At 56.4% G+C, this 137371-nt stretch overlaps 5 protein-coding genes across 10 annotated transcripts in view; 4 read left to right on the top strand and 1 right to left on the bottom strand.

Moving 5' to 3' along the window:
• The first annotated feature begins 15753 nt into the window (after positions 1–15753).
• On the top strand, positions 15754–75214 carry ADAMTS10 (ADAM metallopeptidase with thrombospondin type 1 motif 10). Its single transcript, XM_075175176.1, has 25 exons — positions 15754–16732; positions 28681–29019; positions 34730–35094; positions 40041–40200; positions 42950–43167; positions 44429–44512; positions 44877–45022; positions 47686–47729; positions 48945–49050; positions 49217–49363; positions 51094–51235; positions 54682–54789; positions 57804–57949; positions 58369–58432; positions 59245–59347; positions 66048–66181; positions 67052–67175; positions 67722–67802; positions 69243–69406; positions 69858–69984; positions 71001–71130; positions 71422–71626; positions 71853–72029; positions 72758–72914; positions 73319–75214. Exons 2-25 carry the CDS (start codon positions 28932–28934, stop codon positions 73426–73428), a joined length of 3330 nt encoding a protein of 1109 aa, XP_075031277.1. The 5' UTR covers positions 15754–16732; positions 28681–28931; the 3' UTR covers positions 73429–75214.
• Positions 75215–79414: 4200 nt separating this feature from the next.
• MYO1F (myosin IF) lies at positions 79415–95645 on the top strand. Of its 2 annotated transcripts, none has more exons than XR_012677558.1 (28): positions 79415–79557; positions 83513–83650; positions 85576–85665; positions 86150–86244; positions 86858–86945; positions 87180–87269; positions 87427–87558; positions 87637–87771; positions 87847–87979; positions 88361–88557; positions 88691–88771; positions 88994–89080; positions 89228–89314; positions 89578–89745; positions 89820–89905; positions 90298–90379; positions 90484–90590; positions 90929–91027; positions 91101–91245; positions 91434–91548; positions 92213–92382; positions 92513–92658; positions 92994–93140; positions 93222–93370; positions 93507–93731; positions 93872–94073; positions 94407–94573; positions 94669–95645. XR_012677558.1 is itself a non-coding variant. In XM_075175471.1 (28 exons), the coding sequence occupies exons 1-28, from the start codon at positions 79555–79557 to the stop codon at positions 94743–94745; spliced, it is 3300 nt and encodes a 1099-aa protein (XP_075031572.1). In that variant the 5' UTR covers positions 79416–79554; the 3' UTR covers positions 94746–95644. The 2 variants fall into 2 exon arrangements, 1 of the variants encoding a protein (XP_075031572.1); XM_075175471.1 differs by having other exon boundaries at positions 79416–79557; positions 93648–93731; positions 94669–95644.
• Positions 95646–97192: 1547 nt separating this feature from the next.
• ZNF414 (zinc finger protein 414) lies at positions 97193–105921 on the top strand. 2 transcript variants are annotated; one of them, XM_075175562.1, is made up of 9 exons: positions 97193–97266; positions 101779–101912; positions 102481–102582; positions 102667–102774; positions 103000–103105; positions 103342–103877; positions 104260–104310; positions 105019–105177; positions 105492–105921. In XM_075175562.1, the coding sequence occupies exons 2-9, from the start codon at positions 101843–101845 to the stop codon at positions 105566–105568; spliced, it is 1209 nt and encodes a 402-aa protein (XP_075031663.1). In that variant the 5' UTR covers positions 97193–97266; positions 101779–101842; the 3' UTR covers positions 105569–105921. The 2 variants fall into 2 exon arrangements, with proteins under 2 accessions (XP_075031663.1, XP_075031664.1); XM_075175563.1 differs by lacking the exon at positions 104260–104310 and having other exon boundaries at positions 97198–97266.
• A 2159-nt stretch (positions 105922–108080) lies between these two features.
• LOC142093909 (acidic leucine-rich nuclear phosphoprotein 32 family member B) lies at positions 108081–116582 on the bottom strand. Of its 4 annotated transcripts, none has more exons than XM_075175564.1 (7): positions 116443–116582; positions 113686–113835; positions 113049–113171; positions 111778–111976; positions 111330–111451; positions 110851–110905; positions 108081–110004 (listed from the first exon to the last, which is right to left on the bottom strand). In XM_075175564.1, the coding sequence occupies exons 1-7, from the start codon at positions 116494–116496 to the stop codon at positions 109916–109918; spliced, it is 792 nt and encodes a 263-aa protein (XP_075031665.1). In that variant the 5' UTR covers positions 116497–116582; the 3' UTR covers positions 108081–109915. The 4 variants fall into 4 exon arrangements, with proteins under 4 accessions (XP_075031665.1, XP_075031666.1, XP_075031668.1 ...); XM_075175565.1 differs by having other exon boundaries at positions 111330–111448; XM_075175567.1 differs by lacking the exon at positions 116443–116582 and adding an exon at positions 115092–115765 and having other exon boundaries at positions 111330–111448.
• A 16152-nt stretch (positions 116583–132734) lies between these two features.
• ACER1 (alkaline ceramidase 1) overlaps positions 132735–137371 on the top strand; it is a 9969-nt gene continuing 5332 nt past the window's right edge. Inside the window, exon 1 of the mRNA XM_075175526.1 lies at positions 132735–132827. Within this exon, the coding sequence (XP_075031627.1) occupies positions 132735–132827 (93 nt within the window). The remainder of the gene's footprint in view (positions 132828–137371) is intronic.

The raw sequence follows: 137371 nt of genomic DNA, 5'->3' as shown, positions 1-137371 counted from the left end.
AAAGCAGAGCGAGGCTCGAGCAGCAGCTGCTTCCCTCTGTACCTGCAGAGGTAATGGGCATGTACAGGGATCTTCTGGCTTCCCCAGAGCAGCTATCCCCCACCCCTTCCCCTGGATTCCCTTCTGTTGTTCCTGATTTGATCTGAGAACTAAATTTACAGTGGAGAGCCTGGTTGAAAATGTGAAGGGCTGAAAGATGTCTACAGCGTACAAGTTCCCTTTCCAAGTCATCCTCCCCAGGAGTAGCTGGCACCGTGCAAGAGGATGAACTGAAGAGCTGGTTCCTGGAGCTCAGGCACATGATTTTTTAAATCTTAAATAACAAAAGAGTAAATAGATTACTTTGATTCAACTTGAAATGCTTCTTAGTTTGGAGAAAAAACCTGAAAGACTTAACTTTGGATTGGCCGGACTACACTCTTCTAATTGTTCTCGATTAATGTTTCATTCTTATTTATGCACTCCATAGCAGCTCTTCCCAAGATTTCCTCATGAGCACTTACATTCCTGGCTATAACTGCTTTCCTAACCTCCCTGCTGACTCCTCATTAAAACCTCAGCTACCCAACCATTTATTAACACTTGAATTATGTGTGAGTGGGAGTTTATGAAAGCGTGAGCCCATTTGTGCTTGTACTCATAAACAGTGTGCCTTCTGCTTGCATGTGAAGATAATAATCTTTTCTACTTCTCAGTGAGTATTACTGACTCAGTCCTGCCTGAAATGGTCGTGTTTACAGAAACTCTGCAGAAAAACCTGCTTGATTTCCACTAAAGACCTTGTCTGCTCTTGCTGTCCTTGAAGCAAGCAGGTAAGTCCAAACGGCCCCTCCACTGCCCGTGGATCCCAGGCCAGGTGCAGAAATGCTTCATGTACCTCCTCTCCCTTTGAAGTGGAACATGGGAGCCGTCTGGCCCCGGGGACAGTCCACAGTCCTCCTTGGAAGGAAAAATGTTAAATTCCGCAGCAGCATTCCAGACCTACGGAGGGACCTGGTGCTCCTGTGATGCACTCGGTGCGAAGGCTCCTAACAGTGACAGGACCGCACCAGACACAGGCCTTGAGAAAAGCTGGTACCGCGGAGATCAGTACCCCTCTTCTCCCTCCTAAATCCTTGGCCAGAGACCTAGTGCCACCCCAGCACAGTATTACTGGAGATCAAGAATAAAGAGAGGGGATGGTTCTGCTCAAATGCTTGTGGCCTTGGTCTTACGGTACGTGTATGCTAGAAGCAGCCAGTGCTGACCCAGTGGCAGAGCTAATGGGTGACTGGTTTTCTGTGCCTCCTTCCACCCAGGATCTGAGCTAGGCAGGCTGCCTTGGGTCCCCTCAGCTCTGTTAAAACATTTATTCCCACGAGTGCTCTTGCTTGCAGTTAGTGTCTGAGGGGTCAATGCACGAGCACGCTGCTCACGGCCCTTCCTGCAGAGCCAGGCTGCACTTGTAGCTGTGCCCAGAGGCTCCCAAGTTGCCAGGTGTCACCTCTGCTCCCATCCTGCTGCTCTGATTGTTCCTTCTCGCTGCTCTGTTTTGACTTTGCCACTCTGAACCTGCCCGAGCGGTCGAGGGTGCTCATCCTCCAAAAGGGAGAAATGGTGCAATAGAGCGTGGAAAATTGATGACATGCTTGTTTGGTGTAGTCAGATGGCAATAAAGGCCTGAGCGTTCATATCCTGCTGGGGACTTGTTTTCCTTCTGTGGTTATTTGTCAAATGCTAATGAGCGGAAGCAATTTGCTCCTCTAGCTTTGAGAGCAGGAGACGGGGAGGGGGCTGGGGAGGGAGAAGGCCACCTGCATGGGGCCTGGTGGGTATAACTATCTGCCTCTTTTGTTCAAGCTGTTGTTTTAACGGCTGGGATTGCCTTGTTCCCAGAAAGCAGTTTTCTGGTGTTACCCTGCTTCCTCTGAGTTTTTTCCACTGGTGCTTGTGGGCCTGCAATGCAGCTGCCTCAGGGGTAGCACGAGGCAGGGCTCGGTGCCTTCCCGCAGGAGACTGGGCAGATACCTCTGCAGTGCCATAGCAGGGGAGTCAAACAGGCAGAGTGCAGCCCCCTGAGCCAAAGCGCAGTGAGAATATTGCAGTAGAAAGTACCAATGGGTCTCTGAAACGTGCAGATGGTGCGTTCCCACTTCTGGATTAACACAGGTGAATTATTGTATGCATGAACTTGTTTCCTATTTACATGTGGTCGTGCCCGTGGTGTATCACATGCTCTTTCTAGCACAGTGCACTTGTTTTTTACTAAAACCTTGCTGTCTGGTTGTACACTGCTTGGGGACTGTGGATGGAAAGACAAAGACACAACCAACCATGCAGATCTCAGTATGCTCCTCGGCACCCAAGGAGTGCAGCACAGGGCAATGCAAGTGGCTGCTCTTAGCTGGGTGATCACTGGCCACAGAGCTGACTCTAGTTCTGCCACTAACTATAGGAGTTTGGGCTAAATACTTGGCTTTTTCCCTAAGGAAAGGGGTATTGGTTCTTTATCTAGTGCTTCTCTTCCATTAAAAACATCCCTGAGCAAGTGCTTATCCTAGGTAGGAGCCTGGCAGACCCTAATAAATGAGAACGTAAAGAACTATATTTTTCCTAAAATGCTGCAATGAGGGGCACAGAAAATTTAACTGAATGTGGTTCTTTGTTTAAATTCAAGCTGACATTTCAGGGACATCCAGTGATGTAGACAGGCACAAGTACCCTGACCCCTGCGTCCTACACAAAGAGGAGAGCTTTGCTGGAGGCTTCAGTGGCTGGGTTAGTGCAGGAACAGAAACCTGAGTTTTGGTGCCAGACGCAGCTGCCCTCGGAGCTGCCCCTGCTACTGGGTTGTAGCAGCATCTTCTCACAAGCCAAATGTCCCTGGTGAGCAGCTTCCCTCTCGGGGCAGCTCTGGAATAGGTGGGGTGCTGGGGTCCACGAGCAGGGTGACACTGCTGTGTGATGGGGTAAAGCAAAGTCACCGTGTTGTCCTAAGGCAGCTTGTGCTCATCTGTTGCATGTGGCTTTAATTTGGAAGGCTGTGAAAACACCCTGCTGATCCTTTGTAGAGCCACTGAAAACACTCCTGGCTCCAGACCCATTGATCCTGAACAGCTTTTAATTAGGGTCTAACGTACATAGTTAAACACAGAACATGCAGTTTCCTGCCTGGTATCCCCAAGTGCTCTTGTGGTCTGATAATTCAGCTATGGGTCATTGTGTCTAAACAAATGATGTCAAGATGTTTGTCCTGGGAATGAGCGAGCACAGAGCCACCAAGGTGGAGCTGGTGCTGACAGCTAACCAGAGAGAAGAGTCGGTACTCCAGCAGGATCCTCTGGGTTTTGTCTAGCAGATGGTGTCGAGTAGCCAATGACAGAAAATTGCAGTAACTTATGCATAAGTTGGAGGAGAAGGCATCTGGTTTTTTTGCTTGCTTCTGCCTGGCCTCCCTGCATTACCTTGTGAAGGGCTTTTGGTGACGTAACAACTCGGCACACAACGTCATGGGCCTAGAGGTTGACCCCTGCCGCTACCGAGCGTTCGGGGAGCGGCAAGCTGCAGAAAGATTAAATGAGGTATTTACGTGAGGGACTGACGGTGAGCCTGCGGCTTGGGTCCATGCCTTGGCACTGCTAGGAGTGGCGCAGCCTCAGCAGGTGCAGTAAAGGTGACACAGAGGGCTTTGAGCTGCATCGGCGCAAGAGCACTGGCTGTGATGAATCTTACCGAAAATAAGTTTATCGTGTCCTGCGCTGGCTTGGGTCCTTTTGATGGTGCTGAGCCGGTACCTTCTCTGGAAGGACTGAAACCTGCTGAGCGGGTTCGATGCTGCTCTGAACAACATGCCTTCCCACCTCTGCCCCCCTCGCTGCTCCGGGTGGTGAAGTGGCTGACAACTCTATTTCCAACCACAAAATGATGGTGTTTTTGTTACCTAAACATCTGCATTTATGCTTTGCCATTTAAAAATAAATATAATAGCTGAAGCTTAAAGTGTAGCAGCATTTCTTTTTTGCAATGCCTAAAGACTCCCTGAAAGATCGCAGCCACTGCGATCTGCAGTGGATCAGAGTGGCTGATCTGCGATCAGCCGCTCCGCATAGGAGCCTGCAGTCTTTGTCCTGAAAAGCCCAGGAAGAAAAAGAAAAGGCAGGGGGAGGAGGAGATAAAGGCAAACCGAGGGGGGGAGGACTGTTGTGTGTGCAGTTGTGATCAGGTCAGGTACAGAGCTCCAAAAATCTTGTTCCTTGGCTCCTGGGGTACAGGGCTCTGCAGCCACTGGGCTGTGATGCCTTCCTGATGGGGCGCTGACTTTTTGTACTGGTTGGGTGCTGGGTTATCGTGTCTACTGGGGAGGGGGACGAGCTGTCTGGAGGTAACATGGGGGGGCTCACCCACCTGCCGGCCAACCTCCAGTTAAAAGTTCTTCTTAAATGCTTCACGTGAGTTAAAATGATCCAGTGAAAATATATTGCATCTGACTTGTAGGCTAGGGCCTTGCTACTGGTCGGGTTTCAGTCCTTTAATCATTCTGCCTTAATTTAGCCTTGAGAGGAAACAGCTACTGTGTCTCTGTCAGTAACATCTCCCTACTGAGCACAGGTCCTCTGCTTTGGTCATTGGGGTGTTTTCATATCGTGGATACTGTCAGACATTGACTGCTCTGTCCAAAGCTACCTGGCTTCTCCTCTGTCTACTATACCAGATGTATTTTTAAGGTACTCTCACTCTGGACAATATCTCTATGGAGATGTGGCACTTCATAAGCTTATTCTGGTTTATAATCTTCTGCAAGTCCCTCTTGGAGAGGAGGAGGAGGAGGATGGGGACGGAGGAGCAGGCAGTTGCCATTACTGAGCTAGGTCATACTGGTGCTGCGTCAGTGCCATGTGTTGGTCACCTGAGCTTTGGCCCTGACAGAGGCTGCCGTGTGCCCTGAGCTGCCCCGTAACCGCACACAGCCGCTGGATGGGGGTTCTGCGCGGGGGCGGGTTGGGTGTATGCTACAGCTCACGCGTACGGAGCTGGCGTTGCTGCAGTGGCCCTCCAAACATCTCTGAAGCAGACGTTAGAGATGGTTCATCCTCATCTTCCAATGCAGCTCCCCCCAGTATGGGACACGGCAGCTTTCGTGCTCCGCACTGGCACAGGAGTGCCTGAAACAGGGAGCAACCTCCTCTAGCACTAGAGGGGATGTCGGCAGGCAGAGTATGAATATCCAACTCAAAAGTTGGCTGAGACACCAAAGCAACTTCTCTGTGCTTGCAGTAAGTGCCATGGGCTCTAATGGTCATGAGTCACAGGGTTTCTCAATCTCGCCTTGAAAGCCCAGGCGAAGGGGGCTAGCAGCAGATCCAAACATGACAAAACGAATGTGTTGGGCACCTGGTGTTTGCCACCGGCGCCGCAGCCGTAGCGCTTGCTTTTGTGAACAAAATATTACTGTAAGTAGTGTGGATGAAAGCTACTGCCAGGTGGGGAAGAGGCTGGCAGAGCACGGGGTGCACTTGTTGCTTCTCAGACATACAAAGACGAGTTTTGTTTACATGGAACAGACCACAACATAGTTCCTGCAGTTTAAAAATAAAAACATTTAAAAAAAAAAAAAATACCACCCATGTGGTTCAGTACTGATGGCAAACATGATCCCAGCACCTTGGTGCTATTGAGATGACTTATTTCAGTAGGTGATTTGATACTAGAAGTGTTGGAAACACCACAAGTTCAGGAGAGAGCAATGAAAACGATGAAGGGCCTGACTGGAGTGATTAATGAGGACGGCTCTTGGAGGTGGAGTACACGCATTGGTTGTTGACCAAGCGTGACAGGGGAAAATTTGAGAGCAAGGTAGAAGAGCATGATCATCTTTCAGAGAGGAAAAGATGTTTTGGATGCGCCAATAAGATGATACGAGGATAAAGGAGAAGATATTAATCAGTGGAAAGTAAGTCTGGTTATCGAGAAACATTTCCTAACAAGAAGATCCATCAGGATGTGGAACAGGGGAAATAGTGGAAGTCCCATTGCTAGTCACTTAACACTGGATCAGAAAACGTACTGTAGGGAACAATCCTCTACAGGCAGGAAGAAACTGGGATGAGCTAATAGGACTTTCCCATATCTAATTTCTGCAATTCTGAGTTCCATTAGGGAAAATAATACTTTCAATTTCTTTCTCTGGCCAATGTAATTTCCAGTTCAGCCAATGTTCTGTGGAAAACTGAAAAACACTGAATGCAGAAGCATTTGGCTTCTGCTGTTGACATTTTTGGTGGTCTTTCGTTGAACATCAGTGTCTGAAATGAGGATGAAGTCCTCTACTTGCTCGCAGGCTAGGGTTATAGGCACAGCAGTAAATATTCTCCTGCACATTTCTATAACGTGTCTCAGTGATTAGCTACGTGATGACTAAGGTGAAAAAATAGCTCATTCTCCATGGTCTGGTAAGTTCTTAGCTTTTGTCCTTTCTATGCTGTCAATAGGAGGTTGCGTTAATCAATCTACCATGCTCAGTCTGTTCTTCTTACCATGGGCAAAATGCACCATCTCCCTTAACTCTTCCGCCAAGCAAAACTAACTTTGAACTAACCGTCCAGCTGAACATCCTGTTGCAAGCACCCGTCCTCTTTTCTCTCTTGGATGCAAGACACTAAAACGAGCAGCAGAGGGTTAACGCTGTCTTACAGAAAACCTTCTGGTCACTTAGCTTCTGCTTCACCCTCCTGCAACCCTCCCCTTGTCAGCTGGGCGTATGGGATGCCAATAACCCATCAAAACAAATTCTCCAAGGAGAACATTGTGGTCCAAGGAATGGGGCTTTGTGCTGCAGAGCCCTCTAGGCTGCTGGATTGCATCCAGCCATGGTGGGACAGGCTGGACGTCCCCGCCTGGCAGTTCTTGGGGCACTGCTAGCAGAATTGTTGTTGCTCTCGCAGCCGCTTCATAGCGGGTGTGTCTCGGCAGCAACAATTAGTTGCAAATAGGCTTTTCTTCAGCACTCTCAGCAGAGACTGAGTGGAAATCCTTCCAGGTCCCAGGGAAGCCAGGGCACTGGCAGCTGTGCAGGGCATGTCCTGCCCTGCGTGGGCCCAGCTGAGTTCCCAGAAGTGCCTGGTGCTGTTTAACCCTGCCCTTGTAACATGATTTTGGAGAGATGCAGGCAGCACTGAACACCCTTGAAAATTTTGCCTGTGCCTCTGGCACCTATTGCCACATTTTGCTGTGGCTGTAGGGCTTTTCTCTAGACTATTGTCTGTTCCTGTATCAAAATCACGTTCCTCGGGGCAGTGCTTGCTGGCTCCTTTCCCAGCTCAGCCACAGCACTGGAGCCTGTGCCGAGGACCCGTCTGCACAGCTTGACTCTGGCGGGACCCTCGCCGATACCCCTCTGTCCTTTATCACTTGACATGACGATGGCTACAGGACCTTCAGCATCTGATGTAGGACCTGGGGACGACGCTTCTTCCACGGGTTTGTAGAAATGTGCATAGTCTCACACTCCTCCCTAAGGCTGTATTAACTTAATCAAATAAGGCTCTAGTTGTCATATAATATTTATGCTGGGTACTCCTACCTCTGCCTTCTTAGCTCTGCACATGAAAGATTTCTCCTCAGATAAGAAATGAGGGGCAAACCATATGTGTATGTCTTCACAAGTAATCTTCAGGATCTGCACAAACATCTGATAAGAAAAGGGTCATGATTTTCACTCAAAAAAAAAAAAAAAAAAACCTTGTTAACTTTTCACCTGCCCTGCAGATCTCAACAACTTTTTACATTCCAGTGTGATCTGCTCCAAAGCTGCACGCTGGGAGTTTTCTAATGAGATGGAGCAGGATAGCAGATGGGCAAGGAAAAAACTGAATAATCTGTTCTTCACTGGCCCAGTTTATCACAACTTTGTTACTTAATAGGCTTCTGCTGAGGGATTGTTTAGAAGCTTTTCAGAAGCACAAATAAGTTGGTTTTTTTAAAAGACTTCAAGGGTTTAAAATACTCAGCTGGCTTCAGTCTCCTGTTCTTTTTAGCCAAAATGCGAGCGAACCTGGGCAAAATGCGGTTGTGTTAGGTATCTCAGATGCAGAAGGACCTTCTGAGATTTGCGCTCGGGATTTGAGTCAATGACTGATAGATGATGGGTCTGGTACCTCTTCCAGCTTTGTCTCTGTCATCTTCTTTTCTGTCCAGTTAATTTCTGACAGGCAGCAACCACTCTAAGTTCTTGGGGAGAGTGACTTTTTTTGGTCAAATCCTCATAACATAAGGTTTGAGACTATGTTCGCTACTGTTATCCAGGTGCTTAAGTACTCGTAGTGGCTAACGTAACCCCAGAAAGAGCAGCTCGGTTGTGCCTTTGGCATTTGCTATTCACTAAAGTAGCCACAGGGAAGTGGGAGATGGTTCTTGTATTGCCAAGGGCATGTTTAACATCCCAGGAAATACCTCCCCAGCTCTGTAGAAAAGGGCCAGAGCAGTGGCAAACTGCACTGTGTCTGATTGCAGCATCAAGGGCACTGCACGGGCAGACCTGGCAGCTCCTGGCTTTGAGGTTATAAACTAGGCAAATAAAGTAGAAAGGCAGCTCAGAGCCTAAGTCATCTGCAACTTGACAGCAAAGTTTATTGAGCACCAGTTGTTCTGTTTGGAGTTTTCAAAGACAAGATGAATCTGAGCTTGAAATCTAATCTACAACAAGGAGGGGAATTCTGCAAGATTCCGGCTGAGCTTCTGAAACCGCAGGTGTAAAATACTGTCCTGATGGTTAGTGAGAGTCTCGGTAGGTCTTCATCGGAGTGGGAGCACAAACGTTGCCTCACTGCTGTTCTTCAGGATTTCTTTGAACGCTATTTCAAAGCAGAGTGAAACTATTTCCTTTACTGGTGTACGTTATGAGGATTAAACATAAACTTCAGACTGCGCAGGATGACAGGGTGGTCATAGGAAATTCTGAAGAAGAAAATTAATACAGCTGGAGGCAGGGGAAGCTCAAGACTTGGACTTCACCAGCTCTGCTCTTCTTGCAAAAGCTTACTAGCTCTGAAGGGAAGGTAGGTGTTTGCATGTGACCAGCATGTGTTTGGGCAAAGCGTGTGACTTGCAAGTGGTAGTGGAAGTTTGCATTCACCATCAGTCATTTCCTATATGAAAAGGTCTGTTCTGAGGGTTGAAATGCTCCGCTAACAGGCAGCTTGTTATCTCTATTTTCCAAGTATAAAACTGAGGCATAGAGAAATAATGGGCTAGATCTGCTCAGGGCTTTTCGTTTGTTTTAAATAATAACGGCAAAGGCTTTTTATTCCAATTATTTGAATAGGATTTAGGGAAGTGGAGTTATCTAAAACTTTAGTTCATGCTTTATCCTTACTACCTCCCTTACAGTGGCTATAACTGGCTCCGTATGGAGTTTGAAGAAAGCTGCCCATGTTTTCCATGGCCCCTTGTATGTGTCTTATGTTCTGGGCTCTCTCCAGCCTGGCCCCAGCCTCTGCTGTGCCCATTCAATTCCATACCCAGCAGGGCCTTTCCTGGCACCTCGGGGGATATTACAAGACTAAGTAAGCACATTCAGTGATCAAAACTGTGCTTAAAAATGCATATCCCTGCACCGATGAGGAAAGGACTAAACAAATATACTTTAATTCCTAACCTATATCTGTTTGATATAGCCCATCTAATACTACCGTATGAGCTGGCAGAGATTTCGGCGGAAAGCAAGTGCTAAACAAAGTATGTGGGGCTTTAAATTACTTGTAACAGCTACCTGTACTTTTGTGTATTTCCAGCCGTCCAGATTAATTTTCTGCATTGTCCCTTGATAGCGCCTGCCCTATAACGGCTGCTTCATGCATCTTTCTGTTCCCAGTCATGTTACTCAACTCCGACCCACACAATTGTTAGAGATGGGGAAAAAAAAAAATCATCTCAGTGGCATCCTTCGCCATTGGCATCTCTGCTTTTGTGCTGCCGGTCCCACCTGCTCGGGGTTTGTGCGAGCCAAAGCCTGGCTTAACTGACACCTCTGTTGCCCTTTCTGACCACATCGGCCCTCTCAGACTTTTGCTGCTCAGGCCAAGTTTTACGTGGCTGGTTGAGTGGGCTTAGGTGACGTACAGAGCCTGGTGTTAAAAAGGGTTTTTGCTCTTTGTGAAGCCGGTTGCCTTACAGGGCAGTGCAGAGACTGTGGCATAATCCTCGCTATCTGAGAGTTCTCAGGAAACGCTCTTTCTGGTTAAGGTCTTAATGGGAATCAACTTTTAAAGTCATTAAACATCCACATGCATATATGTGTGGATTCTAAATACTGCTGTGGCGTCATCCAGGTTTCTTTAGGAAATCCTATTACCGGGAGCATCAGTGAGCTTTTCAGAGACCTGGGCCCCTTTCCTCCTCAAGAGGAAAAAGGATGATGAAAAGTTGAAAATACAGAAATGCTAAATATATCGGAAAGCATAACCTTGTAGATCAGTTTGTTCATCCCCCCTGCCAGCGAAGGAGCCTTCTGCCTGATCCCTTCTCCAGTCCCCTCTCCAGTTCTGCCCATGTGATGGGTTTCCCTTGCGTCCCTGCAGCGTTTATTCCACAGTCGAATAGATCTGCCCATTAGGAAATGTTTTCTGAGGTTTAATCTCAACTTTCCTTTGTTCTGGTTTATTCCGTAACACCATGGCCTGTGCTTGAATTGATGGGACTTGGAGCTGTGCCTGTTTTCACAGAAAAGTGCAGAGCAATAACAGACGAGATGACAAAGAAATTAAAGGAAGTAAATGTGAGTTTGCCAGGGGCCTCTGTTTTTGAGCGTAGTTGCTGTTACATTTGTCAGTAGGAAATCTCTGAAGTCCTTCTCAAGTATCTGGAGCGTTATTCGGCAGGTGCCAGGTATCCTAAGTTTTCCCACATTGCCGCTGAGGCTCGCAGGCAGTTTAAAGAGAAACTTCCAGAGGAGACAAGTTTTGATGTCATGTCGAGAGGTAAAGGGAAGAGAATGGCTGGTCCTGAATATTGGACTACAAGCCATCATTTCAACATCTTCTGACCTATCTAAATCCCTTCAAAAAGAATATGATGCCCCCTAACTTACACCAGTTTTTTTCCTGAACCAATGGAGTAATTGGTAGAAAAGCTAGAGCGGTTGCACGATGAATTAATCTGGGCCTATTAACACCAACGTTTCACAGCATCTCCCCTCCTGCCACTAAACCCCTTGATGCTACCGGGGTGTGCAGAAAGGTACGAGACAAGGAACAAAGCAGCCATGTCGTGTAACAGCTACCGAAGATACCGACAACAACAAAAAAGTGCCTCTTACCTGGTTTGCGGATGGGCAGGATGTCTTGTTGGGGCTTCGTTAGAGCAATTTTGAAGAAAGGAAGGAAAGAAGAGGGAAAATGTTCTTCGGTGAGTGAGAAATGTGTCGATTTTTGGAAAACGAGAGGGGAACGGGCCACACCATCCAGTGAGCTGTCTGGCATTTGCTAACCTCCGTTCGCTGGTTTCTTTGAAATGTGACCTATTTCCTTGTTGCACAGGAAAGGAAAGAAGAGAAAATAAAAGCTGTGTAGCTCTGAAGAGTCAAAGAGCTCTGAGACCTTCTCAGTGCCAAGGCATGGGTCTTCTATGGAAGAAAACAAATCAGAGGAAGGTGGTGAAGAGCTGTCGTTATTTAAACAAATGTGTTGGGGGAAGACATTGCCTGGAGAGCAAAGCTCTCTTCTCGCCCGTTCAACAGATGTTCGTGGGGAAGCGAGCCTGTTTGCACAAGTATCTCTGCCATGCCATGGCGTGTCCCTTGGAAGTCACAAGGGGGTAAGGAGAGCTTAGTTTCTTCGGATTTGCCACATCCTGAGGCTACTGAGAAAGGCCCTCTGTGTAGGGCTGCTTTGGAGTGATGGTTTGTGGTAGGCAAGACCTAGGCTCAGTAACCCAAGAAGCCTCCTAGACTGTTTTTTCTGCTCTGCTTTCTGATTAGCTCTTTGTAGTGCCAAAATGGCCGGAACACTGACAGCTGGGCTGGGAACCATCCAACACCAGTCCCACCAAACGGTCCTTATTTTTGGCAGGGTTTTCAGCTGCTCCTGAGGGATATGTCTCCCTTTCCAGAAGGGAAAAGTTTCCGTGTTTCATCCCCAGGCATGGTAAACAGCTCACTGCCACTTGACAGCTCATTAGCCTGGAAGAGATGGGTAAAGTCCAGTGCCAGCTTTTGGTGACTGGGGAAAAAGGCTACAGTGCCATGACTTCTTTCTGCTGAGTGCAAAGGGGTGCCCCAACGAGATGGATGGGCAATCCCGAAGTGTCTCGCCGTTGCAGGCGGAAGACTCTGTACTGTAGAAGTTGCAACTAGGGCCCTGATCGTGGCAGGTTGAGCTTGCTGATGTTCAAGACTGATTGGAATAAAAACACACAGTAATAGGGTTAGATATGCAAAATGGAAGCTATCCTTGAGCATTACTCAACTGTGTGGCATTTCATTGCCAAATCCCCCTTGAGAAGCTCTTTGTTTACATTTTGACATGGTGTTTACTCCGAAATCCGTATTAAAGGTTTTTCCAAGGATAAGGTGAGATCCTGAGATAGAAGGCGTGAGTCACTTTAGGCGCTTTACAACGGTGAAAAGGCAGCGTCCCCACACACCCAACCTTGCGGTGCGAGCAGAGAGCTCTCAATCCTGACCCCTCAGCAAGGCTCACCCGCACATTTGTCCTTTGCCCCCAATCCCCACAAAGTTCAAGCAATGTGCAGTGTCTTGATAATCGCTTGCTGACGGCTGTGCTTTCAAAGCTAGCGGTGGCTTTTTCAAGCTGGAGTTACAAGTTTGGGAGACAGCAACCCCATTTTATCTAACACCTGGGATTAATTAAACTGAGTTTTACTGTTGGGCAATTAGTTTGCATGTCTCTACACTAGTGGAAAAACAAAAGCATTTGTTTACAGCTGGTTTCACTTGCAGGTTCTCAACCTGCAGTACTTGGGCTACAAACAAAGCAGAGTAGTTTATTACAGCAGTAGCTAAAGGCCGAATGGAGTGGTGTTGTGTTAGGGACCGTACAACCATAAAAAGGGTTAGTCAGCGGCGAAGTAGCGAGTCCCAACATGGACTTGGGGCCAGGCTGTGATGTAGAGCCAGAGCTGGGAACTTTGCCCAGGCCCTGCAGTTTAGACATAGCAAGAGAGAGTTTCTTGGATTTTATGTACAAAATGGTTATACAAAATTACCCCATCAGGCCTCAGCATCGTTCCCTATGTGTTTTAATGGCAACCAGGACAGAGTTTGCAGCTTTACAAGCCCTAAAATGAGCACTGGCCTCAGTGTCACGCGAGCTGGTGCTGCAGCTGGGCATGCTGGATGCGTTTGGGCATCGGCCAGCACCACCGAGAAGCGACGGTGCCAAGTTTGCCTGGAAGCGTTGCTCTTTGTGCTTCCCCAGGGCTCAGTGCATCATCCCTGCAGGGTTTCTACCAGCCTGGTGCTGAGCCTGGACCTCGCGGGATCCTCGCAGAGCGTGCAGCCTCTGCCATGTGTAGCCACAGGAGGGTGCAGTGTCACCGGGCTGCTGAGCTTCGGGGACTGGGTCCCGGTCCTCTGCTGAGCACAGGGCTCCCCTCCATCCCAGGAGTGAGTGAGGATGCAGGGGAGCCGGAGGGAGAGGATTTCAAGCGTCTCCTGGAAATACATCAGCATCTCATCCTAGAAAGAGAGGAAGCAACCGGCTGGCACTGTTTGATGTTGGAGATGAATTGTAGTGGCCGTTGGTTGCCTGTGAAACCCTTTTTTTCAGGCAGAGTCCAATACCTTCTGCCTCTTTTCTGTGAGTATCTGGTCCCTTTACCTTCCTCCATTTTCTGGGCTTTTGGGTAAGTGATGGAGGCCTTGGCTTGGGAAGGTGTGTGCAGCTCCAAGGTGGCTCCATCACCCCTTCAGAGGCAGGTCCAGACTGGAGTAGGACCTAGTTTTTGAGCTGCGGAGTTTGCATGGCCTGGTACGAGTATGAGAGGGTCCTCAGAGCAGTACTGCTTTTGGGTACAGGGCTGGGGGGTTGGCCCAAAGCACACAGATTGTGTGTCCTTATACGTCAGGAGTCTCTAACGCTATATTATATTTATCATCCAGGAGGGACTGGAGATCAGGGAAAAGCAAGTTTCCCTGGGAAGGGAGGGGGACAGGCAGCACCGAGCCGCTCGCTGTTGAGCAGGGAAGATGGGCGTCTGCAGCCTCCATCTCTCTTCATTACGCCCCGAGTGTGTTTGGAGACAAGCTTCAGCAGACAGAAAGCCCCTGGTATGGCACCGGGCCAGGCTTTGAGCAATTAGTTTTTCCCTGGCCAGAAGCGGCACCATTCAATTAAACCCCAAATACTTTGTTTAGTTGCTCTTTTATGTATGTGCTGTGGGGGCTCAGACAATGGCTAGCACGGCCTGGGGAGGAAGGAAACCACTCTTTCCACCCAGCCAGGGAACCGGCCAAAAATCCAGCCCAGCAATTGCAGTCCCTTTGAACTCGGTTTTCAAACGGAGAGCCAGGCTTTTCCAGTCTGAATGCCTGTAGGGAAAAGTGGCCCTTGTGCCTTGCGCTGGGATGGCCCGGGGGCTGGGACAGCACTGGGAGTGGAGCTGGGGGCTGTGAACTCCCACCGTCGGGCATCTTCTTCTGGGAGCAAAGGATGTGTTCCTCGTTTTCTCAGGGCTGTTCGGATCAGCATGCCTACCAGGCAATACTGAACACTTCGAGACCAGCGGAGGCTTGGGAGGTCCCTCCGGGGCATCTCCTGCTCAGGTCACACTGCTGCGCCATCCGAGGAGTGAAGTTCAGAGGGCTTCAATAAGGGTTTACATAAATTCATGGAAGAAAATGAATTATGGCTGTTAAATGCCAAGATACAGCTTCTGGCTTAGGTTCAGCCCTGCACTTAGTTTACTGATAGCAGAGGATGTAGGATATACCGCAAAAAGTACCACAGCTTCTTGCTTTTTTTCTTAATCCATTTTCTTAGGCATCCCCAGGCCAGCATCCAGTCAGGACGTAGGGCTGGCCAGGCCTTTGTGGCTTTTCCTTTCTCCATTCCCATCCAATGGTCAGATGGTTACAGCCTAGTGCTGGGTCAGCCTGGGTGGCACCCAGGACCATCGCCAAGAGCCCTGGCTGCTCAGGCCTGCCCCAGGGCTGGATCCTGTGGATTTGGCAATATACGTACCTAGAAGGGCCACGGCAGGACACGCGGTCTGGGGGGTCTGGCTGTCCTGCAGCCTTGGCATCCACGCCACTCTTCATGGGGCTGCAAACCTTCTAGCCCCCTCCCAGAGCCCCTCCCTTGCAATCGGCTCCTGGGCAGAGGGGTCTCATGTTCAGGGAGCTTGGTCTAAGACTTAGGTTACATCTTCCCCCCGGCAACTTTTCACCCCTTACTCTTCATTCAAATCCTCTTGTACTAAAAGGCTCCTTGGGGATGATTTTGGGGTCCCTCTGTCCCCACTGATGGGCTCAGGCTGGGGGTCTGCTGCCTGGTGCTGCCGTCCTTTCCCTGTGTCCCTCCCCAGGGCTCCTCTCTGTATCCAGAGAAAAGCAGGGCAGGGCATGGCAATTTGGAAGGACCCGTTTTTGTAACATTTGCAGAATTACCAGGTAATTCTCTCTTTACCAAGGCTCCCATATTCAGCTTTCTAATCTCAAAGACGACTTCAGAAGGAAGAAGGAAATGAGCTCCTGCCCTTTATTGTTGCTTATTGTTTTATGTGTCCTGAGAGGGCTTTGTTTTTAAACAAGCAGTATTTTATTATTTGTAATGTTTATTCTTTACTTTAGAAATGTATTGTCCTCTGTGGGACACTCCACGGTGGCAGCAGAACAAGAGAAATTATGGCATCACAGGAGCCAGCAGGGCGAAAATGATGTAACTTGGGAGGGAAGGAACTTCTTAAAACATTAGCAAATTCTTGAGGGCTTTTTTTTTTAAATTTAAAGCCAATACCTAACAGTACTGTAGAGCACAGCTGCCTTTGTTAAGGAGATTTCATCAGATACGCACTGGCTTTTTAAAAGCATTTTGAAAGGTACGGTTAAAATGAAGGACGGGAGTGGTGTTCGTTGTTGGGGAAAAAGCCAAAAATCCTGGCTTGCTTTATCTGTTTTGTCTGCCGCCTGCCACCATCAGCATGACCTCTTCGCTTTATCGCTTTTATTGGGATGTTTTATCGGCCAGGGAGCCGCCTGCATCGCCCCTGGGGCTCTGCTCGCAGCCGGGGCTGCCCGGGGAAGGCAGCTGCCCGCTCCCTTGCAGAAAGGCTTTGCTCATTAGTTTTATACTCTTGCAGGCAAGACCTGCCTTCTGCACTGATGTCAGCAGTCAGGGCGGGACTTTTACAGCCTTGTGGGTTTGGGGATTTTTTTTTTTTTTTGATAATCCTGGCAAAATTCCTGACAAAGTTTTTTTTTTCTTCTTTTTTTTTTTTTTTTTTTTTTTTTTTTTGAGCAGCCCCTATACATGCTGCCTCCGAGCCGCTCTCTTATTACTGCTCACTTCCTGAAAGGAGACTTTTTAGCAAAGCCTCTAGCTCCAGCGCTGCCTGGGTCTGACAGAAGAAGGTTATTGAGGAAGGCGACATAAACCCTCAGCCTGGAAACTTTCTGACACGCGCAGGACTGAGGGGGAGAGAGAAGCTTTTGGCTGCTGCTGGCAAAAAGAAAAAAAAAAAAAAAAGAAGCTCAAGGAATTAAAAGGGGAAAAAGAAGAAAGAAGGGAAAACACTAGAAAAGGTAAAACACTCTTTAAAATAATTTTTCCAGAGAAGACTCTTTGAGGTTGGAGAGGGGTGGTCTGGGGTGGAGGGAATGCGAATGTTCTTTGAAATCAGAACCGTCTCCCTGGAGAAGGAATGAGCCCGAAGAGCATTGCACGCTGGAAAAACATTTATGAGAATGAAAACCATGTTCACCCTTCTCCAACATTCAGAGTTTCCATAAAAACGCAGGGTTGTGTTTCAAAGTGTCTGCAGGCAGCAGGAGTCAGGCATCTGCGCTCGCGCGCTGTCTCCCTCGCCTCCCCCATCCCCGCACCGCTCCACTTTTTTTTATTGCATTAAGCCATCTGATCGCATGTTTGCTGCTCTAGAATATAATTCTCTTATGCATAGCTGCCGTGGGCGAAACTCTCAATTACAGAAAGCAACAGCTATAATCCCTGTTGCAGAATTACACATTCCTTGCTGTCTTCATTCCTGAGAATAAACACATACTGCGCTCCCTCTCCCTCTTTCGCTGTCTCTCTCCATCTTCAGGAGCTGCCAGTGCCTCTCTCCCTCCTGTACGATGGGGTTAGAGGATTATAAACTGCCCTGAAAAAGTTGCAATGTCATTAACTTCGTGTGCATCAGCAGGCATTCGGCCCCGTTGCACTAGTCATATATTTCTTTGCTTTGATTATGTTTTAAAGTGATTTTTTTTTTTTTAAAAAAGATCAAATCCCTCAGAACATGTTATTTTAAACATCAAAGTAAATATTAGTGATGGTGAAATGCCAGAAGATTATCTCATTAGAGCTGAAGGAGCTGTGCTATAAATAGAAAAGAGTTTATAAAATAACCTTGGCAAATCTCTTCCAGAGGGGAAGAATCAAACCAAAAGGGAAGCGCGGAGCCGCGCTCCAGGGCAGGTACCCTGCTTCGGCGCCAGCTGCGGCTGTGCGGCAAAATTTAAAATTTCAAACGGAGTCTCGTTTTTGGGGACTTTTCCGGTCAAGCGTGTGCAGGGATGTAAACCTCGGGGGGGGGGGGGGGGCATTTGTTTTCCTGTTTCCGTCTATGCCAGTACCCATATTGGCTGGAGATAGCTCAGCCACACCAGAGATCTGTTTCTTATTCTGTTCGTTAATATTCTTGTTAGCAGAGCTCACGTGGTGACAGCGTGCGATCTAGTGCATGACGGGTGCTAGCAGAAGGATTTCTGAAGTCTTTGTTCATTTCTGGTCTCCCCTGCGCTGCGGATGGTAGAAGGGGAGATGCTTTGTCGGGCGCCCAGGTAATTCCCCAGCCGGCGCAGGGGTGTTCCCTCGGCTCTGCTCGCCATAGCCCTGCCCGGACTAGTCTGAAATGCCTCCGTCAGTGAGGCTTCCTCCAGCTCTTGGGAGGTTGTTCCAGTATCACGAAGTTTCTCCATATATGGAACGTGCCGAGTGCTCCGGTTGCTCCATCCTCGGCATCCCGTTGTTCCTGCTTCGCCCCACGGCAGCACCCTCTCCTTTCCTTCTTCTCCTTAGATCCCTAAAACCTCCAGCGCTCCTCGGTGTGTCTCCAGTTGCATTCCCCAAGCAGCTGCTTGTTGGGTGGAATGGGAAAGGTCCTGTCATCTCCTGTAAATCATGCTTTTCCCAGATAAGGCTCGAGGGCTGAACTGTTTCATTTGGCAGAGGAAGACCTCGATAAGCCGCAACTGAGCGAGCAGTCGATGGGGTGAAGCGTAGCCCTAAGGGAAGGTATTGCCTGCTCAACATAAACAGTGTCTGCCAGTCATGCGAGAGGCCTTTTAAGTACCAACATGCAAACCTGTAACGTGAGAGGCTCTGTTATCGCTGATGGCTCAAGGCCACCCAGAGACTGTTACGGGGAGGAGTAAGTGTGCTTATCATCACGTGGAGCCCTGGTCCAGAGGCAGCGTGGGCTCAGCTGCCCAGAGGAGCAGCTCCGTGGAGGGCTTTTCAGCGCAGGTTGCATCAGGCCCACCCAGGGGATGATTCTGTTCAAGACCTTATCTAAAGCTTATCTGAAACCCCCAACTCCAAAAACTACTTTTCTTGCCAAGTTTCCAGCAATTAGTTCATTCTAAGCCAGAAACACCGCAGGATGTGTTTGTCACGTCCTGTCCTGCCCAGATCTCGAGTTAACACAAATGAACTTAAAACAAACAGAATTTGGACCAAATTTGTCAAGTTTTCAGAAACAATTCACTGGTGATTTGGATGATGTCAGCTCAGATGTGCTGAAGATAGGCGAGTCAAAAAGATCTTCGCTTGACCCCACCACCATAGGAAATGTTTGCAGGGCGAGCAGTTACAAACATTTCCTGGGAATCTAAGCGGGTCGGATCTCATGCAGCGATTGGGGAGTGAGAAACATGGAAAACCACCAGCCTGGATACAGACTCATTTTTCAGCACTGAAGGAGGTTTTAAAGGGACATCATCAAAGCAAGTTTTCCCATCTTGGTTACTGTTAGTGCCTTCAATTAAGTCTGCAACCAATTCCAGAATTGGGAGATTCTCCGCTGAGAAACTCTGCCAAAATATTTTAGCTCCATCTGACTTCAGGGAGCAATGGCCGTGGCATGTGTTAAGTGCAGGGTCTCTGTCCGGCTGCTCCATTGCTGCTACTCTCTTACCTTCTGCATTCTCCCAGGCAGGGAAAAGTATGCTCGGGGAATGCCATGTCTGACTGTTCAGTGTCTTCCCACCTCTGTTTATCATCCCATTGCTGCTGTTGTGTTTCCTTCTCTTCCATTGTAGCTTCATTTTTAAAGGGAAAATGAGTTAAAATGAATCTATTCCTGTGCAGTTCTGCAAATCCTTCTGAACTCAAACATTCATAAATGTTAGTTCCAGCTGAGCTGAACTCGCGGGTGAAATCCTGGCCTCCCGCCGTGGGAGTTGTGCCACTGACCTCAATAGGACCAAGACCCTGAAGTGGCTTCGGTCAAAACCACAGCGCAAACGATGAGTTCAGCCCTGTCGGGGTTAGCGACTTTTCATTCCCTGGCCATAAATGAAGGCAGCTCCTCCACGGCCGGGCACAGAGAGATGTACTCAGTGGCCTTTGGGCTGGGGCTTCCTCGTTAGGAAGCCACACATGCTTGTGAGTTGGCATATTTTCTGTTGCACCCTGCCATACCCCATCAAATCCAAACCATCTGGGCCATATGTTTCCCTGAAGAGAGAATCTGCAGGGAGGGAAAAAGGGCCCATAAACTCTCTGCACAGCAGATCTCACGGAGCTCGCTTAAGGGAGCCGGAGCCTGGAAACGATCTGCAGATCTTCCAGATCTGTAAGGGCTGGAGGAAGTCCATAGCCCGATGTGGTCTGCAAGCCTTCATCCCGCTGCAGAGCTCCCCTGGCACGTTCCTCCGTGGTAACGTGTCCTGGGGTCTGTGGGTGCTCGCTGTCATGGTCACCCTGCCTTGCACAAAGGGGGTCCCAGGGTGATTGCATGGGGAGGGCCCCCATGCTCTTGCACAAATTGCCTGCTTGGCTGTCGCCAAATCACTTCTCTGCTTTGGTTTCCCCTGCTGCGGAGTGAGGCCGGTGGCATTCACTTGCTCGCAGGGAGACTTTGAAAGGCGGGGAGGCCGTGGGATCGGCAGCAGAAGGTAGGCTGTGTGTCTGCGTTACCGTGCTCTCGATGCCCGGGGAGGCTGGGTGCAGCCTGCACGTCTCGGTGCCGAGGCGCTGGACGCACACAGCCAGGCAGGCGGCGAGGCAGGTAGAGCGGATCAGGACGAGCCACCTCTCTGGCCAGCCAGGGCTCCTCTCTCTTTCTCTGTGTCACCACAATGCAGCCGCTTCTCTAAAGGACAAGTTTGTGATTTCCTGGAAGGACAGCGTGGTCCAAACTGACTTTGCTGCTTTAGGGTCCTGCTCCACAGCTCGCTGTGCTTCCTCCAAGCCACTCTGCATGTGACCCTCTGAGACAGCCTGGGTTTTGCGATCCAAACCTGACCTAATGTCAAAGTTAACCCTGTTCTGAGAGTTGGGTGGGACCAGCGATCCCCTCGAGTCCCTTCCAACCTCAGTTATTCTTTGATTCAGTCTGGCAGGACCAAATCACCAAGGGGGGCTGGAGACAGGCAATGCTGTGGATCCCTTCCCCTCTCCAGGACTGTGCTGGGTGCAGCGTTAGACACCGCTGTGCTGTGGCGGTAGAAGGAGCTACTGATCTCTGTGCTCACTGCAGGTCCCATGGTGCTTCTCACAGCCCTTCTGGGTAACGGGAATCACCTCAGATGCTCTTCCTGGGAAGCTCAGTGGGGCTGTCTTGGCTCTCCAGCTTCAGCAGATGAGACTGTGCTGTACCATGGGTGCATGTGGTGGGGCAGGCGATGAGAGGGCTCTGCCCTCCCCCATAGCACTGCCAGTCTGGTGACCAGACGCGTCTTTGTCACAGGGTCCCAGCGCAGGTACGGCACTACAGATGTGTGGGGTATGGCCCTGCCCTAGGGCCAGGTTGATGAAGGAGTCAAATTTAGGGTGCCACACTCGGCATGGGAGCTGTGACAGGTCTTTGTAAGGTATAACCGTATAAAACGTGCTACTGCCTGAACTGGGACAAACAGCACATCCCTTTCTCACACCAGCTCCCTCCTGGAGGGAGCCGGCGGCGGTTGTGCAGGTGAGCGGAGCTCAGTGTTGGCGCAGGAGGGTGTTTGTCTTTAGGCAACCCCAGGGCTCGGTGCCCTGTGTTGCTGTGTTGTGTAAGCGCAAAGACTGCTGAAGGGCTGCTGCGGGAGCCGGCTCTGCCGGGATGCAGATGGCTGCGCCGGGCTGGTGCAGTGGCTGCAGCTGCAGCTGCTTCCCTGCCTGCTCAGAGGTGTGAGTGCTCCTGGCCTTCCCGAGAGCCTGGAGCGGTTTCCTGGTATCCCAAGCACAGCAGAGCCGTGTTGCTTGCTCCATGCTGGTGCAGAGGAAGCAGTAGGAGCACGGGGAGGGAGCTACTCGTGCAGAGGCCCAGGAGATCTGGATTCTCTTCTGGCTGCGCTGAACCCTGCGGAGAGAAGGGGTAGTTTTATGAAGGCAGAAAGCAGTCACGCAGACGTGGAGATGCCAGATACAAAACCAGCATTCATGCGTGGCATATCTCGAGGTATCGGCGGTGCACGGTGGCATGTAGAGGGACGTGTGGGTACCGAACACAGATGTGCCTGCAGGTAGTGTGTATCCTCGTACAGATAGCGTGTATCCTCGTGCGCAGCCACACACAAACAGCTGCAGTCGTGGTCTGCATGCATGTGGAAGACATGTGCGTACCTACATGCATGGTGCATGTGGGTAGTTGGCAGGGGCACTATGGTAGGCGAGATGCACTTTATTTTAATGACCGCTCGGTCGTCTTTTTAATTCTGCTGTTTTGTGCATGGCTGAAGGCAGCAAGGAGAGTGGTGGCAGGGGGCCAGCAAGTCTGGGTCACATGGAGTGGCTCCAAACTATTGCATAAGTCCCGTCTGAAAGTGGACCTGCTTGGTGGAGTCACCTCCTTAAAGCAAAAGAAGGCCAAGGCTGGGAGCCTTGGGTTGCCCGGTAGCCACCTTACATCTGGCTGAAGTTGACTGGTCTAGCAGCTAGATTTGGGCTCAGCCCTGGGGCTCGCACTGCCCCGTGCCGAACACCCCTCCCTGATGATGATATGAGCTGGCGCTTCTCTCGTGCTTTCCTGTTGAGGACCTCCGAGCATTTTACCACACTTGGAGAAATGCAATGACCCCAGCTCTCCAGATAGGGCCAGATCCTTATGTAACAGAGAGATAGTATTTCCAGAAAGCAAAGCAGTCGGTGTCAGAGAGAGGTCGGTGCTCCCAGCTCTCCGCTCGTATACCCTCGCTTTGTCATGGGTTTCTTTTGCCCCTTTGCTGGTGAAATTAAAGATCCCGCTGGATTTTGGAGAGGAGCAAGGGGGTAATTCAGTCCTTTCCTCACTAAGATTGCACTGAATAGACTTGACTGTAAAACAATTCTCGTGTTTTTTAAAAAAAAAAAAAAAATTAAAAAAAAAATACTCCCACACAGTACTGGAGTGAGCCCAAAGCCCTGTGAAGCTCGCTTGTACAAAGGGATAGAGGGTGTGCCCGGCCAGAGCGCAGCAGGGCCCGGCGTGGAGTGCAGCAGCCAGCCTGCGAGGGGGAGCTGGGGGTCCGAAGGCAGTGAGGGTGTTCCCCTCCTCACCCGGGCTGGTACCAGGGTGCTGGCAGGGGGACGGAGACCCGGGCTCAGACCCCTCGCCTCTCGGGTTCAGACTGGCAGCATCAGTCTGGATTTCCCACGTTGCTGGTGAGCACCTTTGGGTGGGGTTGGATCTTATTTTAACAGTGCGAAAGCAGCATTTCTCCTCTCCTAAATTTGACCCCGCAGTCGCTGGGATGGGTATCTGCAAAGAATGGCTCTTAGGGTGAGATGAAACAGCCCCTAAGGCAAGGTGGGCTGCGGCGAGTGTCGTAGGTCCCCTCTCAGCCCGGTGGATGCCAGCAAGGAAGGGAAAGGCAAAAGCCCTTGTCCTTCCTCCAGCGTGGGCTTGAGCAGCCGGAGGGATGGCGAGGGGTCCTAAAGGGTTGCTGTAGAGCAGTGTAGGCAGGGACCATCCCATGGCTGGAGGCTGCTGTTTTCTGGTGAACAGTGATAACTACGTGTTTCTCATTCTTTGCTTGCCGTGCCCCCAGAGAGGCCAGGCTTGGAGCAGCAAAGCAGATTACGGTTCAAGCTCTTGTTTTTAGTTCTGCAGACCTGTGACTTTAACCCATTTTTCGCATTCTGCAGCCGATGCTCCTAGCAGTGAGCTGCTGATTAGTTAATGCTGATTTTTCTGTTTTTAACCCATAATGCTACTCTACAGCTGAGAAATGACTTCCCAGTGGAAGTCCTGTCATGCTGGCAGGATGACTGCAATAAGACTTCTGCCATCTGCAACTCAGCATGTTTTCAACTTAGCAGTCCAGCCAAATATTTTGTCGGGAATATCAGGACGGTCTTTTACTGAAAGCCGGGGAAGTCTTGGGAAGCTTTGCATCCACCCGTGTGCTCAGCGCCTGCCCGGCCCTCTCAGCCCCTGCCCGCGGGAGGTGCAGCATGGCAGGGGGGAGCAGCGCAGTTGACTCTGTCCTCAGGAACGTGCAGGAACCTGCCGGGAGCCGGGGTGGTGACTGCGCACGCATGAAACGCCCGCCGCCCCAGGGGAGCGCAGCGGGGCCAGCAGCCCCCGGCCGGCAGCGAGCGCGCAGGAGGGAGGGACCTGCCGCTGCCGTACCCTGGGGTGCGCAGAGTCGGGGTGGTGAGAAGGAGGGATGTCGAAATGATGAGAAGTGATTCGGGAGCAGTTTCAAGGAAAGGAGGCAGGAGTGTCGTCGGTGGTTTTCCTCATCCCCCGCCGCCTTTCCCGCTTGCTGCGGTAGCGACTGGCTGACATTGCCCGATCCTCCGATCTGGACCAAGAAGTCTGCTAAATTAGGCATGCAGATCAGCTGCATGGAAGTTGATGTTTGATGGTTGAACGGGCGAGAAAATGACTAATTTTTCTTGAAGACACTGGTCTTCGTATGTGGGGTTTTTTTAATCTGGCTGGAGCCATCTGACTGTGTGTTTCCTTATGCTGAAGAGGCTGGCCTGGGTCACCGGGGGTGGCTTTCTGCTGCCTGCCTTCGGTTGTGCGCTGGAGACCTTGGTGCCGGAGGTGGCCACCGACACGTGCAGCTCTCTGCGAGGCTGACCGCCCAAAGGTGCCGTTGAGTTGTCTCTGGAGACCCGGGCAGGGCTGCCTTCAGCCTCTGGCTGGCAGAGCTCACCAGGGCTTTTGCTTTTAAGACATTCCAGTCCCCAATTAAACAATTTCCTCAGCCATCGTGCTTTTTGTGAGCGTCCCCCCCGCGTGCTCGCAGGGAGGTGGGGATGGGGCTGGGGGTCTGGATGTCCCCTTGCTCTGACCCTCACGGCGCTCAGCTCTGCGCGTCAGGCAGCAACAGGCACATGGTGGTTTTCTGAGTGTCCCCCGAGCGGGGCAGCATGGGCTGAAACTGGGACAGTCCCTGGAGACCGCGGGGAGGAGTTACCCTTCTGCCTTGCGGCAGTATTTGGGAAGTAGATTTCAGCCGAGGGTTTACAGCCAAAACTTGTGGGCCTCCATGAAGCAGGTCTGAAGTGCTGCTCAGTTGGCAGGGTCAGGAGGGAGCCGGGGCCGAAGCTGTGGGACGTGGCATCGCGACAACCCCGGCGTGGTTAGGAAGTGCTGGTACCCTGTTTTACAGAAGAAAGAAGAAATAACTGTGAGGGCCGGTGACTTTCATTCATTCGTTAACGCTGTTGCTAATAGCACAGCCCAGAAACGCTGTTCGGGGTGAAGCGGCGTGGCTGCGGGGCGCTGGTCTCGCTGCTCTCGCTGCTCGCAGGCGCCGCATGTCGGGAAGATGTCGGTGGAAGGGCTGGGGACTGGGGGGGTGCGCTGCAAGTATTTCCTCCCACCGGGGAAAACTGGAAGCAGGAATCTGTGTTTGTATTTCTTTCTCTTTCAAAAAAGGGAAAAGGGACACCTGAGCTCATAATTTGCAAAAGTTGGATGAGAAACCTGGAAGCTGCCGGGCCCTGCATCTTTAAAAGTAGTTAAATTCCTCTTCTCTGCACTAGGAGGCACCTTGAACCTTCCTCTTGGCCCCGCGCAGAGCCCATCTGCTTCCTATTACCTTCCCATAAAGCTGCCTCCCCGGCCAAAAAGCCGGGCTTTCAGGGAATTCTGTCTGCAGCCCCGATGTTGAAATTAGTAACAGTTGTCATCTGTTTTTCTTTTTTCTATTCTCTTTTTGCTTTATTCCAGCTCGAATTTGAAACCCCTTCCCCAGCCCCCCCCCCTCCCCTTCTCACGTGTTTTTGGTGTGGGAAGAGGCGACCTCGAAGCCGCCACCGGCTCCGGCGGCATCGTCCCCCGCTCCCCTTGTCCCCGCCGCCGCCGCCGCCTCCTCGCGCGGGCGGCCCGGCCCACGGGTTCACGCGGCGAAAGCCACCTTGGCGCGGGGAGCGGGGAGCGTCAGCCGCTCGCGGGGCGCCTGCCAAGGACAACGAATTCCTCGGGAAGGAGCAAATCAGAACCGGCCCAAGCGAGGGAGGCACGAGACCGGAGAGGTCACCCCGTGCCCCAGGCCTCTCCGCAGCCCCTCCGTCCCGGCCCGCGAGCCCCCAGCGTCCCGCCGCCCCCCGCACGGGCCTGGGCTCCTCGGGCTTGTCCGCGCCTGCCGGTCGCTGCTGCTCGGAAAGCAAAATCTGAAAACTGAGGTTATGGAAAACTTTATACGCGGAGCCCGCGCTCCTCCAGCTCTCTCCTCCCTGTTACGGGTCCTGCTCTTGCAGGAGACGGGCTCGTCGGGGTCTCAGAAGCGAAGCGCCGCTGGGAAGGGGCCATGTTTTCCTTGCCATGTGTGGGGAGGAATCGAAGCTGGGCCCTTCCCCCAGCTCGGCTTACGGGAATTTTGCAGCTGTAATTCCTGACATGTGCTGCTCCAAACATGCCTCCTTCCCCCAGGGTCGGGGCTGCGGGGTCCCTCCCAGCCCCTGCTCCGGGGGACGCTGAGGAGCCGGGGCCGAAGGGGAAGGGCAGAGGGGAGATGAGGGCACCGGTCGTGACTGCCGCAGCCCAGGGTCGCGGAGAGGTGGAGGAGGGATGGGAAATAATGACAGCCTTGAGGAAGCGGGTTCAACAGCTGGAAAACAAGAAAAATTAGTAGTGTGAAGCCCAGGAGAAAATATACTTCAGCTGAGCGGCTTTCTGTCTGCAGACCTTGGAGCCGTGACAGGATTTAAAAGCTGGAATCTCGAGATTTAATAGATGCTGAAAAATGCTGACTTAGGAGAGGGCCGCAGCACGCCCGGCTTTCGTTTCACCTTCTCCCTTTTCCAGTTCACTTCCCGCAGCCCCGCAGGGAGCAGGCACAGAGCAGCTCGCAGCAGCCGCAGTGCTCGGCCGTGCAATTGCTGCAGCCCCAGCTCTGCCCTCTCTGCACCGCAGCTGGGGGGTGATGCTACAAAGGATGCTGTCACCACCTGGACATGGCCTCGTGGACCCGCAGTGCTGATCTCGGCATCCTCGTGTCATGGTGGAAGAGGACAGAAGAAGTCCTGCCAGCCCTCTTGCCTCCACTGTCTGCCTCCCTTTACCTGTTGCTGGTGAGCGGAGCAGCACGAGATGAGATTTAGAGAGTTTTTCCCCACTCAGGGGGTTTATTCTCACGGTTGCTGATCGCATGCGCAGTCTTCGAGGCTGCTGTGGTGGGTGTTGTGTCCGGGCTTTGCAGAAACCAGCCTGGCAAGTGGCACCAGATGGGACTGGGGAGACCATCCCAAGGCCTCACTGATGGTCTTTGGCCATTTTTAACCGTAAATAAACAGTTAAAAATCTTAACATTTCAATATGAAACTCCAAATTGTGATTTAAAGATGCACAATTAATCCTGCCAGCATTTCTGTCTAGTAGAGAAAAATCGTTAACTTATTTAGCTTAATTATTGGGGAAGGACTCATCTCTCTGATTTCTTCTTGTACCTCGCCTACGTAGTCTCTGGTGATGGGTGTTATTTCAAGCCCCCGCAGCACAAATAACATTAACTGCATAGTAAAGGTGGGAAAACAGAAGTAGCAATAAATTGCAGACTCCCCTGGGGAGACGAGGTGAAGGGGAGCGTGGCAGACCCGAGGAGGAGCCGGGCTCTCCCGCGCTCTAGCCAGTGCTTACTCTTTGCTATTTAAAACGCACAAGAGCAGAGTGAGGCAAGAGTTAATGACGTTATTCCAAATGTTTCCTTACTGGGATGAGGACCACACACATGCTATGGCTATTGACACCTTTGCAAAGAGCACCATCCTCCCCTCTCCAGCCGAGCCTTATCTTCCCAGCAGCTCAGGAGCATCCGTCCTGCCTTTCCCTGCCGTGCCTCAGCACCGTCTGCTGCTGTGCAAGTCATTGCTGCATCACCCGTCTGAAGTCAGACTTCAGTATGTATTTATCTGTCGCCTTTGCAGGAACGTTTGCGTTTTGCTGCGGGGCTGCTCTCGAGCAGAGCATCGCTGTTCAGATATTTGGGATTCTCCGGGCGGTAGTTAGGTATGTGCCATATTCGTTGCATACGTCATCTAATCGCTGGATAGAAACAAAAACCACAGGCTTTATGCAACTCTCCAGCACTATGTGAGTTTTGTATAATTGCCTCAGACTGAGTGGAAATTATCTGCAAGCCAAAAATCTTTCACTGAAGCAATTAGCAAATCATTTTAAATAACAAATACAATTGGAATCTCACGATCCATTTGTGGATAGAGCTGAGGGTAAGGGTGAGTTCACTGAATGGGTCCTTTGTTTTCAGTCACTTTTTTAGGTTTAGCCAATGCACTCTGAGAGCAAGTGCGCTTCTCTCAGTGCAGTGACGGTCATTAAAGTGTATTTTAAAGCCAGGGGAACTGGAGTAGAAAGGATTTCTAGGTTGCTGCTCACTACCACCCTGCTAATGCTTTTATTTCATGCTCTCTTTTAAGAGATCGGGTAACCGAGACCAGGTCCCGGTTCGGTCTGCACTTCCTCATGGGCATTGCCGCAGGACAAAGGGTTCCCGTTTATTCTGAGCTCCTTTCCTCTGGTATGAGGTATATACCAAACCTTTAGTGCTGCTGTCAGAGCGGTGCAGGGGCTGCCCTGGGAGCAGAGTTCACCCCTGGGAGAGCACCCGGGTGTGCAGTGTCCCCGTAGCAGGATAACGCGGCTTTCTGGTGCTGTGACCTGAGGTGGTTAATTGGATTTGCGTTCGCTTCCCATCCTTTCCTCCCCTTCCTTTTTCTTTCTTTCCATCTCACTCTGCCCTTCTCTAAGATCGGGCTTTCCTCATTCGCCCTGCGCACCGTTTTCTCCCTCTCTCCTTCTCCTCCATCCTTTGTTTCCCCTCTGCCCGTCTCTCCCGTTCACTCATCCCCACCCTCTCCTCCGCAGGGGCAATGCCACCGAGAGCCTGCGGTTCGAATTAGCCCATGCTGACCCCACTGCGCTGGCCCGGGCACAGCACGCTGCAAAGACACCTTCGGCCTCGCTGCTTTGGGGAGAGCACGGAGCGGCCGAGGATGCCTACGGAGGGACCGAGGACTCCTGTCTCTACATAAGCGGTGGCCGAGGGAGAGACATGTTGGGACAGCGCCCTTTCGGCTGGCACAATACTCCCTGCACTGAGACAAGCATCGCTAACCATGGCAATAGCTTGGAGGCTTCTCATGTGGACTGTCATCTTCACTGCGGCTGCGTGCAACTTTCCCGGTTACACGTTCCAGTCACAAGGTAGGGATCGCCATGGGGAGGGGAACTGGATCCACCCCCCTCCGCTGGCAGAAACCCTAATGCTGGCCCCGGGGGAGGTATTAGGGTAAGGTTGTGCTGGGGAGTAGGTGGAGACACCCCGAACTCTGCTCTGCTTGCTGAATTTGCTCTGCTGCGAGCTCCTCCTGCTGAATTTGCAGGTGTTTTCCGTTGACCTCCGAGGAAAGGATGTGTTTTGCTCTCGGTTGTTACGCTCCTTGACTTTTTGCAGGATTCAGAGCCGTAGGGTCTGCGGAAGATGAGAGCCACGTACAGGCTTAGAAAGCGAAGGGGATGCGGGAGCAATTCGAGGAAGCTCCCCTTCCACTCGGGTGGAGCGGCACATCCTCGGATGAATAGAGGCTTTGTTACGAGGAGGGTTGCGCGTGTGCAGCCAGCCGGTGCGCTTGTGAGCGGTCCTCTGCGCGTGCAGGGACGGGGGGCTGATACAGCTGAGTCCGGACAGATGTGTGCTGCTGGAGGAGCAGTTTTAGCTTGTGCACGCGTGTTTCTGTAAGTGCTGCCGTTAGTAAATGCTCGAACCTGCTCAGGCGTGAGCGCTTTGTACCTGTCTTGTACGTCTGGGTGTTTCTAATGGTCTTGTGTTTAAACACAGAGCCACACGTGCAAGTGATTGCAAGGAAAGCAGAATGTGGGTCTCTTATACATAGATTTGTGCCTTTGTACATGATTTTACTGCAGGTTAGGAGTGAAGGGACTGGAAAGTGAGGTGGACTGCCTTGTACCCAGCCTGGAGTACAAATACAGCACCGATATTAAGTGATTTAACTATCCTGTGTTACCTGCCCGCGCTGTATTTGTGCAATTTCTTAAAAGCCAATGTGAACACTCCCATCAGGCACCAGAGGTAAGAAGAAAGGGCTCCTAAGTTAGACATTTATCTGTGCGAGGTGTTAAAACCTCGGCAGCGTACTTACGCAGCCATAACCCTGAAATACCACGTGTGCCCAGATTAATTGCAGTAGGACCAAAGTCGGCGACGTACCCGGGCTGTTGAGTGGTGCAATGCCATCGGGCTGTAGTTATGGTGGCGGTGGGTTGTCTTGCGAAGCAGATCTGGAAAGAGGAACAAAGGCAAGCGAAAGCCACGTCCTGGGTCTGAACACGGTCTCGTTGCTGAACGTGGGGCGCTGCCGTACTGCAGCTTGCGCTGGGCGAAAGGAGAGGCAGTCAGGCGCAGAGCTGCGTGCTGTGCAGGCGCTGCGCAACGTGCAAGGTTACACAGGCAGATTTTCTTGAATCTGAAAGAAACGTGGTTTCTGGTCCTTTTCGTCAAAGCCTCTGGCAATGCCTGGGGTGACTGTTCTGGGCCTCCCGCGTCCGTCAGTTCACACCTCTCTCCATCTGCAGCACTGCGTTCGCAGTGCAGCGACGCTCTGACGAGGACTGCGCTGCCAGATCGCCTCCGTCCTGACTCACAGCAGCTCAGATCCTCCCTCGCTCACGAGTCCCCGCGCCGTTTCCTAATACGCCGCGGTCTAAACCCGCGGGCTCACCAAAATGACGGTGAATGCGTTTGTGCTCTCCTAGATGCTGGCTTCCCCTGAGCAGGTCTGGGGGACGAGCCTCAGCCCCTGGTGTCCCTGGGAGCGTGGTGCCGTGGGAGCACCAAGCCGGGGACTGCAGCCCGTCCCCTCCCCAGTCCCGAGGGTCAGGTCCCTCTTGCTGTCAGAGCCCTTTTTTAGGCTCCCTGCGTCCGGGAACGGTTGGCGTCAGGCTGTTGATGTTACTCAACACTTCTCTTCACCGCGCTGCTGAGATAGCGAGTACGTAGTGCTCCCAACACCCCTGCGAGAGGGTGAAGCCCTGCTATCTCCTCTGAGCGGTTGGAGGCACGGAGAATAAAGGCCAGTGTTTTCAACAAGCCACTGATTTTGACCAAGTGACTTGCTCCAGTTAGCAGTAGAGCAGGATTCACGTGCCCCCTGTGCACGACTCCCGATCAGTATATTTATTTTATGCAGGAAAAAGATTAAAGTATCATAGTCATAAGCTGTAATTATCTTTGTGGGAAATAGCAGCCCAGCATTGAAGGCCTCTTCAAGCCAGCAGAGATGTAACGAGATTCAGATGTAACTTGTACACTCAGGCTGCAGTTTTTAACAGTGCAGGGAACAGCAGTTAAAACAATTGACCGAGGATTCAGCACATGCCCACCATTGCTGAATGGTTTTTAATCAAAAGGAAATTTTTAAAGGCTGAGAGAGTTGGGGTTGTTCAGCCTGGAGAAGAGAAGGTTCGGGGAGACCTTATTGCGGGCTTTCAGTACTTAAAGGGGGCTTATAAGAAAGATGGGGACAAACTTTTTAGCAGGGCCTGTTGCAACAGGACAAGGGGGAATGTTTTAAACTGAAAGAGGGGAGATTTAGACTAGATAGAAGGAAGAAATTTGTTACGATGAGGGTGGTGAAACCCTGGCACAGGTTGCCCAGAGAGGTGGTGGATGCCCCATCCCTGGGAACATTCAAGGTCAGGTTGGACAGGGCTCTGAGCAACCTGATCTGGTTGAAGATGTCCCTGCCCACGGCAGGGAGTTGGACTAGATGGCCTTTGAAGGTCCCTTCCAACTCAACTATTCTATTCTATGATTCTATGAAATTCTCTGCCAGTGCCTTAGTTTAACCGTAGTGATAGATCAGATGTTCTCTGTTTTATAGAATGTTAGGTGAGGCTAATCTCGCTGCTCCTGGCTCACACGTAAACCCACGGACCCTTGGAGGATGTAATGAGACGGACACAATGCCAGGGCAGCCTGAAGCCGTTGGGATCCCATAGCGTTTTCCGCAGCCATCCTTTAGGAGTCGTGTCTGGGCTGCAGCTGGGGCTCCTCTTTGCAACATCTGCTTCCTTCTCATCCTTTATGCAGCTCTGTAATGAAAGAGGCAATGGTAAGCATACAAGGAGGGAACAAAATACTCCCTCTTCCACTTTCACCTTCCCTCTCTTCTTCTTTTTGTTCAGCTTAGTCCTCTACCTCCCCTGTGCCCTTTCCCTTCCTCTGCCGTCCCTGCCGCTGTAGATGTGTGCTCCTTTTCCACCAAAAATGGGGCAGCAAGGTACCTCTCCCCACACCCCATCCTTCCTCTTCCCAGCTTTCTCCCTTGCCCTGTCCTGGGAGATCTGTGGTCCTCCAAGGGTGCCCAGTGTCCCGCACAGCCATGGGCAGGTTTTCCTGGAGAAAGGCTTTTTATAGCATCTCTTCTGAAGCAGTTTGACAGCTCTCTGGAAACACCAGGCTGCTTATCACCAGAGCAAACCCTTCTGATACAGTGGGTGCAGTACCGCACATTTCAGGCCAAGATCTATTAATACAGCGTGAAGTGGCTGAGAGGGCAGAGGGAACATGATGGCTTTTCTAGAAGGAAGGAATGAAGGGCCAAACAGTGCCGCTCTTGCTGTTGGGAGCTCCTAGTAAGGTCTGTAGTATGGGGAGCATGACCAAGGCAGAGGTGAGCAAATGAGGGACTAAGGGAACATCTGTGATGTTGGGTGGAATACACAGGGTTAGGGAGTAAAAGGGGTCCTAATTTCTTAGAGCCCAATCTAATCTTTTACATTTTCAGAGGAGAGGAAGGAACCAGCTGTAATACTGGACAAGGACACTGGTTTCTTCCTTGTGTGGAAAGTCTCTGCTATTTTTTTCCCATTTGTGGCATCCCCGCTCTAAAGCATCACTTCCTAAAACATTCCTGTGATGCAGGGCACTGCTCTTAGATCTTTCTTCCTGTGCCTCAGTTTCCAGAGAGGATGCATGGTGACCGGCACTACAGCAAAAGCAGGTTCTCACACACAACCCAGACTCTGGACAGGGTTTTTCCTCCTGGACGTACCTGACCTTTTAGGTCAGGATCAGAGACCGCAGCCCAGGGTCCCAGGCCCTTTCTAGCCACTGCGTGCGCAAACCTCCTTCCGAGTCACTATTTTGCAAGCCCATGTGGACTGCAGAGAAGGAAAAAGGAAAACAAGACGCTTCCGATAGCAAATTTTTCCAAGCCTGAGGTCATTGCTTAAGTGCAAATAGTCACTCTTGTTTGCCTGGCTGCATCACACGCGAGGCGGTGTGATGCAGGAGAAGCTGGAGCACAGGAAGTTAAAAAACTAATAATTATTTCTGGCTTGTTGAGGCAAGGGAGAGGTGCCAGAAGTGCTTATGGTTTGGAAGGATGGGAGCTAACCCCTAAACCCAGCTGGTGGGAAGGACTGTCCCATTACCGGTGGCCAAGGAAACCACTCTGTCAGGCTCCCACACTGGAAAACACACTAGAGGAAAAGGAAACTTTCCAGTGCTGCCATGTGGTAAGAGTGTAATTTGGAGTCCAAATTTCTGATGGCTGGGAAGGTTTTGAAGATGGGTGCTGTGGAGCCAGGCGAAATGCAGCCACCCTGGAGCAGCCTGGCCTCTCCCGTTTGCTTAGGAAACAACTACAAATAGGATGCAGAAAGCACAGAAAGAATATTCTGGAGTGAAAAGAGGGCAAATCCTCTCCCACTCCCCGAGCAAACCTCCAGCCACGAGGGGTTCAGAAGAACACACCGTGATGGGCGGAGCTGTCCTGTCCAGTGCGTGATTTTTTACATCTTCCAATGAAGCCTCTGGTACTGAGGGCTGTCAGAGGCAGCTGGACCTCCAGTCAGATGTGACATTTTGCTTGGAAAATGAGAAATTTCGGTAGAGGTTGCAGAGTGCCAATTTCTTTGACAGCCAAAAGCGTTGCGTTACCGTGTGAGTGCAGGCAGACGTTTTGGGCAGTGACCTTGTCAGAGCACGTTTCCCGAGTGGTACGAGACGGGCTCAAAAACTCAAGTGCCCCAAGAGAAGGTGCTAAGCCAGGCTGATACGATAAAAAGCACCAAGCTGGTGAGCTGGGAAGGATGGTGTCATAGATAGAGACCTGGCTGGGGAATCGGGACGTCTGACTTCTTTTCTTGCTGCCTTTTCAGCACAGCTGGGGAATTCTGGTTACCTTCTTTCTTATTTCAGCTGCAAGATTGGCATTGCAAGGACGTTGTCTTTGTGCCTCTTAGGGAGATGCCCGGTTCCTAATGCACTAATGCAGCCGTGATCGGGGAGGCTGGTATGGTGCTGTTATCATGCCAGTTATCAAAGCAGAGTTAGCAGGTCCACGTGGCAGCTGTAGATGTTCTGAAGGATCCCAGAGTTAGTGAGACTGTCTTCTCCTGAGACGTTGTTGCCCCAAGGCTCGTTCTGGCTCGTTTTGAAGAGACCTTATTGCTAGCTTTGTTATTGAAAGGATCCAGGTTAAATTAACCCTCCAAACCACAGTGTGACTCGGCACAACCTGGAGTCCCTCTGCCCAGTGGAGATGGAGAGATGGGGGATGGTCCAGGTCCAGAGCCAGAATTTGGGTGTCCTGAATGGCCCCATGGACCAGTCTGTTTCTCTCCATCACCCGCAGAGGAAGAAAATTACGCTCCATAGGCTCAAGGCCTATTGATACCCCAAGGCTCTGTAGGCTGAAGGCCTTTGGGAATAGCCGAAGGATCCTGGATCGAGCAGACTCTCTGTGTCAGGACCCCGTCCCTCTTCCGTGCGCTGGCTGCAGCTCAGTCGTGCTCAGGCGCAGCCGGCTCCGTGTTGAAGTCGCTGGGTGTTTTACTCTGACTCTCTTTGCAGAATGTCATTCCTCCTGTGTTTGCTTTCCCTCCCCAGAGGAGTTCCTCTCCACCCTCGATCACTATGAAATTGCGTTCCCCATCCAAGTGGACCAAAATGGGGACTTCCTCACCTTTGACGTGAGAAGCCAACTGAAGCAACGCCCTCGGCGCAGTCTGGGCTCCTTGCCCTACGAGCCATCTGAGCAGCAGGTTTTCTACAAAGTCTCTGCCCACCGAACCCAATTCCTCCTCAACTTGACACTGCACTCCAACCTGCTGGCTGAGCACTTCACTGTCGAATACTGGAAGCGAGACGGCGTGGACTGGCAACATGATTTCCACGAAGACTGCCACTACGCAGGTCACTTGCAGGATCAGTACCTGAACTCAAAGGTCGCCATCAGCAACTGCAATGGACTGGTGAGTCTCTATTTTGCCCAGCCAAGGTCAAGGCTAACAACTAGAGCTGCCCATAAAGCAGAGCTGACTGTTGCAGAAAGAAAAGACCTGTTGCAGAGCTCTTGGTTGATCAGCAACAGCTCTTTTGTCTTTGCTATAGAAGTGCAACCCGCTTTGGGTCCTGGCAGGTGGGTCCATGATGGTGGGAAAGGCATGGGGTTGGTGTCAAGCTAGAATATTGCACACTGGCATCAAAAGTCAGGTGAGGGTGAAGAAGGCCACATCCCTTCTTTACATCCGTAGGGGTTCTTGATCCGTGTTTCGTTTGTAGTCCAGTTTCTGCCAAAGTCAGTGGGCATTTTTCCATTGATTTTAATTGGAATGGAATAATCCAGGCTCTAGACCGTTATTCTGGCTCTCACAGAACTCTCCCCTCCACTTTCAACAGCAACAGCAAAAGATACGTTTCACGTGTGCTAGTGAGGAAGAAGTGCAGGAGGGCACGAATTTCACGGCACAACTGGGAATGTCAAAAGTGCGTTCAGATCTTTACAATTGCAGATACGTTCCCGGGGTTCCCAGTCACTTCTGTCCAGATTTCAGGAGCTAAAAATGTGACTTCTGGGGGAAAAACTGAAATAATCAGTTTTTTCAATATGAAAAAGAGAACGTCAAGAGGGGACAAGATGGCATTCCTCAAAGAGGGTGAGAATGATTGATTTTGCATGTGCTAACAGCTAGGACTGGACATTGTGGTCTTAAATATCAGCAAGAAAGCTTAATGGAAGACATTAGTGGTAAGGATGGCTGAGCTCTGGACTAGATTGCTTGGAGAGTACGTGGCCCCTACATTGTTGGAGATCTTTAAGAACAGGCCAGACAAATGCCTCTCAAAAATATTCCAGGTATGATTCATTAGCTCTTCCAGCATTGGGAATAGACTAAGGACTTCCATCCTTATTTTTCTGTGATTTTCTGATATTTCTGGCTCACAAAGCACATTTCGTGACCTGCCAGATGGAGGGATGGAGCAAACATACCCTGTTAGCGAATCCCAAGGATGATGGCTCCCTTGGATGGGTAACGTGTAGAAAAGGACTCTGTAGGCCAGATTCATATTTATGCTACGGCCCCACCTCTTAGCAGTATTCTGGCAGTGTGGAAGAGCTTCCAAATGGGAATGAATTCACGTTTGATTTATTGCTAAATTACACTGCCAGAACAGTGCTGTGGGTTATTAACAGAAATGAGAATCTGACTCATTATATCATAGAGTCTAATGTTTCGATCTCACAGCCAAAAATCAGAGCTGCATAAACTCTTGGTTCCCTAGTTAGCCCTTTGTTTAGATATGGGAACTCTGCTGAAGTCCTAGACAATTTACTGGTGTTCACAAAAGCACTGAAGGGTGAGCTGGATGCTGCCGGCTCAGAAGGGATCTGGCATTAGCCTACCTTCCCGCTTGAGAGGGCAGCAAGTCCAGGGCAAGCAATGGCCCGGCAGCACTTGTACGGGGATAATTTAGTCCACAGGCTGTGTTTAGCTCTGGAGAGATACCAGGGGCTGTCTGGAGGAAAATGCAGCCAGGCATAAAGAGGGATGGAGGGTCATCCAACCACCTCTCCTTTTCCTGAACTCTCTCCTTCTGCCCTCGAGAGCTGTGGACATCAGCGAGGAGTGGGGAGGAGGTCTTCTGGGTTAGTGAGGAATTTGGACAGGAGGAGTCTGGCATCTTTTTAGCTGGCAGCGTGGGGGCTGCCCTTGCCACCGGAGAAGACCTGTTGCAGAGCTCTGGTTGATCAGCAACAGCTGATCCACTCGTGCCACCCCTCAGCCGCAGCACGCTCCCCTCCAGGCAGGCATCAGTCCGCTTTGGAGGGGACAGGTAGGAACAGAAGAAGGTCTCCAGTTGCTGAGGTCTCGAGGTTCAGGTTCGTGCTGACACGTGCTAAGGGGGGACTGCACACGGTGACCCGCGTTTGCGCAGACCTGACTCCCTGATGGTGCAAAGGGGGTTGTGTGGTTGAATGGGCGCAAGCAGGGACCAGGTGCTGATTACGGGGTGAGCTGTGCACGAGGAGGAGGGAAAGGGACGACTGCGTCCACAGAAGCGTCCAACAGAAAGCTGTGAAAATGGGTAACAAGCCCCAAGCCGTCCTCCTGTCCTCAAACTCCCACATCCCTAAGCAATTTCTGTGTCTGCAAGGTGTACCGCTGTAAACCGCTTTGTTTTCAAACACCCACGATGTAACTCGCACCTTCCGGCACCCCAGCTTTGGACTGCCAATATCTGGGCACGCTCCCATCGATTCCTCTTCCCGGCCACACGCACCGTCACCCCGGCCTGCGGGCGGGCAGGCAGCGTGGCTCACCCCACACATCTCCCGTGGAGGGCACGCCGTGCCGCGCTTCAGGCTGAGCAGGGGGGAGAGTCACCCAGGCTTAAGTTGTCGGAAGCAAAGGGCAAAATGGTCGGTTTTCCAGAACACGCAGAGCCATGAGCTGCCAGCAGGGCCAAGCACGAAGCAGCTGGAGCCTGCAGGGAGCAGCCCGGGCAGCTTTGTCTCAGCCTGGCCAGGAGCAAAGCTGCTTAAGCAAAGCTGCGTTTCATCCCACTGGCTGCATGAGATCCCAAGGACCCGTGTCCTACCGTCAAAAAAATCACAGCGAGGAGAAAACACCTTTAGGAGAGAAATGCCACTCTCTTACCCCTTGTGTCAGAGCTCATCGAAGGACAGCTTAAAGGCCAGGTTTTTCAACCCTGTGTGTCCGTGCTGAAGTTGTGTTTTCCCCTGAAAAGCCCTCCTGAAGTCAGCATGAACATTAAACGCTTGGAGCAAGGCAGATGGCCCCGCTGCCGAGGCTAACGTCGCGCTGCTTGTGTGCGCGTACGAGGAGGTGGACGAGCTGAATTGCAGTAGGTGGCTGTGCTTTTCTTAAGTGTGGTTATAGGCTAATAGCATAAACCATCCTTGCTCTGCAGATGACCTGGGTGAATCATAGACAGGATATCCAGTTTAGCTCCCCCACAAACCACAGGGATCTCTCTAAGGGCTTCTCGCCGCCCCCTTTCAACAGACGTGTGTCCCGTCCAGCACCCGGACCTCAGAGCTTGGTCTTTGGGGTCAGCGATGGGGCAGCGTTCAGACTCCAGTGACGGCTGAGCTTCGTTGCCGAAGGATGCCAGGCAGGCGGCGGAGCCTCCTGCCTCTCGTGCTCTGCAGAGGCTCCGGGTTTAAGTAAGAACGGCCTTTTTTCTAGCGGTACATGGTTTTCAGGCAGGACGTGCTCTCCCCTCCTGCTGCTCTGCCCCAAGCCGGTGGTGACCTCCTTCTCCCCGTCCCACAAAGCCGGCAGCCAGCTGGCTTCGCAGGCCGACACTCGGCTTTCCGCCGGAGCCCTCGCCAGGCTAACCTCACAGTACCTCGCTTGTGTTTGAAAAGGTGGAGCTGAGCCAAGAGCAACAGAGCCTGGTGCAGGAGGAAATCCCCCGGCACTCTGGAGATGGGGACTTCGCTGTGCACACACTGCCCTGATTCAGCTTTCATGGCAGGGAGGGAGAGGGGGAGAGACCTATTATGGAGGCAGCGTCCACCCCAGAGAGGCTCTCCCCCACGAACGCCCAGCAATAATGCCGTTACGCAGGTGGTGCCTTCCATGCAAGGACCTCAAGATGTTTTACAGAGACCTGCTTCCCCACTCCCCGTCCTGGGAGATCAGGGCTGCTGTCCCCCCTGCATAGAGGGGAGCTGGTAAAGTGCTGTGACATCCAAAGGACAACACCGGTGTAGAGCTGGTGGCAGAACGCGGGTGTCTCTGCACCCAGAGCTAGGCTGGCGCACAGGGAGTGGGAGGAAAGCCAGGTAACGTGGGTCTTAGATTTTTGGGATACTTCTTGTCCTGCTTGAGCAATGTCAGGCATGTTTCTGTGCCTCGGTTGCTTGTTGGTAAAGTTCAGCTGATAGCACACCCACATTTCTTGGAGTTAGGTGAGATTCAATGCCAGGAGCTGTTACAGCCATGGAGCTTCTGCTCGTATCATGTTGGGCTGCCAGAAACTTTTTAGGTTGCTCAGACCTTTTAGGTAGAGGGAAAGCTTGCTGCGAGGATAGGGCTAGCTGCGGAGGAGAGATCTTGTAAGCAGCTGGTGGGTTTGGCTGCTCATCCTGCTGGGGTCTGCTCCTGCCCAGTCCTCGCTGTCTCACGAGTGGGTCCACTCGCAGAGAGCAAAGTCTGGGCTCACAGCTGAGATTCATTCAGTCAAAGAGTAAAATAAGGGAGAACAACAAAAAAACAAATAAGGGAACAGAAACAGGATCATCTGACTGAGGTGGCCGGTCAGAGGTGTAAAAGGGGCAGTGAAGCCTACGGGGCACAACGCAGGTTTCAGGCTTCAGAGAAAGGTTGTGGCTCCTGCTGGTTGCCTCACTGCTAATCGGACTTCAGATTTTAAAGATTCAATGTGTTTCTCAAAAGCCTCTGAGCACCTACGCTTCTCTGCAGCTCTGTGTCTGAGTTTCCCAGCTGGTGGTAATGGTCCTGAGCTGCCTTCGAAGGTTCTTTGGTGAGGTTGGAAAGTGCAGCAGGTAGATCTCACTGCTGAGTTGTGCTATTGAAGGTACGGTATTGAGGATCCCACAGACAGCTCTCAATTAGTCTGAGTGGGTGGAATAGGAAACTACTTATTCATAATTTTGCAAGGAAAGACTGTGATTTCCAGAGGACTTTAGTGATCACAGATGTCCCAAGGCATCCACCACCATCTGGCTCTGTTTTCTCTGTTTGTAGGTTCATATAGTTCAGTGTTTGTGCATAAATGAAGGATTCCTTCACATTCTCAAAAGTATTTGTCAGTTCCCAGAAATTCAGCGGTTAATCATCAGAAAGCTCATTACGAGAAGCCACCAGGATGTCACCCAGTTCTCTCTCTACCTCTTTTATTGCCTTCCATCTCTTTCCTTCTGCAGCATGGGGTGATCGTCGCAGATGAGGAGGAATATTTCATTGAACCGCTGAGCCCGGGAGCCAATGTCAGCACAGGGGGCGAGGGCAAGGGCAGCCCCCACGTCGTCTACAAGCGATCGTCTCTCCAGTACCCACACATGGATGCAGCCTGCGGCGTGCTAGGTATCTGTACCCACCAACACATCCTCAATCCATCCCAGTGCAGGTTGGGAAAGTCCCAGTAGACCAGGCTTTGAAGGTCCACACTGCTCTATATGGCACAGAGTGAAATTTATATCTCCTGCATTCAAGAAAGTTTTCTGTATTTGCTTTTACCCATGTTAAGGATTTCTGGTGGCCTGGTCTTTGGAAAGCTCTTGTAGTCTCTTCTTCGCAGCAGGGCTTTTAAATTTGTAAATAGAGCGTGGAATAGAAGAGAAAAAACTGCCTCTTATTGTTCTTAAGAAAAATCCTCCCAGATTTGGCCAATTTTCAAGGTATTGAGAAATCGTAGCTTACACATGCTCAGCAGAGACTTGTCTTTGGGTTTTAGTCCCTGAAGATTGTGTCCACATTGAGAGACCTCTGCTGCTCTTAGAGACCGGGTGGAAAGGTGCGGGGTGGGATGTGGGGTCTGGTTAGTCACAGTGGGCTCTGGGAGACATTTATAGGGAATGGCAATTGCACATCTACGCTTACAGGCCTTTGACTTCCTTAAGGACTCGCACAGGTCTGCCCTGGCCTCTGCCCACGTGCCTGTGCCCTTCTCGTCCTTGCTAGCAGTCAGTCTGTGTCCCAGAGCCTGGCTGAAATCCCCGGCCCTTGTGAATGTGCAGAGTTGCTCCATCTGCCCAAAATGTTGCATGCACACAGGATGCTGCTCCCTCAGTTTAGAGGTTTCCCCTGGCTCCGTAAGGATGAGAGGAGATGCCATCCCTGCAGAGGGGCCAGCTGGCATTTTATGGATTGGAGTTCGTGGATGCAGAAGCAGAGCTGTTCCCAGTTGCTCCTGGCAGGTGTGTGTGTCCCTTCAGGATGTTCATCCAGTGCCCCAGTGGTGACACTTGACCAGACGAGGAGTCACTGCTAGAAGGGATGGAGCCTCTGGAGACACTGGGGCACTGCCAGCCTGCTCTGAGCAGGCTCTGAGTGTCCCCCGACCTGCCAGCATCTCTGGAGACAACCCGTGCTTCCCTGGCCTGGCTTCTCCCGTGGCAGCTCCCAAAATCACGTTGGACGAAATGCCAGCAGACTCCCCTTCTGCTGGCTCTTTGCCACGTTCCCCAGCTTCCAGACGAAAGTTAGCCTGTTCCTAATTGCTTCTTGGAAAGCAAAGCCCATGCAGTGGGAGCCACAGGCCAAATACAGTTCAGAACAACCACAGCGCAACTGGCCCCAGCAAAGCCGCCCTGTCCCCTCGCCCCACGGGCTGGACCTGTCCTGACCTGCCCGGCCCAGCTGGGCCCCGAGCACCCCCGTGGGTTCCCTCTGATCGGCCGGAGGGGACGGAGCTGGGAGATGGGGCTGCCTGCAGTGTGCCCACCTTCCCAGTCTTGCTGGACGTTTGGTGATCCAGCATCAGGGCAGAGGAGGGGGATTCAGCCGGCTCTCCTGACAGGGCAGGAGAGTGGTTGGAATCTCCCAGTCAGCTCTCCTGCCCCGTGGTGGTCTCCAGGCCGTGGGTTTGGAGCTGATGGCCCTGCTGGGGACATCTCTAGGGCCGAGTCAGTAGCACTTGAAGCCCGGAGCAAAGTCCTACAAACCTGCTCCTGCTTTGGAGGCTGCAGCCATTTCTGTGGAGGAAAAGCCAAGTCCTAAATTCAGGTCCTGGCAGGAAAAGGAAAGAGGAAATGATCTGCAATGGCTTTATTTTCAGATTATGTCTGTGTAGTTTCTAAATCCACACCGCTCTTCCCTGCGACAGAGGCGAGGGCAGGGCCTTGCAGCGCAGGCAGTGAAGTGCCTGGGGCTGCGGCAGCAGGACGGGCAGGCAGGAGGAGGGCAGGAGGGCAGGCAGGAGGAGGGCAGGAGAGCAGGCAGGAGGAGGGCAGGCAGGAGGAGGGCAGGAGAGCAGGCAGGAGGAGGGCAGGCAGGAGGAGGGCAGGAGGGCAGGCAGGAGAAGGGCAGGAGGGCAGGACGGGCAGGCAGGAGGAGGGCAGGAGGGCAGGCAGGAGGAGGGCAGGCAGGAGGAGGGCAGGAGGGCAGGCAGGAGGAGGGCAGGCAGGAGGAGGGCAGGAGGGCAGGCAGGAGCAGGGCAGGCAGGAGGAGGGCAGGAGGGCAGACAGGAGGAGGGCAGGCGGGCAGGACGGGCAGGCAGGAGGAGGGCAGGCAGGAGGAGGGCAGGAGGGCAGGCAGGAGAAGGGCAGGAGGGCAGGACGGGCAGGCAGGAAGAGGGCAGGAGGGCAGGCAGGAGGAGGGCAGGCAGGAGGAGGGCAGGAGGGCAGGACGGGCAGGCAGGAGGAGGGCAGGCAGGAGGAGGGCAGGAGGGCAGGCAGGAGGAGGGCAGGAGGGCAGGCAGGAGGAGGGCAGGCAGGAGGAGGGCAGGAGGGCAGGCAGGAGGAGGGCAGGCAGGAGGAGGGCAGGAGGGCAGGCGGCAGGAGGGCAGGAGGGCAGGACGGGCAGGCAGGAGGAGGGCAGGCAGGAGGAGGGCAGGAGGGCAGGCAGGAGGAGGGCAGGCAGGAGGAGGGCAGGAGGGCAGGCAGGATGCCAACGGGGCCGGCAGGAGCACGGGGCCAGCCCTGGGCTGCAGTAGGAAGAGCTCAGCAGATCCGGCCGACAGCAGTAGGGGCATTTGCTGGGTCCATGCATGGTGCATAAAGAGCCTCGCGATGGCCTTTCCTTCCCTGAAACCAAGCTCATTCTGCGCACCCCTCACCTCTGTGCGCTGCTGAATTGCTGGAGGGCAACAGGAAAAATCTCTTTCCCTCCTCAGATGAAAAGCCCTGGAAAGGGAGACACTGGTGGTTGCGGACGCTGAAGCCCTCCCCTCTGAAGCCGTCGGGCAACCACAGCCAGCGCGGCCAGCTGCCCCTGAAGAGATCCGTCAGCACGGAGCGCTACGTGGAGACCCTGGTGGTGGCTGACAAAATGATGGTGGGGTACCACGGGCGGCGGGACATAGAGCAGTACATCCTGGCCATCATGAATATTGTAAGTGTTATAACCACATCATGAACCTTGGGGGACCCCAGGGGCACCCAGCAGCAGAGAGCAAGCAGCAGTAAATCCTCCTGACGCAAGTCAATCTGTTCGTCACCCCAAATGTCTGGGTTTGGCAGAGGGTGCCATGTGCTTTTCCTGCAAGAAGACAAGCGGGATGGGAACGCAGTGGGGAAATCAGATCTGTTCCAGGATGGCAGTGGCTTCTCCCCCAGGATGGGTCAAAAATCCCGACACGCTGCTGCTGCTCACGAGCAGTGATATTCTGGAACCTGCAGGGACTCTCTGTTGTATAGGGGAGGCACTGTAGGAGAGGTAAACTCTGGCCTGTCTGACCATGCTACAGGCCAGATCTGGACTGGGAGAACAAAGCCCTTTCTTTGAACAGCATCTCTCATCTCAAATTAGCATTGCAAATAGGGCCAGCCAAGCTGAGAAACACATGGGAAAGCATAAGGACAGTGAGCTCTCACGCTTGGGGGCTGATCAGCGTGAGGGGCAGGGAGAAATACCCTCGGTCTTCCATACCGCGCTGCCCGTGTCTCTGGGTTACTGCAGAGGAGCTTCCTCTGCAGCATCAGATTTGGGTCATTGCTGGCGGCAGGATACCAGGCTAGATGCATTAACAGCCTGAATTGGCCATGCTGAATCCTCCTGTGAGGTGAGATAGGCTTGGAAGTTATCCATCAAACCGCTGAAAGCCCCTCTGTGATGGTTCTTTGTCCTGTCCTCTGCAGGATCTCTTTTCATGGCTTGCTCTGTTTGCATTTCTAAAGCGGATGCCAGATTTTAAAACAATACCGTTTCTAACTGTTTCATCTGCTGGAAAACACCCATCGTGTGGCGGCAGATTTCTGAGAGATGCTGTATTGTTCCCTGCCGACGGGCAGTCAGCAAAGCTTCGTCCGCATGGCTGCGTAATGCCAGGACTGTGGGGCTTCCCCACCTGAGCTCCAGACCGGGAGCGGGTGCTGTGGGATGTCGCCTTCACTGCTCGAATCTCCCCAGAAGGAGACACCGAGGTGTGAACATGGTTTAGGAGGCTCTGCAATCCAAGTGGTAACATGGAGTCCCATACCCCTTTCTGCTTTCTAAAAAGATTGTGTTCAGACCTTGCAGCCCACACCAACGAAGCAGCCCTGTTTCCCTCCACCGGGTGCCCAGTACATACCAGCTCACCCGCCGATTGCACCGTCACCCAGCCAGCGAGCTCATTTTTAAGACTCGTCTTTTCTTGTTTCTTGGAGGTCAGGTTGCCAAACTTTTCCAGGACTCGAGTCTGGGCAATATTGTCAATATCCTGGTGACCCGGCTGATTCTCCTCACCGAGGATCAGGTAAGGTGGGCTTTGCTGAGCCGCTTCCATCATGCGTCTGCACTTCCTTTGCGGGTCTGCGTGTTCCCCCTGGATGTCACCCCCAGGAGGTCCCCCCAGTGCAGTCTGCTGGGTGCACCACATCCTCCCAATGGCAGGCTATGGGCTGAGGAGACCTCTGGGACTCTGAGGACTGTTCCTATGATAAGGTGGCTTTAGGGAGGTTTAAGTAGCTGTAGTCCTCCTGAAGTCTTGCTTTCCCGTGGCCTCCATGAAAAGGTGAGGGCTTTTGGACTGGTGTCAGTGCTCTGCTGGCATGGGAATAGGCAGTGCCTTCATATCAGAGCTTTCCTGGGAACACACTGTCATATTGCTTCCATTCCAGCCCACACTGGAGATTAACCACCACGCCGGGAAATCCCTGGACAGCTTCTGCAAGTGGCAGAAATCCATTGTGAACAGGAACGGTAACGGGAACGCTATCCCCGAGAATGGCATAGCCAACCACGACACTGCAGTGCTGATCACCAGGTAAGGCTGAGCCCGGCCCTGGCAGCGCTGTCCTCACGGGGAGGTTGTCCTCATGCGGCTGTCCTCTATCTCTGCCCAAGTGGTTCATCCGAAGCTTCCTTCCCATGCGCTCCCCAGCAAGCTGCCTGGCAGCGGCTGTCGCTCAGGCTGGCCACTTGCCAGTTCCCTTGCAGCGATGCAGATCGTTGCAGTTATCATCCTCCAGTGTCTTCCCTCAATCTTTGTTGTGCTCTCAAGGAGCTTAGTTTGCAGCCGCGGGTATTTGTGCACCAAAAGTCAATGGCGCAGTGTGTACAGTGGTGTTGGGCATGTGTGGGAACCCACCCCGGAGTCGTGGAGCATCGGGCGTCCTACTGAAACGGAGAGCCCCATCTGTCCCTGCTGAGAAAGATGGAGAGGAGGTCACAGGTGGGACCTGAGCGTCGTGACGGTGACAGAATGCCTCCAGCCAGTACGGCATTTGGCTCACCTCATTTTACCTCACCTCACTCTCTCCTTGGTAGCCTATGGACACCCTTGAAGAGTGACTTCATCCCTTAGGACAAGAGCAGTCCTGCCCTGCCTGTGTCTCTGCGCTCCTGTAACAACAGTCTAGGTCAGCAGCTTAACCTGGCTGCTAATTAGACCTCCAGAGGTGCGTGAAGGGGTCTGAACCTTCACACGCAGGACAAATAACCCCCGTCAGAATAGACGGGTGCTTGAGCCTGGAGCAGCAGAGGGTACAGGAGGGACGGCTGGAAGGACGGACGGATGGTCGGAAGGAAGGAAGGTGCAGAGAGGACGACAGGGACAGTGGAAGGAACAGAGGGGTGGCTGGGAGGACAGAGGATGCTGAAGGGAGAGCTGGAAGGACGGAGGGGACGAAGGGTGCTGAGAGGCAGCTGCCAGCTGCGCGCGGGGCACTGGCTCTCCAGTGCCCGTATAAACCCTACTTGGGCAGAGGGGCAGCAGCCTGGGGAGAAGCCAAAGGCAAACCCAAGATTTGTTTGTGCTTTTTTTCCCCCCCTCTTGCGGAGTGGAAGAAAGTCATAAAATGAAAGCGCTGGAGAGGGGAGCCTCCAAGCGGGAGCCCGTTTCGTTGGCACCGTGCACCGCTCTCCTGCTCCAGTTCCTGACGGCAGCGGGAGTCGAGTGCAGCCTGGTGCATCCCTCCCGGGGAGCTTGTGCGATGGGAGCCCACAAGCACCAGGGGAGAAGCGAGCAAAAGGCCCCTCGGCCCCAGCTTTTCACCCTCCCGGAGCTGCAGCGTCTGCTTTTCCTTCCCTACCACCACATGTGTGGGATGCAAACGCCGGCTCCGAGTTCTTCGGCCTCTCACCAGATGTTTGAGCTAACCCGAAGCGACTCGCCGGGCCGGCTGCGCCAGGCTTGGACAGCACCAGCGCATCTGGCCCCGTCTCTAATAAATTCCCCGTCTCCCGATAACATCTTGCTGAGCTGCGGGCTTTTTTCTCTTGCAGGGACGTGTCAAACCAGAGCCTCCGAAGGCTTTAACGGTATTCGCTTAAAACAAAGCAACAAATGTTTTTCACTCACTCGGTTTCCTGCCGGGGGTGAGAGGTTTGGACACTTCCAGAGAGCGCCAGGGGCCAAAGGGACAGGAGCCATCACCAGGAACCCGTCACACTTAACCCATCGTGTGCTATCAGCTTGCTTCCTCCCCACTCTCGTCCCCGTGGGGTCGCAGGGGCGAGCGGTGTCGGATGGTCCTGCTCGCCGGGCGGGTTCCCCCAGGTCAGCATCCTCGGTGCTCCGAGCCCAGCTGGCACTCAGGTTGAAATGCACCTCGGGGCCAAGGAGCAACACCCCAACCCGGCTCTGGGGCGTCCCAGCCCGGCTGCCACCGGTCCCCCCGCCTGCCCACCTTACACGGATTTCAGTCTTAGCCTTGCCCCTTTCAGCCCGGGTTTTGCAAAGACCCAAATGTCTGGGGAGTCTCACCTTGTGGAGAAGGTATTTGAACAGAGGCAGGGAGGGCATGCGTTTGTCTCCACAATTAAATGATAATATTCACTCTCTGGCCCAAACTGGTCTCTTTTGGAGCTGCTGCCGCGTCCCATTGCGAGGGTGCTGCATTTCAATTTGGAGGAGATTTTACTTTGCTGTCCTCGTTTAGCTTTTCCTTGTACACGGCTAACGATGTGCAAACAGTCGATTCCTTGATGCAATGGCTGGAAGTCGAGGCCAGGAACAGAGCGAAGAGTCATCTTGTATCAACCCATATTAAATTTGTTTGGAAAATTCTCAGTAAAGATCTAAACTGAAAAAAAAAAATCATTTTAGTATTTTAATGAAACCACAGTGGGTTTTCAAGCTGAAATGTGTTCCCAGAGAACTTCAAGGCTGGAATAACGTTGTCCTTGCTGATTTACCACGTTTCATCAAAACGAAACCTCTGACCCCGCTCAGCACTGCCTCACAGTTAAGGGACAGGAGCTATCGTTAAAAATCCACAGAGAGTCTCAGCCCGGGGAAAGCGAGTGTTGTACAATACGGATCAGAGGCGTCTTACCTGTTACAGTCGATACTTCCCATTCCAGAAGTGTTGCATGAGCCATGTTTTGAAGTGTTTTGGATGTGAACACATCAGTAAAATGGAGATGCGCTATTTTGGAGCCACCGAAATTAAAAGTGTTCTTAACACCGCCTTCTCTTCTTTGCAGATACGACATTTGCATCTACAAGAATAAACCGTGTGGCACCCTGGGTAGGTAGGATTTTGCTGCCCCTTCGGCAGCATCTCCGGGAGCGTGGCGAGGGCGGGCTGTGCCATCCCCCTTTCCTAGGGAGCAGGCTGAGGGGATGTGCTCGCCCAACGCTACCGCAAGCACCGGCAGCCGAGCCAGGAACAGGCCAGTGGTTTCCAGCCCGCTCGACTATGTAGTCTCCTTACTTCTGTAAACGCTAAAAGCAACAACCCAGAGGACAGATGGGCTCTGGAAGGCTTCTCCGTTTTATCCCTGGGTCAGGTCCAGCCTGATGATTAAGAACCGCTCGCATCTAGGGCTGGTCCATAGCCTAGTGGTGTATTCCTGGCTTAGCAGGGAGAAATAAGACTTTTTTTGTGATGACTATAAAGGGAGTTCTTTATTTAAACTGCGAGACGCAGACAGACCCTGCAGCTCTCTCTGGCTATAGCTCCTAATTTGTCTTGCCCTGGTCTAGACTAAGCAGTCAGGGAGGGATTACTGCTCTGAATCACTGCAGTTAAAAAGGAAAAGTTGGTGGATCTCTGACCTGATGTGGCTGCAGACGAGGTGCCTGGGAGGGAGGTTGAGGCTGAAGGTGCCGTGACGGCTCGATTCGTTCCTTTAACAGAGGCTGTTCCTTCCCTGGCCCGGTGCAGCGGGCACAGCCTGCAGTGGTGGGACACTGTATGGGCAGAGGGTGGGGGGAATCTGCTGCCATGATTCCGGGGGGATTTCTGCATGATCCAGCCCTCCAGATGGAGTCAGGCTGGGTTCCTGATCATGGTGGGTGTCAGCCAGAACTCAGCGCAGATGGTCAGGTTGGATCCTGGCTTACTCAGCTGTCCAGGCTGCCCTGGCCGAGTTTGGATGCCCAAGTGCTGGTGCAGCTGATCTCAGGTTCCTCCACCAGCAGTGCCAGTGTTGTGACAAGGACTGCTCCCCCTCTGCACACAGTCTGGGGGTTGGATATGAAATTCAGAGGATTTTGACCTATTCTTAGCATTTCCAAGCCTGTCGTTAATTTAGTTGACAGTGCTGAGTGACCATATGCCCACAGCCCATAAAAGCCGTGGGTCCATCCCAAAGCCCAGTGCAACTGGTGGGAAGAAGCTTGTTACTGACAGCAGGCTATGCTCAGTGTTAGTGAGCGTGAATCACATCAATTAGTCCCCAAACACCACCCACGTCCCCTGCAGATGCTGTCCCTATGTGTCCCTATCTGGCTTCCCTAGGCCTGGCCCCCGTCGGCGGGATGTGCGAACGAGAACGAAGCTGCAGCATCAATGAGGACATTGGCCTGGCCACAGCCTTCACCATTGCCCACGAGATCGGCCACACGTGAGTACTGTGCCAGAAGAGTCCCTGAAAGCGGCCATCACAGAGAAGGGCCCCTGTTGGTTTGTTCCTGCCAACAGGAGCTGAAAAATCCTTCCTACGGATGATCCAGATGTGTTGAAAATGCAGCAGCTGATCATCTTTCTATTGCCTTGGCGCTGCTTTCTAGGTTTGGCATGAATCACGACGGGGTCGGCAACAGTTGTGGCTCCCGCGGGCAAGAAACGGCCAAGCTCATGGCTGCTCACATCACCATGAAGACCAACCCGTTTGTATGGTCCACGTGCAGCAGGGATTACATCACCAGCTTCCTGGAGTAAGGAATCCATCTCACCTTGCCCTTCCTTCTGCCTCGCAACCAGTACACACCTTCAACCTCTCACAGTCACTTGTGAGGAGTGGGTAAAGCCAAAGAAAAGCCCCCAAAGCACACAGCCCATGCACCTTCTGTCTTGTCTCCCAGCACCTCATCCTGTCCCAAGAGGCATGTGCTTTCCTTCCTTCCTTTAGACTTCCCCATGGTTTGCTTACCTGCAGAAGACACTAACCCCATTTACCTTGCAGCTCTGAGACCTTTATTTAGGCTCCCCACTTCCAGAAACTTCACAAATAATGTCAGTAGCTTCTGGAGGCATATGGGTATTTCTGAAGTTCAGCCAGGAATTGCAGGGAAGGGTTGGTGTGGGGAAGGAGGAACTGGAGACAGGACTGGGTCTGCATGGTCTAGCCAGCTTCTCCAGACACTAAGGAGGAGAGTTTTCAGTTGTGAACAAGCAATGTAGGAGAAAGGTTTTGGTTTTTTTTTCCAAAGCACCTTTAGGATTCAGGAGAAGGGATTTGGGCTCCTAAATCCCAGAGTTTCGATATTGTCACCTTGCCTGAGTCATGCCTCCGCAGCCTGAGAGAGCTTCTTGCAGCCCCCAGGGTTTCTATCACAAAACGAGCAGTCAGGATCAATTTTGGTGAGGTTTTTGGTAGGATACGGGCACTACCTAATAGAAGGACTGGGTAGGACTTGAGTCACAACTGGAAGAAGCAAGTGTGTGGGGTCACTGCGGCGGGAAGTCCCCGGGGAGTCTGAATACCAGAGCTCGACCGGAGACGCTGCTGTTGTAATGCTGCGAGAGGGGCAGCGGAGGCAAGCCTCCCCGAGGGGCTGCCGCCTGCCCCACTGTCCCGCAAAGCTTGGCCAAACCACGCGGCTCCTCACCAAATCCCACATCTGGCAGCTCGTGTTTGGCCGCAGCGAAACCTCTCTCCCTTGCTCTTGACCCCTGGACGTGCACCGCAGCAAGGCACGTTGCACGGACAGCGCCGGGAAGGCGCCGGGCCAGAGGCTGCCTTGTCCTCAGGTAACCCCGAGGTCTCGGCAGGGCTGGCGGAGGACGGCGAGTTCATGTCGGCCCTCTCCACGGTTTGTGCTGGCCGCCCCCGCCTGAGCGCGGCCCCAGGAACCTCCGCCGGGATGGGGCCGTGGTGCGTGCAAGACCCTGGGACACAGGGCCGGGGGAGGGAAAGGGGGAGGGAAAGGCATGTTTCTTGCCAAATTTGGACGCTCCTACAAAGCTCTGGCATGCAGAAGGATGGGCTTGGAGAGCAGGGGCTCTCCGCGCTCGGCACCTCCAGTTGCTCTCAGCTGGGGCTCTGCAGCCGTGGGGTGGGAGGGCAGCCCCTTCGCCCACCCGCCGCCCTGGGGGTCCTGGGCACGTGCCTGCCTGCGCCCTGCCATGCTCTGTCTGCTGGACCCGGGACCCGTCGGGACAACCAGGGGCTGGGGGTAGCCTGCAAAACCCTCAGATTAAAACTTCTAGAGTTACCTAGGAAGAAGCATGTGCTTCCCAGCCCCGAGGGCACAGATAGAAAGACTTCAGAGCACTTTTTCAGCCCCGGTTTTGCCCGGAGGAGGCTGGTGGAGTTATCCCCCCCAAGCAGCCAAGCATGTGAGAGCTCAGCCTGTGTGGGGCAGGGAGTGCCTGCTGCTGTTCCTCCACCGTGATGCTCTCCTACAAGTCCTTCTGAGCTCTGATTCTCATCTCTTGTTTCCAGCTCCGGGATGGGATTATGCCTGAACAACGCTCCTCCCAAGCAAGACTTTATCTACCCAACGGTGGCTCCAGGACAGGCCTACGATGCAGATGAGCAGTGCCGTTTCCAGTACGGAGTTAAATCTCGCCAGTGTAAATACGGGGTAGAGAGCCTTCCTGCTTTACTATCGGTTCCCAGGGGGTGGAGGACGGGGGCTACAAGGGCGAAGGGGCCATGGGGCCGTTCCTCTGCTGCCCACATCGCTTTGCTCTCCTGCTTCAGATGAAGGGCACTGGCACGTTGCCTGTGAGCTTTTTGCCTTGCTTCCCTGTGAGAGGACAGAGGAGGTCATTTCCCATCCATAAAGGTTGACCCCAGCTCAGTTTCGGTCAGATTATTCCCATGGGAAGAGATCTCTTGCCTCTGTCTGATACCTTGGCTGCTGCTGGACCCCAAGGGTTGCAGCTGGAAGCCAAGCTGCAGTCCCCTCATCCAGACTCCTCTCTCAGCAGGGCTTTGTACACAGACGTGTTTTTCATAACCCTTACTAGAAGTCGTCATGGTGCTCGCACAAACTTAGGAGGAGAAGCCTCTTTCTTCCAGGTGAGGTGGGTCGATGTGCTGTAGGTCCGTCCGAGGGACAGCTGCCCACCTAAGCCACTCCCGCCATCACGCTGCCATCCCCTGATCTTTGAATCCAGGAAACCACCGAAAGGAAAGGTTATTTCAGGAGAAAAGATCTCAGCCTGACGTTTTGCTGTTCTTAACGTACCGGACATTGCCAACTACCTGAGCATAGTGGCGAGGGGGAAGCACCTGCACGAAGGGGCTAACTGAACTCCTTAACGCATCCACTTTCCCCTGGAGAAAACAGAGGAGCCAGCAATGAGATACCCGGGCAGCTGTGCTGTCTGACGAGCACACGTCTGTACCCACCCCAGTCTAAGCCCTGGAAAGCTGTGAAGGAGGAAACACATCAGATGAAGGTTTAGTTTCTCTTGCAACCGTGTAAATCCAAGCCCAGTGCTGCCATTGAAGTGACCCGATGTGAACCAGTTTATCACTCTGAGTGTTCATCTTGAGTATGGTTAAACACTAAACCACCTCCAGGTGGTCTCACCAACCCGTCTTGGTGAACAAAGGGCAAAGCTTGGCTCTCCCTGGTCCAGTGCTGCCTTTCGACATGGCCCAGGGGCCAGAGCCCGCTGGTCATGGAGCAGATGCAGTCTTGCGAGATGCCCAGAGCCACAGCAGAAGTCTGGGTCCGAATACCATGGTCGTGGTATCTGATGTCGGGTGCTACCAACTGCGGTCTGTGCCCCTCCTCAGCTGAGCCGGAGGCAGTGAAATGGAAACTTTCCATGTTTACATGCCTGTTTCCCGGCTAATTTTTAACTTGGGCAGACGCTTCCTGTATGGATACAAGTATCACAAAAGCACAAGATGTCCTTGTGATGGCCCTTCTAGGCCAGCCTGTCTTGTGTGTTCTTTGGGAGAAACCCAAGGGGCGTAAGGGCTCGAGCGTGTGCAGATAAATCTGGGTACTTGTGTAAGTCCACCCATTTGTGCCCCATATAAACAGACTCCAAACGTGGCAGGATCCCTTCCTCCACGCCAGTACAGAGCAGATGATTAATAGGTGTCACGAGGCCAGAGTGAACAGATGTCACTGGTTGAAGCTGGGACGTCCCGTCCCTTGGTGACACAGAGAGAAGAGCCGATACAGGAGCTCCTACTTCCCAGTAGTCGTGCTGGCTCTCCCAGAGCGGTATGGAGGGGTGGATGCCTTTTGAAGATGGGAGAGACTTTCTCCTTTCGCTGGTTAAAGCCAGCTGCAGCTGGGCTTTGGCGAAGGAGTTGGGAACCAAAATCCCTTTGCAGCTGCGCTCCTCGGTGCATACCCCACAGTATTTTTCTTTGCCGGCTCGCCCTGCGTCGCTCTACTGTCACAACCCCGGGAACAGGAGGGAAGCAGAGAAATCCCGAGCTCGTCTTTTCATCCCTCTTGGTACCAGCATAGAGGATTCCCAGTCGTTGAGTCAGTTCATCCGGCGGGGGTATCGGTTCCTGTTCAGAGCGCAGCCCTTGGCGGGGCGGAGGAGAGCCTGGCTGGACGGCTGAACCAAGCCCGGAGGCGTGATGAACAGGCTGCTTCCCGACTGGAGGCAGGCGGCCCATGGGAGCTGTCTCGTAGGTGACGCTGCCGGAGGGGCAGGCAGGAGGCCAGGCGGTCGCTGTGCCGGCACCGGAGCATGCAGCGCAGAGCACGCCGGGTCCTTCAGCCCGTGCTGCGGCATTGGTGTGCACCGACAGCGGCACCGGCGTGTGTGCCGGGCTCTGCTCTCACATCTCGAGACGGTTTCTTTCATTGACGATGCAAACCTGTTTAAGTATGACGTAGGTCACGGCAATCTGCTCTCTGAGAAGCAGCAAGTTTTTCAGAGGCTTCTTTCAGGAGTAGGAGCAGGATGGTGACCTGGCAGGAAACTCAGCTCTGGATTTTAGGTGTTGCTTTGCAGTTTGCAGGTGTTCAAGCCCAGCCTGGTTGATTTAGTGGCAGAGCAGGTTCAAATGGCCTGGACTTTCTGATTTAGCAGCTGTGACAACTTTGCAGAGTCTCTGTCGTGGACCTAACTTTTGGGTGGGTTCTCGAACAACCAAGGGAAGCTTTTTGTTTGCTGGTGCTCTGAAAGGTCAGGATGGGCTGAAGCTCAGGATCTACAGCTGAGGAAACCTCCTGGAAGGAGGTCTGGAGTCCTCAGCCCAGTATCACTCAGTGGATCCAACTGCACCTAGCAGAGACAGAGCAGAAGTGCCCACTTCTGGAGCTGCTTAAGGGCTAGCTCAGTGTCTAGCGTTATTTTGATTATTCTGAAAACGGCTCTAAATCTTCCAGAGGAGTCTTCCCTTTGGGACTGTTAGGCTGGCTGGAGATGGCCAGTACACAAGCGAGTCACGCTGTGACCTGCAGTGCGTTCCTGTAGCAGATGACGACAGATGCTCCCGGCGAGTCCCAGCTTCCCGCAGAGGCAGATCCGGAGCTGCCTGGCAGATCTGGACCCTCGTGGCGTGGGGATGCTCATGACAGGTGCTAGGAACGGGCCCTTGTGCTCGGCCTCCGCTGCACAGACCCAAAAAAGAGAACATCCCTCGGCCCTGGGGAGAGGTGGAGCACAGCGGGATGAGCTCGGGACTCAGCGGGATGTCCGAGGAGCTGTGTCCTCTGTGGCACAAAGACCAGGTTTGGCTGCGGGGGCTGGCTGGGGAGCCAGCTCTGGCACCCGAGCGCAGTAGAACCTCCAAATCCAGAGAGCCCCAAGCACAAGGAGAAGTGCTTAGGCTTAATCCAGAGAAGGGGGTGAGCTGTCAGTGGCCTTGGGGTGACTGCAGCTGGCAACACCTTGTAAGATTTTATCTCATTTTCCCCCCACCATGCTGAAAACACTCCTGTCCCTGTGTCCCAGCCCAGCTGGTGCTTCTCAAGCGCACCGGCGTGCTGCTGCCCCAGCCTCGCAGCCCCTAGCACAAGCGAATCCTAATCTCGGCTTTGTTTCTTTGTCTCTTTCTTCCTCCCTCCCCCTCTCTCCCCCCAAATCTCTCTCTTTCCAGGAAGTCTGCAGTGAGTTATGGTGTCTGAGTAAAAGCAACCGCTGCATCACCAACAGCATCCCTGCTGCTGAGGGGACCATATGCCAAACCAACACCATTGAAAAGGGGGTAAGGAAGCCCGGGGCACCGTAGCGAGTTGACAGTGAGTGGTCGAATCCCTCTTCCAGCAATAATCGGGATTATTGTTCGCATTGGTGAGCACGGAGTTGATTTAAGAGCACCCAGCAGCCTGTCCTCCCCTGCCTCCCGGAGCCTGGAGCCACCCCCACCCTCCCTGCCGGCGCAGAGGGAGGCTGGGATGTGCCAAGGAGCCCGGGGGGCCGTAATCACCCCGAAGTACAGATCATCTTGCATGTTGCTGGAGATGCAGAATATTAAGTCCCTGCTCCAGCGAGCTTCTTGGTCTCACCTAGGAGGCACGGTAAGGTGACGTCAAGCTACGGCGTATGCTTTAGATGAACATCTTGTTCTCAGGTCTGCTGAGGTCTCCTGGCTGTCCTGAGAAAAGTCATTTTTGCCCCAATTTCCCCAGGAGGGACAATGGGTTTGTTACAAGCGTTCAGAGGAACTTGTGAATAACTGCCTCGCGAGGGTAGATATGATGAAACCTTCATTTTTCAGGCTCAGCTGAGAGAGGAGGGTAGGATTTTTCATGACCACATATTTTGAAAACGAATTTTGGCTTGATTGTTCATATTGCTTCGTTCCTTGCACCTCCTACACCCATTTGCGCCAATATAAAGCGAGTGTGTAGCATTCTTAAAACAAAGTGCCTTTGCAAACTGAATAATAATTGGGACAATGGAGAATCAGGGCTGGCTCATTCTCCATTAAATGAACATGTGTTTTTCCACTAGAGGGAAACTAATTCCCAAGAAATTCAAGAATAATTTCAAATCCTTAAGAAGCTGGAGAAGCTGATGTGCAGGAAAGAGGATGGCTTTGACAAATGCATTATTCTTTGCAAACAGTCATCTTAGTTCTGCTGGAAATTAGATCGAAAAGGAGTAGACAGCTCCTGGGGCTGAACATCCCTGCTGCTGGAGATTCACCGTATACAATGGCAATTTTTTTCTACTAGTCATCTTTTTTTTACCGGCTTTTCCCACGTTTAAGTATCTCTTTTTCCCCCACTTCCTAGTTGTTTTTTAACCAGGGCTCTTCAAAAGTCCTAAAAGAGAAGTGAAGTGACAAGCAGCCCCCAGGACTGGTGGGAGCTATTCCCAGTGAAGATACTGACTCAGTCTGAACCCCCAGTTACCCTCCTGTGCTTCTGTTTATCCTTTTGTATTAATTCATGCTTCAGAAGTGATTTAATATCCTTGGGTGAAAGAAGATGCACCTTTGTATTAAGTTGCTACACCTTCACCAGCTGGTGGCCCCTGCGCTTGCCGGCCAGGGGAGCCCTCAGACCTCAGCCCTTGGCTGGAGCAGCTCCCTGAGGTCTACCCTGGCTTCTCCCTTTCTAGCTGGGGAGAGCAGAGGGAAGGATCAGGGCGTAGAAGCTGTTTAAGGTATGCAAGATGAAAGGAGAGGTAGGGTGAGTTTCTGTGCTCTGCCGCCCAACTGGGGAAGCAGTGCGGGGGGAAGACTGAGCCGAGCTCTGTTGGATGATGGGCTGTGCCCACATCCCAGACCTCGGATTGTTTCCTCCTCCCAAATTCTCCTATTTTTTTTTTTAACTGATCCCCCGTGGTTGTTATGGCTTCACCTGTCTTACCCCAAGAACCCGCAGTGGGTGACTTCAGGCCCAGATCTCGTGGGAGTTTCTGCTGCCGTAGGGGTGCCCCTGGCTGCTCAGACACTGGGTTCTCTCTCTTGCTGGCTCTTTCCCTGCCTGTTTTGGTTTTCTTTTCTCTTTTTTTTTTTTTTTTAAATTTCCATTAATCAAGCACTTGTTACGCAGGTTGTGGTCAGCGCACCCTGTGAGGATGCCTTTCATTATGCATCCTCCCTCCCGGCATGCCCGCAACTCCTATCTGGTCCTGCAGCCGGCACGTGTCCGTGCTTACCGCAGGAGGACGAGCCAGGGTCTGCTCCCAGCAGCCAGGGCACAAGGACAGAGCCCACCACGGATGCTCTCGGGAGCCCTGAGCACGTGGAGGGGTTTGCAGGGGCTGGGCAGGCTCCTGGATCCTTCCTGCAAAAGCAGCAGCCCCAGTACCTCCAGTCTGGAGCATCAGCCGGGGCACCAGAAAGGCTGTGCCTGCAGAGCATCTCCTCTGCATGGGATCGCACCTTTGGAAAGGCGCTGGTGTGCAAGGAGGTCGCTAGCTGAGTGTCCTGGGAGGCCATGGTTCATTTTTCGCTGCCCATGGAGAGCCTGGCTCGGGAGCTGGGAGAGGCTGTGCCAGCAGCTCCAGGGTGGGTTATCAGCCCCTGGAACGAATGCACAGCGGTTTCTTCCTTCCTGGGATTATCTCAGCTCCCGAGGCATGGTGTCCGGCACCGTGCCCGGAGAACAGCAGCGGCTCTGGCAGTGTCCCGCTCCTTGCGTCACTGTTGACTCCAGGGACTGCGGGACGTTTTCCAGGTCCGAAGGAAATATTTCATAGGCAAGTTTACGTGAGCATCTGTCACCGACAGGATGGAGACAGGCCGATTCTTTAGGGATCCTTGGCAGAACAATGACACAGCTGGCGGTGGAGGTGTCCATGCCCCCCAGGAGCAGCAGCTCCCGTCCAAGTCCCACCTGGGACTCACTGCACTTTTATAGGCGGTGGGGTGCGTGCCCTGATGTGTACCTGCTCACAACGTGTGTCACCCTGATTGACCCAGGTGCCCGGGACCCTTTTAGAGGAGAAGTAGGGGCCGCCTGCCCCATGGGATGGTGCACCAGGGGTTGGGAGTGGGGGCACCGGTCCCAGCATCCCTGTGAACCCCGAGTACGCAGCGTGCAGAAATGGTGACGCTGTGACTCGGAGGAGAGGGTGCCTGCGGAGAGGCGAATGCCCTCTGCGGTGGAGAGCTTGACTCCGAGGCCAGTGCAGCTCCGAGTTCAGATTTCACAGGATCAAGCCAGATCCCAGCTCTGAACTGGCTGCCATGTCCGATGGAGGCTGGGGAGCGCCCTGGGAGGAGGAGATTCTGCTCAGGGTGTTTGAAGCTCTGTCTTTCCCCAGTGGTGCTACAAGAGGGAGTGTGTGCCTTTTGGCACCCGACCGGAGGGCGTGGATGGTGCCTGGGGAGCCTGGTCGTCCTGGGGAGAGTGCAGCAGGACGTGCGGTGGAGGCGTATCGTCATCCGTTCGCCACTGCGACAGCCCGCGGTAGGTGTACGCGCGTGCGGCCGTCTCGGCGTGGCCCTGTCCTGGGTGCACGCCGTCGCTGTTCGGGTCAGTGGGGAGGGAGCAGCCGGGGCCTGTGCAGCTCTGCGCTGTTCCCGGGAGGCTCTCGGCAAATCCCGTGTCCTGCTTTCACAGCAGCTCGGCGCTTTTGCCTTTGCTGTTGGGTCTGCAGCCACAGACCCAAAACCACTTGGACGACTCCACAGTGCGCTTGCAGCTGAGCGTGTGAAGTCTGCTGGGGGGCTGCGCTGCTGCAATAGCCCCTCCGGGCAGGATCCGTCCTTGCAGTGGTGCAGGGTTGGGAAAAACCGCGGTGCTCCTGCAAGGTTGGGGCAGCCGCCTGCCACAAACGTGGTTCGCTGCCCTGAGCTGGTTCTCCCGTCTCGTTCCCGGTTTGGCAGGCCCACGATCGGAGGGAAGTACTGCCTGGGAGAGCGGAAGCGGTACCGGTCCTGCAACACCGACGTGAGTACCGGTGGGCTCGGGGAGGGGAGCGGTGGTGGGCTAGCAGGGCTCTGCTGGTGGGGCAGGCAGCGCTGCGTTGCAGCACGGCTGTGGGGCGTTACATGCAGCTGTGGGACCCGCGGGAGGAGGCGGCGGCACTGGGTGGGGGTGAGCCACGCTGTGCCGGCAGCAATCCTGCGACGGGGAAAGCCGAGCAGGACGATGCATGCCTGCACCGGCTGCGAGCTGGCTCAGAGGGTGGGTGGAGGTATGTACCTGCGGGGCTTCGGCATCAAGAAGGGGCCTGAAAAGATAACGAGGAAAAGGGGGAGAGATCAGAGGCTTCCAGCACTGACATGACAGCCGTTGCCTCTCACACGCTGCAAGTGCAGGCCTGGTCAGGTGAAAGGAGCTCACGAAACGCGCCGTAGCACCCCGCTTCCCAGGGCTGGGGGGGGTTAAACCTCAAGGGGAGCAAAGAGAAATAACTGTGCTGCAGGGAAGCTCAATGAAGCTTTGGACCTGGGAAATGGTAGCTTTAACATCCACAGGAGGAAAATGGATGGCTCCCCATTGCCTCCCCTAGCTTTTAAAGGATTGCTCGTAAAAGCAAGCGTTGCATCTGCAGACAGACCAGCTGGGGCCCAATGGCTCGTGCCCTTAGTCTTCAAATAGCGTTTAGCTTTGCAGGAAGGATGCTCCTGCCATACTGTAAGCGTCCAGTTGCCAGGGCTGGTGTCCCTCTCCTAGAAGGGCTGGTGTTAGTCGCAGCTGGGAGCCCTGTAGCAGCTCCTGCCCCACCAACATGCTGATCGCTGGCTGTGTGGCCGCAGGACTGCCCGCCGGGCTCCCAGGACTTCCGAGAGCTGCAGTGTGCCGAATTCGATAACGTCCCCTTCCGAGGGAAGTACTACACCTGGAAGACGTACCGTGGAGGTGAGTGCTGGGGCTGGGCTGAGCATCCCTTGGCTCAGGCAGAGCTGGACCAGGGCCGTGCAGGGCTTTGCTCTCCTCCGTTCTCTGCAGGGACAGGTCTCATGGCCCAAGTGGTCTGGTGGGCAGTTAGTCACCATCTCTGCTGGCCCAGGTCCCTCAGGCTGCCCGCTCTGTGTCCGTGGGGTGCGCTGCTTCTCCCTCGTGTGTCTGTGGATCGACGTGCGGCTGCCCACGACGGTCCTGCCGTGCCCTGAGTCACTTCTCCCTGTCCAATTGCTCTTTAACTTCCTTGCTCTCCGAAACAATTCCAGCAGCATCAGAGCTGTTTAACTTCTTTCCCTGAGTCTGTTTCCTTAACTGCTGAGCGGGCAAAGAGGAAGACAGACAAGAGAAGGGAGTTGCTAGTCTCTGGTACCTGATGGGGAGAAACCAGGGCAGCCCTCCCTGCGCAGGCAGATAAAGCTTCCAGTTCCTGCACGGGCAGAAGGGGGGTGAACTGGTGGGTCCTCCAAAGAGCAGCACTCCCCTCTTCCCAAGGTCAGTCCTCCCGTGGCCTGCAGAATTGTCTAGCGAGGAGAGGGGGCGGGAGGAGGCCTCTGTGGCAGAAATCTCTTAATAATGAGAAAGAACAGCGCGTCTCCTTCATGTAGTTAATGAACTTGACTGGGGAAATCCTTCGCAGCTGTGTAAATAAGCACACCTCCCAGCGGGGCTCCTGCAGCTGGAGCAGATGTGCTGAGGCTGCAGGGGATGGATCAATAAAAATGTAATAAAATTGCAAAGCAGTAAGTCACACAAAGACCCCAATGGATGCCAAGGTGGAAGACAGCCCCGCAGGCTGGATCTGCCCGAGCTCGGACCTCTCTCTTCCCCAGGCGTGGCCCAGTGGTTTGAGGGCAGGGGACTGTCGGCCAGTTGAACATTGGCCCTTGAATTGTAATCTGGCTCTGACACAGATTTTTGCCTTGGCTTTCAAAAAAAGCCCCTTCCTCTCTCTCTGCTTCAGCTCCTTCTTCCATAAAATAAGGCGATGAAAGCTGTCCCCTTCCCAGGAGGCTGTGAGCATTGGCACGATCGTGTCTTGAAGGGATGTGGGAGCTCCCTGCCTCAGCTCTCCAGGTTGGCTGTGGGTAATGGTACTGTTTAGCAGTTATGTTTTGTTTATTCAGTGTCCAAGGGTATCACTGTCTTCCTCTGCGGTGGCCCAGGTAGGGAAACTGAGGCCCATTCACATGAGTAGAGAGGTGCTGGAAGCTGCAGCTCCTCAGCCTGTTCCGGGAGCCAAGCCCCTGGCCGAGGGAGCGCCCGTCTCCCAGCTCTCGAGAAACCGTGTGTGCTGGCACCCACCTGCCTGGGAGCTGTCAGCCGGGATTAGAGGATCAGCTCTTCATGGCGTGGGCTGTCCACGCTGGATCCTCAGATCAGTTGGGACCGTGGAGGTGGTAAGGTGTCACCACTGTTCCCCTCCACCTATGAACTTCTTTGCCCGAGTTTGGGCGCTCTGTCAGGCTTGGGGAGACCTGATTGCAGCCATTCAATACATGAAGGGGGCTTATAAGAAAGGTGGAGAGAGACTTTTTACCAAGTCCTGTAGAGACAGGAGAAGGGGCAACAGTCTTAAATGGAAAGAGGGTAGGTTTAGAGTGGGCATAAGGAAGAAACGGTGTACAATGAGGGTAGTGAGACCCTGGAACAAGGTGCCCAGAGAAGTTGTGGATGCCTCGTCCCTAGAAGTGTTCAAGGTCAGGCTGGATGGGGCTTTGAGCAACCTGACCTAGTGGAAGGTGTCCCTGCCCATGGCAGGAACTAGATGGTCTTTGAAGGTCTCTTCCAAGCCAAACCCCTCTGTGATTCTATGACTATGACTTCAGCAGCACGAGTACTTGCATCTTCACTTGTCTGTGGGATTTTGTGATCCTTGGTGTCGTTTGGGTGTCAGAGGTACATCTGTGGGGGAGGCGGGGAGGGTCCCTTGCACCTTCACCCTCTCCACGTCGTAGATCAGACCCCCGGGGAACAGCCCCCTCTTGTCTTCCCCTTGCCGCGGGTGTTTTGCTCTCAGGACCCACGTTGTCCCCCTGCAGCCCCTGAGCTAGCAGGCATCCCTACCCCAGCATCGGGGAGGCAATGAGGGCTGGCCATCATCTCCCTTACTCCCTCCTGGGCTCTTGCAGTGGTGCCCAGAGAGCTCTGGGGTGGTGGGTGTCAATCCCTCCCTCCTCACTGGCACAAGCAGTCGCCCAGGATCCATCCTTGTTGGCAGCCTCATCCCTGGACGTTCTGCCCTCCAGCTGGTAGCATATCTGCTCTTTAGGTTGCTTTTGGGCACGTGTCCCCGCTTGGGGAGCCGTTCACCACCCTGGCCCTCTGCTGAGCCTCTTCCCCTGCTCTTCGGCACCGCACCCTTGAGCCGCTCCCTTGCCGAAAGGTGCGGTGGTGCAGGGGTGCTTGTGCCGTTTGCCTGTCAGACGCTGGCCTCACGTCGGTTTGGGGAAATGTCCTGAAGACAAGGAGTACCCCACTGGTGGGGGAGGGCACCGATCCCGCAGGGAATTTGGGAAGGGAAGGAGCCACCTGCTGAAAGCCTGACGCCAGCCGCCGGGTCGCTGGCAAGTTGAGGTCGGGTTTTGCGCGGGGCCGGTACGGCGTGTTTTCCTGGCGGTGATTTATAACGATCCTGGAGCCCAGACCCCGGGATCGCAAGACACAGCCCCAGCGAGAAGCGCTGAGCTCAGCCTTTCGGAGCTCAACAGTCAGCAGATACCTCGTGGAATGCGGCTTTAATTGTTTGTTTATTTTGCTTTATTTGCTTAGTTATTCATTTTGCTCTTGGCGGATGCAAGAGCCAAGGGAGAGTGGAGCCGCTCACGGGGCTGGGAGAGAGATGGGGAGGAGCAGGGGCTTGCGGAAAACAGGAGATTGCTCGTCATAAATTGTAATGCGCTTTAATTCCTCTATGGAATGGGACAGGGCAGGCAGGAGGAACAAAACATCCTCTGAGGCACCGCGTAGCCAACTGAAAATATTCTATTCTATTCTATTTCAATAGCTATATTAAAGATTAAAAGGAGTACCCAGACTTGGCTGTTGCTGACCTTGGACTACTCAGCCCAAAGCGAAGGGCGGGCAGCTCTCTGCGGCCCATGGTTGGAGGGTTCACCTTTCGGGGGGCAGGGGCCTGGGGACCTGCACAGTATTTATGGCAGACCCTGTGCTCTTCGGGGTTGTAGTTTTGTCTGCTGCTCGTTTCCCGGTCAATTAGTAACATTGACCAGGCAGCGGGCAGGCTGAGAGGGTCCCACTCATTCTGTGGAAGCGGGCTCTTCTCCCGTGGTGGTGGAACCCACCTTGCACGGGTGACAACGGGCACTGCAGAGCCTTCCCTGCCCTTCTGCTGCCAAATGCCCCATGGGGCTTGCGTTGAGGATTCCTCCTTCCTGCGGATGAGGGTATCTCTGGACAGCAGTGAGCCAGCTGGGAGGACGCAGAGCACTGCCTTGCTCCCACCCCAAAAAGCGCAGCTCCCAGCAAACCGTTCAGACGCTGAGAGAGGAGGGGCTGGATCCTGGTTGCTGGTGAAAATATGGTCCTTAATTCCCATCTCCAGGAATGTGGGGACACAGGGTTGACACTGGTCTAGGGCTTTCGAAAGGTGCCTTTTTAAGGAACCACCTTAACAAGGACAAGGTGATGGCCAGACCACCCGAGTACCTCTTGGCTGGCCGAGTGCTGAGGAGAGTCCAGTTCTGACAGACGCTGGGCAGTGATACCAGCCCCCCTTTCCTCTGATCGCTGGGAGGGTGACCTGGCTGCCAAGGGCAAATCCTGCCTGGAAATTGTCACCAGGGAGGGTGTGTTGGGGACTGGTCCTGAGCTCAGGTGGCCCAGCTGGCTCGTTGGAGCAGCCGCAGTCAAGATGCAGATGCCAATGCAGGGTCCTCCTTCTCTCCTCCCCCTTCCTCCTTCATTCTCCCTCTCCCCATTTCTCTTCCCTAAGACTTTTTCTTTTAAGGGCAGAAATCCCCCGTCTGCAAGCCTTTCCTAAGTGGCCAGATGAGGAGAGCCAGCAGGGATCTGTCCCACGTGGAGCAGCAGCTGGGTGGCAGACACAGGACCCCAAGTCCCAGCTCTGTGCACAGACCCCCCAAGTCCAGCACCCGCTGTCAGCTCTTGCAGGCAGGAAGGTGATGGGTGCCGAGTTTCCCTGCTCAGCGGCTGCTTCCCAGGCTCCCTCTGCAGACACGAGATGCTCGGAGCCACCGGGATACAGGGCCCGCATCGGCAGCGATGGGTCTTCGCCAGTGACAGGCTGGAACCAGGGCAACTGTCCCAGCATGGAGGGCTTGCTCTCTTCCACGCGCTTTCCTCCCTCTCTGCTGATCTCACCTCGGTTGAATTGTTAGGGATTTAAGCGTGCATGCACCCATGTGTGCGTGCATGAAGCCTCCTGGGCTCCAGCAAGGGGAGGCCAATGAGGAAACCCCCATGAACACCCCCGGCTCTGCCATCAGCTGAGTTCATGCACTCGCAGCATTTTTGCAGCCCTATAACAAAGTCAGGGCACTTAAGGCAAAGGAAGAAATTTAGCCTCATGCCGCCAATCCCTGATCTTTTATTGTCTCTCTTTTCTTTCTTTTTTTTTTTTTTTTTTTCCTCCGGCTTGTTATATTTTTCATTCCAGTTTTCCCCACGAGCTCCTCTTTCGAGGCTCTGACCATTACGCTCGGGGCTGCTGGGCACCAGCCTGGGCACAGGGCAGCAGCGGTGAGGAGTTACGATAGAAAGGAAGATCACGCAGCTGATTTGGAGCTACTAAAATGGAGCCAGGGCTGGCAGAGAAGCAGAACCAGGCTGTGGCAGGGGTTAGCCGCCCACCAGGGAACTGTAGCAAGGTGTCTGCGTGGGTCTCGCTTTTCCTTGCAGCTGGAGACAAGGAAGGGAATAGGCAGTGCATGTGAATAACTTAGCGAACCCATCTGAGAGCCCGGAAACAAAAGCCCAAGTTTCTGGCTGTTTCTCAGCCCTGCTTCATTGCGTGGCCTGCCTGCACTCCAGCGACGGCAGGAGAGAGCGCGGCCCTGGGGAGCTGCACGCGGGCAGGGACGAAGGGTCCCACGCAGCCGTCGGAGCGCGCCGCTGCGCTGCCGGGAGCGAGGCCACCGGCAGGAGAGATGCTCCTGAGATGTGTCTCAGGAAGGGCCAGCACAAGCCCCTCTCCCAGGCTGGTGAGACAGTTCCATGCGCGGGGTGTGCGATTGTCGGCGGGGCTCGCTGGCACGGCCTCTCCAAACTGGGAGATCCCGCAGCAAGCGTCGGTCCCTCATGACTCGTGTTTTCTTACCGTGCTGGCGATGTTTTGCACCTGAGGTCTGGCTGGACAGACGTGGGGTCCAGGCATGCCGTGGTTGGATGGCTGTGAGTTTTCGGGGTCATGCCTGCGCCGTCCCCCTCGGTGGCCCTGGACCTCCCTCGCCAGGCGGGGGAGAGCCCGGGGCGCTGCGGAGGGGGTTGGCTCTCCAGAAGGAGGGTTGATCGAGTGCCTTCTCTAGGGGCTTGCCCAGGCATCCTGCTCGACAGCCTGCCTCCAAGCTGCTGAATTCCCCTCTCGTGTCTCCTCCTGTTCCTCCCTCTCCCAGCTTTACTCTTTCTTCCCCCCAGCTGCGTTTGGGTGCTCTCAGGCACAGCTGGGCCACCCCTCCCCTCCATCTGCCCATTTGATGTGCTGTATCGAGTTGCAAGTTTTGCACGTTTCGGTTGCTCCCAACCTAGGTGCTTCCCAGCTCTGGCACATGGCTCACAACTGTTGCTGGTGCCTGCAGGAGTGAACTGCCACAGCTCAGGCATGCACCCCTCTGCCAGGGTCATGCAGGCTGTTGGGTCTCCTTGGGATGCTCAGTAAAGGCAGCAGATGCCGCGATCTCCACCAGCGTTTGATAAAATCCAATGACGGGAGGCAGGAAACTGCTTTGCTCAGGTGTCTCCTTCCATAACTGGTCCCAGGTCCTGCTCCCAGGCACCGTAAGCCAATATCCAGATATCCAGCCTCTGTTCCTTAGACGGTGTTTTGGTAAGGGGTGTTGGGAAGCAGGTATTTTAGCTATAACATCCTTCCCCTTCGTCCTCATGCTGCTGTCGTCGTCTTTGCTGTGAAGGACTCGGTATCCACCAGCCTTGAACAGAAAGAAATGGTTGCTCTGGCCTAGTAATTGGTCTAGGAGCTGAAAAACTTGGTTGCTCTGGGCTAGTAGCTGAAAAACCCTGGACAAGTCGCTTAAGAGCTGCTGCCTCAGTTTCCCTGTCTGTAAAATGGGCACAAGGGTGTCGACAGCCCTTGTAAAGTGCCAGGAGACCCAGGAGTGACCGACACCAGATAAGAACAAGTCAGTTTGTTTCCTTCCCCGTCACATAAAGCCCGTGTTTCCCAGGCTGTGCAGAAGGGACAGTGTCTCACCATGTGTCAGTGTCCGGTTCAAGGGGCTTGACTCGGTCCTGATCAATAAGGAGGGTGCCTGGGTCCCTCCGTGGGTCCCTCTGCTCGGTGGGGACACCCTCCTGGGCACCTGGAGCTCTGCAGTGGGCCAGGCGCAGGATGGAGATGTGGGGGGGGGCGAGGGTAAGGCAGCCGTTATCCAGGTCTGGCTCTCCACATCTTTCTTCTCTCTCCTTGGTGGCATCGTTTGAACCTCTGCTTCTTTCCCAGGGGGTGTGAAAGCCTGTTCCCTCAACTGCCTGGCCGAGGGGTTCAACTTCTACACGGAACGAGCCGCAGCCGTGGTGGACGGGACACCGTGCCGGCAGGACTCCAACGACATCTGCGTCAATGGGGAGTGCAAGGTGCTGCCGGGGTCTGGGGCAGGCTCGGGATGGGGAGGCAAGGGCAGACCCCTGGGCAGGGGAGCGCTGCCCTCCACATGCCCCCATGGACATGGGCGTCCCTCTGTCCGGGCACCCGGTTCATCTGCAGGAGCACGAGAACATCCACCTCTGGGCTTGTGCCCGTCCGCTCTCCATGCACCGGGTGCCACACTGGCCTGTGTTACCAACGGGTCTCTGCGTTTACACCCCGTGTAGTCCCAGGCACTTGATATTTCCCTTGAAATGGGATCTGGAGGGCTATAAAAGTTTAATTATAAGAAAGCCCTGTGGGAGTGGCGAATGTCCCCCAGCAGGCAGGCAGACAGGCTCCTTGTGTCTGTCTCCCTTCCTGTGTCTCTGGGATCTCTTTGTCTCCATGGGGCTGAACATACCGTGGAACAAAAGGGGCATTGCACCGTAGCTAGCCACAGCCATGCTGGTGACCCGCTTGCTAGCCCACGTACTGTGGCAGCGGGGCAGAGCCGGCGGCTTCACGTGGGCTCGCTACCGCGATGCCGGTGCTGCAGGGACACGGCTCTCCTTGGGCTGCTGCAGCTCTACCAGCTCAACGCAGGCACCCTAACCTCCGCCTGGTCCTGCAGCCGTGGGATTTCTGCCTGCGCCCCCCAGCCTTGGACAGAGCCCCCCAGGGCTATCCCTGGAGAGGGGTGGCAGAAAGATGGGACTGGGCAGGGGTGATGTTACTGAGCGCTGCCTGGTGTACGGTGCAATGGAAGGGAGTGAGGTGGAACCCAGGGGAGTTCCCCGCTCCCCGGGGTGCTGCAGGGCAGGTGTGGGGAGGACAAAGCCCCACCAGGACAGGTAATTCCCTGCTGCTCCTTCCTCCAGCACGTGGGCTGTGACCGTGTCCTGGGCTCTGATTCAAAGGAGGACAAGTGTCGCGTGTGTGGGGGAGATGGCAGCTCCTGTGAGACCGTGGAGGGCGTCTTCAACCAGTCCCTGCCGGAGGGAGGTAGGGAGCAAGTGGCCTGGCCAGCGCAGCCGGCGTCACCCACCCTCGAGTCTCTCCTCGGCTTCACCTGCTCCTGGGGATGCGCAGGACAGGCAGGGACATATCCCAGAGAAACACCCCAAAGGGTAGGACCAGGCTGCAAGCAGGGAGCAGATCGCTCCTGTTCACTGACCAAGCCGTGACCCAGCACCCAAGTCCCTGGCCCGGAGCGCCAAGCTCCTTCCCTGCTCCCTAGCTTACGCTGCCCTCGAGCCAGGCTGTGGAGGTGCCCATGGAGATCCCAGCTCCACAGCACCTCCCCAGCACGGCCAGTCCCACCACAAGAGCCCGCACTGCAAAGCAAGCAAGCCACTGTCCTGGCGGGCCATAGTGCTTTTTCCGTTTAATCGCAGTGGGTGGCTGAACGAACACCCCTGCACTGCCAGCATCTCGTTAGGTGTTTAACCCGCGGGTCACGGGGTGGCACACACAACCAGCTCAGGGCAGGGTTGGCTCCGGGCTCAGAGGCTGAGCATTGCTGCTCACCGGCCCTGGGTTGTCTCACAGGTTACGAGGAGGTGATCCAGATTCCCAAGGGCTCCGTCCACATTGACATCCGGGAGCTGAACCTCTCCATCAACTACCTAGGTGAGATGGGGCTGGGGGACACAGAAATCCCAGCCAGACACCCCTTGGGCTGCCATTTCCCTCCAGTTAATGGGGCGCGTTAAAAGCCCAGCACAAAAAACCTCCCGCTGCAGCAGAGGATGGGGTTGGGGGTCCCAGCGTGGGGCTGGGGGCAGAGGAAGGCAGCAGGGCCTGCTGGCAGGGTGGCATGTCCCAGGCCAGCGTGGGCCGTGTCAGTGTGGCGCACACAGCCCCTGTCTCGCTGCGGCACTGCCTCCGTCCCGCGCTCACTGTTCAGCAGCGTAACCCTGAGCAAATCCCACACCCCGCCGTTCCTGGCGCTGGCTGCGGCTCCTTGGCATCCCCCCTTCCGCCAGCATGTTGGGCTGAGGATTAAAAATAGACCTGCTCAGATTTTCCTTGGGCTTAATTTTCCAGCCAGACTCTGGCTGGTTTTTACAATGGGCTTTTTTCTTTCCCCTCGTCTTCTCTTTCTGTCCTCCAAGCGATGGACAGTGATCGGAGAGAGGTGGGCAGGGGCACTCACTGCTGGCTTGCTGCCTGGTGCCTCCGCAGGAGCCTGCCCAGATGCCGGCACCAGTGGGAGGTCACAGGGGGGCTCTCCTGGCAGCAGCCCTCCAGGCCAGCTCCCTTTGCTGGGTGCGGGGATGCCAACATCCCTCCCTGCCCCAGGTATGCTGGGGACTCGTCGTGTCCATCCAAACGGGATTTCTGTGCACTGGAGGCACAGCCCAAGCTCGTATCTCCGTCAACTGGTGCCACCAGTCTCTCCTGCTCCAGGATCTATCCTGTACCCCAGTGAGAGGGGAGGGAGCATCCTCCATCCTCATCAGTACGGAGCATCCTCCCTGCTCCAGAGCATCATGGCAATGAAGTCATTGCCAGCAGCGAGGGCAGGAGTGACACAGAGCTGGGCACCAGAGCGGTGTTGGTGGCAGAGAGCAAGCAGGGAGAGCGTGGGAATGCAAGCAGGAGCGAGCAAGCGAGCCGATCTCCCTCTAGTGACTCGCTTGGGCAACCACAGCCGCGCTTCTGGGGACCAGCTTCCTCCAGCAGCCCCAGCAGCCAAGACCCAGGTTGCACAGTTGGATTTGAGCCTGGCTTCATGGCCACAGCTTGTCACACTGCCAAGGGTCCCCGTCACCACCCCGGGCAGCTGGCTGAGCTCCCCACAGCATCATCCTTCCATAGCGAGGTGGCGGGCTGGCTGAGACAAGATGATGGGTACATTAGTCCCACCTTGGCTAGTGACTTTCTGTGTGACCCTGACCCAGGCACCTACTTTATTTGCCCCACCTATTCCCTCCCTGTAAAATGAGGCTGATGATTTACCCTCCGTTGTAGCAGTGCTCTGAACCTGGCAGATGAGAAGCGCCTGGCCGAAGCTGGGTACGGGTGCGTTCAGCCTTTCTGCTAACCCTTGCTCCCCTGTCCTTGCAGCGCTGAGAGGGGAGAACGGCGAGTATTACATCAACGGGAAGCTCTCCATCGACCCCCCGCGGCGCTTTGACATCGCAGGCACAACGTTCCACTACAGGAGATCCCCAGAGGAGCCTGAGTCCCTGGAGGCCTTGGGACCCACCAACGTCACCCTCTTTGTCATGGTTGGTAACATGGTTCCTTCATACCCCCACCTGGTATGGGCCTGGTCTGGGCTAAGGAGACCTTGCCGTGACTACATGGGGATTGGAGCTAATCAGCCCCTGTCCTCGCTGTCTGGAGTAAAGGGGCGCAGAGATCAGAGGTCCCAGAGAGCCCAGAGGTCAACTGGGCTAAACTCTCAGGTCTCTCTCCCTAATCTGCCAGGCTTTGGAACAATTCGACCTGTAAGCGCACAGGAGCTTGGTCTTTGATCGTGTCACCTTCGTGGCTGCACCACTGTCATCACTGGTGGCTGCCATGTCAATACTGGAAGGGACTGGAAAGGGAAGGGGAGGAGATGTCAGCTGCCCTGGATGTTAGAGAGCGCGCTGAGGTCGTGGGATGCTGTCCGGACAGTCATGACCATGCTGGACTTCGGCGGCACTGATGCCTCAGTGATGCCTTTCTCTGCAGGTCCTTGTGCGGACAGAGCTGCAGGGGATCCGGTACAAGTTCAACGCACCCATCGGCAGGGACGCCTCGAACCAGTACTCCTGGCACTACACCCCGTGGACCAAGTGCTCAGCGCTGTGTGCAGGGGGTGAGGTTTGACCCCTTGTCGGCTGGGGGGGGACACGTGTCTGCACTCCCGTGACTCCCACGCACTGGGTCTGCGCCACGTGAGACAGCGCGTGGACATTAGCATCTGCTTTGCTCTAAAGGAGCTCTCGGGGTTTCTACATATTCCCGCCCTGCGCTCAGCTACATGCAAGCTGGTGTCAGCAGCATGGTCTTGCGGGCAGAGCGTCAGGGCAAACAACCTGGATGCCGTTCTTCGGCCGGACCGCGGTGTAAGTGGTAGAGGTGACGGAAGGTGGCCTTATATGCTTGAAATTCATTTACTTGTGCGATGCAGGACAGGTTAGCCCATCGCAACAGCACCTCTGGCCTTCAGATCTACGTCTGTGAACTGAAACACCGCTGATGCTTCCCTAAACCCCTTGGGCTGGTTCCCGTGGGGATTGACACAAGGGTTTGCGCCATGTCTCCTGGCTCTGGAGAACCTGGCTGCAGGTGACTGAGCTGGTATTAAGAAGAGAGAGGCAGTTTCCAAAGCAAGGCTTCATCGTGTTCCCTGTTTTAAGAAGGGAGAGGCAGTTTCCAAAGCAAGGCTTCATCGTGTTCCCTGTTTCAAGCTAAGGGCCCTAACCTGGTCTTGCGTGCTAGTCCTCGCCAAAGTGTTGCCCCATCGTGTTCCAGCTCTTCCCCCCAGTGCTGCCCAGAAAGTCTCACAAGGCCAGGGTTAGAGCAGGTTTATTTGAGGACAAGGTCCTTGGAATGCTTTGATCCTCCATCCTCTGCAAACTCTGCCAGGTACTGCCCTGGCTGGTGACCCTTCACCCCATCCATTCCTTCCTGGAGATGTTAGAGGCAAAAGGAGGCCTTGGTTATGAAGAGAGAAGAAGGTTCAGGCTTGATGAGGTGCAGTGACAAGCGGCTGCCCCGTCACATTGCCCACGCGGGAGCAGAGCTGTGGGGCTCGTACCTGCAGCCTGGCTCAGCGCTGCAGCCTCAGGGTCCTCTTCTCTTTCCCCCCTTGCCTCTTTGTCTTGGCAGGCAGCCAGATCCAGTCTGTGGTATGCAAGAAACAGTCCGACGGCTCAACTGTCTTCAACCATTTCTGTAGCCCTGAAACCAAAATGCCAGAACGACAGAGGCCGTGCAATACCGAACCGTGCCCCCCAGCGTGAGTAACATGGCTTGGAGAGCAGGAGTGTGGGTGGACCCGGCGCAGTCCCTCAGAAATTGTCCCAGCACCTCCCTGGCTGGCCCTTGCCTCTCTTTTGAAGTGGAAAGGGAGATGTGGAGGAACTCTGTGGTTCCACCAGAGCTGCCTGGGAGGCTGTGGCCAGAGTAGGAATAGGGCTGTATACAGGAGTATGGGAACAAGCATGGAGTATGGGAACAAGCATGGAGTATGGGAACAAGCATGGACCACCGTGCCCCTTGCAAGCTTTGCTGTTTTACCTGTCTCCAGCTGGGTGATTGGGAACTGGTCTGAATGCAGCCGAAGTTGCAACAAAGGCGTCCGCACACGCAGCATCTTCTGCAAGCGCAAGATCTCTGCCACCGAGGAGAAGACCTTGGATGATGCTTCTTGCACCTATCCACGGCCAAAGATGCTTGAGCCTTGCAATAATCAGACGTGCCCTCCAGAGTGGGTCGCCCTGGACTGGTCTGAGGTAAGTGCTTAACATCACCTCTCTGACGGCACTGGTCCTTAGGAGGACAGCGTCAATCACGAGGCCAGAGCATCGGTGATGGCTGCTGGCCCTGGCGAGCGTCATGTGGGAAATGGTCTTGCAGCTCAGGAGACAGGGCAAGGTGGGAGCACTGGTGGGGAGAGGCAGTGCCGCCCCTCTCTGCTCTTTGCCGTACATCCTGACCGCGCGTCTCCTCTCTTCGCAGTGCACCCCGAGCTGCGGGCCAGGTTTTCGCCACCGCATTGTCCTCTGCAAAAGCGGTGACCACAGCGCGACGCTGCCCACCTCCCAGTGCTACGAAGGCTCCAAGCCCCCCACCAGCATGAGGTGCAACCTGCGGCGCTGCCCACCGCCGCGCTGGGTGACTGGCGAGTGGGGAGAGGTAGGGACAATCCTTTCCATGGAGTTATTGAAGGAGAAGACTGTCTCTCCAGCCCCTCAAATCCTAGCGTACGTGAGGCTTTTACCTGCCAGCAGAACCCAATGTGGCCACCACAACTGTCTGGGGGCCAGCAGGACTCCGTGGCGGTGTTCTTTGCCCCCACTTGGCTCAGGAGGCCATTGTGACGGTGGCCCAAGCGCACAGCTGACCCAGGGAGTCTCCCGGGCTTAGCAGGGCCCCACAGAAGTCGTTAGAGGGCCCCACGGGTGTCTGGGGGGCAGCAGGACCAGTAGGGATGGGGAGCAGTGCCGTGGGAGTGATGGGCTGCAGAGGTGGGCTGGACCGCCTGCAAGTGGGGCCACCGCTGGTCCACCTGCCACAGCCCAACCCTCGGTGCTGTAGCAGGGCGATGCTGACAGTCCTCCCTTCCCTCTAACACCCCTTGAGCTGCCGGGTGACATGGGGGTGCAGGAGGCCTGGGAAAGGCCGGTGATTTAGGGCTGGATGCAGAGACCCTCGCTGAGTCCTGGGGGTTCGGACCGAGCTTTTCAGGAAGCGGGGCCGCAGCGCTCGGCCGTGCCGGTGAGGTCCCTGCAGCTTCTGGTGAGGGAAGGGACGACTGCATCCAGCACCCTTTGCACCTCCTAAGACCTGGCCATGCCCTCTCCCCCCATGTTATTGAAGCCATGGTGGCCACCACAGCTCTGTGCTGTGCTGTTTCCCGGCAGTGCTCTGCGCAGTGTGGCCTTGGCCAGCAAAGAAGATCCGTCCAGTGCCTGGCTCACACCGGGCAGCCGTCCAGCGACTGCGTGGAGACCCTGCAGCCGCCTGGCATGCAGCAGTGCGAGACCAAGTGCGAATCGGGACCTACGGACAACCCTGAAGGTGAGGGAGATGGGGGGACTGGGGAGGAGCACTGCCAGCCTCGGGGACCACGCGGTACAGGGACACCGGAGCCAGCACAGCCCGATTTGGGCTCTAGGTGCTGTGCTGCGGCGTAAGGCTCTTGTGGGGAGGCCTGATGCTGTCCCCTCTGGTCCCAGGCCAAACTGGCATGCGTGACCCTGATAAATGAAGTAACTGCACCTCGGCAAAGAGAGGCTTTTGATCGTGAGGTTCTCAGTAGCTTCTTCAGCGCGGCTGCATCTTGCTGCTTGCTGGCAAACAGCCTCTGGGAGCTGGGCATCGGGGTGCAAAAGGGAGCTTGCAGGGGGCTGGTTAGAATTCCCCCGTGGAGCTCCTCACCCCCGCGGCAGCTGTAACCCTGCTTCCCTCTGTCGCCCATCCAGAGTGCAAGGATGTCAACAAGGTGGCCTACTGCCCGCTCGTCCTGAAGTTCAAGTTCTGCAGCCGGACCTACTTCCGACAGATGTGCTGTAAAACATGCCAGGGGCACTAGGGACACAGCGTGACCCCCGTGGGAAAACTGGAAGGCAAAAGCTGCGCCGGAGGGCCGCCGAACCGTGCCCTTCCTCTCCGCCCCGGGAATCTCCCTTGGGTCCAACACAGACACTGGTCGTGCTTCCAGTGGGAGCCGGCGTCACCCAAACCCGTCCCCCAAGACACGCACCCTTTGCCCCTGAGCTTCACAATGGCAGGTTCCCAGTTAAACCACTGCCAGCCGCTGCAGACACCGCCACGGCCCAGTGCGACAGGAGCCGGTGGATGAGCGGTGGGAGAGGGAGAAGCTGGGCAGAGTGCGGCAGCAGGGACATTACTTGAAATTCTGACGTTGTTATTTATTAGTAGCGGACCCAGGTCCCGCCGGCGCCGAGACAGCCACCGAAGCGGCACCACTCGCCCCGCTCCTGCCTCGTCCCGTTCCGTGCGCGTGTCCCCAGGGCATCGCGGGGCACCCTGGTCCGCAGCGGGGCGTCCCCGGGGAGGCTGAGCGCACCGGGAGCTGCTGCCTTTCCCTCGGGGATCGCAGGGGAGACAGGGAGGAGGTTTCAGGCGCTACGGGTGACAAGTGTGGCTTGTGGCTTCTAGGCGCCGGAGGAAGATGAGCTGCTGTGGGGGGCGGGGTTGGAGCAGGAATTTTGTTCTCTTGGTTTGCATCCCGTCAGCTTGGGACCTGCAGCAGGGGACAGAGAGCAGGTCACTCAGTGAGCGGAGCGGTGACACCAGTTTAACTGGGAGGGGGGGTTATTCAAACTCTCTTAACAACCTCCTTTGATTGGGGTGTCCCCCTATTTTTCCTTAAAGCCCCTGTCACGATTATGACCATGTTTTATTCCAGAGACACCTCAAAGCACGAGCTGAGGTCAGGGCTGAGGCGTGCTCGGGCTTGCAGTCGCTTAACGGGCGTCAAGGACGTGCCGGGCTGCGGGAAGCAAAGGAAAGGAGGGTGCAGGACGAGAAGTGTCTTCGTCGGTGTCCCCATTGCCAAGCCGTGACTCGGGAGCAGTCTGCCTGGTCCTGGCAGGGCCCTCCCCAGCGAACGCCACGGCCTCGGCGGCTGCTTTGCCTCCAAAGGTGCTTTACTTCCAAAGGTGCTTTGCCTCCGAAAGGTGCTTTGCCTCCAAAGGCAGCCTCGCTGCATGCCGCTGTGGCCTCGGGGTGCCGGTCCCAGTGCCACTCCCTCCTCTGCCCCCAGGAGACCTCCGGTGATGGGAAAAGAGCAGGCTTGAAATTCCTCCTGGCCAAATCTGGGCCAACACGCGCCTTCTCCATGGGCCACCACAGCCTGTGGAGGAGACCTGAATATCCGATCTACAAAGCACGTTCTTTTTGTTACCATTATTGTTATCGTTTATGTCGTCATTATTATTATTTTCGGGCCTTTCTGCATCACAACGATGGGAAATGTGGTCCAAAGCCATGTTCTGTTCCCCTTGGGGGTCATCCGTACGGTGCAGGGAGGCGGGCAGCCCTCTTTCCCCGGAGCAAACCTCGCCGCCCTGCCAGCCCTCACGTGTTACTCTACCATCTGTATTTTTAGCCGCTCGTCAGCCGATCGCAGCTTCTCTGGTGCTCAGCAAATCCCGTTGGGCTGTCGAGCGGGCCTTCATTTGCCTTCCTTCCTGGTGCCATGCTCCGTTCTGACATTTTGGTGAGGGGAGGGGGTGTTTTCACCTTTTTATATAGATATATGTATAATGAAAAATGTTTAACATACTAACTCTGAGGAGGAGCGACGTAACGGCATGATTTATAATAAAGGAGTAGCTACGATTGCGGGCGCAGCTTCTGGTCCCAGTCCTGTTTCTGGAGCGGCAAGCCTGGGCTCCGGCCGGCCCCGCACCACGGTGCTCCTGGTGCTCGCGCTGAAGGAGGGGTTGGGGCAGCAGGGGAGGGTTTTCCCTGCAGCCCGAGGGAGCGGAGCGGGTCGGGGAGGCGGAGATTCGCCCAGAGCTGCTGCCTGGCACGTAGGAAGAGGCTTCCCCTTGGCAGACCCCTCGCGGGTTGGCTGTGCACCCCAGGGGCACGCAGACCCCCTACCGGTAACGCTGGTTTGGGATTTTAGGGGGGGTTGTTTGAAGAACTACGTGTCTGAAACACCGCTGGTGCTTCCCTGAATCCCTTGGGCTGGTTCCCGTGGGATTGGCACAAAGGTTTGCGCCACGTCTCATGGACGGACCCTTTAGCGGGGCCTGTTGCGACAGGGCAAGGGGGAATGGTTTTAAACTGAAAGGGGAGATTTAGACTAGATATGAGGAGGAAATTTTTTACGCTGAGGGTGGTGAAACCCTGGCACAGGTTGCCCAGAGAGGTGGTGGATGCCCCATCCCCGGGAACATTCCAGGTGAGGTTGGACGGGACTCTGAGCAACCTGATCTGGTTGAAGATGTCCCTGCCCACGGCAGGGGGGTTGTTCCCGAGGACCCTTAAAGGTCCCTTCCGACCCAAACCATTCCAGGAGTCCGTGATTCCAACCTGCGAGTGACTGAGCTGGCACTCAGAAGAAGAAAGAGGCAGTTTCCAACGCAAGGCTTCGTCGTGTTCCCTGTTTCAAAAGCTGAGGGCCCTGACCTGCTCTTGTGTGCTAGAACTCGACAAAGTGGTGCCCCCTCTTGTGGCAGCGATTCCCCCCGGTGCTGCCCAGGAAGTGTCACAAGGCCAAGGTTAGGACAGGTTTATTTGAGGAGGAGAGACTTCTGGAACGCTTTGATCCTCCATCTTTGGCGAACGCTGCTGGCGAGAGGCGCAGCATATCTGACCACTGCTGAGGAGCTGGGCCCACGCCGATTGAGTCTTGGGTGGGGCCAGACCCTCTCAGCACGATGGGCTTCCTTCTTCAAGCGTAGCCTGAGATCAGCCTTGCGGTACCTGTCTAGGTCTGCTGGAATTGGAATGAACTCCGCGGGCTCCTCCTGTTTTTCCACTGGGTCGACCTCCATGGGCTCCTCCTGGTCTTCCAGTGGGTCAACCTCCATGGGCTCCCCCTGATTGTCCACTGGGTCGACCTCCATGGGCTCCTCCTGGTCTGCCACTGGGTCGACCTCTGTGGACTCCTCCTGATCGTCCACTGGGTCGACCTCCGTGGACTCCTCCTGGTCTTCCACTGGATCGACCTCCGTGGCCTCCTCCTGATCATCCACTGGGTCGACCTCCTCGGGCTCCTCCTGATTGCCTAGTGGGCCAACCTCCATGGGCTCCTCCTCGTCTTCCACTGGGTCGACCTCCATGGGCTCTCCCTGATTGTCCACTGGGTCGACCTCCATGGGCTCCTCCTGGTCTGCCACTGGGTCGACCTCCATGGGCTCCTCCTGATCGTCCACTGGGTCGACCTCCGTGGACTCCTCCTGCTCGTCCACTGGGTCGATCTCCGTGGCCTCCTCCTGATCATCCACTGGGTCGACCTCCTCGGGCTCCTCCTGGTCTTCCAGTGGGTCGACCTCCATGGGCTCCTCCTGGTTTTCCACTTGGTCGACCTCCATGGGCTCCTCCTGATTGTCCACTGGGTCGACCTCCTCGGGCTCCTCCTGGTCTGCCACTGGGTCGACCTCCATGGACTCCTCCTGGTCTGCCACTGGATCGACCTCCATGGGCTCCCCCTGATTGTCCACTGGGTCGACCTCCTCGGGCTCCTCCTGGTCTGCCACTGGGTCGACCTCCATGGGCTCCTCCTGATCGTCCACTGGGTCGACCTCTGTGGCCTCCTCCTGATCGTCCACTGGATCGACCTCCATGGCCTCCTCCTGATCATCCACTGGGTCGACCTCCTCGGGCTCCTCCTGGTCTTCCACTGGGTCGACCTCCATGGGCTCCCCATTATAGTCCACTGCGTCGACCTCCATGGGCTCCTCCTGGTCTGCCACGGGGTCGACCTCCATGGGCTCCCCCTGGTCTTCCGGTAGGTCGACCACTATGGGTTCCGTGCCGTCCTCTGCAGTTTTCGATTGCCAACCAAACAGTTGCCACATGTCCTCTTTGGTTGGGCAGCTCTTGTCGTTGCCCTGAGACTGCATTTGGCCACTGCGTTGGGTGTTGGGCTGCAGCACCCAGAAGCTGACAATCGCTGCCTCAGGCTTCCCCGCTCCTATCCTGCTGCGATTGCTGGCGCTGCAGGCGCGAGCAGCGCAGTGAGTGGTGGCCAGGGGCAGGGCTGCCTTTTTATGGGGCAGGGGACAGTGGGCAGTGAGGCGGTGGTATGTGACATCAGGAGGCCATTGTGATGTCGGCCCAAGCGCATGGCTGACCACGTGGCCCTTTGGTTGTCAGATGCCTGGCCGGAAAGAGGCCCTGCCTGGGAAGAGCAGGCTGCTCTGCCCCCGCCTGGTCCCGCACTGCTGGGACCCACTCTCCACACCTCCCGCCACCCGCGTGTGCTTGGACGAGGAACTGCCTCTCTGGTCAACAGAAGGTAAAGCAGCCACTGGCTCTGATGTGGCCAATTTCCTTCTCCAGCCACGGCTGCCTGTGATCAGAGCAAATCCTTACAGCCGTGCTGCCTCTCAGCCTGCTGGTGGGCTGCCCCAAGCCTGGCATTTGCAGAATTTGCCATAAATTCCAGACCAGAGCCCGCTGCTTGGCAATATCCTCTCTCTTCCAGCCTTGGCCCTGGTGGGAGGCTGAGCGCTCCAGCCAGCACCCTCTACTCTGCAATGCAGAGGCCAATAGATGGGTAAGGAAAAAAAAATAATAAAAAAAAGTGGTTATGGGATCTCTGAGAGTAAAGTGTCCAAGTGCTGTCCCCACATGGTGTCAGACCTTTCCTTTCTCCGGAAACCTCCCAGCTTTCCCCACGCTCCCTTATCTCTTGGGCTTCAACCCTCTCTGATACCAAGAAGGAGGGGTGTCCTGCCAGGGCGATGGGGCTGGATGTCCTGCCAGGTGCCGGCAGGACGGATAGAGGGGAGCGCAGCCCCGGGGTGGGCTGGGCAGCGGCTGAGCGCTCCCGGGCATGGACAGCCCTTGCTCTGCGTGCACGTGGAGCCGGCACGGACTTGCTGCAGCAGTGGCAGGCTGAGCCGGTTCCCGAGTCCGTGGGTTCTGCCACTGCCACGCTGGGGGAGCGCAGGGGCCACCTCAGGACGGCAGGACTGCAGGGGACAGTGGGGACGTGGCGGTGGAGAGCTGTGCTCCGGCCCCGGCTTCCCACCGCAGCATATCTGTTTTCTTTGCCCCCTCTTGGCTGCTTTCCCTTGGGGGCTGGCCACTGCCAAGGAGCTGGGCCCGCGCCGACAGAGTCTTGGGTAGGGCCGGAGGGGCTCAGCGCGACGGGCGCTCTCCTTCACACACCACCTGGGATCAGCCTTGCGGTACCATCGCAATGAGCGGTGGGAGAGGGAGAAGCTGGGCAGCGCGCGGCAGCAGGGACATGACTTGAAATTCTGACGTTGTTATTTCTTCGTACCGTAAAATCACAGAATGGTAGAATACCAGGTTGGAAGGGAGCATCGCAATGAGCCGGGGCTTGCACAGGTGCGTTTGCACACCGGGGCTGTTGCATGAAGACTGGTCCGTGTGCGTGCAGGAGCACCGGCTCTGCAGTCGTGGTGGGGACACCACTGTGGCGGTCCCCTGCATGCAGCCCCGCTCTCATCCCCCACACAGCTCCAGCGATGGTCTTTCTGAAATGACTTCATCCCGTTTGTAGCCAAAATATTTCCTCAAGTGTGGCCTTTTTTATTCAAAAGCCCTGAAAAATAAGCAGCAACCGAAAGCATCTTGCTCGTAAAACCACCTTAAAGCAGAGCATCCCCCAGCACTGACTGGCCACCCCTGGAAGGGGGCACATCAAACTGTCACCTCGGGGTGGGGGGATAGCTTTTGCGGAGGCTCTGTGCACCCCTGCCAGACTCCACCCAGCATCCACCCACTTACCCAGGTTGGTGACCCCCGGCACCAGCAGCACCCGTCTGCAGCAGAGGTGGGGTCCCCCCCAGCACAGAGAGCCGCCCTCGTCCTCCCCACCCCCGGCAAACGGGCACGAAATGAGGAAGTGGGAGGAGGAAAGAAAATTAGTTGCAGTTTGTAGTTGCAGCAGAAACACAAAAGCAAAGTGCTTTGAGATGGACCTGGTCCCTCGGTGACAGGAGCCCCGAGCGCCCCGTCCCCGGGGGCAAGACGCAGGGACACCATGGTGAGTGCAAGCGGGGCCCTCGCCGGGCTCCCCCCACCCCGTCTCCCTCGGGCACCCTGGGGATGTCACCCTCTCTTCCTGCCACCTCAGGGCTATCTCAGCCCTGTCCTCTCCTGCACCCATCGTGGTCCCTTGCTGCTTGCCGGGAGGTACCAGGAGCCCACCCGACGTCCCCGCTGGAGAGGGGACAGCGCTGCCCAGGCTTGGGGACAGGGAGCGGAGCTGGGGCTGGGTGAGACACTGACGCAGGGCGCAGTGGTGGGGAGCAGCTGGGGATGGGTGCTGGGTGCAGGCTCGGTGCCCCCAAAAGCACTGACGCGAGCAGGATGGAGGGCACCAGGCGGTGAGGCTGGGCCGACACAAAGTGGTTTTGATTTTAGCGTCGCCGGTGCGGTACCCACAGGAGAACCCGTGTGTTCCTCTTGGCCCAACTTCCCACCAGCGCTTCTGGTTTCAGCGCTCACGGTGCAGGCAGGGTGTGGGCAGAGCACAGCGGGGTGGCAGGGGCTGCCAGGGGCAGCCGTACCCCCCAGGCCAGCTCGAGCCGGGAAGGACCCACTGCCGGTGCCCAGGGTCAGTCCTTGCACCTTGGCACATGCAGGGTACAGGGGCCACGGGCAGGGCACGGGGCTGCTGAAAGGGCAGCGGCCAGAGCTGGAGGTTGATCTGGAGGCAGAAGAGGAAGATGAAAGCTCTCAAAATTAGGGAGATGCTCAGGCATGGAGTAAGGGTCTGCACAGTGTGGCCGCAGCCATGTCCTTCAGCCCGCGGCTCTGCTCCCTCAGAGAGACGCTGTCCCCAGACATTTCTGCCCAGCCGGGAAGGGGACAGTGGCCAGGCTGAAACGGAGCCTTCTCCCACCCACGGTCACGGCTGACACCTCTGAGAGGCTGCTCAGATGCTGTCCCCCACAAGACACAACCGCCACCCGAGACCTGAAGATGTTTTGTGGCTTCACGAAGGGCCATGGGGCTGTGCAGCCACGACCCCGACCCCTGCCCGGGCCCAACTCCGGGGCCAGCCCCCATCCCCAAAACGCGGGGGGAAACGCCCCATCCCCAAACGCTGCCTGTGCCTGGGAGCTGGCGGGGTTTTGAGGGCGATGCAACACCCCGTGCTGCTCGTCTCAAGGCTTCCGGTGGTTTTAAGGTGTTGGTTGCATCTAGGCTTGCCCTGACTCGAGACAAAAGGTGCCACCTTGGGCTGCGTCTGCTCCCCGCGTGGGGTTTGCAGGGTTTTTCAGTGGCTCAGACCTGAGCTTTGAAGAAAAACAGATGATGTTTTGCAATCCACCGGGTCGCTCCCCTCCCTGCCTCAGCGATCCTATCGTGAGCACCGGGTGCATCCGCAGCCCTGGGCACAGGCGGTGGCTGTGGTGGTGACGGTCCCCATCCCGCAGCCCTCAGCTGGAGTGCTCCTGGGGGTCCTGATGGGGGTCCCCACATGTGCACTCATCATGCATGGGGCCACCAGCAGAGCAAAGTCACTTCTGCAAAGTGGCTGCAAACTGCACCTGGAAGCCCGGGCCAAGGGCTGCTGAAGGCTGCTCCCCGTTCGCCTTGAGAATGAAATGGCCTCATGGAGGTGTTTGGTCCAGGCCACTCATCAGTCCCTTTCCCCGGGGACCCCCACAGCGGCGGCTGTCGAGCCACTGCTTCCTGGCTCATCCCTCGCTTTGGCCTGGGACAGAGGAAGGGACTGAGGAACCGCTGCCCCAAACCTCTGAAAGCAAATTCAGTTTGTGCCCCCGCTCCCTGCGGGGTTGCTGCCTGCAGCCCCCGTCCCGCAAGGGCTTGCTGGGCGCTGAGCTCAGGCAATGCCACGGTTTCGAGGAGCGTCATTCCTCTTCATCCTCCCCACAAGGCTTTTACCCAGCCCTGGCCCTGCAAACCCCGCGTGCTACCCCATCGGGGCGTGCTGAGGAAAGCCAGGCAGACTTTGCGCTCCCAGAAAGAGGGCAGAAACAACCACAGCCCTGCAGATACCCGGGACAAACCCTTCATTTAAAGCAAGCCGGTCTTTTCCCTGCAGCTGTGCTGCACCAGGTGCCCCGGCTGAGCCAGGAAAGCACCTAACCTGCACCCGGAGGAAGAGGAGGTGTCACGAAGGCACACCCTTGCCGCTGACGGCTCTGAGCAGTCGTTTGACTGAAAGAGAAACTCCGGGTGTCAGCTCAAAAGTGCCGAGCTTGCAATACAGGAAATACTCATGTTTGCCTTAATTTGGTGCCGTAACCAGCCACGCGAGCCCAGGGTGCCTGCGCCAGGGGGCTCAGGGCGATGGAGGCAGGGGATGGGGAACCGAGGTCTCGGGCCCCCCGTGGGCTCCTCCCGACCTGCTCGTCTCCACCTGAAGCACAAGGTTGTGGCCAGGTTGGGTTGAAGCTGGGCAGCTCCTGGAGTCACCGACAGCTCCTTGGGTGACAGCACGGTGACCTGGAGCGGATGACTAAGCCCACCTGCGTTTTTCCGGGTGGCTTTTCTAGGGGCTTATTAGGATGGAGGGGAGGAAGAGGAGGGGAAGGCAAGAAAAAGGTCCATAAGTAACAAACAGGAGGAAGAGGAGAAGCTCCCCACGTGGTTTCAGGCTGTGTGAGCAGCCCCCATCCCTGCTGGACCCCCTGAGCTGACCCAGGTCCATGCATCCCAAGGGAAGGTGGTGGGACAACGAAGCCAAAAGCCCCTCCACCAGCTATGGGGGTTTGAATTGCACTTGGGGTTTGGGGGGGCATGGATGGTATTTTGGATTGCAAAGCCCAGCAGCCCAGCAGGGAGGGAGGCAGCTGGGGGGAGCAGCGTGATGCTGTCGAGCTCCTCCACGCTCCATGACGGTCCCTCCGTCGCCCATCGCGATGGTGCCGGGTTGTGCCGAGCATCCGAGGGTGGGTGCAGGGGGCTGCGGGCAGCCTGCGAAAATCAGGGGCAGACGAGAGGGTGCAAAGGCATCGGGGTCCGGAGGCCTGAAATCTTGAGAGCCAGCAGGAAAATGAGGCAAAAGGGGAAGAGAAGAAAAGGGAAATGGAAAGAGTAAAAGGCTGGGGGCGACGGGGGGGAGGAGAAGTGAAATCGGTGCTGGGAGTGCTGGGGCGAAAGCGGAACTGCGGGGGCTGCAGGACGGGCGCAGAGGAGCCGCAGGCAGGTCCCGATGGGGTGTCCCCTCCCGGGCACCGCGCCGGGGGCCACATGGGCACCGCGGCTGCGTTCAGCAAGTTTCCTCTGCAGCATCGAGGACAAGGGGCCTTTGAGTAGGGGTTTTTTTTGCACGGAGAAATCTTCCCCTCCCCTCCCAGCCCAGGGCTGTGTTTAGCCCCTCAAGAGCTTCAATCACAGCCCACAGTTTTCCTGCTGCCCCACGGCCCTCGGAGGAGAGAGCCAGGCTATTTGGGGGGCGGCTGGAAAGTGGGTGCTGGCATCTCCCTGGGCAGAGAGGAAAGGGTGATGGGGGCACAGTCGCACCTCTGCCCTGGTGCAAAGGTGACGTGGGGGCGCAGAGGATGCGCAGTGCCGGGGACGCCCCCACCAGCTGCAATTTTTGCCCTTCCCCTGGGTTATTTTTGCTACCCCTTTGACTCATAAGCAGAGCCTGTGCATCAATTGCTTCGTTAGTCCTTCGTTACCTCCGTAACGAGCAGGGGTGATGTTACAAACCTGCCCGCAGGCTGTCAGTGCTCCATCTGCTCCTCTCCGGGGTGCCAGACCTGCAGTGAGGCAGGATCCGGCCAGAGGGATGGGGCAAGCCCAGGTGCGGCAGCGCTGGGATTTTGAGCTTTGCAAGTTCCCAGCCAAAACCGCTCCTCTTTGCACCACCCGAAGGTGCCTGCTTTGAAGCCACAGCTGGGGTGGGGGCCAGTTATAGCTGCCAGCAGCTCGGGGGGAGCTGGGACCAGATCCAGGCCCGGAGCCCCGCTCCCATCGGTGGTGGCCCCGGTGCAGTCGTTGTGGCCCTCTCCCTGCAGGGCAGCAAGGAGCGCTTCCACTGGCAGAGCCACAACGTCAAGCAGAGCGGCGTGGATGACATGGTCCTGCTGTCCAAGGTCTCCGAGGAGGCCATCGTGGAGAACCTCAAGAAGCGTTTTATGGACGATTACATCTTTGTATCCTTCCCAGGGCAGCGGGACAGGGTCGGGGAGCGGCAGGGCTGTGCTCTAAGTCTTTGCCAGGGCATGGGCCAAACTGGAGCTGCCCCAATGCTTGCGGAGTGTCCTGTCCCCACACTGTGGTGGGACAAACTTGGGACCGGCTGGGGGAATGCCACCATTCCCAAGCTGAGTTGCACTCGGCAGAGACACTGCAACCGTGACCCCCATCCTGCCGTGCCCCAGGACCCACTTTGGTCCTTCCTTTGCGGCCACAAAGCCCTAAGCAAAGAGCACGGAGCAAAGCCCCTCATCTGCTGTCTCCCACTGCTCTGGAGACCCACTTGTCTGTAGCAAGGGGGCCAGACTGTGGCAGTAGTGGCCATCGTCCCCTGTTGCTGTCACCCAACCCCTCCTGATGCCCACAGCGTGCCCTGGCTGCTCTGCACCCACAACAAATCCAAGCAAACCCTAGATGGAGCGGAAGCATCCCTGTGGACATGGGGAGGAGGTGCCACCCCTCACTCTCCACCGGTGCCAGGCCCCATGGGACACCATCAAGCCAGCCCAGGGTGCAAAACTCCCACCCTGCCCAGTGTTGTCCCCACTGCGCCATCCCCCAGCCCCAGAGGCTTTTGCAGTCGCTGGCTCTCATCACAGAGTTGACACATCTGAGCACCATGCACGAGGCTCAGCGGCTCTCGGGCTCCGTGGTGCCCACGATTCAAGGTGCTGAGCCCTGCCTCCCTCGCCCCACACCATGCAGCCGGCTCAGCACCCCGGCACCATCGCACATGCTTCACCTGCAGCTCAGCTCCAGTGGGTGGCCAGCTCTGGTGGGGAAGAGGACGAAATCCCTGCCGCGCAGAGCAGAGCGCGGCGGGGTCTCGCTTGGCGGCGGGGCTGAGCACGGGGCTGAGCTGCTTGCTCACGCCGCTGCAAGTGGCTGTGGTTTCCCTGAAGATGCGGCTCTGTCCTTACAAGGCGATGCTCGGGTCCCGGGCCGGCGGTGACGCAGCCACCCGCCCCGCTCTTTCGGCAGCCCTGGGGCTTTAAATGTGTTTAGTGGTTGGGTTTGGGGTTGTTTTTTTTTTTTTCTTTTGGAGGAAAAAAAATACCCCATGCAGCCTCTTTCTTCCTTTTTTTTATGCTGCTGTGCGCAGGGGCCCCGTCTAGCCATGACTCAAGGCCCCGCGCTTCTGCATTTCCCAGAAAAGCCCCTCTCTTCCTGCCCTTCGGCTGCTCTTCCCCCACCCCGCTCTCAGGTGGGCCGAAAATAGGAGATCAAGGGCTCAGGGTAACCCCGCTGGCACCGTCTCCGACCTCCATCTCCCCAGCACTTGCCCCGGGGCGCTGGGTGCTCATCCCCATCCTGCCGCTGCATCATTTCCAGGCGCAATTCCCTGCTTTTCCATTCCCCTGCCCACACCCGGGCGACTCGGGGATGCTGCAGGCAGGGGCCGAGGGAGGCAGAGTGGCTGGGTGGCTGGGGAAAGGCAGGAGCCAGCAGTTTCTCTCTTCTCCGTGCCTCAGTTTCCCTGGTTGTAAAATGGAGTCGGTCTCCTGCTGCAAAAGCTGCAGATGGAGCATGAGCAGCTGAGCAGGGGGTGAATTCCGGGAGGCTGCGGGATGCTGAAAATGCCGCTTTTGGAGCTGATCCTGTGGAGCTGAGGGGATGCTCACAGGCTGATCACACTGCAGGGGACACCCCAGGGCCGAGGGAGCGAAGCACTGGGACCCCCGTGGCCGGGAGAGCACCAAGTCACGGCAGCAGCTCTGCCTGCACACGAGCTGAAAACCCTCGTGGTATTCCTGGTGCAGCTTCCAGGATGAGGCAGGGACCTTCCTGCCATTGCTCTCTCTGACGTTGCCTCCGGGGCAGGAAGGGGCAGTGGGAAGGGGGGTCGTGGGAAAGGGTGCACAGACCTTAACCTGCCACTCAGACCTACATTGGGCCGGTGCTCATCTCCGTCAACCCCTTCAAGCAGATGCCGTACTTCACCGACCGGGAGATCGAGCTGTACCAGGGGGCGGTGAGGCTGCTGCGCACCAGCTGGCGGGGTCGGCCAAGGGTTCTTTAGGTTTAATTTGGAGCGAAACACCTGGGGGGTGTCCCATGAGTGTCCCTGTCCTCCCCAACCCTTTGGGTGCTGCAGGGGTCAGTGCTCCCAAACACATCGATGGAGAGTCAGTAACGAGACTCAGGAGCAAATCCACATTCCTGGGAAATTCAGCTCATAAATACACACCAAAGCAACCCAAACATGGTAAAATCCAACCCGAGTGACGAGCTCTGCCACAACGGAGCTTCCCAAGGAGGAGGGGAGAGTCAAAAAAACATCGGACATGCTGCGGATTAGCTCATGTTTGTGGCAAGAGACTAATTCCCCTTCCCTGCTGTGTGCCACCGCCTTGTGCAATGCGTGGGCAGAGTTAAGGGGATTTGGGGACGGGGCTCAGGGTGGGGAGCCGATGGCTGCTCTGTGCTCAGCGCTGCTGTCCTTGTCCCCTCTTTAGGCTCAATATGAAAATCCCCCCCATATCTACGCCCTGACCGACAACATGTACCGCAACATGCTGATCGACGGGGAGAACCAGTGCGTCATCATCAGGTAGGGGGTACGTGGGGTGCAGCTGGGGACCCTGTGCCACTGCTCCGGGGCCGGCTGCCCCCATCACCGCTTCCCCCCGCACCCTGGGGGCATCCCGGCTAAGCACTGGGCAGCAAGAGGCGGCTGAAGCCCAGTGGTGGGTCCTGGGGTCCCAGCGCGTGGGGGTACCTGGAGGGACCCCGGCGTCCTGGGCCATGAGCACCAGTCGGGGCTGCGACCGGGTTGTCCCAGGCAGGGACCCAGCCTTGTGCAATGCACCTTTCCGGCTGAGTGTTGCAAGGGAAATGGTCAGGATGTGGGGCAAGGCCAGAGACTTCCCCTTGATGCTCCCAAGTCTCCCTCCTCCCCTCTAAAATCCAGCACCAAGAAATCCAACATCTCCTCCCGGAGCAGCTCCTCACCCAGCCTTACTCCAGTCCCGCTTATATCCCAGAGCACCCCCAGAGCACCCAGGGAGCCCCGTCCCCGGCATTAGAGCTGCCACACGCTCAGAGTACGCAGCAGGAGGGAGGCCACAGCCCCCGTCACCCGCCGTCACCCCCCCCGAAGCACCCCGGGACGGGCGACTCTGGTGGGACTGTTTCACGTCTCTTCTGCTTTGACATTTGCACAGTGGAGAAAGTGGGGCCGGGAAAACGGTGGCAGCAAAATACATCATGGGCTACATCTCCAAAGTGTCCGGGGGTGGCGAGAAAGTGCAGGTATGGCTGCCCCCCGCCCCGCACCCCCACGCATCGCTTCACCTCCCAGCTGCTCCCCCCCGCCCCGGCCCCCCGCTCCTCCCGTCTGATGGTGCCACACGGAGCAGCCCCGGCTCCCGGGCTGGGGACATGCAAACCCCGGGTCTGTCCCCAGCCCCGAGGCAGGGCTGCTGCAGTGGGGCGCAGGCGTGCGGTCCCCTCCCCTGCTCAGCCCTCTCCCTCCTCTGCCCCCAGCACGTGAAGGACATCATCCTGCAGTCCAACCCGCTGCTGGAAGCCTTCGGAAATGCTAAAACCGTCCGGAACAACAACTCCAGCCGCTTCGTAAGTCACCAGGGCAGGTGCAGAGGGTCAGCGCCGTGGCCAGGATCCGTCCCAGCGATGCTCGTAGAGTGGTGGGAGAAGGGGGAGAGAAGCCAGGGCTGGGGGGAGTGAGGAGTCCCGACGGCCGCGGCTCTGAGCGGGAGCTGTGCCGGGGCAGGGCAAGTACTTCGAGATCCAGTTCAGCCGAGGCGGCGAACCCGACGGGGGGAAGATCTCCAACTTTCTGCTGGAGAAGTCGCGGGTGGTGAGCCAGAACGAGTGCGAGAGGAATTTCCACATCTACTATCAGGTATGGGGGGGCACGGAGCCGGCCGGGCCGCCGCGGGGGCCAGGGACCGGGTAACCACAGCTCCCGTTTCTCTCCCAGCTCATCGAAGGGGCATCCCAAGAGCAGCGGCAGAACCTGGGCATCATGAGCCCGGATTATTACTACTACCTGAACCAGTCGGACACGTACCAGGTGGAGGGCACGGACGACCGCAACGACTTCCATGAGACCATGGTGAGTGCCCGAGACGGGGAGTCCCCAAAGCCGGCTGTGGGCGGGCAGGGGCTGACAGGCTCCCCACGCCCCCAGAACGCCATGCAGGTCATCGGCATCCGCGGTGAGGACCAGCAGCTGGTGCTGCAGATCGTGGCGGGGATCCTCCACCTGGGAAACATCAGCTTTCGGGAGGAAGGCAACTACGCTCGGGTGGAAAATGCTGATTGTGAGTAGCCGACTCCCCCCGCTTCAGGGGGGCAAGTGGGGATGCTCGCAGAGTCCCTTGGCAATGAATTGCAAACTCTCCGTAGCACAAATCCCCTGGCAGAAGAGAGAGGCAGCGTCAGCATCGTCCCCACATTAGACATGGGGAAACTGAGGCAGCCAGAAAATGGCACAACCAGAGCTTAATTAGCAAGGGGAGGGATGCCAGGATTCGCTTGCTGTAATTTAGCAGAGGGAGGACCACGTTCCACATCCCCGGTCGCGGCACCACTGCTGTCCTTTGCACTCAGATGGGGCTGGGGGGTCCAGCAGCAGCTGCGGGCAGCGTGCTGGGGGCGTACGGGGAGCAGGCAGCCCTGACCGCCCCCCACCCTCTGCCCAGCCCTGGCCTTCCCTGCCTACCTGCTGGGGATCGACCAGGACCGCCTCAACGAGAAGGTCACCAGCAGGAAAATGGACAGCAAGTGGGGCGGCCGCTCCGAGTCCATCACCGTCACCCTCAACGTGGAGCAGGCGGCTTACACCCGGGACGCCCTGGCCAAGGGGCTCTACGCGCGCGTCTTTGACTTTCTCGTGGAGGTGTGTGGTCCCGGTGGGCTGGGCCGAGCACGGCCGAGGCGCGGAGGGGGTGCTCACCATCCGCTCCCGCGTGCAGCCGGCCCCGCTGCCCTATGCCCCCGATGAAGGTGGCTCGTCCCATCTCTCCCTGCAGTCTATCAACCGGGCTATGCAGAAGCCGTATGAGGAGTACAGCATCGGGGTGCTGGACATCTACGGCTTTGAAATATTCCAGGTATGTGTTGCTTTGCTGTAGGAGCCCAGCTGGGGAATGTCCTTCCCTGCTCGGGCAGCGAGGAGAGCGGCTGGAGCAGGGGGCTGTTAGCAGTCAATGGCCCCAAGAAGGGTCCCTGGAGCAGCACCCAAAGGCTCTGCTGTTTGGGGTCCCCCCAGTGCGGTGAGAGGAAGAGAAGCCAACTCAGCCCCATCTTCTCTTTCATCTTTTGTCCTTTTGCAGAAAAATGGTTTTGAGCAATTCTGCATTAACTTTGTGAACGAGAAACTGCAACAGATCTTCATAGAGCTGACCCTGAAGGCAGAGCAGGTATGGGGGAGCTGGGCTGGGGGGGCTGCGGGGCTGCGCCAGCGCCCCAACTCCTGCACCCTGGGTCCCGGCACCGCGGCCGGAGCGGGGGGCTGCAGCGTATCCCACGGGTCGGGGGCCCACCCGGCTCTCCCTGTGCTTCCCCAGGAGGAATACGTGCAGGAGGGGATCAAGTGGACCCAGATCCAGTACTTCAACAACAAGGTGGTGTGCGACCTGATAGAGAACAAGCTGGTGAGTGGGGTCCCCTCCTCTGGGGGAGGCTTTCTCGGGGAGCCGAGGCACCCAGGGAGGGGGGTGCCGCACAGGCTGGGTGCTGTTGAGGATGGGGGGCAGAAGCTGGTCCTGCTGGGGAGCATCCTTGGGAGAGCAGCAGCTCTGGGTCCATAACCTAAGCTGCGGTTCAGCATGAATGGGGCACTTGAGCACAGCCAGATGCAGGATTGGGCCCTGCCCGCAGCCTTTGGACACCCATGGCTTCACTCTCCCTCTCCCAGAACCCCCCTGGGATCATGAGCGTCCTGGACGACGTCTGTGCCACCATGCATGCCACCGGCGAGGGGGCGGACCAGACCCTGCTGCAGAAGCTGCAGGCGGCTGTGGGCACCCACGAGCACTTCAACAGCTGGAGCTCGGGCTTCGTCATCCACCACTACGCGGGCAAGGTACGGCACCCCACCCCCACCCCCCACGGCCCTGGCCGCAGCGGCACGGGGCTGAGCTCCCCTCCTGCCCCCAGGTCTCCTACGACGTGAACGGCTTCTGCGAGCGCAACCGGGACGTGCTCTTCACCGACTTGATCGAGCTCATGCAGAGCAGCGAATAGTGAGTCCTGGCAGCGCTGCGGTCCCGGGGGCCACCCCAAAAGGGCTGGGGCAGAGGGCAGCATCCTTAACATCCAGACCATAAAGCTTTGCTGGTCCTGTCTCTGCCGGAGCCACAGCTTGGGGTGCTCAGCGTCCTGCATCGCCCCATGGGCACCGGCGGCATCCCCCCGTCGAGCACAACGGCACCAGGGGCTGCAGGGCTGGGTAGAGGGGTGCTCACCCACCAGCACCCATCCTGCTTGGCCTGGGGACAGTCAGGGAGGAGGGGCTCAGCTGTGGTGCAGGATTTCCCAGCAGCAGAAAGCAGAGCTGGAGCTGGTTCCAGCTCAGCGCATGCTGAGCTTGGGGAGCCTGGCGGCTCTCACCTGGGGACTGTCACCTGCCTTTCAGCGGTTTCATCCGGATGCTTTTCCCAGAAAAGCTTGATTCTGACAAAAAGGGACGACCGACCACCGCGGGCTCCAAAATCAAGGTACGTCCCAGAGGCTGCAGGACAGTAGCTGCCTCTGGGGCAGCAGTGGGGTGATGGGCTCCCACCAATGCATTTAACGCTACAGAGGTCGATCCTTGCAACAGAAACAGGCTAACGACCTGGTGAACACGCTAATGAAGTGCACGCCACACTACATCCGCTGCATCAAGCCCAACGAGACCAAGAAACCCCGGGACTGGGAGGAGAGCAGGTAACAGAGGCCCCTCGCGATGTATCAGGGAGCCCCCAGAGCCCAGGGAACCGGACCTGGCCATGGAGATGTGGCCAGGACTGACTTTGCTCCAAAAACTGCACCCCTGGCCTGGTCCCTCTGTGCTGCCCACAGCACCCAGAGGTGGGTGCTGAGGAAGCGTGCGGGGACACACCGCCTCTCTACCTGCATCACCCAGAAGCTCCACCTGAGCCCCAAGAAGCTCTCACGCGTGCACAGCTGAGGGCATCCCCGTGCAAAGCGGTGGCCGAGGGGTCTAGGCAGGTCCCCGACCGACCTGCCATCCCACGCCGAGCGTGTCCCTCCGGGCTTCGCAGGGTGAAGCACCAAGTCGAGTACCTGGGGCTGAAGGAGAACATCCGGGTGCGCCGGGCAGGTTTCGCCTATCGCCGCCTCTTCCACAAATTCCTGCAACGGTGAGCGACCATCGGGACGGGGGATGGCGGGTCCCTGCAACCTGGCCGTGACTCATGTCCCCTGTCCCAGCAGCTACGCCATCCTTACTCCCGAGACATGGCCATCCTGGCGCGGGGACGAGCGGCAAGGGGTGCAGCACTTGCTGCGCTCCGTCAACATGGACCCGGACCAGTACCAGATGGGGCGGAGCAAGGTGTTTGTCAAGAACCCCGAATCGGTAGGTGGCCCGGCTCTGCCCCTCGCCTCCCAACCCAGCATCCCCGGGGGACGCCGCACGCAGCCGAGCATCGCTTTGGGCAACGCTGGGGAGGGTTTGGGGTGCCGACGTGCGGAGGAAGCGATGCAGCACAGGGGCTGGGGGGGGGGGCCTGGCCAGCCGGGCTCAGCACCCCCCGTCCCCTCCAGCTCTTTCTCCTCGAAGAGATGCGGGAGCGGAAATTTGACGGCTTTGCCCGGGTGATCCAGAAGGCCTGGCGCCGGCACGTCGCCATCCGGAAGTATGAGCAGATGCGAGAGGAGGGTAAGGCCGGGCGAGGACGAGGACACCGGCACCCCAGCCCCCCTTTTAGGGTGCCCTTCGCTGGGGACAGCCCAGCTGCCAGAGCAGCAGGAGGGTGGCAGCCCGGCTCCTAATTGTGGCACTAACAAGGAGAGGGGTGAGGAGGGACCGGACCATGAGATGCCCGGGTTTTTTTCCTACATCTTAAAGGAGGGCGCGGATTTCTTGCTCCTATTTCCAGCCCTGGGAGGGGCCATAGGACAGAAACCGGAGCCTCTCACTGTCTCGCTCTGCATTTCGTTGCCTGCACTGAGATGGAGAGGAGTAGCTGAGAGTCAGCATTTGCAGAAAGATGGGAAGGTCACCGCCTGACCCCATCACGGGTGTTTTCCCACCCTCCCAAGCGTGCAATGAAAAATCAAGGGGGAAAACACAGAAAGCAGCTGGGTGCCTTCCTCCTTCCCACAGCACAAGTTTTTTTGAGGGCGATTAATGGGTTTCGAAGCCAGCCAAACTTAAGTAGCTCAGATTCCTCCTGTGGCATAAAATGAGCCCCACTTCTTGCTGCCACAGCCGATGGGATGGCTCCCACAGCCGGTTTGGGAAGGCAGGCAGGCAGGGGCCGAGGGCTGAGCCACCGGCGCAGAGCCCTTTCCAACCGGCATCGCTTTGGGGTCCCGTGCAGCCTCCAACATCCTCTACAACTTCAAAGAGCGGAGGAGGAACAGCATTAACAGGAATTTTGTGGGCGATTACCTGGGCATGGAGGAGCGGCCGGAGCTGCGCCAGTTCCTGGCCAAGCGGGAGCGGATAGACTTCGCCGACTCCATCACTAAGTACGACCGGAGGTTCAAGGTGCGTGGAGCCACTCGGGGCTTGGGACAGGCCAAGCCGTGGGTTGTGGTGGCTGCTCTTGGGTGGGATGTGTGCGGGGCTCGTGCACCCCAAAAACATCCCCTCACCCCTTGCTCCTGCCCTTTCCCAGCCCATCAAGCGGGACTTCATCCTCACCCCCAAGTACTTCTACCTGATCGGGCGGGAGAAGGTGAAGAAAGGTCCTGAGAAGGGGCAGATCAAGGAGGTGCTCAAGAAGAAGGTGGAGCTCCAGGCGGTGAGCGGCGTCTCGCTGAGGTGCGTCCCTTAGCACGGGCTCCACGGCGGGGGGGTCCGTGCGGATGGGCTTCACCCATCAGCTCCACCAGCCTCTCCGTGCTCCGGTGCCCCCCGCCAGGCCGCGGCCCCTCGCCCGTGGAGGCAGCAGGGCATTGGGCATTGGGCATTGGGCCTCTCCCCGCAGAGTGCTTTGCAGATGGGGCTTTGGAGGCCGGGGAGGTTTCCACCTAAATCGCCTTCCAAATTTGCTCGGGGTGGACCCAGGCCCAGCGGGGTCTCCTGGCTCCCCCCCAGCGCCGGCTGGCACCAGCCTTGCCCCTGCTGACACCCCCGCGCTGGGGTTGCTCCCCCAGCACCAGGCAGGATGATTTCTTCATCCTCCACGAGAACGATGCCGACAATTTCTTGGAGTCCATCTTCAAGACGGAGCTGATCAGCCTGCTGTGCAAACGCTACGAGGAGCTCACCCGCACCAAGCTGCGCCTCTCCTTCAAGGACACGTAAGGATGGAGGCTGGGAGAGGTGGCAAAGCAAGACGAGGTCCCATCCCCGTGGTCTCATGTCCCCTCTCTCTCCCCCAGACTACAGTTTCAGGTGAAGAAGGAGGGCTGGGGCGGTGGCGGCACCCGTAACGTCACCTTCGTCAGAGGACGAGGCGATGTGGCCACCCTCAAAGCCGGAGGCAAAACCCTTACAGTCAGCATCGGGGACGGGCTCCCCAGGAACGCCAGTGAGTGCCAGGGCACCCGGGGGGTGGCGGAGCGGGGGGACAGGACCACCGGGGCTGCAGGGCACAGCCAGAAGCCTGGGGACATCGGGGCGAGCCAGCGTATAGCCCAGCCCTACGGGGTTTGCGTTTCACCCAGGAGGGACCCACTTCTGTTCGGGTGATGGGACAGCACGGGGCGTTTCGGGGAAAAGGGCGGCCGGGCGCAAACTGCAGGGGCAGCCCCCCCCCCGGATGGCTCCGAGGACCGTCACCTAACGGGGGGCTCGTGTCCCCCCAGAGCCCACGAGGAAGGGGGCAACGCAGAGCAGAGGTGGCAGCAAGTTTCCAGCGCCCTCCCGAAGTGCCCCACCAGCACCCAGAGGTGAGGAGGGCAGTGCTGAAGGGGGGGTGCCGGGGAGGGGGGACCCCAGCCTGGATCCAGCCAACGCTGTGCTCCCGGGGGGGTGCAGGCTGAGCGTGGGCCCCCTGTAATGCACCATCGCCGGGGTGGGGGTCTCCCAGGCGCCAGCAGGAACGGGGCACCCCAGTTCCCACGCAGCGATGGCCGGGCTCACCGGGACACCTACACGACACCCCAGAAGCAGGCGCGGGGGCCGCCGGCCGCAGCGCTGCCCGCCCGAAACACCACCCGCCAGCCGAAGACACGGCCCCCGTCCGAGCAGAACATGGATTTCCTCAACGTCCCCGACCAGGGGGTGGCCGGGTAGGTCCCATACCAGCACCCACGTGTGTCCCCCCGCCCCATCCTCCCCTCCCACTGCTGCCGGTCCCAGGAGATGCTCTTTCCCCTTCGAGCAGCCCGGCTGACCGACCGAGCGACAGTCCGACCAGCTCTGGGCAATCCGGCCTTGCTGGCAGGACAGCACCTCCCAGGCTCTTGCACACTCCAGTTCTCTCAGTCCCTGCACTGGGAGGACCCACCTGAGCTGCAGGCACAGAGCAACCGCGTCAGTGGGGGAGAGCAGGATGGGAGGGAGGGTGCAGCATATCCCGCGCCCTCCCGCTCTGCCCGGTGTGAACGCTGTTTCTCCCGCAGCATGCAGCGCCGGCGAAGCCTGAGCCAGCGGCCGCCCCCGGCCGGGCGTCCCAAGCCGCAGCCCAAGGCGGCCGTGCCGCGCTGCCAGGCGCTCTACCAGTACATCGGGCAGGACGTGGATGAGCTCAGCTTCAACGTGGGGGACATCATTGACATCCTGCTGGAAGGTACCGCCGGGCTCCCGCCCTGCCCAGCTCCTCCCCGCTGTGCCCCACGGCCGCACCACGCCTGACCCAGCTCTTTTTTCCCCCTCCCTTCCCAGATATCTCCGGCTGGTGGAAAGGCCGGCTGCACGGCAAGGAAGGGCTTTTCCCTGGGAATTACGTGCAGAAGATCTGAGCCGGGCGCAGCAGCCGCATAGCCGAAGGGTTGCGGAGGGGGTTGCCATCCTCCCACCCCACCTCCGCCGAGGCCGTGCCGGAGGCGCCGGTGGTGGCTCCATGGCGGTTCTCCACCGATGCTGGCGTTGAGCAAGCGCTTCCTCGCGAGCCCCCCTGGCCTGTGCTGGCTGCCGGGCTGTGCCAGTGCCAACCACTGAATCCCGCAGCTGCTTTAGACGGTGGCCTCCCTGCAGCAAGGACTGGCTCTTTGCTGCTTGTTCGTACCCTGGGAGTGGAACTGCTCCAGTGATTCTGGGGTATAAATAGGATTCCTGTTAATAATTATAGTAAATAATTAGACTCAGCAAATCTGAGTCTGACTCAAAAATTGAGCCCAGATTTGTATTTCACCCTGGTGCTGGCCCGTGGCTACTGCTGGCCCCCGCTGGCCCCATGGTAATAGCCCTGCACCCATATGTCCCCACGTGGGGACATGGGCGGACACACGTCGGAGGCAGCCCCGTTCCCCCCACGTTGAACCCTCCAGAAGATGCTGAATACAGAAACCAACTCCCCCAGGAACCCGGCTCTGGCGTCTCCACATCCTGGCGTGACTCTGGACCGCTCGGCACGGCCGGCCGGGAGCTGCCGGCGCAGCGGCGAGGCAAAGCAGGGCAACGGGGCGCAGCAGGACCGGGGCGCCATCGCCGTTCCCTGATTTCTCCCAGGAAAAGCTGCGAGGACCACTTAGCCGAAGCCCACCCAGTGGTAGCAGCTTTTTCTGATGGTGGTCAGAGGGCAGCTGCGACCCCCCCTGATTTGCAGGGTGCGGGGGGGTCTCATCCGCGGGGGTTCAGGGTCGATGCATGGGTGGAAACCTCCGTCCTCGGCTGCACCGGCTCTGGGATTCAGGGGACCCTCTCTGCCCCAGGATCGGGGGACAGCTGGGGCTGGGGGGGTCTTGGGTGGGGGCTGAGTCCGACCCGGGGTTGTTCCAGGAGGTTTGCAGCAGGGAGAGGGACGAACGGTGCCGACATTTCGGGGCTCGTCCCTGCCTGCCACCCGCTCCCCCCGCCAGGCCCTGCGCCGGGCGGCCGGAGGAAGTGACGACAGCCTGCTCCTGCGCGGCCCTGCCTCAGCCTCGCGTCCCAGCCCTCCTCTTCCTCCCTCCCGCAGCCCTCACCGGGGCTGCCCCCCCGCAGGCAGACCCCCTCCCCCGGACATGGGGGGCTATAGAGGGGTTCAGGGGACCCTGTTTCCTCCAAGGTGGAGGTGACACAGGGCAGGAGGCTGGTGGGATGTGAAGTCCTGCACAGCCCCACGCTGCAAATGGTGGTTGGGCCTCCCCATTACTGGTTTTTACAACCCCTGTGGTCCTTGGGGTGATTTTTCCTGTAAATCAGAGGTTTTTAGGAGTCCTTGCACTGCAGAGCTTGTTGGGAAGCAGGCAGAGCCTCTGTTTTTATTTTAATGAAAAAAAATTGTCTTTGGAAACTCTGGGGATTTAGGAAACTCCTTTCTGCTCCTTCCAGCCCTTCCTTGGGGTTGGGGAGGGAGGGTGCGGGGGGCAGCACCCCGGCAGTCGGTGCTGTGTAAGAGGGATGCTTCCATTCAGCCCTGCCGGCAGGCGGGAACTGGGCCAGCTCCGGCACTCACTGGGGTGCTCCGAAGGGCTCCGGGTGCTCAGAGGGGCTCCGAAGGGCTCCAGGGGCTCCAAGGGGCTTGGGGGTCTCTGAGGGGCTCCCATTGCTCTGAGGGTCCCGGGAGGCTCCAAGGGGCCTGGGCTGCTCTTAGGGGCCATGTGTGATGTGATGGGCTCGGGGTGTTCCCAGGAGTGCAGGGTGCTCCAAGGAACTTGGGGTGCTCCAAGGGCCCTGGGATGCTCTGAGGGGTCCAGGGTTTCCCAAGGGGCTCAGGGTGCTCTGAAAGCCCCCGGGATGCTCCAAGGGCCCCAGGATGCTCCAAGGACCCCAGGATGCTCCAAGGACCCTGGGATGCTCCAAGGGCCCCAGTATGCTCCAAGGACCCTGGGATTCTCCGAGGGCCTGGGATGCTCCAGGGGGCCTGGGATGCTCCAAGGGCCCGGGATGCTCCAAGGGTCTGGGATGCTCTGAGGATCCTGGGATGCTCCAAGGACCCCGGGATGCTCCGAGGACCCCGGGATGCTCCAAGGACCCCGGGATGCTCCAAAGGCCTCGGGTTGCTCCGAGGACCCCGGGATGCTCCAAGGACCCCGGGATGCTCGAGCTGGGGTGCGGAGCGCTCCGCTGCCGGCAGCTGGGGCGGGGGAGTGGTGGGGTGGGCTGCGAAAACACCCGGGAAAAACAGCCCGGGGGCACCGGGCCGGGGCGGGGCGGGGCCGGACCGCCCCCCCGCGGCCCCCGCCCCCCCTTCCGCACCGCTCCTTCCTCCCCCCCCCCCCCCCCCCGCCGTCCTCCTCCTCCCCCCCGCTCTCGCGACAGCTCCGCGCAGAAAATGGCCCCGCGGCCGCGCCGCCGCTGATGCGCGCTCCGGGCGGCGCCGGCCCCGCCGCAGCCCCGGTACGTGCGGGGGCGGGAGGGGCGGGCAGCACCGGGAGGGACCGGCACCGGGAAGGGAGCACCGGCACCGGGGGGTGTACCGGCACCGAGGGCGGCGGGGCGAGCGGCGGTGCCGGAGGGGGTACCGGGCCCGGGGTACCGGAGCTTTGTAGGGAGCTGGGACGTGCACCGGGGGCTGCGGGGTTTGGGGGGGCTCCGGGCAAAGCCGCCCTGCTGTTGAGGGGCACCAGGTTACGGGGGCCGCTGCCCGTGGGGCGACTAGCCGTGGGGGGTGCGAGCCATGGCTGTATTACTACCCACAAGGGCTAATAGCCATGGGTGTATTACCCATGGAGGGCTACTAGCCATAGAAACCACTAGCCATGGGGGTGCTACCCATAGGGGGCTGCTAACTATGGGAGTTACTACCTGTGGGGCTAGTAGCACAGGGACAGCTAGCCACGGGAGCTGTTAGCCCCCGGTCTTTGCAGACCGTGGGAGCACCGGCACCCTCTTCGCCACCCCGAGCATCCCAGGGCTGCGCCCGCCGGGGTCTCCCCACGGTCTCTCCATCTTCCCACGCACATGGGAGCCGCTTTGTTGCTGTCAGGGGCTGGGGGATGCGGCTGCTCGTCCGCTGCCGGAGCGAGGGGGCTCCCGCACCTCGGCCATGGCGTGAACTTGACCGGGGCCAGGGCCACCTCCTCGGGGGACAGCTTTGTCCGGGCTCGGGGAGGAAGGTCCGTCCTCCTCAGATGGCTCCCAAAAGGAAAGAGGGATTTTTTTTCCAGCTGAAGAGCTGATGTCGCCCGGTGGATCGGCAGGCAGGTAAAGGTGGGCACCAGGATGGTGCGAGGATGTGGGGAAATGGCAGCACGGCTCTTCCCCGTTCGCACGTCACCCCGGTCACTGACGGCTTGGAGCAAACCGGGGGGATGGCAGGGACTCCCGGGCTGCCCAGGGCGGCTCTGCGGGGAAGGCCGAAAGAAGAGATGTTTTCCAAGGAAGAGCCGAAGGACCTCGGCCGAGCTGCCCCCGCGTCTGCCGTGGGGACGTGGCAGGGTGGCTGTGCACCCAGACTGCCACCGGCAGCAGCTGCAGCGAGGTTCAGGGTGGGCTCCCCGGGGTTCTCCGGGCAGATTTTCTGAGTTGGAAAGCATGGAGCCTGCCCTTGGAGTGAGGTGGAGAGGAAAAACATCGAGGTAGCGGCTTTGCTCCAGCCCAAGTTGGGATTAGGGCACCCAAGTTGCGGTGGGCATCACGAAGCCCAGTGCTGCCAGGCGGCAGAGATGCCCGGAGCATCTTCCCCCCCTCCCCAGCTCTTGCAGGGCTCCCTGTGATGTCCGAAAGCACCAGGAGAATTTACGACGTGCATTTGAATTTACGACGTGCATTTTAACCCCGTGACCAGTGGCCGGAGCGTGTGCCGGGGGCTCGCCGTGCCGGGAGCTCGCCGCGCCGGCAGGAGCCGAGCTGCTGTCACAGCCTGTGCTTCCTCCCTCCGCGCCGCTCGGCGCTCACCGGCTGAGCGATCACATGAGCCCCTTGTTCGGAGCCTTTGTCTCTCATCTCCTACGCCGAGGAGCTGCGTTTCGGGAAGCCTCTGTAACCTCTGGCCATGGACCACGCGGAGATGCTCCAATAGGATTATTTGTCCCATTTATCCTCCCGGGGCGGGTTTGTGAAAGTCTTCTGTGCTTGGCAATACGTATAAACCCCCTGGTTCGTTTGAGGGAGATGAGCTGTATTAATTATTAACTGAATCAGCACTGGCAGCTGCTCTCATGACCAGTAGCTGCAAGCCCTCCTGTTCACCCCGTCGCCATCAGCCCCCCGAAAGGATTTTTCTGGGGTTCCCGTTCACCGCAGGGGCTGGAGCGAGGGAGTTTGGTGCCAGCAGGTTTTCAGGGAGACTGAACCTGCAGCAGAAAAACCCTTCAAAAAGCGACACCGAATTTGTGGTGGCTCCGGGATTCGGGTTTCCAGGGCAGGGTTTGCACCGGCACTGGGGGAGTCCCGTCTCCGGTGGCCACGTAGGGTGACTGGGGATGGGGACAGTGACCAGTCAGCGGCATCTGGGTCGGAGCATCGTACTCAGGGTTGCAGAACGGAGCGTCCTGGAGAATGAAAAGTGTTGGACACCCGTGGGAGGTGACAAAAGACAGCAAAGTGATACTGGTGCCACCGACTCTCGGAAAACCAGGGCCTGGGCCGAGCATACGGCGATGCTACGGTGCTGCCGTCATGTCCGCTGCCGAAAGCGCACCTGCGCTGAACAGCTTTGCTCCGGCGGGACGTTGGCGGGGCCGCGAGCCGGGCGCAGGCACGCGCAGGCGTGCTGGCTGCAACGAGGTGCGCCCGCATCTGTCTGCCTGCCCTCACCCTGCCCGTTAGTATCCGCTCAAGAGGCATTTTCCCAGCTTTTCCGGAGAAAAATCAGCTTAAAACGCGTCTCTGGGGTACCCCCTGCAACTGGGAGATGGAGAGCGGCATCAGACAGCGCATCCGAGAGGGAGAGGAGGGAGGTTTCGGCATGAGCTGGGTTTGACCCTGGAGCACCGGGAGCTTTCTGCCCCGGGAGCCAACAGCCCTGCTGCGATGCTGTCCAGGAAGAATTTCCTGATTTCTTGAAAAACGAACTTGAAAAAAAATTGCCTGTGCTCCTGCTGAGCTCTTGGTGGAGCGGGCGCGGGCGTCCTGCTCCCTTATGGGGAGGCCATCGGAGACCGTCGGTCCCCGGGGGACGTCAGCAGGCCCTGGGGACAGGCGGTGGCATCGAGGATTGATCCGGAGTTGGCATCTCCAGCGGGGAAGCGGGGACAGTTCGCCGCAGTCTCGAGGACTCGCGCTACCAGGAAATGCTCCGGCAGCACCGAAGCTCCGCGACTTCAGGGACAGCCACCGAAACGTGGCGGTGCCACACGGACGCCGCACAAGGGGCTGAGTGGGAAGACGCAGCCCTGCCTCGACCCTTTTAATGCTTTCTCCCTCAAGAGAAGATTCCTGAGACTTTTTTTCCCCAGCGAAACTGCGTTTGCTGATAAAACAAAGCTCCATCAAAGCTGCCGTCAACTTTCTGCGCGGTGTTTATCCCACCCCGGCCGTGCCGCTTTGTGCAAACCGAGCAAACCAACCCCTCCAGCCAGGGCTGAATTTCCCCTCCCGGGACACGATCAGCTCCTGGCGCTGCCCCAAATCCTCCGCTCTGGGGCCGACCCCCCCCCCTTTCCAGCCAGTCCCGGCTTCGGCGCAGGTTGCATCCCGCAGCGCCGGCAGAAACCGCCAAGCTGAGAAAACAGCAAAAAAAAAAAAAACAACCAAAAAAAAAAAAATCAGTGCAACCCCCAAACAAAAGCCGCAAGCCTGGGGGCGGCCAGAGAAATAATCCCACATGGATTTCCCCCCCCCAATTCTGATTTATTGCCTGCTGGGTTGCAATCCCAGCGGCGCCGGTTGCTGCAGTAACAGCCGCTGAGCCCCCCTTCACCAGGCTGAAGCCCCGCTGTGCGCGGCCGGCCGGGAGCAAGGCTGGATCGGAAAAACTGGGAAAATGCCACTTGAGCAGCCGCTAACGGGCAGGTCCGGGTGGGGGCAGGCGGGACGGATGTGGCCGATCCCCAGGGACGTTTGTGTTGGGAGTCGTTGGGAAGCATTAACCCTCTAACCAACTGCAGATGCAGCAGCCCCAGCGCCGATTATTTTTTATCATTATTAGTATTATTATAGTTTTCTTTTTAACTTTGTCATTAAGACACTACTGAAAAATCTCCCGAATTGAGGGACTTTTTAGACGCTTTTTACTGGGAGTTAGTGTTCGGCTTTTGCACGTCGAATCCTCGCGCCGAGGCTCCGTGAAGCCGAACCAATTTAATTTTGGGGACCGTCTGATGTAGCTTGTGCGACGAAACCATCCCCAGACGCCCATCAGCTGGGTGTCAGGCCCTGCTGCCGATGCTCCTGGTCATGCGATGGGACCTGCTGCTCCGCTTGGCTGGAAAACCCTTCGAAACTGCGGCGGGGGGGAGCATCCAGGGAGACCCCCCAGCCCGGCCGGGAGCAGGCGAGGCTGGTGCAGCTCCTACAATCCCTGCTTCGGCGGTGCCGGGGCTGCGTCGCCGTGGCGGGGAGAGGGGTCCTGTGGTTTTGGGGGGGGATTTTTGACTATAGGTGCTTGGGGGCCCCACAGAGCGATGCGTGGGGCAGGCTGTGCTGGATGGCAGCTGGGGGGGACCTTTTGGGGGCTTTGTGGACCACCCCTGGGGCAGAAGTGGGAAGGGACGACGACGGCTCTGGCTTCAAAGCCCGGCCGCTGCTCTCCATGGCGGGGCCACGCTTAAAGCCCCCGGGGCGAAGCGCTGCCTTTGCAGCGTGTCCCCCACCCCGCAGAGATGCTGCAAAGCCCCTGTGAAGCCGGGACCTCCTGCCAGCTTGGCCCTGGGGGTCCCCGGGAGGGTCAGTCTCCCTGCCACGGGAGGTGGCAGTCGGCATCGCTCCGTGCCGGGCTTTAACCTCTCGCCCTTGCGCTCGGTGTAGCATCGTCGGGAGAAGACGCCGTCGGCGGCGCGCGCCTCGTCCCGTGCCCACCGCTGGGCAGGCCATGAAGATGGAGAAGGAGGAGGCTGTGCCCACCTTCTCCCTGGGGGGTAAATACGCCGGAGAGGGGGCAGGTGAGTCCCTTGTGCCACGGGGTGGGGGGGGTTGGGGAGAGGAGTCGGGGGAGGACGAGCGGGAGAAGCCTTTGCTCGTGTTGCCGTGAGGTCCCTTTGGCCGAATCCCACCCAGAGGGGTGGCTGGGAGCACCCTGAGGGTGTGCACGGGTGCGCGCGTGGCATCGCCCAGCGCGTTCAAGACACCCGCAGGCTTCGCCTTCCTACCAGCGGCTTTTTCCAGAGCAAAGACCCTCCTGTCTCTAACCTCAATTCAGCAACTCCCCTAACGATACCCACCTTTAACTAACGATGCTAGATTGCCCCTTTATACTCAGGAAGTATAAAAAGGCGATTCTTGGGTGTAGTTCATCCAAATATTTAAAACACCATGGAGGAGCTTCCCTGGATGTGCCTGTTTCTTGCCACTGAGGGCTCCTGCCTCTCCGGCCCCTTCCAAGCCAGACCCCAGCAGACCCCCCCCAGTTGCCTGCACCCCTGTGTGTAAGGGATAGGAAGGAGGGTGGAGAGGGACGCGGTTTGGGCAGGGGCTGAGCCTTCTCCCTGCCTAACGGCCTCTCCCCGGCAGGTTGCGGCGAAGCGGCTCTGGCCGGCGGCACGGTGCCGGTGGCGGGGAGCGGAGGGACCCCAGCCCAGGACCTGCGACCACTCAAACGCAGACCTGTCCCAGGTGAGCCGAGCCCCAGCCCTGCCCCGGGGAGGTGACAGCAACGGCCGGGGCAGGGACGAGGCCAACGCATCTGTCTCCTTCCAGGGAAGCACTACCAGTGCTCCAGCTACGGCTGCAAACTGGCCTTCCCCAGCATGCAGGAGCTGATGGACCACCTGAAGGTCCACTACAGACCCACGCAGTCCCTTGAGGGTAAGGCCAGGACACCCTGCGTCGCTCCAGGGTGCCCTTTTTTGGCTGGGAGGTGGCAAAACGAGGCTTGAAGCTGAGGCAGCGCTGGTGGTGGTGCCTGTACCTCCGGGAGATGCTGCACAGGGTGGGAGGTGCTGGAGACCCACTGGTGGGGCTGCCCCCAGCCCCGGGGGGGTGCAGCGCAGCCGGGCTGTTGCTGAATCTCTGCCTTATTTCTTTGCTTAGGCAAAACCTTCCAGTGCCCCACGCTGGGCTGCACGGAGACCTTCCCCAGCATGCAGGACCTCATGGCCCACATGAAGGTGCACTACAAGCCAAACCGCTACTTCAAGTGAGTCCCGCTGGGCCCCGTCCCCATCCCGTGCCGCCCTGCCATCTCCCTGCAGACACCTCCCGCGGCCCGTCCTACCTGGGGACACCCGGCAGCTCCCAAACAGCCCCGAGCACGCGGGCTCCCACCTTTGCAGACCCCCCCCCCCATCTCAGCGGCAGACCCCGGGGCCGGGGGGTGGCGGGGGTGATGCGGAGGGGAGCTCCGCCGCTGACGCCGTCTCCCCGGCCCCGCAGGTGTGAGAACTGCATGCTGCGCTTCCGGACGCATCGTTCCCTCTTCAAGCACTTGCACGTCTGCTCCGACAGCGCCAGCAGCCCCGCGCCTCCCCCCAAAGCCGACAAGCCCGTCCTGCCTGCTACCTCTGCCCTGGAGAAGGAGCCCCCGGCCAAGCCACCCGAGGGGCTGCCCAAGCTCCCGAGCGTTATCCGACCCCCGGAGAAAGAAGCCATCCTCCCCGGCGCGGACACTGCCCCGGCGGCCCCCGCCGCGCTCCCCACCAGCCTCCCCGAGCTGCCCGGCTCGCTGGAGGCGCTGCCGCTGGTCTCGCCGGCCCCCCATCCCTTCCCGCTGCTGGAGCCCAGCCTTTTCGGGCCGTCGTCCTTGACTCGGTTCTCGGGGCCACCCCCCTCCTCGGTGCCGGGGCCGTTCCTGTCCTACGTGCACCCTTCGCCCTACAGCTTGCCCCAGCCCCCGGCGCAGCATCGCCTCCGGCCCTACGTGCCGGGCCACGGTCCCCCCATCTCCAACGCCGTCTGGAAGAAAAGCCAAGGTGAGCGCACGGGGCCGTTCGGGCAAACCTTCTTCTGCTCCCGCCTTGACCAGCAGCTCCCGGAGGAGGACCCGCCGTCGGCCAGCCGAGGATCCCTCTCCTCCCGGCCCCGCGCGGGGCCGCCCCGGCCCCCGCCCCGGCCCCATCCCACCTCTGCCCCCCCCCCCACTCCATCCCACCCGCAATGATGCTCGATTGGAGAAAACACCAGCAACCACCAAAAAAACAAGCCTCTAAATTTTCCCGGCCCTGCTGCTCCCCGGCGTGCTGGGGGTGCGAGGCGGGGGGCTGGGCCAGGCCTGCCCCCCCACATCACCCCCCCCCCCAACCCCCAGGGAGGGGAAGACCTAATGCTTGTCTTGCCCCTCGATTCCCTCCGCAGGTGTGAGTGTCAGCCCACTCCTCCCATGCTTTGGCTCAGGAGTGACTCCAGGTTAGTTTGGCACCTACTGGTTGGGGGCTCCTTTCTGACACTGGGGGTGGGCGGTGGGCGGCAGGGGGGGGGCCGCAGGGGACGGGAGAGGCCCCATGGGGTGCTGCGATGCTCCCCGGAGAGCAGAGGGGGAGGGCGGGCTCCCTCGTTTTCGGGAGCTGCGTGGAGAGGGGATGCTGCCCAGGTAGGGTCGGAGATGGGGGGGGTCGCTGGCTGCGCCCCCCCGGGAACCGCCCAGCCTGGATCCTTCAGCGCCCGTGGGCGGAAGCAGCAGGAGAAGGAGCTGCAGCAGCTGCTGGGGCTCAAGCCCCCCCCCGATCGCCCCGGCCCCGATGCCGGCCTGGAAACGGCTGCCCTTTGCTCCATGGGGTGCAGAGATGCGATGGGTAAAGGGAGGTCGGGGGCACAGCCTCGCTCCCTGCTCCCACATTTGGGGTTCCCCCCATGGGGAGGGGACCTCTGTGTACGTGGGGCTCGGAGCGGGGGGGCTCCTGCCCCCATAGCACCGGCTGATCCGAGCCCCATGGCACCCAGCACGATGCAGCCGGCACCCGGGGCCGCCTGCCCTGCACCTTGTGCTGCCTCTTCGCATGGCTCCCACTGGCGGGGGGGGTGCTCCTGGGCACAGCCCCCCCCCACCACCACCCCGGCCGTGGCGGGGGGGCTGGCGGGCGAGCGCTGTGCTTCCCTCCTCGCCCGTCCTTGCAGGGCACTCCTCCAACAGCCGCATCGTCTGGGAGCACACGCGGGGCCGCTACACCTGCATGCAGTGTCCCTACTCCACCGCCTCGCGGGAGGAGATGACCCTGCACATCGAAGACCACCGCAAGAACCCCCCGCCGCCCGGGCGCCTGGACGCAGAGATGGGTACGGCCCGGGGTGGGGGACAGCGGGAGGGACCCCAACTGCTGGGATGCTCACGGGGAGCGGGCTCGACCTGCCCCGCACATGGACAATGCGTACCCCGCTCCCTCTGTCCTGGAGGGGGGGGGTGACCGACCGCTGGGGTGGCACCGGGCTGCAGCTCCTGGCTCCCCAGCCTGCAGCGATGCCCCGGGTGGGGTCCATGTGCTCTCCCCATGCCCCCCCACCGGGCACCAGCCCCCACGCAGCCTCCCGCGGGAGCTGGGGTGCGAGGGGCTCAGCCGCAGTGCTGACAGCTCTCTTCCCTCTCCTTCCAGATTTCGGGGTGGGCATCGCCTCCTTCCACGCCAAGCTGACGCCGGAGATGGAGAACTCCCTGTACTCCCAGCTCTGATGCCCTTGGCTCCCACGGGACTGCTCCTGCGCCTCCCCATCCCTCCCCCCGGCCAGGCAGGGAGGCACCGCACAGCCCCGTGCCACCGCGCTGGGACAGGGACCCCCTTCCCGGGTACTGGGAGCATCGCCCAGCACGGGGTGGCAGAGCAGGGGGTGGTTTTTTTTGCTCTTTAATTTCTACCCTCCGTTTTATTTTCGGAAACCCTAAGCCCCCAGAACCCTGCATCTCCCTCGCCTAAAGGTTTCGTTGCTTCAGCTCCAGGGGCTCCGAGGGGAGCCCAGTAGGTTGCTCAGGAGTTAGCGGACTTCTCTGGAATGAGGTCTTGAAATAATAAATGGGAATTGTACAGGAGCGGTGGCCGGGAGAGCCTCTGTCGGTCCCCGCAGCGGCTGGGGCGAGGGCGGAGCGGTGCCACCCCTAAGGGTGCCCCCCAACCCAAAGGAGAGGGCAGATGGGGGGTGCAGGGTGTGTGTTGACACATCCCAAACCATCAAGAGCTCCCGAGAAGCAGAGTTGGAGCCTCTACCAGCTGCACCCCAGCACCCAGATTGGGCACCCAAACCAGGGAGGACCTCAGCCCCCTTCTCCAGCACCTGGCCAGCCTCGGTGCCTGTCCCCACCCCACCACGGGCAGAGGTGCCAGGAGGCCACTCAGCACCAGGCAGCAAGTGGAGAATAGGGCCCCTGCTCCACCCCAACAGCTCTTCCATGCCCTGGTCCACAGCCCTGGGGGCTGCACAACCCCCTGCACCCCTCCGTGGGAGCCGAGCGGCCGCGCGTTCTCACCCCGGGGCTCCCCGGGTCCCGCTTTGCCTGCGCAGGTGCCGGCCCCATCCCAGCGAGGTGAAAAGTTTGCTCCAAACTGGTTTGAGCAAAGACGTGCCGCCGCATGCCGGTGCCCACGCTGCCTCGCTGGCTGGGTGCCAGCCGCCGCAGGAGCGAGGGATGGGAGCATCAGCACCCAGCTGCTCCGCACCCTGGGGTCGGGTGCTGCTGCCAGCCCCAGGAGGGGAATTTCTCCCCCCCCCACCCCCCAGCTCAGCCCTGGCTCTCGCCTGTGGAGCTGCCTCTTTCCCAGACACAGGTCCTGGGCTGGGGGCTTCACCCTCCCACCTCCCCTGCCCAGCCCTGCCTGTTGCTGGCAGCAATCATGCAGCCCCCCCCACCCGTGCCAAGCTGGGGGGGGGCACAGAGCAGAGCCCCAGCGTCCACAGCTCAGCCCCACGCCGGGGGCTCAGGAGGGGCCGATGGCAGCCTGGCCGGGGGACACGGGCCTTCCTCCCGCTGCAACCCCTGCACACGGGCGAGCAGCATCGCGGACCACCACGGTTCACTGCTGCCTGCAGCCCGGTGGGGACTGCGTCCTGGGGGAGTCACCGGCCAGAGGCAGCACCGACGCCCGACGAGGAGGGAGAGGAACCAGGGGAAGCAGAGAGCCAACTGGAGGGACAAACTGGGCCGGACAGACCGAGCTGCAGCTCCAGCGCCGTTGCCTCTGTGCACAGGAGCGAGCGGGAGGGCTCCCTTAGGCAGCCCTGCAGCCCTGCGTCTGGGTGGGGAGGGGGCGGCGAGGCTGTATTTGAAAGGGGGGGCCCCTCACCCGAGGGCTGGGTGGGCAGGGGCAGCTGCATGGGCAGTACTGGGGTGCAGCAGCCCCCCGAGCCGGTGATGGGGAGCAGGGCTGGAGCGGCCGCAGCGCCGCTCTGCCTCCCGGCTCTGGTCCCCGCAGGGCCTGGGGCTGCCCCCCATCACCCAGCACGGACCCCCCCGCGCCCCAGGCGGGAGGACAGACGTGCTGAAGGGAGAAGCCTGAGTCCCTGCTGGGGGCTGCTGAGACCTGGTGGAGCAGCAACTCGTTACAGAGCCAGAGCAGGACCACGCAGCCCCAGCACAGTGAGGGACCCCTCCAGCCCCCAGCGAGGGGGGAGCACCGTGGCATCGGGCACAGCTTACACCCCCCCAGCCCCAGCAAGCGCAGGCAGCTGCCCTGACCCCCCCAGCCCAGCCTGCAGTGGGGTTCCTCCTCCCTGGCTTGCGTTCGTACCCAAACATCCAGTTTCCTCCTCCAGAGCAGAACGCAGGTGCCGGCCCTCAAACCCGGCAGCAGGGCCCTTCCCCAACCTTCCCTGACCCTGCGAGCCCGGCTGCGGCCAGCAGTGGCTGCACCTTCCCATGCAGCTTCTGCGGACGCATTTGCGCCAGGATTCCTCTGCATCAGGATGGTCTGTGCCACCCCAGAGCCCCCCCCGCTGTCCCCATCCCCATCCCCACCCCACCAGCAGCCCTGGCATTCCCAAATCAGCCCCACCAGCTGAGCTGCACTTACCGAGCATCCACCCAGCCGGGGCTCAGAGCAAAACCCGGCCACGCTGGGGGCACAGGACAGTCACCGCTCCCAGAAGAGATTCAAGAAAAACTGCCCCGAAACTTCCACCAAGTGTTCCTGCAGGCTGGCTGCAGCTCGCATGTTCCTAGAGCAGAGGCAGCGAAGACAACGTTCATTGCAATGGATTTTTAAAAACTGAAGTCTTTATTAAAAGTTTTATCCAAATTTTGTAACAAAAGATACAAAAGGGCTGGAGATCCTTATTTCTGGGACTAGTCTGACCAATCAAAACCTGACAGTTACTAGGCTAATATAAAATCCATACAATCTGCTAAAAATGCAGGGAAAAATTAGAAGTAACTGCTGCTCTGAAATTTCTTTTAAAAATTCCTTTAACATTTATAAGTTACTCAGTTTGCATTTTACAGGACTAGTTCTTCTCCGAATGGTTACAGCTACTGTACAACGCAAGAGACAACAGCAAGAACAGAACAAAGCAACAGAAACTCGGATGTGCTGCAACACACACCACTCCTCTGAAGGAACCGCTGCGAGTCTCGCCTCCGAGCGCCGGGTGCCGACAGATTGCCCAGAGCAACCACCGGGAACGCCACAAAGTGCCAGTGCGTCTGCACCCGTGGAGAGCCTCAACAGCAGGAGGAACAGCAGTTACTCCCGCCCCAGCACGGCTCTCCGGCACCCAGCACCGAGCAGTTACCACCCCTTGGATGCCACGGGGCCAGTTCTCCCCAGAAGCTAACGGATGGGCCAGCTGAACACCTCCAGGCAGAGGAAGGGTGGGCGAGGGGTCAGAAACCCTCCGGCGGAGAGCTAGACCTGGCTGAATCCCCCCCTTCCTCCTTCCAGCCACCGCAGGGTGGGGGGGACACATGCTCTGCGGTTCCCACAGAGCATAAACACCAGTGGGAGAGCGCTGGATTTCTGATCAATGCACTTCTCTTCACGCTGGAAAGGAAAGAGGAGGAGGAGGATGCGTACGCCAGGCTAGCGCTGAGGCAACTGTCCAGAGCTGGTACTGGCTAGCAGAAGGACCCTGAGAATATATAGGCTAACACGGTCTCCCGGGGAACGCCGAGTTAGGTGCATCACAGTGATACTGGTTGAACGTGTTCTGTACAGTGCGAAATGGAGTTTGACAGAAGTGCAGTATCCCTTAACCTGCTATTTCCTATCTCTTCCTCAAGGCAGAGGCTGCTACGGGGTGACGAGAAGCCTCATCACAGCAAAGACGCTCACAGCCGCAAAAATCGGACTTGCTTGGGTATCCAAGTGAAAGTTATTAGGTGGCCACTGGGAAAAATATTCCAGTTTATAAAAAAAATAGGAAAGCAAGTGCAGGGCTACTGCAAGGTGCATCGTCAGAGGTACCAGGTCTTGCAAGCAGCCAACCCCCCCTCCCCAAGACCCCCAGGCACCCCACATCCCCAGCACTAAAGTATCTTCAAGCATCTCCAGAGATCACATCACCATTATTTCTGATCAGAGAGACCTCAGCGATCATTCGCTTCGAGTCCATTTAGATGAACCAGATTTGCACCCACTGCTCAGGATGGCTCAAGCGTCTTCAGAGAGCTGGTCTGAGGGCACGCAGATAGCAAACACGCCTTCTTTGCTGTCAGGCAGGGTGGCGAGCTGGAGCTCTGGGTCCAGTGTGGCAAGGCTGATTTCAGACACGAAAGATACCCTAGGAGGAAATTTTTTTTTTCTTTTTTTTTTCTTTTTTTTTTTTTTTTTTTTTTTTTTTTTGCAAACTGCTGCACAAACCACAGAACGGAGAAAGCCTTTGGTCATGAGATACTTGTGAGAAAGTGAGCCTTGTATGGAAGATTCCCCTGAATGCCTACAGTATTCTACATCTTAAAAAAATATATTGTGGACGCTGCAGCCATACAAAGAGGGGAGGAGTGGGAGACAGGGATTTACAGTCTCACATAGACACAACGGGGAGGTTAAGACAAGCACAGTCATAGTCTGTAAAACTGATTGGCTCGCTCGGATCAGTCATCCTCATCGTCCTCTTCGTCTTCTGGATCTTCCTCTCCTTCATCCTCTAGATTTCGTTTTCTCTTTTCCCCTCGCGGAAGGTCTGCAAAAAGAGGCGAAGCGTGAAGCTCTGTTCAGTCTTGCGGAACAGCATTTGAACCGTGGCTGCAAGCCGCGTCAGCCACAGCTGGCTGGTGAACAAGCACAGACTAGACTGGCACCATTACGGAGCAGAGATCAACCCTGCCCAGTTTCTCACGGCACCCAGAAAAGCCTGGACTAGCACAAGACATGAACTATTTTCTATGCCCTCCAAGCATCCCACATTTCAACAGCCGCTTGAAAATGGGCTTTTTTTGTTGAGCACCCCCAAAAACTGCAGAATTCAGTCACTTGTGACCAAGCTCATACAAGACCCGCCAGCCGCTATAATCTGTCAATATTCATGCAGGTGTTCATAGTTGGTTACAACCAGAGGAGTCCGGACTCAAGTCAAGAAGCTCGGGTCTGCTCCCCTCTCTACAGCTGAGAGAGGAACGTGTCTCCACGAGCATTTCCTCACGCACGCTGCTAACATGAGCTTCTGTGACAGAAGCCCTGCTCCTGCATGGACTATCACTTCAAGCTACTTAGAACTGGTTTTCTAGGCAGTTTGCCTCTAATATTTGGCAGACTTACCCAGCTTGGTTGGTGTTAGGAGGTACCGAAACCTGTTTCCCCATCACCACTGTGTGACCCTTTGGTTATAACCACTATTCAACAGTCAGCTTAGGTGCAAGCAACAGCCTCAGCAGTGCCCGTAAGCAGAAACGCTGCGCTTTCTATCAGGGAAAAGCTGCAGGCAACAACAGCACTGCACCGAAGCTTGGGAAGCTCCACAAAAACAGTAAATGTGGGAGACTGCTGCGGCAGCTTTGCCAGCACTTTAGTTTGTTAGGATTCCACTCACCATCATCAGCTTCATCTTCTTCATCATCCTCACCATCTTCCTCCTCATCTTCCTCCTGGAGTCAAAACAAGATGCTTTGTTGCAAGAACCACGATCAAGGTGTAATTCCACAGCAACACCTTCCTTCACCTCTGCTCCTGCCCTGCTCCAGCCCCAGGGTGGTACAAGCCGAGCAGGGAGAAGCTGTCGGTTCCTAAACAGCTTCTTGCACCCCTCCGAAGGGGGCTGTACAGCTTCATCACTTGAAGCTACGGGAAGTACAGGCCGAGCAATAAACAAGTCCGAACTGGCAAACTCTGTGGATCACGAGTCAAAAGGTGTACGGGAAGAGCCAGAGCGCACGGCGGCACTCCTCAGGTCTGCCCGCAAAGAGGCATCTGTGCCATCTGGTCAGATGGGTCAATAGATTAAGGGACAAACGCGCTACCAAACACAGCAACGTGGCGCTGCAGGTTTATACCGATGACAGAAAGCCTCACCTCATCATCTACTCCGTCCTCCTCCTCTTCACCTTCCAGATCATCATCTTCATCTTCTTCATCATCAATGACTTCTTCATCCAAATCATCTTCCTCATCATCATCATCCTCTTCCTCACCTTCTACCAAAAGGAGGGAAGTAAGCGTTACGGTTCCTAAATACTCGCTACTCCCAGACAATACGCTCGCACCTCCAACCCCAGTGCTACGCGAGCGATGGGCAGGAAATCAAACAGAACAAGCGTGCACAAGGAGCGCCAGCAACGAGCCCCGTCAGCTTCCGCACGTCTCTTTTCTTACCCAGCCTGCCAAAAGAGGGAGTGGGGTTACCCAGACAGCCCCTACTTTAGTGGCAAGCTATCAACATCATTTATTTAGCAACATGACCATGCAGAAGGGGAAAAGGGGTTGTTCCCCAGCAAGAAGACCAAGAGGAGAAAATCCTCACCTTCCCCATTCTCATACTCATCTTCCAGTCCATCCCCATCTGCTTCAGGGTCTGAGTCAGGGGCTTCCTGGTCATCAGCATCAAATCCGTCTAGGTAGGTGAGCTGGGGCAGAAGGGTGAACACGCTCTCCCGGTAGTTGATGAGCATTGTCACCTCACAGTTGAAGAGGTCCAGACTATGCAGGTTTGGCAACTTTTTCTGCAAAGATCAATTCGTTAGATTATTTACAAGTTGACACTGTCTGACGATCAGGCAGCCATCAGAGGACAGATGGTTTGCTACCCAGATCTAGTACAGAAGTGTCCTTGCATGCATTATTTGCACCATGTGCTCCTCAGATGGACAGAAGTTATTCCTCTTGCTAACCGTAGGCAAAAGAAGATTTCCTTTCAGCTCCTCTGTCCTAGCTTCCCCTCCTTGGAGCCAGCTCCCTGTGAAACCACTTGCAAACCTTACACCCTTCTGAACGGGGTGGGCAACAAGCACAGAAAGCCCTGCTCTCCCAGCAGGAGCAATCACTGAGCCGGACTCATCCTGCCCAAAACGTCAGGCAAAATACCCGAGAGCACAGCACAGGAGGACCAAAGCAGAGCGCCTGCAGACTGCGCCCCGTGTGCCTTGCAGCACAGCCGCAGCAGCTCTCCCGGTCAGGCCATCGCACCGTGCACCAGGTCAAGTGAAGGAGGAGTAAAACAGTTTCAGGCTCTTTCTGGAGGGGATGGAGGGACCAAAGGCAACAGCTAACGAGGCAAATGCCCCAGCTCAGTCCTTCCAGCCGCAGAGGCAGGATCACAAGGCAAGAGCCTTCTTTAGCGCAGTTCAGATGCAAGGGGAACCCCCTGCAACGCATGCTGTGACAGCACCCAGGGCGAGAGGGTCCCAGCCCAGCGCAACAGCGCCTTTGGACTGATGCAATGCACACCTCACCGGTGTCCAAGCAACTCATCTCCATGACACCCCAGGTGCCACCTACCTCAAACTGCATCCGACCCATTAACGGTCCTTTCTCAGATGGACACTGAGCACTGCATCCACAGTTTTACTCATCCAGCCCAATTTCATGCTTCTTTTAGCAACTGGCTGCTGGTTTTCCAGACAGAGGAGCCATTAACTATTAGCCCAGCCTCAAACTGGACCCACTCATCTGTCCCCATCAGAACCACGAAGTGCTGTTGGAACAGTTACCAAGACGTTGGACTTCTGCTGCACAGACACGCTTCCCAAAGGAAACAACGTCATCCCTTAGGCTCCAGCACAGCCCTCCACTCACCAAGGGCTCCAGGGTATTGATGTCTTTGATCTTGTTGCCGCTTAGATTCAAGTGTGTCAGGTTAGGAGTTCTCTCTGCAAGAACTTCAAGGCCACCAGAAATCCTGTTATCACTCAGCTCCAGCTGCCAGGAGGGAATATCACATGGTCACAAAGTGTCTCGGCTTGCGACACGGGGAATAAAATTGCCCTGAGACCCGGACCACAATGGGCACCCAAGTTCCAGACCCTGTTCGTTACATCACGCCATAGAGCAGCAGCTCAAGTTTTCACTAGAAACCCCTTTCCCCGCAGTAACACAGCACTCCCAGCCACCTCCATTCTGCAGGACACAGGGGTACGTGTCCTCTTAGCGGTAACCGCATGTTCTAAAACCCAAATATTTATGTGCTTCTGACAGTAGCACAACAGCAAAAGCAAGAGAGAAAGGACACTAAACATATAACGAGCTCAAAGGCATTTTGTTGCATACTAAAAAACCACCTCTCTCACTTGCTCAGGTTGTAGGCTGCAGTGGAAAAAGCAAAATCAAATGGCCTTTTTCTGGCAAATGCAGGAAAAACAATTGTCACCAGGGACAGGGCAGCAGAAGTCTCAGAGCAAGAACTGCTGGAGATGGGACCACAGGTCTGACTCACCTTCCGGAGTTTGTTAAGTTTGGGGAGATTGGAGACGGACAGCAAGTTGATGTTGATCATGCTGAGGAACTCCAGGTTCTCGAAATCTGAAGAGAGACCAACGATCTTCCCATCGTCCGAACGGCAGTTATCAAGAACCAGCTCCTTCACCTGCCAACAGAGACGCCCAGCAGCTGTCATCACAGCCGGCTAAGTCTCACCTCGAGTCTGTCAAGCTGACATCACGTGGAGTGACCGACACTTCAAAGCAGCAGGTGTGTCTGAAGGTCCTCCCTACTCACATTAAGGGACACGCAAGATCTTAAAGCCAAATAACTTCTGCGAGGGCGCAAGGTGAGAATTCCTCACGGGGGTTAGGACTTCACCCTTTAGGCACGAGCCATGCAACATGCGACCGCTGCATCACCCCTCGCCCTGTGGCTCCAACCAAGGCCCACCTTCTCCACTAAGAAGCATTAAGGGGTTGAACCATGAGGTTGCATCAAAACGTTTCACGCACAAGGCATCAAAAAGCTTTCAGAGTCACGCTTCAGGCTTCACTAACGAGAGGCCAAACAAGGTCATCTGGTTTTGTCCCCTTCAACTTTCTCCCCCACGCCACCGGGGTGCGGGAAAACCTGCCTCCAGAGGATTCGTTTCCCTGTGACAGTCTCCACGCAGAGGTGACAGGCAGGTCTCTAAGCAGATGACCTCAGCCTCAGGCTCGTAGTGCAGGACCACTGATCTAATATTTTGCCCAGCACAGACTACACACAGAGAAGCCATCGCTACCCAGTAATTCAGCACAGAAATCAACCCCCCTGTGGCATTAGGGCCATGAAGCACCAGTACAGAACTGCTCCCCCCCGAAACACCTGGAGGGTAAACATACCCGGCATCCCCCTATCCCCCAAAGCGCAGGTGAGTGCTCAAGCCCCAGCTCTCACAGGCCACTTCCAAAACTTGCTTTTACCCCCCACATTCTTCACAGCAAGATGCAAAAATCAGCCTTGGCCGGAAGGCTGGTGATGCTCTCCAAATTCCTCCTTCGCAGTGCTCCCATTTTACCTCTCTTGCTCAGATCAGCCAACTACTAGGGAGTCATTTTAAAATCACTTTGCCTTAGTGGCAGCAGAGTTTCGGGGCTGCTGTGCCATCTTCACAGCACAAGCTCCGAACAAATTAATGTTTAACACTCCAGAAGCGGCATCGCTGGTCAGGGCTCTGAGTTGAGCAGCAAACAGGCTCAGCCAGGGGTTTTGTAGCTGAGCTCGTTTTACTCCCAACACCCCAGACAAGCCTCCAACTGAACCGAGACTCTGTCACCACGGTGGGTGTAAAGGTGGCCAAAGCCAGCCCTCCACTGCGGTCGCTTTGTTGGTGCGGGCACAGAGGCGAGCCTGAACATTATCAGGTTATGAACTAACCTGGCTGAGACCAGCTTTAACCCGGACCGGATCCCTGCCCTGGACTGCAGAGCAGGACGAAGCAGCCAGGATGGCTTCTTCCAGCAGCAACACTGGCTCGCACCGGCTTTGGTCGCAGGGCACACACGCGCTGACCCTGCTCGCTCTGCAGCCTGCCAGTCGCTCGAATTCCTGGTGTCAAACTAGAGGAGACCCGCAGCTTGCAGCCTCAGAGGGACACCTCTACTCCTCAAATCATTCTCGTCCTGCAAGTCCCTTTGCCATCCACAAAGCATCTTCAATCTCTACCAAAAGCTCCGCTTACACCCCATTTTCCTCATGCTCGATTTTAAGCTGCACGCTGTCGCGACACGGCGACCCGTCCCCAAGCCGAGTGACAGCCACCAGCTATCTCCCTGCACGGCGGCGAGCGGGGCTGCCGGCCCGGCCCAGATAAGGGGCGGCCGCCCTTCCGAGGCCCAGGGGAGCGCAGGCCCGAAGGACGAAGCGAAACGCTTCGAGAGGGTGCGAAGCCCCGGGCCTGGCCCCATGGCTGCCAGCTGAGGGGAGCGGCCGGCTCCGCTTCCCCCGCCGGGAGGGACGTTCCTCGCCGGGAGGCGGCAAGCTGAGGCGAGGCGGCAGCGGGGCGGGCAGCGGCGGGGCCCGGGCGGCTCGGCGGCCACCTCAGCCCCTTCCCCACCCGAGGGGGGTACCGCAGCTCCGCCCCGCAGGCCCCGGCACCCGGCTCCCCGCCGGGGCCTGCGGGGGAGGCGGGAGGCCCCGCTCGGGCCTCGCACCGCCGCCGCCCGCCGGGACACCCGCTGCCCGCCCGGCGCTGAGGCGGCTCTGACAGCGCGGCCCCCGGAGCCCCCCCGGGGCTGGGCGGAACCCCAGGTCCGGCCCGTCGCCCCCGTCCCGAGCGCGCCCCGCGGGGAGCCCGGGCCCCGGCGGGGCGGGCCGGGGCAGGCCCGGGCGGCCGCTAACATGGCCGAGCCGCCATGGCTGCGCGGGGCCGCACCGGCCTTGCTCGGCGGCCCCGGCGCGGCGGCAGCCAGCGCGGCCTGGCCTGGCCCGGTCCGGCCGCCCCCCCGCCGCCCAACGCCCCCCGCGGCGGGCCGGGACCGGACGGGACGGGACGGGACGGGACCGGCCGCCGCCGCCCCGGGCCGGGCCCCGCCGCGCACGTGCGCGCCGCCATGCCGGGGGGAGGGGGGCTCCCCGCCGCCGCGCTCCGCACCCCTCAGCAGCCACCCGCCCTCACCCCCCCCGCCGTGCGGGACCCCCGCGGGCCGCCCGCCTCCTCCCCCCCCGCCGCCCCCGCAGCACGTGCCCGCCCGGTCCCCCCCGCCACGCGCTCTGAGGGCCGCGGTACCTCGCCCGGCTTCTTGTTGCGCAGCTCCAGCGTCAACCGCTTCTTCATCTCCATCCTCCCGCCGCCCCGAGCCGAGCCGAGCCGAGCCCGCCGCGCCGCCCCGAGCTCCCCGCGCCGCGCCGCTCCCGCCGCCCCGCCCCGCTCCCGCCGCCTCCCGCCCGACCCCGCGCGCGCCGCCGCCGCCGCCGCCGCCTGGGCAGAGGAAGGCGCCAACGGCAACAAAGGCGGCGCGCGCCGCGACCCCTGCCGGCCGCGCGCAGCGCCGCGCCGCGCGCGCGCTCCCCCCCCACCCGCACGGCAGCGCCCCCTGCCGGCCCCGCCCCGCCCCGCGGCGCTCGGCAGCGCTGAACCGGGCGGGGCCGCGCTCGGGGGGGTCCCGCGTGCGCAGCCCCGGGCCCCGGGGCCAGGTTCCCATCCCTGCGCCACATTCCCACCCCCAGCACCACGTTCCCATCCCCAGCACCACGTTCCCATCCCTGAGCCACATTCCCATCCCCAGCACCACGTTCCCATCCCTGAGCCACATTCCCATCCCCAGCACCACATTCCCATCCCCAGCACCACATTCCCATCCCTGAGCGACATTCCCATCCCCAGCACCACATTCCCATCCCCAGCACCACGTTCCCATCCCCAGCACCACGTTCCCACCCCCAGCACCACGTTCCCATGCCCAGCACCACGTTCCCATCCCCAACACCACGTTCCCATCCCCAGCACCACGTTCCCACCCCCAGCACCACGTTCCCACCCCCAGGCACCACATTCCCATCCCCAGCACCACGTTCCCATCCCCAGGCACCACGTTCCCACCCCCAAGCACCACATTCCTATGCCCAGCACCACGTTCCCATGCCCAGCACCACATTCTCATCCCCAGCACCACATTCCCATTCCCAGCACCACATTCCCACCCCCAAGAGCCACGTTCCCATCCCCAGGCATCACGTTCCCTACCCAGCACCACATTCCCATCCCCAAGCACCACATTCCCTTCCCCAGCACCACATTGCCATCCCCAGCACCACGTTCCCATCCCCAAGAACCACGTTCACATCTCCAGGCTCAACATTCCCATCCCCAGGCACCACATTTCCACTCCCAAGCACCACATTCCCATCCCCAGACACCACATTCCCATCCCCAGCACCACGTTCCCACCCCCAGCACCACATTCCCATCCCCAAGCACCACATTCCCTTCCCCAGCACCACGTGCCCACCCCCAGGCACCACATTCCCATCCCCAAGCACCACGTTCCCTTCCCCAGCACCACGTTCCCACCCCCAGCACCACATTCCCATCCCCAGCACCACGTTCCCACCCCCAGCACCACATTCCCTTCCCCAGCACCACGTGCCCACCCCCAGGCACCACATTCCCATCCCCAAGCACCACGTTCCCTTCCCCAGCACCACGTGCCCACCCCCAGGCACCACATTCCCACCCCCAGCACCACGTTCCCACCTCCAAGCACCACATTCCCATCCCCAGCACCACGTTCTCATCCCCAGCACCACGTTCCCATCCCCAGCACCACGTTATCATCCCCAGCACCACATTCCCATCCCAAGCACCACATTCCCATCCCCAGGCACCACATTCTCATCCCCAGGCACCACGTTCCCATCCCCAGGCACCACATTCCCATCCCCAGCACCACATTCCCATCCCCAAGCACCACATTCCCACCCCCAAGCACCACATTCCCATCCCCAGGCATCACGTTCCCATCCCCAGACACCACATTCCCATCCCAAGCACCATGTTCACATCTCCAGGCTCCACATTCCACTCCCCAGGCACCACGTTCCCATCCCAAGCACCACATTTCCACTCCCAAGCACCACATTCCCATCCCCAGCACCACGTTCTCATCCCCAGCACCACATTCCCATCCCCAGGCACCACATTCCCATCCCCAGCACCACGTTCCCATCCCAAGCACCACATTCCCATCCCCAGCACCACGTTCCCATCCCCAGCACCGCATTCCCACCTCCAGGCACCACATTCCCATCCCCAGGCACCACGTTCCCATCCCCAGCACCACATTCCTATCCCCAGCACCACATTCCCATCCCAAGCACCACATTCCTATCCCCAGCACCACATTCCCATCCCAAGCACCACATTCCCATCCCCAGCACCACGTTCTCATCCCCAGCACCACATTCCCACCCCCAGGCACCACATTCCCACCCCCAAGCACCACATTCCCATCCCCAAGCACCACATTCCCATCTCCAGCACCACGTTCCCACCCCCAGCACCACATTCCAATCCCCAGGCACCACATTCCCACCCCCAGCACCACATTTCCACTCCCAAGCACCACATTCCCATCCCCAGCACCACATTCCCACCCCCAAGCACCACATTCCCACCCCCAAGCACCACATTCCCATCCCCAGCACCACATTCCCATCCCCAACACCACATTCCCACCCCCAAGCACCACATTCCCATCCCCAGCACCACGTTCCCACCTCCAAGCACCACATTCCCACCCCCAACACCACATTCCCATCCCCAACACCACGCTCTCATCCCCAACACCACATTCCCATCCCATGCACCACGTTCCCACCCCCAGCACCACATTCCCATCCCCAGCACCACATTCCCATCCCCAGCACCACGTTCCCACCTCCAAGCACCACATTCCCACCCCCAAGCACCACATTCCCATCCCCAGCACCACATTCCCATCCCCAAGCACCACGTTCCCATCCCCAGCACCACATTCCCACCCCCAAGCACCACATTCCCACCCCCAGCACCACATTCCCATCCCCAACACCACATTCCCACTCCCAAGCACCACATTCCCATCCCCAGGCACCACATTCCCATCCCCAACACCACATTCCCATCCCCAACACCACATTCCCATCCCCAGGCACCACATTCCCACCCCCAGCACCACATTCCCACTCCCAAGCGCCACATTCCCATCCCCATGCCAGGCCTCCTCCCTCAGCCACTGCTGAGGCTACGGCTGCCAGCGGTGCCGCGGCCGGGGAGGCTGATAAAGCCGGGGTGTTGGTCGGGCTTTGTGCTAAAGGAAGGATGAGATAACCGCGGGAACTCCCTCGTTACTGTGAGGGTTACGATGACGTTTTCCCCTTCTCTCATCTGATGGGCAGCCCACAGAGCCCCGCGGCTCGCCCTCGCCAGGGCTGCGCTCTGGGTGCGAACAGGGTGAGCTGGGAATCCCGCCGTCGTGAGACGGGCGAGGCGAGGGTTAGCGGGGCGGCCGCAGCCCGTCAGTTCGTGGCTGTGGGAGCACCTGGCCCAGGCGGCTTAAAGGGTGCAATGGAGCTGGTGGGACTCACTGCACGGGGCTCGGGAAGGTCCCCCGCCGCCACATGGTGCCACCGTTCCCAGGGACCCCGCGCAGGAGGAAGATTCCTACAGGATGTGGGCGCTGCTGGCGATGACTTCATTAAAAATTATCTTAAAAAATATCCAGAGAAATCTCTCTGATCAACGACCAAACCTCCAAGTAAACAGGAACACGAGGGCTCGCAGGACCAGCCTCATAGTCCCTCATTGTCCCCTTTGGCAGCAGGCCACTGGCTTGCCTTGTATGGGAGGAAATGGCTTTCTGGTACATTGCAGTTAATTTTTGCCAGTTGGCTCTAACATCAGCCTTATTTTATTAGGAGTAGCAAAATGAAACAGCGACGTTCAGCAGAGGGGTTTAATCTCCGAAGGGGCCAAACCCAGGGTTTTTTTTTTAAGAGCACATAAGGGACATCTCCATGAAGAAAAACTGCCTTTAACATTGTGCATTTTTTGCATCTCTGTGATCTCCCCCACTCCCTCGTTGACCACGGCTCAGCTGCGTGCCAGAGAGCTCCCCGTGCTCTGCCCTGGGGCAAGCACCCCACGGGGCACCGCACCAGTCACCCCTCTCCTTGGTGTGCCCCTAAGGAGCTCCCCCTGAAACGCCCAGCACTGAGACTGCGTGGAGGTGGGCAGATGCTGTGGAGGACGAAGGGTGTGGTGGGGACACTAAAGGAGCAGGGAGAGCAGCCCACGGCGGGGACGGGCTTGGCCGCAAGGCCCAGAGCATCTTCTTACTGCCCTGTCCGGGTTAATCACATCCCCACGGGTGAAGCAGCACGCGGGTCATAGAATCGTTGGAAAAGACCTTTAAGATCATCGAGTCCAACCGGGTCCCTCCTTTGCAGGGTGAACCCAGGCTCCTCTGGCCCTTTTTGGCTTCCCCGGGACCCACCCGGGAGGGAAGAGCGGGTCTCAGCACCCGAGGGGTCTCCGGATCTCCCCCCTTCCGAGCCCCCCCGCCCCGCCTTCCTCTGGCTACAGCAGCAGCTTCTGCAGGCTGCCCCTGGGCAGAGCAGCTGGGAGATGAGCCGAGAGGTCCCCCCTTGCTGATCTGCATTTGTTTTAAGGTCTCTTTCATGTACTCTTTGAGGCTCGTTTCCTGTTCTTTGTAGAAAACAATGCTCCCCCCCCTCCCCGCCCATCCCAGGGTGGCTTTATCTCCCCTCCCGTGGGCTGCGCTCCCTCGGGAGCTGGGCTTTATGTTTGTCTTAAAATACAAAACCCTGCTCTGATTTAACCGAATTGATTTTAAAGCTGCGTCTGGTATTTGATGTCTGGTAGATGCATTTAAACTGATCTAGATTTTCTATGTTTGGGCAGATTAACGTGAAGCTGGTAATTTACTGTGCAAGTGACAGCAACTGGAAGGCTGGACCATAAATGCTGACATGGGTTGAAATTCAGGTCTGGAGCTTTTCATGCAAGCTGGAGCACAGATGCTCGGAATAACGTATTATCTGTCTATTATACAACACAATATTATCTGCTTGCATTTTGCACTGCTTTAACTACTTCATTCCTAGCCCAGTGCCTCCTGAGAGTGAATCCTGTATAAACGGGCCGATACTGCTGTACGGGCACTCCTTGTGCCGCAAGGACCTTCTCACCACGCCGTACTTTCCTGTCCTCAAAACAGGGACAAGATTCCCCCAGATCTCCCAGCGGCTGTAGATCGCCAGCAGCTGGTCCTGCTGGGATATACTGGGATCCAGCCGCAGGAAAGCGACGGGTACACCAGCTGCATCAGCTTCTCCTGCGGGAGCCAGGAGCTGCACCAGCCCCCAACGAGAGCTGGTCCCTGCATGGCTGAGCTGTTACCCCAACAGCCCCCCAAGGAGGAGGCAAATAAGGTTAACACAGTCCTCGGTAGCCTTTAGAAGAAATTCCTATGATTTTTGGTTTTGTTTGTTTGGCTGGTGGAAATCGGGGATCTAAAACTTGCAGGGCCTGATGTGCTGGGCCCCTGGGGAGCTCCTCTCCCTCTGCTTCCCGGCCGGGTCATGCCTCGCCGGCTCTCCCCGCTGCAGAGCTGCTCCGGTGCCGGCAGAGGGAAGCATCCCCCCGGCGATGCGGGGAGCGGTGCCCCGGTAGCCCGGCCAGAGCCCCTTGGAGGCTGGAGGCCGGCCCTGAAGGGTCTTGGGGAGGACTCGGGACGGGGGGTAAGTGGGAGCAAACACCTCTGCAGAAGGAGAGCCTCAGCATGGCTGGAGTCCCCGAGGTGCAGCCGTGCAAAATGGTCCTGATTTGGGGTAAAGCCAGTGCTGGTGCCTCCAGCCTGGGCTCTGCATCCCTCATCCATGAGACACGTGATGGCCAGACAGCTTTCTGTATTTTTGGGCAAGACGGAGGTGCCCGAAGGGTTTGGATGCCACCAGCCTCCCTCCAGGCACTTAGCAGAAGTGCCTGAAACAGGAGTTGTTGTCTGGGGGCTCCCGAAAGGCAACAGGGAGAAAGAGGCACTTCCAGAAAGAGACGTGCCTGGGTTTGCCTCTGACCTGAACACTGTCTTTCTGAGAGCGTGCAGCGAGAGAGGCGTGGTGCTGGCACTCTAGTTTACACACAGTATTTCCCCAGTGTAGGATAAACTCACGATTCTCTCATATTTGCAGTGTTTCTCCTTTATTGGTGATTCTCTTAATGGTGCGGCGGGGATATCGACCTGTCCCCCTGGAGCTTTCTGCACGGCAAGGGCCTTGCAAGCCGTGTAGTTTACACCTTAATATTTTATCAGCCAGTCAGTGATTGAAAAAGAAAATCCAACCATATTCCCCAGAACGTGCCTGTCGTGTCCTGTCCCTCATGACGGTCTGTACCTGGTGTGAAACACCCAGGCAGCAGGCAGGTTCCTTTGGACTCTCTGAATATGGCGTTCATTATCCCAGTCCAGGGGTTCCTCAGCCCAGGATTGCTTATTCTCTCCGCTCTGCAGTAATTAGCTTTGCCCTGCAGTAATTAGCTGTGCATACCAGCATCTTTATGCCAGCGTAACCATATAACAACACCCAGGTCCTATCTCAAAGCAGATCTGGAGGCACCTTGCAGATCGCTGTTCAAACTTCCCGATAGGGAAGCTGAGCCATGTAGCGGGGAAGGTATTTATCCACAATCACCCTGTAGAAAGCCAGTGCCCTTCGGACCAGCTTCTCCCAGCAAATACACTCAGCATCATTTCCATCCCAATCAGTGGCTTGGAAACACAGGGTGGGAATGGGTCTGGCTACAGCCCCAGGGAGAAGAGAGAGAGGCAGCAGGGGTGTACCTGGGGTGGGATTTGGGGAGACGGGGCTGCCTTTGGCCGGGTGGGTTCTGTCCCCACCTCATCCCACATGAGGATTTATCACCTCCAAGGTGCCCCAGCACCCCCCAGGCTGTTTGCAATACTTGATAAAAAAAGAAGGAGGGTGGTGGATAATTACTGTTTTTACCAACTCTGCAATGTGTCCCAGCTCAGCTGGACCAAGCAATAAGGGTGTCAGGAACTCTCATCACGGCTATTACTGCTTTGCGCTACCGCAGGATTTTGGATCCCCTGTAAAGGAGCCAACACCCAGAGAGACCACAGAGAAAACCTCTCCCAAAGAGCTTACAAAAGGCATGCGACATTGTTGGGAAATGGACTTCGGGTGCCTCAGGTCCCAAGATGCACCCCTGATGGTAGGGTTAAGTAATGCTGTGTCTGCTGGGATGGACACCTCCGGGGAACCCCATGAAACACCCCTCATCCCCCCACGAGCTGCGGCGGACACTTCAGTCCAGAAGGACTTACAACACGTGCAAGCAAACAGACACGAAGTCTGTGTGTAGGATTCTCAAATGCCACCGCTCTTTGCTTTATATCTGAAAAATACGTGGTTGAAACAATACTCGTCTTCTCCTTCGGAATATCACCAAGACCGTGTCCTGTCCCTGCACCATTTTCCTGCCACCTGGATTATGCTTCAACTGCATCAGATCTCAGCCAGCTCATGACAATTCTCTGCAGTGTGGGCATCGATGGGTGAACCCCGAGGTCTTTCCCTTCTCTGGCCCGGGCTTACAGACCTCACTACCCCCCACCTCCGATGCTGAAAAACTTCCTGCTTCCAGGCTTCAAAATCCTGCCCCTCCACCTATTCGTCTTGTCTGGAGAATTTCTGTGAACAGGTAGGAAAAATCAGAATATTTCAGTTTATTCTCACACCGCTGCTCAGTCAGAGCTGCGCTTGCCCCTAATTTGCAAAGTTTGTGCTAATATTCTGGTTACTCGCAGGAGTAACATCGCAATAAGAGCATTCTTGGATGAACTGGAGTTCATCTTCATCACCTCCACCATGACAGAGCATGAGGGCATGAGGGACATGCCTGTGCTCCGCTCACAGGCTGCCCTGAGATTTCAGGACATGAAAATAGGATTTGGGAAAATTTGGGAAATAGTCTCACAGGTGCCACAGGGAGAGGCGCGCTGCAGGTGGGATGGCTCCGTCCCCCAGTTCCCATCCCAGTTTTCCCAGTCTTGGCAGGGCTGTGCTGGGGAGATAGGCAAGGACCTAGCCTGGAGGCTGGGTTCCCAGAGCAGCCTCCTCCGTTACCGGCCGTTGTGCAACCCGCTCGCCCTCCCTGCAAAGGGTGTGGGCAGAAGCCCTCACAGGTGGGTGCTGCTCGGGGTGCAGCTGAGCTTGGGAAACAGCTCCGCACCGGCACCGGAGCACGGGAGAGCCCTGCGGGCTCCCTCCTTCGCACCACGCCAGGCGGCACACGCTCCAGCCTCACGCGCCCTGGCCGCGGCCGCACGACGGCACGGCGTTGGCCCCTCGCGCGCCCCGCGTGCCTTCGGAGATGGGACGGGGCGGCCAGGTCGGGCTGGAGGCAGGCAGGGCCGATTTTATACCTCAGAGCTATTTCGGAGCCAAATTCAGCCCTGATACAAGCAGGAAGTCAAGTGAATTGCACCAACCTGGCATTATTTTGGGCCATTCAGATTTACCTCTGAGTTGCCTGCAGACTCTTAAACTTTCAGGATTAGTTGGTTTTATTATTTAAAGATGGTTTTTAGTCCCTCTGTGTTCCCAGGGAAAGCCAGAAATTTAAAAAGTGAACAATATAGTCAAGAAAGAGGCAGTTATTAAATGAATTAAAAACAAAGTCTATGCTGGCGAGGGCCGGCGTGGGAAGGGATAGATGTTCAATGGAAGGCGCGTTCCCAACCAGCTTCTCCCCAGAGTTTGGCCCATCAGTTGCTCGTGTTTGGTGACTGCCAGCGGCGTCCCTGGGGCAGCCGCTGGGAGAAGGGCACACGCTCGCCAACAGATCAGCGCTGGCACAACCTGGCAAATGGCACCAGGAGCTTCCTACAGAGTGTGCACAGAGGGGGAGCCGTCTTCAGGGATGCATCCAGCTCTGCGTTAAGGCCACCAAGAATGGGATCTGCAGGAGAGTGGCGTGGTCTTGACGTGAACGTGTTTTATTGTGCAGGCAGCTGCGCTCAGACCACTGCCTGGGCACGGGCACACAGACAGAAGCTGTTAAATAGCTTGCAGAAGGACACAAGCATTGCTTGTTATCTGTCAGCGTTGAGTTTGAATCACAAGGGATGCTCTCTGCTATGAGGGGGATCTCATCTGCTTTTGGAAATAAAAGGGAGGTTTGTGCCAGGCGGTGGTTGCAGGAGGATGGAGAGGGTTTTCCTCGTGGTCTCAGAGCCCAGGCACCAAATCAAGAATGAAGAGAGTGGGACACGGCCCCTGCCAGATCTGCTCTGTGGCTGCTGCGGGCATTTCTGTGCCCTTCTCAGGATTTGCTATTTCAGGTGACAAACTCTTCCAAAAGGTTTTTCTAGTGGTGCTTCTAAGTGTCACCATATCCTTGTTATAACCCCTCTTGTCTGCCCATGAGGTACTCACACCAAATTTCTGTTTTCAAAACAAAGAGAGACTGTGTTAAATATTAATCTCCCTTTATTTTTGGAGGCAGACAGAGGATTCAAAGCATCTGGGATGGGACGTGCTTCTTTGAACAGACATGGGAAACTAGACAAGGCACAGGGATGTGCACTGGGAACAACTGGGGTGGGATGGGGAGGTTGCAGGGAGATGCAGTGAAGGGGCCTGAAGGACGGGAGCAACTACACGTGATTTCCCACTCCAGAATTGACCCAGCTGGAGGGCACCCAATGCAGCCATCAGGCAGCAGATGGGCAAAAGGAGGTACTTTTTCACCCAGCACCTAATTAAACTGGGCCTTGTTGCCATAGGAGATGACCTCAAAAAATAACCTTTAAAAGCTTGAGATAAATGTATGCAGGATTGGTCTGTTCTGACTGGTTAAACACGATGGTCCAGGACCTCCAGCTAAGGAAGTATTAAGTCACTGACCACCAGAAGATGGGGCAGAATTATTTCCTGCTTGCCTTCCTTCTTATATTCCTTCCAACAGACCAATACTGCCACTGACAGGGTCAGAGGCAAATCTGTGGTCTGCCTTCTTAAACGCTTACAGAGTTTTAACGAAGGCGCTAATTCCCCAGGCTTTACCCCGTCCTTCACCATGAACCGAGAGGAAGCTTCTCCCTTCCTTAAACAGAGACAGCAGCTCCCGCTTTCTGCCCAGCGGGGAGCAGAGAGTAAAGAAGGGCCAGGGGGTCCCCCCCCGGGTACTCGGAGACAGCCCTGGATGAAGAAGCCTCTGGTTCCCAGGGCCTGTTGCAGACTCTGCTATTAAGTCTCTCGCAGAACTTGCATAAACCATCGCTGCCTCCTGCCAAAGCTTTGCGCCACTCTGAGAAAGGATTGCAACGTTCGATAAACACATCTACCTGGGTGTGAAGCACTGCCAAGCTTCTGCCAGCTGTGATGTAAAGTTGCAGGCTCAGCCCAAGCAAAAAGGAACTTTCTCTTTATCTCCTTCCATTTTCACATCTCTTCAGAGTCAAGGTTCCTGCAAGAAAGAAAGAGTGAAAAGGTGCTAGATGCAGGGGTTTGATTTGGCAAGATGTGCCTCCCTGCTCTGTGTCTGCTAAATTCGAAACCTTCCGGGACTCAAGGCAGCCCTCGCTGTGTCTGTGGCCCGCACCTCAGTGGGAGAGCCCTTGCTGTGCTATTACAGCACGGCCAAGAATAAGGTGATCTCCTGATTTAGATAGCTTATATTTTCATCTACAAGAAGGGGAGAATGAGAAAGGTCTCTCAGCTTAGCCCCTGCACATCCAGCAGCTCCTGCTGAGTTACATACGCCAAAGTCTCTGCAGCGCATACACAACTGCACCAAGAAGCGCATGTGACAGATGACAGCACTGGGAGAACTTCCTTTAATTATCAGTTATTGCTGTTACTATTAGCAATTAAGACATTTGTTTTAAACCTGTCTATATTTCAAAACAAGCACGGGGTGGTCAGATTGGTAAAGACTATTGGGTTAACTCGTATGGCATCCTGCCTGGAGTAAAGATAATAGTGTGCCTGGGTGATTGCTCAACGATGATGGATTGGTGGGGAATTTCTCTTGGACCCTGAGACCAACCCTCTGGGGCCTGACAAGGCATGTGCTCTGCTCCTCTGGAGGCTGACTTGCACAAGGACCAGGGCCATGATGTTGTAAAGAGCAGGTGTTTCAGACATTTGAGATTTGAAAGCCACACCTCGCGTGGGGTGCAATCTGTCTTTGCTGTTGCTACCGATGCTTTTTGGTTGCCTGGAGCCCCTGCCCTACCTTCTGAAGAAACACAGATATTTACAGCTCTGCAGATGTGAATGAGAACGGGTACATTGCTCCCGGTAGGCTATACAGCAGCAATGGAGATGAATGCTTTCATTTGGCTGGGTAAAGCACATCCAGCTTTAGCATGTCTCCTGCTGCTGTTATTGTTTCTTCCAGACCACGATTTGCTAAACAGCTTCCAACCCAAGCAGAGGATGCAATTCCTGCCCTGTGGAGCCATGAATGACAGGGATTATCTAACTGTTCAGCATTAGCAAGGCTCCCAGGTCACCTGCCTGTGTTTTTATACCTGGAAGCATGAAATTGCAGCCCTGGAGCTAAAGTCACGTACCAAAAGCAAAGGAGCTAGAGCGGGACAGAGCTTGTCCAGGCTGCTTCAGGGCCTTCCTGTACACAGGCAGAGCGATGCAGCAGGGCACTGGTGAGCCAAAATGCCTGGGTTCCCTTTCTGACTCGCCCACTGCCTCGCTGTGAGAATGGGGCTAAGTCATTGCATCTCCTTCCACCCCAGGGCTCTGACTCACGCTTGCTGAGCAAACAGCAGCAGGGATGCGGGATGCCAGCACTCCCACCTCACCCTCCCTGCCCCGGCTGTTTGTTACTGCCCCTCTGCCGACAGTCACAGACACCCAGCCAAGGCAATAAATAAAGACACGAGCCTCTGAGCCTCAGCTTCTCCAAATGGGCTTTTTAAAAAAAACCCCTTGTCATCAGCAGTTCAGATGGAAGCCTCCATCCGAGGTGCCATAGGACAAGGCAGGTAGGACCAGCCTCAAGTTAAGCAACTGGATTCTCCCAAACTTGCCTGCTAGAGTCCCCACTTCCCTGTTTTGCTGGCACCAGCAGCAGAACTGCTTCCTCACACTGCTTGTGAGTACACAGTTATAAAACGCTTGCAGTTGGGCCATGAGGCTGCAGGCTCGGCTCCTGTGAAAGTCCCTGCCCCTTCCACCGCCTGCTCTCAGCCATCTTGGTGCAATACCCTTGGACCCTGCTGCCTGGCCAAGGGATGACGGAAAGGCAGAGGAGCCGGGATGAGGCTCTCCAGATTAAAGTACGTCCCATATCACAAAGCCTGGGACATTTGCCTGAGATGTGGGGTCTTGCAAGACAGCATCAGTCCCAGGGAGCGGGAAGAGAAGAGCTAAGGGGACAGGATGAGGAACAAACCTCATCCATGAGGTTTCTTTGCAGATCCTGGTGCAGAAGAGACACATCTGACTGAGCTGAGATGTCATGTATTAGAAGAAAGGTGGAGAGGAGGCATCAAGTCTTAGCAAGGAGGTGAGGATTTTGAGTGAAGCTTTGAGAGAAAGAAGTCTCAAATACAGGGAGGATTCGGGGAGTCTCTCTGTGTACTCTCACATGAGGGCCAGAAAGCCTCACGCCCGGGCACCCCCATCTCCCCAGCCCACTCCCATGTCAGCATCCTCAGCATCCCTTTGGATCACAGACAGGAGGATGTAACCATTAGGAGGAGCTGGGAAGGAGGACTCACCAGGAAACCAGCCTCTCTCTTTATGACCTGAGTGCTACTTATTGATGAATCAGGGAAGATGCAGATTCATGACATCCTCCCCAGTTACTTATTCACTGTGAGGCACAGGATATATAAGTGATGCTTAGGTGCTTTGGTCATGTCAAGGATGCCAGAGGTTTTGGGGTGGGAAAACTCTTTCTTTTTGAAGATATTCATGTAGGCCAGGCATCACGTGTCTGGGCAATGATCTGTCTTATTTTCAAATCCACCTCTGCCACCTTCCCTGGCTGACACTGTACCTCACCTGCCTCCCTTCGCAGCGGGATGGACAAGTCACCACTTGCTTCTCACTGAGATCCCCTGGGGAACTGGGTACCTTCTTTCAGCATGCAAACTGAGTCTCCTACTCGCACGGTCCATTCAGGAGTTGTAAGTGAAGAAGAAGCAAATTCACCCTAGACTTCCTCAACGCGGACACCGCAGTGCAGCCATCCAGGGGGTGAGAGCAGCTCGCTGGGGATTGCCTCTGATCTTCTGCTTCAAGCCACAGCGTCTGTCCTCGAAAGACACCCAGCCTTGACTTAGTTGCGTGTAACGGAGGCTCGACCATGTTGTAATATAAGCTGCTTCAGTGGTTAATTACCCTCTCATTTCAAAATGCATGTGAATTTATGAGGCTTTTGTAAGCCCTGGCCTCGTTAGGAGGTGTTGCACAGCTCAGGTCTCCTGGGTATGCTCCTTTTTATAGAAGTATCAAAATAAACGGCTAAGCTTCCCCAAAAGCCAGTCCCCAGCACAAATCTGAAGTGTCGCAGCAAAGGCTGCTGTTTGATCACTATTTTTCAGGGAGCACACGGACAGGGACACCTTGGATCTTGGTCTGACCCAGCCCTATGATGCTGAAGGTGGTGTCTCCCTGGCTCCAACAGGAAGAACTGACCAAATAATAAGCTTTTATGTTTAAGAAAGCAATGTATTTCTTCTTTTCCCAACCCTACATGGAGGAAAAAATGTTGAATTTGGGGAAAAGTTTAATTGCTGCCAATTTTCTTGGCATCATGAATGGGATTCAGGACGAAAATGTTTGCAAAGCAGTCACCCTAAAGTGTCCTATTCAGCCAATTCTTTAACTAAATAACAAAGTAAACTAGCTAGAAGAAGTGTGATTTGATAATAAAATTATTTTTGATAATAAAACAGTAGTTGGGGAAAAGTTGAAAAGTGGCTCGAATTTAACCCCTGAAAATGAGGCAGCATCAACTTGCCGCATGCTTTTTGGTGAGAACTGTTTTATTGGTTTTTAACCAGCTCTGCAAGGGAGGCGGTATGGATCAGTCCCTCCCCTGGGAAAAACAGGGTTAGGATTGGGGTGTGTGCGCGTGCGCAGGTAACCTGCCTAGGGGCACACTGATGATTTCAGACTGCATTTCTACCCGCTCTTCCAACCTTTCCAGCTCACGCTTCTCTGCCCTCCCTCTCTGCCCCTGCCCATTTGGGTGCACAGATATAAACCCTCCAGCCAATATGTTTCCTTTGGGGGACTGGAAGGTTTGCCTCGAGGGTGCGCATGGCTCTTGTCTCATCCCAACGCTTTCCCTAGAGACGGAGCAGGGGTATTTCCTGGCGGCTGCTCCCGGTGAGCTCACACCGTGGGCACTCCTTCAGAGCTAGAGCGGCAGGGCAGGTTACTGCTCCAGCTTTGCTAGAAACCTCGGAGCTCCCGACGCTTCGCCTCACCGCGTGGAAGCAGTGCTGGTCCGTCTCAAGGGAACACAGGTAAGCCAGGGATGAGAGGCGAGCGGCAAGCCAGCAGCCGCTGGGCACTCTGGTCGCTGCTTCCATTTTCCTCTTCCCTTTTTCTTCTTCTGCCTCCTGTCTCCTCCATCCCTTCACCATCTCTCAACTGAGGTCTGTTCAGCTAAGAGATGGGATTTACCATCTTGGGTATGATTCTTTTTTTACCCTACGCAATCACTTGCATTGCTGTAAAAGCATAATGCAGAGCACCGGGGATCAGGAGAGAGTCACTGTGTTGTGAATGAGCACATGGAAACCCAAGATCATGAAGAGTCAGATCTCAAACCAATCTGCCTGCCATCTATTATAATTTTCTTCTGTAGCTGTGATCTCACCTGCTCTGGGGAACCAGCCAGCCTGGATTAAAGGGAGGGCATCGTTAACTTGCAATTGTAAAAGAACGGTGGAGGTTTATCCACAAGTCAGTTTATCTGGTTGGAGCAGGAGGTTAGAGAAGAGCTTGTTTGTGTTAGTGTTACACTCCTGTGGTTTCTCCCTTTGAACTTCTTCTTGGGAAGAGAAGCAGAGGAAGCTGTGGTAGCTTCACACCACTGCACACCTACAGTAACTGCTGAACTCGGTGGTTGCTCAGCTGACACCGGTGTAAACAGGGACTTGACCGTTTCTCCGCAAGAACATGATCAACTGATGAGTGGTTTTAAGATAAACTTCCCTTCTTTGCGTTAGACAGCTGAAAGGATTTTCAAAGAAAAGAAAGCTCTGTTTTCCACCCCTTACTACCAGTGCCTCGGGAGCTCAGAGATGTTACTGAAGTGCTTGGTGTCACCCCGGTACCTGCTCATTCTGCAGAGCTAGAGAAGCACAGCCAGATGGCTTAGTTCAACACTGCATCCAGGGACTTAACTGCTTAGCTCCAGGGAATTTCTGTGGCTCCTGTGTACCAAATACTCAGCTGCTAGGGTTTAGATGGTGCTTCTAAACATCTCTAAGGTTGGCACCCATCTATCAGGTTCTAAAATAGCGTCAAAGTCTCAAGGATCTAAAACAAAATATGCCAAATAGGAAACTTGGTCAGAACTTTTACTTTTTCAAATGAATAAAAGAGGGCTGAGAAATGATGCTCATATTAAGGATAGGAAAATCTTTAGCATGGGGAAGAAAAACAGGCAAAAGGTTAGATTTTTTTTAGAATCCCACTTGTAACTGCAGCTTCTGCCACTGCCAGAGGCCAGGCTGGGGGACCTGTCAGTGGAGAGGCCATTCAAGGTGTGAAGCTCTGATGCCTTTCACTGCGAAACCGGGACGGGGCTTGCAAGCGAGTGCATTCAAAGCGAAATCACTGCTACTGAAAAGATACCTCCCAACGCCTTTGCTCTGCGCCCCCAGGACTCCGGTAACACCCAGGGTCTGTGCTGGTGCTCCAGGGCTGAGTTTGCATAAGGTGAGCTCCAACCCTCAGGAAGATGCTGAGAAACGACTAAGGAGAACAGAGCCAATGAGCAACAAACCCTGTGGAGTTGTCCACTCCCAAAAGGTAGCTCACAGCCCACAAAATACAGGGAAGTTCTCTTGGCAGAAAGATCCGAGTTATAAAGGAAGTGAAGAGAAGGGAGAAGACAGGGTGACAAGGACAGGGCTGAAATGGGGAAGCATCGTGTGGCAACGACGACCCCCTGATGAGAGATGTTAATGCCGTAGATGGGACTGTGGCGACCATTCCCCAGGCTCAGAGTTCAAGAACATTTCCTAGGGTGATTTGTCACTCTTGCATCATGGGGAGAGAGGAGGAAATATTCTGCAGTATGATGCGTGCTGGGAAGAGGATGAGTCTTCCATAGGAGGGTAAGGATGCTGTGCTTGAGCAGGCTGGTGCAACGCAAGCACGCGTGTGTGCAAGGGGCAGGCAGGCAGAGCGTGCTTCTCCCCTTTCCCTTTGGGTGTGCAGCATACTCCTTCCCCGGGTGCAAAACTAACCTGTTCCTCTCCCTTTTGCAAAGGTGGCCCAACAATGCCGAGCATATTTTCCTACCAGAGCGCCGAAGTCGACTGGTGCGAAGGCAACTTTGAGCGCTCGACGGTCATTGCGGAGTACTACAACACCGTGAGTGCGGGCGCATCCGAAGGGCAGGCTGGGGCGTGAAGGCAGCCGGCTCCGGGCACCCAGGAGCTGCTTTTAGGAGACAAGATGGGACAACCTTGTTTTCTCTCCTCCTGCTCACTCCTTTGAACTTCCTGGTGTTGGAGGGTGCTGGTATGGGGAACATTTTCTGAGCTTCAGGTAAATCATGGGACTTTTATTGCTTACAACAGCCGGTTGCTCACAAAACGAGCGGGGGTCAGGGGTACTTCTGGCACGTGTGGGGCTGAGTTCCCAGGGAGAAAATTCTGGCGGTGCTCCTTAGCCCAGACTTGTGAGATCCTGTTATACCAGTCCTGCAGCTCTCCTGCCAACTGGGCTAAGTCCCACACAGGGCTCATATATTCCAACTAAATGTACAGGAGTGGCAAAATGAGAGACAGCACTTGCATGAACCGTGTCAGGCGGGTTGGGAATCCGGAACTCAAGACAGAGAAAAGCTGATGCATAAGCCAGTTTCACCTCCTATGATCCTTTATAATTCAGACTCCATCCAGCGCCATTCCCTTGAATACAGCTGGCTTAAGCATGGCTAGAAGCACCCATATCTGTCTGCAGAGGGCTCGGTAGATAACCTGTCTCTGCAAGTGTGTCCTTCTACCTCAGTGCAATTATAGGCTAGCAGGGGTGTGAGGCATGTGGATTTACAACCTTCCAAAGGCCTTGTTTACAACTTTTAGCAATTACTGTCTAACACTAGAAGTTCTTGTTCTCATGGAAATGTCTCTTCCTCTTTTTTTAAAGCATTTCCTGCTTTTAATAAATTGCCTATAATAACGATAATTCCCTCACCCAAGTCCCGCAGCTCCCAAGCTCTAATTGCCCAGCCAGGGTCTCAGAGGAGAGATTCTCGGGCTGTAAATAGTCACTTCTCTTTGAGACAATTAACAAATAAAGATCTGCCGGTCCAGACCAAATCCTGCTTCCCTCTGGCATCCAACTGAATGTGTTGTGCTGTTGCCTGTTTACTGGCACTGCATCCCTGTCAGATGGGCTCAGAGCTGCAGAGCAAGGCATAACTAGCAAGGAGGTACAGAAATCACTTATACTCACATCAGCATTTCAAATGTAGCTGGAGATGCCAAATGCCTCTGTGTTTTGGAGTGTCACTGGCAACACTGGAGAGGGGCTGATTTCCACAAAGAGCAGGAAGTCTGAAAGTTATGTTTTTAATCAAAATTCATTCTGGGAGATAGATTTGCCTAACCTCATAGTTTAGTACATAGGCAGCATTTTTCAAATGTGTCTTTGGAGCTGAGACCCCATTTTCTCAACGATCCTTATTTACATCCAGACTGTCAAAGTGGCTCAGGATCCTTAACACACCAAGAAGTATCTCAGGAGCTCTCCAAAAGCACTTACGTCTCTAACTTCTCTGTGGCATACTGCAGTTGGTGTGGCCAGATGCATAACTGTCTGTCTTAGGACCCAAAGCCCTCTAATTCCCATAAAACATTAACTCTTAGCTGCCTAGGTCGCTTTGTGGCACAGGTTTCTAAATTATGTAGCTATTCCTGAAAATCTTACCTAGGTGCCTAGTTCTGGACTGAGGTCCCTACTAGCCACAGCCATGTCCCATGTTTCCATACTATACCACCTTCCAGGCACCGGGCTTGTCTGGATGAATTTGCACTAGGTAGGACTGAGACACAGCTTTCCTTCAGGGGAGCAAAACTTCTCCAACGCATGTTTCTGCACAGATGCAAACTAGTGCGATACCGAGGAACAGAGATGTGGGCAGAGCAACCCCTGCAGGATTTTTTCCAGTGATTAAACTAGTCCTTGTTCCTCTCCATATGTGAACACAGGGCATCTCTTTCCCAGCAGAGAAAGAGCTTTTTTTGGTCCCTGCACTGATCTCCTTCTTGCCAGGCTTCGCTTTTACTAGTCCGCGGAGCTCAGCAGAGTGCCTGTGCAGGCGGAGGGTACCACTTCTGCAGTTTCTGTCTTAAGAGATGATTCCCGTTTAGAGAAAGCAGCAGAGATCTAAACCTGCCTTGACAGCTGCCTGCATCAGGGCTGGCAGGTGATCTCCTGTCCAAACAAGGGGAGACAAAAGAGCAAACCCTCCTAAAAACTGCTGCTGTCTGAGCATCTGACAACAGCCCCAAAGACTGCGCCGTGCTCAGGGCCAGACCTTGTAACCAAAAGCAGGCAGGAGCATCACTTGCATGGGCATCACCCCTTCATCAGTCTGCACACACTGGCTGGCATTGCCTGGCTCTCACCCCTTTTGCAGCAGCACCAGGGGAGCCCTCTTCATGCTCTGGGCTCTCTCGCAGGATCAGGCTCCTTGTGATGTGCCCTAAAGGGGGAACGAGAGAAATCGGACCAGACTGAGATCCCTAGCTATCCCTGCTGGCTAGCAGCATGTTGCGCATCCAGCTGGGGCTCGGGGCACTATCTCAGATGTGATCCTAACAGCCTGGATCTTCTTCTCTTCTCTCCTCCATTCATTTGTTCCCCATATTCAGATTGCTTCCTCCCTGTGGCAAGCTTTATGGGACTTATCTCACTGGCCTGCCCTGAGATAATTATATCAATATTGACTTCAGCGTCAGTTTGCCAGAGTTTTAGACTAGCTGGGAATCCAGCCAGCTCCTACCCAAGGCCCCTGCACCACTAAATCAGCAGGGCTTCCTAATGGAGCATCCTTTTCAATGTCTTCTTCCCAACACTGCCCGGGGCTCCAGCAGGGTAGTTTTGTGCCAGCAGCAGAAATGCGCTGCTGAGAATTGCTCTGTGCCAGCCGCACTCTCTCTCAGGTCTGCTTGGGTTGGATGCTTTTTATTAGAAATAAGCACCAAGGGTATGAGCAAAGAATGTAAACAGTATCCTTAAGTACCTAATAATACATGGTGGCTCGTGATTGGATGCAGTTCAGCAACAAAGCGCTAACTATTTATAGTGACTCAGTGACCCAGAAATTTATTGTCTTCTGGCTGTTCGTAGGAGAACAGTGTTGTGCTACATGAGGGTCATCAGTCAGGGAATTGTCTTTTTACCCGTTTCTTTCCTGAAATGACTGATCCAAGATGCTGGTAATGACACCCAAATCCTCAGCAGTCTCCCTGGCAAAGCAGCAGGACCTCTGACGCTGCCGTATACCCAGAGCTCCCGGACACTTCATTGATCGGTGGAGATAAGCTCAACCGCTGGTGCAAATTACCTAGATATGCCCAGAGAAGCATCTGACACACTCACTTTCAGAGCTGTGTCAGAGCTGTGGCATGTGCCCCGGCCCTCCACACGGGCTCAGTAACCCCACGGCATCGCAGACACATCGCTTTCTCACTTGCCCAGGAAGTCCTGTGCAGGAGTACAGCAGCTCCTTGCCCGGTGCTCTGCAAACACTAGACAAACAGCTGTTTCCTGCCCCAAAGCACTGGCGTGACATTGCGATGTCAGGACATGCAGCCTCATCTTCTGCTACACAGGTCTGGCTATTAGGAACTTGCTATACAGGTCTGGAGAGCCTCTGAGGTATTCTCTTCTGTCTTTGGCCCTGTGGGCTCTTCTGTCAGCTAAAGCTGGTTCGCTGGCCTTTAAGTGAATGAATGCACTCCAATGAGTCTTGCAGAAATCTCCTTTCACTGCGGAAAATGCCTGTCTTGAGTAAGGACTGGCACATGCCTAGGCTGCTATTGCACTGTTGCCGTGCTCACAGAGCCAGGCAGAGCTCTGCAAACCAGCATCTCCTGTCCCAATCCGTATCGGAGGCTTGTTCTCACCCTGTCATGGATGGAGGCTCTCTACAGGTCTCTCTCTCCATCTTAGGCTGCAAAGTGCCGAGTTGCACAAGCCCTGGGGCCTTTCCCATGATCCTGCTAATGCACCAGGATTAGAGCCATGTTGCTGATCCAAGTCTTGCTTTTCTCCTAGTGAAAGAAGCAAATGCCAGTATAGGCAGGCTTGGCTTAGGCATCTGGAGCAATAACTCACACTTGTTAGGAAGTGGGACATCGCCGTGAGCTCACACAGTGAGCTCAGGGCTGAGTGACTCTCACAGGTCAAATCACACCTCGGCTCCATCACCGCTCTTTTATTTCCCTAGTACCCTGGGCAGAGGGAGCTGGTGCCTCCTGGCCAGTACAACCCAGCTAGGTATAAGGAGAAGCCGTGCTGGTGGGACCCAGCGTGAGCAGAGACTCTGGAAAAACTTTCTAATGAGAGTACTTGGGAGCAAAACCCTCATAACCACATATGAGACAGAGCTTGCCACATCCTAAAGGGAAGATATAAGACAGCACTTACAATCAGGGCTTGGATCTGACGAGTGTGTCCCCCACAGATGAGGTTTTGTAACGGCTCTCCCCTAAGCTCTGAGTTTGGCTGCTCTGCAAGGAATCACTCTATCTTTTCGACCCTATTGGCACAGTTCCCCTGATTATCCCTCCTCTCTGATATCTGATCTTGCACATCTCATACTGAATTAATGAAGTGATAACAATGCTATCACATAATTAATGGCACTGTTGCAATGCCCACTGCAGCAGGGATTCAGACCT

The sequence above is a fragment of the Calonectris borealis genome, chromosome 28, assembly GCF_964195595.1.
Source record: "Calonectris borealis chromosome 28, bCalBor7.hap1.2, whole genome shotgun sequence".
Taxonomy (NCBI): Eukaryota; Metazoa; Chordata; class Aves; order Procellariiformes; family Procellariidae; genus Calonectris; species Calonectris borealis.
This window is presented reverse-complemented; position numbering and strand designations above follow the sequence as displayed.

Bases quoted from the DNA above. Each gene is read 5' to 3' on its own strand.
- ADAMTS10 (XM_075175176.1), top strand. From the start codon at position 28,932: ATGGCAATAGCTTGGAGGCTTCTCATGTGGACTGTCATCTTCACTGCG. The intron at 40,201-42,949 runs GTATCTGTACCC...TTCCCTCCTCAG, and splicing joins TGCAGCCTGCGGCGTGCTAG to ATGAAAAGCCCTGGAAAGGG. The intron at 72,030-72,757 runs GTAGGGACAATC...GTTTCCCGGCAG, and splicing joins TGACTGGCGAGTGGGGAGAG to TGCTCTGCGCAGTGTGGCCT.
- MYO1F (XM_075175471.1), top strand. The intron at 88,772-88,993 runs GTATGTGTTGCT...GTCCTTTTGCAG, and splicing joins ACGGCTTTGAAATATTCCAG to AAAAATGGTTTTGAGCAATT. The intron at 92,383-92,512 runs GTGCGTGGAGCC...GCCCTTTCCCAG, and splicing joins AGTACGACCGGAGGTTCAAG to CCCATCAAGCGGGACTTCAT.
- ZNF414 (XM_075175562.1), top strand. From the start codon at position 101,843: ATGAAGATGGAGAAGGAGGAGGCTGTGCCCACCTTCTCCCTGGGGGGT. The intron at 103,878-104,259 runs GTGAGCGCACGG...TTCCCTCCGCAG, and splicing joins CGTCTGGAAGAAAAGCCAAG to GTGTGAGTGTCAGCCCACTC. The intron at 104,311-105,018 runs GTTAGTTTGGCA...CCGTCCTTGCAG, and splicing joins TGGCTCAGGAGTGACTCCAG to GGCACTCCTCCAACAGCCGC.
- LOC142093909 (XM_075175564.1), bottom strand. From the start codon at position 116,496: ATGGAGATGAAGAAGCGGTTGACGCTGGAGCTGCGCAACAAGAAGCCG. The intron at 113,836-116,442 runs GTACCGCGGCCC...CTCTGTTGGCAG, and splicing joins GCAACAAGAAGCCGGGCGAG to GTGAAGGAGCTGGTTCTTGA. The intron at 111,452-111,777 runs GTGAGGATTTTC...TCCTTTTGGTAG, and splicing joins TGAGTATGAGAATGGGGAAG to AAGGTGAGGAAGAGGATGAT.